We start from the raw sequence: 141,545 nt of genomic DNA on the forward strand, positions 1-141,545 counted from the left end.
TGTTTAAGAGTTTTGTCACCCTGTTGGGCGGGCGAGGGTAGCACAACGCCTTTAATCCTGTCACTTGGGAGGCAGAGGCAGGTGGATCTCTGTGCATCGGAGGCCAGCCTGGTCTACATAGTGAGTTCCAGGCTAGCCAGGGCTACATAGTGATACATTGTAACCTTCTCCTTCTTCTCCTAAAAAGGCCAGCTCCTCAGCACATGTCTGAGGTCTCGCTGTGAGCTCTGGCCACCTCCTATCTTTCACCATTCTCGATGCTTCCCTGATTGTGCACTGTGTGTGTGTGTGTGTGTGTGTGTGTGTGTGTGTGTGTGTGTGACGTTTTAATGGCTACCACTCTTTCTTTTCTGGATAGTGTCTTCCTCCCTGCCCTCCTTCATGCTTCCTGACCACCGGTCTCATTTTCAGGGTCGCTGCTCTGGCCTCCAAGCGGATCCAGCCACCCCTGTCCCCACCATATCCTCCAAGAGTCCCACGTCTATGCCATGCACCAAGTCCACGGCTCCTGACCCCCAAGCCTGAGTCAAGCTTCAGTCTTCTTACGCGCATCCCCTCTCCGTGGAGGCACCTGGGGTTAGGCTCATGGCGCCTCTGTATCTTGCGTAGGAAACCCCGTGCCTCTCATTCCCACCATAGACTCCCCTGCGCTTTCCCATCCTCTCTTGTGTGGCCCTCTCTCCCTCACTCTCCCTTGCTTGAGATGTTAGCCGCAGCCTCCTCACTCTGCCAAGCTAAAGACTCCTTGGTGATCCCCGTTTCCCTGGAAGGAGTCAAAACTCCACCAGTGCTCCCCTGAGAATGGCACCATCTGGTCCAGCGTGTCTTTTCTCTACCTCACTTTTTTCCTCCAGCCCAGAGCATTTGCTGTTCTAGATCCCATTTCATAACCCTCCTTAACCCTTTCCCCACACCTCTTGCCCTCTTCTTCTTCCTACTCCCCGCCCCCTTTTTCTCCCCCCCCCCCCCCCCCCCCGCCCATGGGTTCTGCAGGCTGCTCTTAAACTCCAGGGGCCATCTGCCTACCCTAGCCCCAGTGCTCAGATTACAGGCGTGAACCCCACCACAGCTGGTCCTTCACAGAAACCTTCTCATCTCCCCAACACATCTGTCAGGTCAGAGCATGGACGAGGCTGCTTCAGGACGCCTTCCCTCTTTCTGCCAGTCCCACTTTGGCCCCTCCCACATGAACTTTCACAGCCCACTGTACTTCCCCATCTACCCCTTCTTGTATTATATTTCGCTGTTCTCTTCTCCTATTAGTTGCATCTGGGAGGTGGGAGGTGGGAGGTGGGAGGAGAGAGATGAAAGAGAAGCGGGAACCAAGTTGCTTGCTCATGGACTTTTCTCCAGGAAAAACGTCTAAGTCCTTGATGAGTGGTTAAGATCAATAGCAAATAGATGAATGTTTGCTTTCGCTGTTGCTGATGTTAACTCAAACTTTACTATTAGACAGGACATCTGCGCCTCCATCTCCTACAGGGCAGCAAGGTGCAGCAGAAGCCACCCTGACTTTCTCCTTCTACTCAGGAGCGTCCGACCCCCAGCGCGGCTGGCCTCCTTGGGCCGCTGGGAACAGCCTTTCTGCGGCTGCCGCTCTCTCTGACTTTCTGAGTGCGCACGGCAACTTCCCCATGGGTCATATGTTTTTCCAAGACTCACAGGAACTCACCCCCAAAGAGGCCAGGAAGTTCCCCATGTGTCTCTAAAGGCCTCCTTCAGAGTGTTGTCAGACTCCCTAAGTTAAAGGTCCGGGACTGAAACATTGGATGGCAAGTTCCGGTGGAGGGATAGAAATTTGCTGCTCAGGAGGCTTGTGAGCTAAGGAACCTGGGTCAGGCAGGAAGTAGTGTAGAGCAGAGATTCCAGGGTCCCCAAGAGCCAGAGGCAAGGCTAAGGCACCCAGCACTCCTGTGGCACCGGGTGGCAGCCATGTAAGCTTGAGAGTCCCTTTCCCTCTGGGCTGGGTGTACTTCCTGTCTCAGTGCCCGCGTGCTTGCTCATGTGACTCGCGTTGGCCAATGGGAACGTCAGCCGGCCAGATGAGCATAGAGGCTTGAAACGCACTGACTGCAATACATTTACTGGTTCCTACCATCTTTTAATTCCCAGTGAGAAGGGCATGCCCTGGTCACCAAGTCCGGGCCTTGGATACTCACATTGCATTAGTCTGCAGTGCTTCTTGGAGATGTAATCAAAGATGTACATGGCTTGGAATTCAAAAGCGGTCTATGCTGGAAACACCCATGGGTGGGTAACAGAAGTCAGAGGGCAGCCAAGCCCGTCCAGGGGATGAGAAGGAGCCCGCTGGTGGAATCGTGACTTGCAGAGAACTGAGAAAGAGTTAGAGAGGAACCAGAGCAGAGCCCCAGGACAGAAGGCAGAGCACCAGGCCAGGCTAGACCCTGAAGCCCAGCTGGAGAGACTGCTCAGGGTTGTGCACAGAGGCAGTGGCGGACGGCTGCTGGGCCAGCCAGGCGAGGGTGGAGACCTGGTCTGCTGGCTTAGTGACAGAAGAGCAGTTGGTGCTTGTGAGAAGCCATTCTGTGGAGTTCTTGGGGCAAGAGCTTCAACAGGAGAAATTCAGTAAAGAAAAAGAGGAGAGATAACAGCAAGCTCAACAGTTCTTATTTAAAAAAAAAAAAAAATCTCAGAATCAGCCTATAGCCAAAGGAGGAAGTGTATCAAGAGCTTTTTTTTTTTTTAAGATGTGAAAAAAAAACCCCACAATAATGCTAATATTGTTGGGAAAGATCCAAGAAAAAGAAAGAGGTAATGATGTTGAACTGAGCTGCGGTGTGGGGTGTGTGTGTGTGTGTGTGTGTGTGCTCATACAACAGGGAGCAGGGAGCTGGGTCATCTGCAGGAGCTGAGGCAAAGCACAGAGTTACCCAGGGGAACTGAAGTGAACAGGGGCCAGGGGCAGATGTGTGGCGTGTATGTGGTGATTATGGGGAGCCCTTGGAGCCTGCTGTTTGCAGAAACCTCACAGCAGCCCTGTGGAGTTGCCCTGTTAATCGCTGCATTTACAGGGAAGTGAAACAGAAAGCACTCAAGGGATGTATCCAAAGTCACACAACAAAAAAGTGGTAAAGCTGGGATTTGAACCTAGGCAGTCCGGTTTGAGGGCCTAGAAGCTTAACCGCTGGCTTAAATGGACCCAATTAAAGTCGTAAAAGCCCAACACAAACTGAGCTAGATAAGAGTGAAGGTCGAATTAGTGTTTGTGGGGTAACCACTGTCTGCCAAAGCCTGCACCATAGGCCCCTGCAGCAACTCTTTGCACCAAGGATGTTAAGGATCTTGTTTCTCTGAAAATATGAAGGCCCAGGAAGAGCCCATTAAAAGGGAAGGAAAACTGAGTGGGTTTTTTTTTTTTAAAACACATGTTGGTCTGGCTGTAAATACCACACCGGGTACACAAAATGGCAGAAGCACTGACCTTTGAGCGGTTCTGCCTAGCCAGAATCAACTTATCTGCTGAACGCATCCAAACCCGGCCTGCGTCAGGCTGGGGGTCACTTGGACCCTCTTACCCAGTCAAGCCTGGGCTCTGTGGTCCTTACACGGCAGGAAATTTAAAGAAGGTAACTTAGGCAGAAAGTTCGCTGCCTGTCTGACCACTTTTGGACACCAAAAAAGCTTGAGGCGAGGAGGAGGAGGAAAGCACAGAAGCCAAGGCACCCGGAGAACGCTGTGGGATTCTCTTTCTATTTAATTAAAACCATAGCCTTATATCACAGACCCGCGCTAGCTTCACGAAAAATTTCTTAACAAACGCCTTCTGAAGAAAGTGTGATCATAACGCCACAACGCTGAACAGCCACCCACTTCCTCAAAATGCAAGGAAGCAGACAGTTAAAAAAAAAAAAGCAGAGGCTGTTGTTGATCACAACTTCGCTTCAGTAAGGCCTGAGATTCTTCCGAGCTCTGCTTCCCATGAGGCAACGTGTCAACTGGGATATTTCTGGTAAAAGTGAACTCGAAGCAGGGTGCCAGCCCCTGTGGGACTGTGGGTGGGATTAGGGGAGCTCGGGTGCCAACCCCAAGTGACAGATGGATGGACCTTTAATCTGAGAGAAAGGAGGAGACACGTGGGCAGATCAGTCTGGAACGTAAGAGTGCCCGCGAAGCAATCACCAGGCAGAGAAGACAAACGAACCAAAGGGAAGATCAGAAAAGCAAAAAAGGGCACAGACTGTGACACACTGGCCACTTGACCAGCTACTCACCCAAATCGGAAGCAAAATGTCCCTGAAGCTGCCAAGGAACTGGGATTTCAACTTGAAAGCGGAGGCCGCGAAAATAGGTACCGTCAGGGTCCAGGTCTTTCCCTGGGGGCTCGTCCGTGTGAGCACCCGCTTTGCATGCTGGGCAGTGGGAGCTCTGTCAAAGCAAACCTTGAGGCTACACGGAGTTTGTCGTAAATTTGCATCCAGGTCAATGTGTTGTCTGAAGTTCTAACATGCTGAGAGGGGGTTCTCTTCTGTCGGGGGGTGGGGTGCGTGGGTCAAGGGGTCTTTGGATGGTCTCAGGCTGTGCATCGTACATAGAGCTGAGCTTTTTGTTCATGGCGCCGGAAAGCCGGTTCTGTGCGGCTTGGGAAGTCAGCTGTTTGAACGGCTTTCGGTAAGAGCACAGAGAACGAGGTATTTTGAAGGGGTTCACTTGTGGACGGAGTGAAGTGAGTGTTACGTTTCTGTGAGGCCAGCCCAGCAGCCAGTGAGGGGCTACCTACAGTAAAACAGCAGCCAAGGGCAAGGAGGTGTCAGCGTAGACACTTTTGAAGTATAGGACAGTGCTCGAGAGGAACAGAATGTGAGTGAACCAGGAAGAGTTGAAAAAAGTAGACCTTAGTTGTCCAGGATAATTCTGAGGTGTTCTGGCCCTCAGTTCATACCATTTCCCTCTAACGACCACGGTGATAGACTGCTTCAAAGCTATTGTTTGTTATTAGATAGATGCCTTTCTCTTTTTCTGTCTTGTTTTGTTTTGTTTTGTTTTGAGACAAGGTCTTGCTGTGTAGTTCTAGTTAGCCTGAAACTTGCTATGGAAGCTCAGATTCACAGAGACACCTCCCCTCCCCTCCCCCCTCCCCTCCCCTCCCCCCCACCTCAGCCCCGCTTTACTTTAGTGCTGGGATTATTGGCATGGCCGGAATACCTACTATTTCTTCGATTATAAATTGTATTTTTAAATTGATCACAGTCAGATGAAGCAGTTGGGCTGAAAGCAGTCAAGTATGTTACACATGCGCGTGTGCATATACACATGGACATACACATGCACACAGACATACACATGTACATGGACATACACATGTACAACAGGCACACACACACACACATGGACATACATATGCACACACAGATATACACAAACACACACTTGGACATACACACACACATGGACATACACATGCACAATGGACATCTCTCTCTCTCTCTCTCTCTCTCTCTCTCTCACACACACACACACACACACACACGTACACACACACGCACACGGACATACCTCCCTGCTTCCTCTGCCGACACCATCTCCACAGTGAGGTAACTTCTTGATTTTAGACATTGGCGTTGAAGTGCTTGCAACAGCTTGGAAGGATTTTGCTTGGAAGAGGGTTTAGGCCAGATGTGGTAGTTGGTGTATTAAAATAAGTAGCCCAGTGAAAACTCCCAGTGAGAAGGAAGCAGGGCAGAAAAGGGGGCTTTGAACGTAAACTGAAAGTAACCACCTTCCCAAACAAAGCTGGAGCTGTGTGTTTGTGTGCTGAGGTCAGTTCAGAGATGAGAAGCCGGCAAAAGCTTTCTCTCCTGCCCATATGAACACGTACACTCTGACGTCATCCAAGTTCAATTGTAAACTAAAGTGTCTGTGACTTGGTTTGTTGGTAAATTCCCTGCCTCTGTGGCATAAAGGCAACCTGCTCTCTCTCCATCTGTGTTTCAGCTAAAAATCAGGAACTTGAGAAAATAAACGTTAGACTTTTTATTTTTTTCTCCCAGAGATATAGAAAATTGCCACATTAGAGTCTGAAGCCTCGGTTAGACTGCGCAGGTTTTATGATTTCTACAAGCGGTTCTTACAGGTGGTCCCCTGGATTGCTTACTGTCGAGCAACCTCTACTGCGGGCTAAAAACACAGACTCTCAGGGTCCACACGGACTGTCTTAGGAGGGGACCCTCAGAGCATCCTTTGAGCTGTCAGTTTCCTGAGCTAAGGGCAGCAGCCTCAGAGTCACTGTGCACAGCGCTGAGCGCCTGAACCAGCGGGGCGAAAGACCAGTGTTGACCAAGTGAAGTCTGATTACCAGAAGGCAATGTTAGTATCACTAAATGACATATAATAACAAGTACATAATATTGAGAAGAGTCTTTGTCGTTATCCATGCCACCCATCCACATGTTTGTCACCATGTGGCAGAGTGTCACGTGGGCTGGGATCCTGAGGATCCCTCTGAGCAGGCACAGCCCTCTGAGGAGAAAGTGCTTGATTCAGTCACAAGATCTTCAGCCCCTTCTCCCACACCCCATGCCCAGACACAGCTGTAGGACCCCGCTAATCAGAGTGTCAGAGACACCACCTCCAGAGGAAGGGCCGTGTAGTCGGGACCCCCCACAGGGAAGCCATGGACTGGTTTTCTAGCCTGGGTGGTAGGCGTAGAAAGATCACAATTCTGTGCCTGGTCACCGCTGACATTTGTGGCCGAGTGACTCTTGATTGCAGGGGCTTTCCTGCACATCGTAAGGCACTTAGCATCCCTGGCCTCTACCCCCTATAGGATGGTGACACCCGGTCTACCACCACCCACCGTAGCAACCCAAAACATCTCCAGACATTGCCAAATGTCCCCTGGGGAGAGGTGACTAATATTTTTCATAGACCCACTGTACAAAAGTGTTTCAGTTATAAGGTCATGGGGGTATAGTTCACCTTTTAGGAGGCTTTTTTTTTTTTTATCAAGATGTGACTTGAAGGGGATGGGAGGGATGTTTAAGCTCTCCAAGAAAGGCTCCTGGGTGGGAAAATACAGAGACCTGACCACCGTAGAGCACAGCAGGGGGGACCTGCCTCTCTTTTCAGTTCCTCTCATCTTGAGTGCTAACCAGGGCTGGAGGGAAAGCCAACACCCCTGAGACTTGGGGGAAGCACTGCAGCTATGCTGTTTTGTAGAGCATGGCAGGTACCCTCAGAGTAGCAGAACTGTCAGGAGACGACCTGCATGGCCTGGGTGCTCCCGGGGCCAGGGTGAGAGAAGATGAAAGAGGCCACCTAGCTTCTGGCCTATCGGTCCTCATGGGGAACAGGAGCGAGAGATAGAAGATAAAGGCTCCAATCTGGCCTTGAGGTGGGACCAGGAACGTATCTTTCTTCCTTAGATGTAGCATCACCTACTAATTTAGTTCAGCAGTTTGAATCACGACAGCCTGTTACTGTGTTCATGGCCCTACTCCCCCAACCCCCTACCTAATATTTACACTACTTCCTTTCTCTCTCCCTGTGTATGTGTGCACACGGGTGTACACATGTGTGTATGTGCATGTAGAGGTAAGAGGACAGCCTCAGCCATCGTTCCTGACATAGGAGCCTGGGGTTAGATGGCTAGGCTAACCGGTTAATGAACCCCGGAGATGAGCCTGCCTCTGCCTCTCTAGTGCTGGGCTTACAAGCCCCAGGCACAGATGGAGACACAGACACACAAAAGTGGAAGCGAACTGTATAAAGACACCCACGGATGAGTGGAAAGTAGGTAGAAACCACAAATAGTAACACTTGACCGAGAACCATATGGAAATACATAGTTTTATTAGTTAACGAGTGCAAGTGAGAAGCATCGTGGTGCATTCGTTCTCATCCACTCAACCAAACGAACTGAGGAAATCTGATCACTGCCAGTGGGTCCACAATGTGGTCCAGGGAGGTCTCTCGAGCCGAGCATCCTGTGATTGTGGAGAGCAGCCTGATTTAGCTGTCCTGAGTGGATGGCCCACATCCCAGAGAGCGCTGTGCTTGCCAGCAGGCTAAGCGTGCAGGAGAGATCTGCACTAATCAGCCAGGGAATGTGATTTGGTGCTCGGTAGCATCTTTACTCGGTGGAACACTGCACAAGAGCACGGTTATAGTTAATTGCAGTAATGCCCAAGTGAAGCTGAACAGCAACACTTTCATATTGGAATTCTCAGAGGGAGAGAGTGAAATTCGTTCACTTTGTGTTTTAAAAGAGTACATATGCTTGTATATCACAAAACTCTAAAGGAAAACAGAGTTGAATCATATAAAATTCAGGGTTATAGCTCTTTTGGAAGAGAAAGGAGGCGAAATGTGTTTGTGTGGCGTTAAGGGTCCTAGCTCAGTAATCTCTGCGCATATCAAAGGAACAACAAGTGCAGATACACAGTAAGGCATCACACACATGCAAACTTTGTTAGCATGCTTAACTATGGGGAAAAGAATTTGTCCCTTTGTCACAGGAACGCGTTATTATTCTAATTGCTCTGTATTAGGAACAAGTGTTACTGTGTTGTTAATAATGCCCAACGCTAGCACCCACTCCCAAGTGCTTGATCAAGTGAATTGGCCAAGGTCTTCCCACAATGTGTGCTCCTTTAGTAACTCAGCAGCTGGCTCCAGCGGCCCGCGTTAGCTCAAGAGGCTCCTCCAAGGCAGGAGCTGCACTTGTCCCAGGTTGTGCAGATGGCTGGCCACACACCCCACAGATGCCCCAGGGCATGCAGATGGCTGGCCACACACCCCACACATGTCCCAGGTCCAGCAGATGCCTGGCCACACACCCCACACATGTCCCAGGTCCAGCAGATGCCTGGCCACGCACCTCACACATGTCCCAGGTCCTGCAGATGCCTGGCCACACACCCCACACATGTCTCAGGTCCTGCAGATGCCTGGCCACACACCCCACACATGTCTCAGGTCCTGCAGATGCCTGGCCACACACCCCACACATGTCCCAGGGTAGAGGAACTTCTTAAACAAGCTCTATCATTTCACAGCTGCCATAGCGAGAAGAGATAACGCCTTTCCCTCCTTTGCTCATCACTGCTTTTCTTTGAAAGAGAAGACCCTCATAGGCTTTGCAGCCTGATATTGAGGCAGCCGGTCTATGCCTCTAGAACCCATGCATAAGTAGAGACAGGTGGGGAAACAACTACAAGGCTGTACTGAGAATCGCTACACGGGTCTTGGGGACACCACTGAGCCAGAAGTCGGCGGCCACCTTCTTCCCATCCAACCGCGTCCCTCCATGTGGACGCTGACCACTGTTTCTTAAACTTTCTTTAATTAAGACCTTATTTAGCCCAGGGACATTTTACACAACTCCAAGTATTTAGGTATTTTAAGTTGGTATACAAACCAGTATTTATTGGTAATGATTCATAAGAAAAATTTAAAAATAATCCCATGGCATGTGTATAATTTTAACACTTGTTAAACATGAGAGCAGATTTACACACCAGTGAGGAAGATGCACTTGCTTGGTTTTTTTGCACAGAGGATTCATTCAATCTTGGCTGAATATTTGGTGCTGCAGAGCACAGGATCTTTAAGGGTTTTCAGAGCTGATTAATATTTTGATTTTATAACTGTCAGTGCTGAGAACACTACTTTGCATAAATATATAATATAAAATGGCATGGGACAGGGAAGGTGGTTACGTGGTTAACCAAACTGTCTGTTCTTGCAGAGGAGGCAGGTTCAGCTCCCAGCACCTCAGTGGCAATTCCCAGCCACCTGTAACTTTAGTTCCGGGGGACCAAACACCCTCTTCTGGCCTCTGTAGGCACCGCCCACGTAAGTGGTACACGCGCATTCATGCAGGCAAACACTCATCCACACAAAATAAAAACGAACGAATCCTTATAAAAATAAAAGTGGGATGGCAAAAGTATGTTGAGGGCCATTTTAGAAGTCGCTAGAAATTCTGCCCTGACTGTAAGCCAAAATTCATGAGATGGTTTCTTTTTAGATGAAACTCAAGCCAGCAACTCAAACAAAAATCTAAAACCAAAGATTCTAATGCAAGTCGGCCCCGAGAAATATACTACTTTGATGTTTACATGCCAAGGAGTGACAATAGGAAAAAAAATTTTTTTTCATCGAACCATTTTGCACTACAGAGGTGGATATTTTTGTATGTAAAACCCCTGCAGTTGGGACCTGAGATAGTCCCCTCTATGAGCTGGTGTATCCGAGGCGCATGTTGGTGCCACGTGATGGCAGGCACAGTGCCAAGTGCGCACGTTGTATATGTGGAACCAAAACTGCAGTAAAATCCCGTGACACAATGTGGGCAAGTGACGTCACACACGCCCCTCCCCCCCCATTTGCCACGCATTTGAGTTTGAGTTAACCTTTGGCCACTGCGGGTTCAGAAACCATTCACTCTTGCCGTATCTTGCACAGCACCCACCTCAGTCCGTGGGGCTGCAGGCCACAGTTTAAGAAGCTCCAGCTGAGGAGTATGGAGTCTTCAGCGAGTCTCAGACCTCCCCTCCGTCCTGTGTTATTTGTACTGTGTGGCGTCCCCTGCCTGTTTTATATTGTTCCTCTTCAAGGAAGGAACCAGGCTTGCGATGGGACCCCAGCAGCCGCCTCCCCTTCCTCTTGCATTTCCCAAGTCAGTCACACTCACTGCGGACTTCAGCTGACTTCTCTCGCTCTCTCCCCACCTGGGCTTCATCACCATCCTGCTGTGGTCCCAGCAGGCACCGTGTTCACCAGGAGTCAGCTAATCTCCGGAAAGACGGTGTAAGCGGTCCTTTATGACTCCTCCAAGGAGATGGCTGTGGATGCTTCTGAACTTGTGTCATGTGACTCAGCCCTGACAACTCTCGGGTCACTTTTATCAAAACAGTCCGTTCTTCCCTCTGGGGACCTATGAGTGAGGGTGACCCCCAGTCGTCTGGAAGGATTGGCACGGCATGGGATTTTGGCATAGGCCTGGGCCATCTGTTGGTGACTGACAGGCCTGGAGGAGGCCAGCCAGGCGTGAGGTGTGGGAAGAACATGGCCTGGGATGATGCTGACAGCTGAGGGCACACCTAGGGCACGTCGTAGCTGAAGTTCTGCAAATACTATTCGTAACACCTATGTGCCATGAGGGAGGAATACAGTCTTTGCTATGCATCACGGATGTGAGGTGCTCAGCAAACATCTGTGCCATTTGTTTATGGACAACCTCATCTTTAGCTCAGATCAGAGCAGCAGCCGTGCTTGGGTTCCCCACAGGAGAAAGCCCACCGAGCATGCCTGTTAGTGACTTTATTTTTACTACAAAACTTGATGAAAGTTTCCTGGGTTGGAAACAAGGACTGGCATGTGACAACACACACACACACACACACACACACAAACTTTCTGAGACTCCAAAGCTCAGATATTGCCCTACGCACTTGGTCCTGATATGGCAGCGGGGCCAACTGTGTTTCCCCCATCATCCTGGCTTCCGGGAAGCCAAGACTCACACCAACTTCTTCTACCATGGACCAGCAAACTCGCCTTGTTGCTGCTCAGGAAGAATTTATGTGCTCTTTGAAGATGACTGACTGTGTGAAGACACCATATAAAAACATGGAACGCATCAGTACCCCCTGCTCCTCTATTCTGTGGGCAGAGTTCATGTTTCTCAGAAGCCGCTGATCACTTAGGCTCTGCCTAAGAAGGGTTTTGAGGGCAGGATAGTGTTGAGGAGCGTTGCTTCCGGTTTTGAGTGAACAGGCAGGCGCACGCGCACGCCCTTTCTATCTCTGGACTTCCAAGGAGCCGCGCCATCCTTGGCACACTTCTTCATCCACCTGTTTCTTCATTTGCTCACACCCGTCTGCTCTTTCCTAGTTGACAGGTGCTTTTCAAAGAGTGTCCCTGGCTCTCTGCCATGTCTCTCGTGTGAAAAGCACTCCCCGCCTTTCTAAAGAACATCTTCCTTACCCAGCACAGTCTCCATAGGCAGAGCCGATTGTGTCCCCAGCACGGCCCGGCTTTGACGAGCCCTGCCCTCCTCAGTCGTCCCAAATGCGCCACGGCAGATCTTGTTTCTAGGTGCCTTTTAGTGTTGTATTTTCAGGCCTTAGTTTTACTACAAAACCAGGCTCCTCACGGCTGGATGCTGGCCTCTGGCAGCCAGTCACTTCCGCCCTTTCTTACACCGCTAACGCAAGTCACTGAGATAACAGACGTTCACCTGTCACCTCCAGTCTGTCTCAGCCTGAGTGCCCTGGGCCCCTCCTGAAACCCACATTTCATCTTTACTTTGGTGCTGAACCCATTCTGAGCATTTCAAATTCTCGGGGAGGTGGGGTGCTTCAAGGTGTTTTGTGTGTTTATTGAACTGAATTTTTCACAGCATTTGGGGGGTGAAACCTTCGTTAAGCCAGGAATCTTTACTTTTTCCAGGAGCTGAAGGCCCTTCCAAATCCTGTTCTTAACCCCACATCTGTCACTGTGTTGCAAGGCTCTTCCCAGAATCACACAAAACCCCACCCTTATGTATCTATCCAACATCCGGCTCCCAGCTCTGCCCTCTCCATTCACGCCATGGCCACCACCCTTTCCCTGGAGGGACGTCTGTCTAATCTGCCCAGGAAGTTGTTTTGTTTTGATCATTTTTCTTTATTCTGGCTGACATGTGTTATTGGGTGCTTATCATGTGCTGGGAACTCCACTCAGCTCAGGGCTCTTAAAGATAAAGAGATTAAGATTCTGACAGTTTCTGGAGGACAGATAATGCGAGCGGTTTCGGGTCACGACAGGGATACAGGACACATGAGCTTACAGCGGGCGTGACAAGGTCAGCTCAGGCACAGTGTCAGCCTGGATCTGGGAAGGACTCAACAAGACCCACCCTTCCCAAAGGAGCTGTCGCTGGCTGATGGCTGCTGAGGGAAAGAGAGCCAGTTCACTTCATACGCCCACGTGCCCTAGACGGTCGGACCCCTGTGCATGTTCTGGCAACACTAAGTAGACTCAGTGGGTTTAGAAAAGAAAACACGGATCTGGGACGTCAGAGTGGTTGCACGGTGTACGGGAGGGGGCAGGGGTGGACTTGATCAAAAGGTACGGAATTTCTCAAAGAATACATTTTGTTTAAAATATCACAATAGTGCCTTTTATTTGATGAAGAAGTCTTAACATTCCCCCCACTAAAAAAAAAATAAGAAATAGAAGTGTGAGTGTCATTACAAGGTTTAAAGAACCAGCAGAGGGTTTGTTCGTTAGGTTAAGGCCTAAGAAATTCTCCACTCTCGGGCTGCATTCTCACTGACAGCCAGCAGAGGGCGCCCAGAGACCATGCTCTGTGGTTCCACACTCCAGAGAAACTTTGTTTTCCATGTCCTTCCCCAGAAAGCCCTGGGTTTAACCAGTTCTCCCAACAGCATAACGCTCTCCCAAGGTTCATCCTTCTGTGGCCTAAAATGGGCAGCATTGTGTGATGACTGTAAAAGGTAACTGCCTGTTTGTCTTTTCAAGTAAAAAGTAAGCTTCCAGGTTAAAACGTTTTTTGAATGAAAAGAAAAGAGCTTGACTTGGGATGGGATTTGAGAATAGAGCCCTTGAAGACCTACACACATGGGTTGGATTACAAGCTCAGCCCTTTGCCACCCCTGATAAAATCTAAGCATCGGGCTGTCTGGTTCTACTTCAGGCTTATGCCCATCACCCTAGGGCATCACCCTAGGCTCCCTCACAGAGCCGCTGAGACCCTGACTGAATTTTCTATGCTACAGTTGCCAAGTGTCTGTGGCTAGTAAAGATAAAGAGTAGAGATTCACACCTCCAGGTGCTGGAGGCCAGGAAGTCCAATGTCAAGGTTTTAGCAATGTTGGGAGCGGTGAAAACCTATTGCATATACATAGCGCTACCGCGGCATGATGGGTAAAGCGAGGGCACACACTGTGACTTCAGAGGGTGGAGGCGTAGAAGAGGGCAAACCCACTTCCTCAAAACACTGTATAAGAGGCCTGGGTCAGTCAGCTGTTTACTGCAGAGACAAAATACCCAAGAAGGTGCTTGAAGGGAAAAAAAAACTTATTTCACACTTATTTTGAACATCTCAGTCCACTGCCATTTAGTTCTCTCTCTCCTCATCCCCCCCACTCCCCCCCCCCACTCATTTGTTTGGTTCTTTGTTTTAAAGGCAGGGTTCATAACAGACCCGGCTGGCCTAGAACTTGCCCTGTAGACCAGGTTGGCCTCGAACTCACAGAGATCCATTCTGCCTCCGGAGTGCTGGGATTAAAGGTGTGCACTACCATGCCTGGCTAATGTTATCTCTTTTGGCGTGAAGTGAGACCAAATATCACGGAAGACAGCTTGTAGCTGAGCAAAGATAGTCATGTCATGGTGGGCAGGAGGCAGCAGAGAGGGGAAGTGGAGCAGAGACCAGAGACAAAGTGTGTCCCCCCCCCCCACCAAAGGCACACCCTACATCCTCCACTGGGACCCAGCTCTCCAGAGTCCCCCTCACCCCCACCCCAACTGTGAGGTCAGGATCCTTAAGACCCAGAACCTCTCAATAGCGCCAGGCGCTGGAGACCAAACCTTCAACATGGTGACCTCAGGGCATACCCACGCCACTCAAGGCCTGACGTCTGTCCTTACTTGAAAGCTTGCTAAGGCGTGGCTACTTTTGGGATTGAGATCCACATGAATTTGGAAAAAAAATATTCATTATTCAAGTCATAGACTCTATCTACCAAACTTACTTTCTTTTGCTCCGCTCTTGCTGCCAAACGATTGTCATCCTGATTGGATTAAGGGCCTTTGAGATGAGGCACCCCCTTCAGGTGTGTCTATGAGGAAGTTTCCAGAGAGAATAGGCAAGCAGGACTATCTAGTTCGTCCTAGGAGCCCAGAAAGAATTAAAAATGCGGGTGTGGGGAGGCCTCTGAGGTACAGTCACTCTCACTCCCTGGCCGCCATGAGTGTGTTGCCTTGTTGCTCCATGTCCTTCCCACGGTGGATTAGAACCCTGAAACTGAGAGCCCCAGCAAGTCCTCCAAGTGTCTTCCTACAAATGTACCATGTTTTTCCTCCTCAAGGCCTTAACCATTGTTCATGCTGTTTCTCAGACTTTCATATTTCGTTCTTTCTTTTCTTTCTTTTTTTTCCCAAGGCAGGTTTCTCTGTGTAGACTGTCCTGGACTCACTTTGTAGACCAGGCTGGCCTTTAACTCACAGTGATCCACCTGCCTCTGCCTCCCGAGTGCTGGGATTAAAGGCACGCGCCACCATCACCCGGTGTCAGACTTTCATATTTCAAAATGAAAACTACGGCAGCGCAATGAGAATTGCTCATGGGGAGATTCCATCTGCTCCCCCCTTTGCCTCCGTTCCATCTTCAGGCATGAACAACGGGGGGGGGGGGTGTGCCCATCTGGAGACCTGCACAGTAGGGAGCCTTCCGTAGTCTCCTCAGGTTGAGGTATGAAGGCAAGAGAGCTCCGTGTCCCGCCCACCTCTGGGCCTGGGGGGGGGGGGCAGGGGGGGAGACTACATTCACCACATGTTGGCCAGGAACAAGGGAATGGTTTCCTGGCTCTTGCAGGGGCTGCTCTGTGTTTGGCGGGTGGTGGGGACGCACAGCCAGGAAAGTCCGCGCCAAAGAATCAATGCAGGAGTGTGATCTCACTGTGAGAAATGGAGCTGTGGTCAGAAGTGGGAGGCACAGGCTTTGACACAAGAACCCCCATTCGCATTCTTGTACCAATGGGCTCTTGAGTGTCAGTCACGGGAATGTTCACTTCTCAAGAATTCTAATTAAACGTCGGCCTGCCCCGCCCTGCCCTCAGAAGCTTCTCACACTGCCTCTCTCAATCCACACCTTGGGTAGCCATGTCCTCCATCCTCATCTTACCCCAGTGATGCCACCCGACATCTTCGCCTTGACACAGGCTTCTCAAGGCCCGCTTGACCCCACACCTTCTGGCTTTCCGTCATCTCAAAGGCCACTCGTTCTGAGACCCTTCTCTGTCACACTTCACAACACTCAGGCGTTTTAGGCAGCACCGGCCGTGCCATTCATGGGGGACACCGCAGGGCTCTTGTTCAGAAAGACGGCGGCAGCCGAGCATCAAACTAGGTGATGTGACTTCGTCAAGGCGGGACCACGTGTGACCGCACGGGCTGCGTGTCTATGAAGCTGGCCTTGACTGGGCTCAGCGTATCAATCTGCTATTGGCAAGGTGGCCTCAGGCCTTCCTGTGCCTTGAACCTGCAGCTGCCACCCTGCTGCTAGCTGCGGTCGCTCTTGTGGACTTGGCGCAGCTCAGACAGTCGTGCTTGGATCTCCTCAGCGGCCTCTCTCCCCTGCTGTGGATAACACGGGGTTCTGAATTCTCTTCCCAGCGCTTTACTTGGCTTATTCAGCGATTTCACTCTTCACAGGGGTGCTGCAGTAGACACCTAGAGTCCGCTGAATTCTCCCTTTTCTCTCTCATCTCACATGGAGCGCATCCGATGAAGCTCCCGGCTCACCAGCCTGTGCCTCTGGTTCGACTCTTTCTACCGTCCCTGGCACTGGAACCCTCAGCCCTCCTCAGCCCTTCAGCCTCAGCAGTTCCCCCATCTTCTCCCCGCCCTACCCTGTTCCACACAACACGTTCTCCACGTCAGGCCAGACTCAGCCGCTCTTCAAGAGAATCAAATCATGACATTTGTCCCTCCAGGCTATCGTGATGTACTTAGAATTAAATAAAAAATCAGGTTTTCCATCTGTAGGCTAGGCATGCCCCTTCCAACCAAGCAGGGAAGGCCCTGCCACTGGTGTCTGTGTCCAGGCACACTGACTTCTGGCTCTGGAAGCTCTCTGCTTGGAGTTTCTCAAGGCCAGGCCTCTGTTCTCCTTAAATGCCCTTTCTTTCTTTTTCTTTCTTTCTTTCTTTTAAAAAAACATTTTATTTAACTTTAATTCATGTGCATTGGTGCGAGAGTGTCAGATCTTGGAGTTACAAACAGTTGTGAGCTGCTATGTGGGGGCTTAGAATTGAACCCCGGTCCTTTGGAAGGGCAGGCAGTGCTCTTAACCACTGAGCCATCTCTCCAGCCCCTAAATGCCCTTTCTGAGCCCCTACCTGCCACCTGTTTGGCTTTAGCATAAATGTGATCTCTCCAAAGAGCTTTTGCTTGGGCACAGTGTCTGATGCGCTCCAGTGTCTTTGCATTCCACTACCTTAGTCTCTTCCTGACAGTGTGATTTAGAGTCTGACATTATCTTATTCATTTGCACCACTGCACTGTAGGTTCCCTAAAGTCAAGGCATTGCCTAGAGAAACCAGACGCTTTGCTCACACACTGGGTGGTCAGGGCTGTTGGCTTTTATCTAAATTCTTTTGGTTTTCTCACTCCCAACACAAACTTCATGGCTAAAGACTTTGGATGAAAACTAGGAGCGGGTGGGAGAGTCTCGCAAACTCCAGCGTGCAAAGCTGGAAACTGTTGCTAAGAGCCACACTGGCGTGGTACATCGTAGGCCATTAAGGCAAGTTCTGCCCCAACGGGCAACAGCTTTCCCCTTCCTTTTCATACACATGACCTACTAGCCCCCTTTCTGCTCCAAATGAAGTCTGGGTAGCTTAAATGGCCCCTAGATAGCACTGTTATCAGGCCTACATTGAGGATTTTCCCCTTGTGGTCATGGGCTGGTTTCAGTGAGTACACGCCCTCTAGAGGATGTATGAAGAAGTGCATGTGAACACTGATTCCCAGTGAGGTCTGTAACCTCCCAAAGTATGTTTCTTAGTGCTAGGAAAGCCCTTCCCTCTTAAGAAATCTAGGGACAGCTGGTCTGGACATTATGAGATGGATGAGTGGCCCCCACCTCTCTGATCTAGGGCGTTTCCTGGATATTATATGTAAAGGAATGCAGAAGAAAAAAAACTATGGTGGTGGAAAAGCATGGCATGGATTCTCTAGTCCGGTCTTGTTTGGCTGGACCAATGCAAGTGACAGATGATGGAGGTTCCTAGGAGTGCTTTTAGCTGCTAGAGTATGGGTTCCAGATGCTGCTGCTGCCAGCCTCAATGAACTGATGCAGACAGGAGCCACTAGGTGGCGGCAAGTCCAGCCAGAGTGTGCAGGTGGCTGTTCCTTAGTTAGAGGCCTCTGTGGTAGTGTAGGCTGAATTCCGAAATTCATTTGTTGTTGTTTTTCTCTTTCTTACTGTTGAGGGGAGGGCATGTACTGCCTTGCGGTCACATACTTGGTCCCTATGAAGAGCAGGCAGAAAACTCACCCTCCATAGTCTTCCTCACATCCAGAGGAGAGAAAGATGCTGGGGTTGTCTCTAACTGATAGAGATGCTCATGAACCATTGGCTATAAATATCAACCTAGAGATTTTTCTGTGACTATAATGCGTCATCCCTCACAGGTAAACACTGAGGAGTGGCACTACTGATGACTCTGAGTCTACCTCTAGAAGATACCTGTCAGCTGTTTGCCAAGTGGCAGTGCCACTGGCTGCTTCCTGTGAAAGCGCCTACTCCTTCTTGCCTGCCAGTTTTTGCTGTTAGTTTGCCTTTACATTTTACCGTATTCATTCTAATATGTTTGTGTGAGCATCTGCTGTGGTTTTACTTTACATTTCCTTAGTGACTAATGACATATAGCATCTTTTCATCTGACCAAATATTTTGGCCATTTCAAAAATTGCCCTGTTTTCTCAGTGGTAAGTCTGCGAACTCCTCCTCCTCCTCTTCCTCCTCTTCTTCTTCCTTCTCTCTCTCTCTCTCTCTCTCTCTCTCTCTCTCTCTCTCTCTCTCTTTCTCTCAGAACATTTTATTGAGTATGTTGTAAGAAGGCAGCAGGCTGGGAAGTAAGTGGATCGCCACCTCCAGTCAAGACTAAAGTATATTCTGAAATCAGGTCTTCAGCCGGCTGTGTGAGCGGAGGTGCTTTCTCTGACTCTCCCACTGTCTTTCAATCTCTTACGTAGATCAAAGAGTGAAAAGGGTTCAGCCTGGTGGAATCTAGTATCAAGTTGTTTTTTCTTTCTGTGTAGATTATGGTTTTAATGTCAGGAGTTCGTCTTGATTATCTCAGCCCAGGATACTCTTCCAATAACAAATACTCTCCATAAACGTTAGGGCCTCTGAGTCCTCCCCTCCCCTCCTTCCTTCAGTGGCTTATAAACATTTTCTTTCATTTTTCCCTCCCTAGTACCACCCACAGTTAGGTGTAGCAAACACGCATTTCCCACCTGAGCTCTCAGCCCTTCTTCCCCAGGCCGCCCAAAGACCACAAAAGCAGCATTTCCCAAAGTATCTTTTATCGCTCAGACAAAGTTCTGGAAGCCTGGGAAGCTGGCACAGATTTTATGGCAGAACCCTCTGGAACAGAATTCTGCACATTTGGAAAGCTGCTGCCCCAAACCCTTCTACACACCAAGTAACGAAACCCAGCCACATATCAGCCATGGAACATCTTCCCACACACCAAAGGAGCAGACGCTCTTGGAGGTTTGTCTTGTCTCTCAGTGCCGCTCCGCTCCCTTCTACTTCTCTGGGATCTGAGTTTAAGTCAGCCCCTCTCACAGCAGGTGTGAGAAGGAAATGCCTGGGAACAGAAGGATGCGCGCGCGCGTGTGTGTGTGTGTGTGTGTGTAGGGGAGACAATGTCCGAGCTAAGAATGTCAAAGGAGGGAAAGAATGACTCATCCAGAAGCACACAAAACAGTTGCTTTCCCTCTCATTTTAGTCATAGTAAGATACTTACTCTTGAGCCAGGCGTGGTGGCGCACGCCTTTAATCCCAGCACTTGGGAGGCAGAGGCAGGCAGATTACTGTGAGTTCGAGGCCAGCCTGGTCTACAAAGTGAGTCTAGGACAGCCAAGGCTACACAGGGAAACCCTGTCTCAAAAAACCAAAACCAAAACAAACAAACAAACAAACAAACAAAAAAGATACTTAACTCTTGCCGTCAAGTTGTCCTCTGACCTCCACGTATATACATACACACTGTGAAACGTGTGCAGATGCTCACACGTATGCATGGCATGAGTCCACACACATACGTCATACATACAAAATTACATTAAAAAGTAAATAAAAGAATTAAATGGTTGCTGTTTTTCTAAATGTAGTAGCCCAACTCAGTTTATTATGAACTATATACACTGTTTTAATTTTTGACAAATATCTATTTTTGGCAGGATTTAGTTGAATGGAATTATTCTCTAAAATGTAGCCATGGGGGGAACTGGGGCGATGACAGAAGCACCAGAAAGCTATAAACCTACTCAGGCATCAGCCTGGCAGGGGCCGCCTAGTGCAGCTATTTTGGAACTCTGGTGTCTCACGGAGGCTCCAGTTTTCCAGGAGAAGTCTTGGGTGGTAAACTGTGTTTAATTTTGGTAAGTTCAAGGTTTTGAAACAAGAGTGCTGTATTAGTCAGGGTTTTCTAGAGTCACAGACCATAAATATTAGGGACTCTGAGTCTTTCCTTCACTTCCTTCAGTAAAAGGGAAAATTTTTTGGAATGACCTACAGGCTGAAGATTGGCTGGCTGGGAACAGAAAGTCTAAGAATCTAGTAGTTGCTCAGTCCCACAGGGTTGGATGTCTCAGCTGGTCGCTCTGCGGATGCTGGAATCCTACAGAAGTAGTCTCCAATGCCAGTGAAGGGATGGGTGAGCCAGCAAGGCAAGGACAAGCAGGCAAGGAGAGAAAACTGCTTCTATGTCCTTATATCGACTCCGAGCGAGCAGAAGGTGTTGGCCCAGATTAAAGATGTGACTTCCCACCTCAAGCTCCGGATCAAAGGTCCTAACTAGAGATGGGTTCACCCACTTCCAGCCAATCAGAATAGCTCTCACAGGTGTGCCCTCCATTCTGGGTTGTAGTTCACTCCGGATACAGCCAGGGTAACAACTGAGAACAAGCCATGACAAGGACCTACTGTCTCTTGTCACCAGCGTGTGCCAGCAGCCATGAACACATTTCCTGAGCAGCTTGTGCTGCTTGCAGGAGCCAGGGTGGACAGGGAGCCTGGGCCACCAAATGACAGGTGTCTGTGCTCCAGGCAAACGAGGGGCAATCATTCCTGTTCACTCTATTTCACCCCAGCTTTGTGGGAGCCCTCCCTCTTTGATTATTGACTTTCAGAATATTTTAAAGGCCCATGTCTTTTATTCCACCTTTCAAATTTCACTTTTTTTTGCAAAAGAAATAACCTATGATATTCACAACACCTAAATTTAAAAAAACCAGAAACCCCTGGAGAAGGGGAAAAAAAAATCTAATTTCCAGAGTCATGTTATCAAGTTCAAAAGCTGAGTGTTCTCTCTCCCTCTCCCTCTCCCTCTCCCTCCCCCTCTCTCTCTCTCTCTCTCTCTCTCTCTCTCTCTCTCTTTCTCTCTCTCTTTCTCCAAACTAAATCACACAGTATATAAAGAAACAAAAAAGTATGTCCCACTCAAAGGGGGGAAAGTAGATCAGCACAAACTATTTGTGGAAACGAGATAGAAAACTCAAAAGGAAATCAAAAGAAATGCTGAATCTAAAAATTATTACAAATGAAAGTTTTACTAGAGGGTTTCAAAACCACATATGAAGAGGAAGCAAGAAGAATCTGACAACTCAAGGGTAGGATGGTGGAAATAGTCAAGTCTGAGGAACATAAACCCTATTAAAGAAAAGTGCTCAGAGCCTTATGGATATGAGTCAACAGAGAGATACGCTCATCACGAAAGTCTCAGGGGAAGAGAGGAAGGGGAAGAGAGGGTTCTGAAGAAGTAATAACTGAGCGCTTCCCACACTTGATGAAAGGCATGAATATAAAGATCCAAGATGCTGAGTTAATCACAAGTGTGATGAGCTCAGCGCCCACCGCAATGCATCAAAACCCGAAAAGTGTTGATAAAGAGAAACATAAAAGCAGGTGAAGAGCAGGGACTGATCACCCACAGAAGGTTCTCAGTAAGATTATGAGAACATTTCTCATCAGACGCTTTGCAATCCAGAAAGCAATGGCCTGATGAATTCAAGCTTCCATAAGAAGAGGAACCGTTGGCCAACTATCTTATACCCAGCAAAACTACCCTTCAATAGCACTAACTCAGCTCGGATAAAGGTGCCTGCCAACAGCCCAAATGACCTGAGATCAATCCTTGGGACCCACATGGTGGAAGGCCTGACCCATGAAAGCTGTCCTCTGACATTCACATGTGCTCTACACACACACACACACACACACACACACACACACACACACACACACAAAGTATTTTTAAAAGTGACAGAGAAGATAATACACTCCCAGAGAAACAAAAGCTACTGGCTGGAATCTGTTAGTCTTTCCAGGCCAGAAGTCCTAACTGAGGCTCTAAGGGTCAAAATGGGAGGTTACTAACTGTAACTCAAAGACAACCAAGACATAAAGACATTAGGAAATGTGTGTGTGATCTACATTATCAAAGCAAGTTATAACAGTGCTGTGAATCTCTACCCTTATTTCTGCATGACTTAGATGCTTAAATATTACTCTAGATGCTAACTAACATCGTTGTAATTTTGGTTTATAAACTATACACTTTTCTTAATAATTTAAGGCACTTAAAACTTTTATGATAAAAAATTGGTAATTTTCTTGCAATTATAAGATACTAAAAATGCAATTTGATAACATTAAGAACTGAAGGCATAGGAACACATACATTAAAAAATGGTATCGGCATATAATTAAAGTTAAATTGGGATAAATCTAAATTAGATCGTAATGCCTTTAGACTACTAAATGTAATTCCAATTGTAATCAACATAAATTAGCTATATAACATATGCAAGAGAAAAATAAGCAAATTAAACCCTTTGCTGTAAAAATTCATCGAATAAAATAGTCACGTGGAAAACGAAGGACCAAACGCAATCAGAAATGTGAGAAAGAATAGCAAATGCACAGAATTAAGCCCCTCGTCATCAATAATTATTTTTGAATGTAAATGACAAAACGTCGATCTTCCAAATGGAGAAGAAAACACGACGTGCTGTCTGCGGGAGGCTCACTGTATACACACAAACACAGCAGATTAAAAGGGAAGGCTTCGTGACGGCCTCCCTGCAAACACTAACTGAAGGAGAGTAAAGACACATGTGCTCACAGCTGTCCACAGCTGTAGAAGGAGAGTAAAGACACATGTGCTCACAGCTGTCCACAGCTGTAGAAGGGGCTGAAGACTCAAACCACCAAAATAAAAAGTGGAACCAGAGAAAGCGCAGCCTGTTTCACGGACACCCAAATAACCCAAGTTAGTACACTGGACAGTTACATACCAGCGACTTGATAGTGAGAGCAGAAGGAAGAACATGGCAGGTACAGCCACAGTACAGGGCTCAACCAGGAGGAACTAAGAAATTGGAATAAACCTACAGCTACGGTCGAGACTGAATCAAGGACCACACACCTGACATAGGAAAGACCTGATACTTCACCAGTGAACGCCATCAGAGTTTTATGGTTTTAAAGGTATTTTTATTTTATTTTATGGGAGTTGAGGGTTTTGGCTGCGTGCATGACCGTGCGTGTGGTACCCATGGAAACCGGAAGAGGGCCTCAGATCCCTTAGAACTGGAGTTACACATGGCCGTTAGCCCCCAGGTGGGTGCTGGCAATCCAACCCGGTCCTCTGGAAGAGCAGCCGGTGCTCTTAACTGCGGTGCCATTTTTCAGCCCCATCATCAAAAGTTTTAAAAATGACTGACATGAATCCTTCTTTTTTCCAAAAAAGAATTAAGAGAAGGGAAAAACTTCTCAGCTTGGTTCACAAGCTAGCATTACTCTGAAATCAAAGCTAGCCAAAAATACTACAAAAACAAAACAAAACAAAACAAACAAATAAACAAAAAACCCCAAAAATCCAAAGCCAAAACCAAAACCAAACAAACAAAAAACCCAAACCATTACCTTTCAGAACCTTGTTGAAAACATTCCCAACAGGATGTTGGGACTCCACAATATCAAATGCCATGCGTTGTCATCATGGGACTCAATACTGGAACTCAGGATGACTCGGCCTTAAAATGTCAATCAATACAACAAGCCACATAACAGGAGGAAGGGAAAAAAACATGATTAAAAATGCCGCGATTGTAGCAGGGATGCACCACACCAGAACCCCCAAGAATGTCGTCTTCCACTCTTGATTACTGACTCTCAGTAAGACTGACGTTGAATGTATTGAGTTCACAATCTCCTGAGAACACTGAGCTTTTAAAAATTTGTCTCAACTATGGATTATATAGACCAGTTATTTAACTATACTTGTGTTCATAGAATATTCCAGACATTTGGCACAGATAAGTGACAGAACAGGCAAAACTGTCTAACTTTGTCTATAAAGTATTTGACTTTATAAACCACTGGAAATCATTCTCTTTACCATGTGGAGATTACTTTTATTCTTCACTGTTTACATTGTATCTTGTGTGGAGTAAGATCTGCTCCTGTCCCCCTCCCCCCCCCCCGCCCCCCATCCCCCCATCCCTCCATGCCCGCCCCCAACTACATCTTCAGATTTCATTTCACTCTTTTCAGATTTCCTTCTTATTGTTGCTGAGATAACCTTGGCCATTTCTAAAGGAGAGCTGTCACTGGAGGTCAGAGACTGCACAATACCAGGCATGGGGTGGGGGTAGGGTGGGGAGGGGGCAGGAGGGGCGGGGGCGGGGAAGTATAGTCCAGTTTCTCTCTTGAGTTCCCCCTGGGGCCTCTGTCTGTCCTTGAGCAGAGTGACTGTGCAGGAAGCACTCCTCACAGCAGGAGCTCAGTGCTCCCCATTAGTTATCTGATTAAACGATGGAGGTGGGGGAGGGAGCAGGTCCATCTGAGGGAAGGGTGACCTGTTTTGTGTGACATCTGGGTGAGTAGTGTAACCAGCAGGCCTGGAAAGGCTGACTTAAGGAAATGAGCCAAGGTAAAACCTAGGGCAATGGCTGATTGCTATGGGACAGTGTGTGTGTGTGTGTGTGTGTGTGTGTGTGTGTGTGTGTGTGTGTGTGTCCCCTTTGAATCCCTTTATGTCTTCTTTGCTGAGATATGTTAAAGCTAGTTCCACATTCAATGTAAGCCTTTGCTTCATGCTTAAGGAAGCATCTTTAAAAATACAGATACTGTATTTCCCAACCACATTGCTTTGATCATGCTTGACAACACTAATCAATATTTTATGTCATCAGCCTTCTGATCATGTGTAAATTATTTCCATTTTTAGCGGGATATGGGATCCTTTTGTCAGGCTGTATCATTGGCCATCAGACCCCAAGTATTAGTCACACATTGGGTAGAATTCAAGGCAGAAATTATTCTTCCCAGAGACCGGCGGGGGCCCCAGGAGCTGACTAGAGCAGTGTCTGAGGAAGGACAGAGGTCTGTGGTCCCCAGGACTCAGGGCTCGATGGGCCAGGAATGTTGCTTCCCTGGAGGGACTCTGCCTGTGGAAGGTAGGGTCCTCACACATAAAAGCATCCTGGATGGACTAGTTCATTATGAATGTTAGTGGATAATAAAGTGAAAACCCTTACCTACAGCGCCCTATATTAATGTAACTCTTGTCCTTGGGCAGCTCATGACTCTTAATATCCCACAGTCCCACGGATGGCCCCTGTTCCTCCTCACATTCACGCTGGGAAGGCAGGCAGCTTCTAGGTAGCCAGAGCCATGGCTGCCTTGTCTCCTGGGGGCTCATTTGCCACCCCTCACCTCCGCCAAGTCTCTACTTCTCTGCAGCTAGGAAGAGGTAGTGCTCAGTAGGAAGTGCTCGCGACTGTGCAGAGCTTCTTGGTTTCCTGTTATGCAGAGATGGGCAGAGGGCGAGAGAGAGAGAGAGAGAGAGAGAGAGAGAGAGAGAGAGAGAGAGAGAGAGAGAGAGAGAGAGAGAGCGCTGTAGCAACTGATGGAGACCCATGCAGACACAGGAGAGGCAACAACACTCTACAGTTCTAAGAAAGCCACAAAACATGAAGCGCACACGAGTGTCTCGAGGGGTACCCTAGACTCGGAGCGTTTTCCTGAATGCAGGAAAACTTTCGAGACCAAGGCTTGTTCCTAGTCTGGGTTTCTAGGGCTGAATGGATACAAGAAGCAGAAAGCCAGGCTCTGCCAAGCCCCACTCCCCTCCCCCACGCCCAGCCCCACCCCTGGTCCTCTATCCATCACTACCCCCGCCATGTTACTACTGAGACAACATCCCTGCCTGCCTTTTCTGTTGGAAGTCATCACTGTCTAGACCAGATTCCTTTCCAAGGTGGGCTCTGCTCTTCTCAGTCGGCACGGTCACCTGACTGGCATGGAAGATATTTCCGTCAGGTGAAGTGAAGCGCACCCCAGTCCTGGGCAGCAAAGACAGGCGTGTAGAGAACAGTTCTAGGTGTTATACAAATCTATTCTCGGGGTCGGGGGAGCTGTGAGTGTGCGGGGAAGGTTCCTGTGTGAGCTCAGAGCACACAGCAGAAGCCGCTGTGCGGCCTCCAGTCAGTCTCACAGCTCCTCTAGGCAGCGATGCTCTTTATACCGCAGTGAAAATGGAATTGGGGTTCCTTCCTTGCAGCAAGAGTTAGCAATGGCTTTGCTGCCCAAAGGGTACCCCAGAAGTTTCCCCTCAGCCTGGAGATGGACCTGGGTCATCTCAGCATTCCCACTTTCCACTCCATGCCCACACGAGGCTTCAGTCGGGCTGGTTAGATGCAGCAGGATTACCTAATATGTCCGTCTTCCTGTTAGTGTCAACAGAGCCTGGGTGGTAGGTTTGAGGTTTCAACACTGTTTCTCTGCCAGTGTTTTTTTTTTTTTTTTCAAGGCCTGAGGAGTGTCACATATGACACACTGGGCGGAAGTAGAAACATGAGGTTGTTTATACATAACGCTCGAGGCAAACTTGGGTGGGGACCATGTGGGTGTCCTATGGTTTCAGTCTGTCCCCCCAAAAGCTCACATACTGGGAATTATTCTGCCGTGTCTGGAGGCAGGGCCTCTCAAAAGGCAATCATGTTACAAGCACTCTCCTCACGGGTGGAGTGATGTCTTTATCCGAGGAACAGGTTGTTGCAAAAATGATTCCAACTCTCTCTTATTTGCCTGCTCCTTCCGGATCAGAGGCTGGTACCACGTGCAGCCTTCAGAACTGTAAACCAAGCGTCCTGTGTTCTGGGTACATGACTCAGCTCCCAGGGTTCTGTTAAGCAGCAGTGGCTCCGGAAGACCAGGAGCTTCCTGTGGTCGGTCCTCACGGCTTTGCTCCTACCCAGATGAAAAATGGGCTGCCTCTGTCTCCTGCACGCGCTCTTACCCCAGAAGCACTCTGATTTGTACTGTGGGCAGCCGTCCTCAGGACAGGATACCATGCCTTCCTGGGTCTTGTGGCCTGAGTATGGATCGCTGGCTTTCAAATCAGATTTTCAGTAGCTTGAGGTAATCACTTTAGCTTGCTGCTCTTCAGACCCACGTCTTTAAGATGGAGGTCGAAGAATTCAGGTAACTACCTAACGGAGAGCCGGTGTGGGGAGGGCAGTAATGGAGGCCTGTGAGGCACTGACCATAGCAGGTGCTTGTAAGTACTCGCTAGGCGTTAAGTAACTGGCTGCTGCTGCTGCTGGAGCAGGCGCTGTTCCTTCTACCGGGCGCTGTTGCACTGAACTAGTGAACACACTGAGAAATAGGAAAATTTGCCTTTTTTTTTTTTTTTACAAAATAAAGCCCCTTGAGGGTAATTGTCAAGGAATCCTAAAATGGTTACTTCGTTTCTCTGCTGGCCAGACCCCTTCTAGGCTATGTGACACTCTCAGTGTGTGACACTCTCAGTGTGTGGCACTCTCAGTATGTGGCACTCTCACTGCGTGGCCTCTTTACTGTGTGGCACTCTCACGGTGTGGCACTCTCATGGTGTGGCCCTCTCACTGTGTGACACTCTCAGTGTATGGCACTCACACTGGCTTCCCTCTGTGCCAGCTGCTGCTGTGTGCAGCCCCACTGACTTCTGAAAATCTGTCACTTACTTTTTACTTACTGAATGGATGGACGGATGAACGGATGGATGGATGGGAGATTTTCATGCCAGGTAAAATTTTCCTCCTCGCCTTTCTTGCTCTAGATTCTTTCCTGTGAAAACCAGAACTGTAGGGCGGCTGAAAGCTAAGCATTCTTGCTCTTCAACTCTACCCTGCCCCCTTCCTGCAAATAGTGGGCCTTGTGGGTCTGTGAGTTTCTCAAGACTGGGAGGTATGTGGCCTTGGATCTGACACTGTCCTGCTGCTTGTCAAGGGCTCAGCAGTGTGGGCGGTGTGAGCAGTGGAGAGGCTCGCTTATCTGAGGTCCGCAGACTCCAAGCGTCACGGAGACCCCTGGCTCCTCCTTGCTCCTCCTGTCCTTAGCCTGTGCATCTGCCCTCAGATGCATCTCACAGTGTGTCCTTTCCCGCCAGCACCTTCCTAATCCAGGCCTGTGTCACACCTGGGCTACAGAGGAAATCAGTACAAGGAACTCACTGTCCTGCAGCTTGGAGACGGAAGTGGGGGGTGGGGGGGTGGGGGGTGGGGAGACAGAAAATGTGAGGAAACCACAAAGACTCCAGGTCTATTGGCAGAGTGTTTACATTTGATCTTCCAGGAGAGGGGCGTCGAGGCTCATGGGAGATTTGTAGTTAGGAGACAAACCTAAGTCTGTTCTGCTGGTCTTTTGTTTCCACCTCTCTTCTTCCTTTTATCTTTTATTCTTTTCAGCCTCTAATCTCATTTTAAAAAAAACATTGAATCAACTATATATGTGCAATACTAATGTTTACAGCACTAGCTTCTTTTCAGTTCTGTGTCTGAAAGGTTGGCACGAGGTGAGACCCATCCATTGTCATTGTTAACTCTTCCGGCTCAACACCCACAATGTGCTCCTGCTGCTCACAGTCTCACAGAGGAAGAAACAAGCCATAGAGCAGACTGACACTCAACCACGGCCACTGTTTCAGAAGCCTGTGTAGCCTTCTACCTCATCCTGCTAGCTCTTCGCTGGGGGCTGCACTGAGGGCCAGGACACAGGATGAGCGAGGACACACACAACGGCAACATCCTTGTCCTCTTACACTGTAAGCTGGAAGTGAGACAGGGCAAGAAAGCTGCCAGGTGTGGTAACAAGTGCTGCCCTACGTATGTGTCCCTGCTGAAGAGGGCTAGTGAACTGCCAAGTTCAGCTGCTGGGTCTTTTTATGGAGGCGCGACCTGATATGAGTCTCAAAGGGTGGACAAGACCTGTTTCAGAGGAAATTGCTTCAAGGAGGACGCCCTACACAGGCTGGAGGCGGGGGTGGGGTGGTGGGGTGGGGGGAAAACAGAAAATGTGAGAAAGCCACAAAGACTCCAAGTCAATGGGCAGAGTGTTTACACTTGACCTTCCAGGAGAGGGGCGTTGAGGCTCATGGGAGATTTGTAGTTAGGAGACAAACATAAGTCTGTACCTAAGAAGGGTCACAGCATCAGCTAGCTCCCCTTTGCTGACTGTAGGAGCCACAGCCTGTTGGAGGCAGTCATGGAGACAGTCACAGGATGCCAGTTCTAGAGACCAGAGAAAGGCAGGCAGGCAGGCGGGGGGTAGGTCTGTGAGTACAAGGCGGGGATGGCAGATGCTAAGGAGGAGGAGGGTGGTGAATTTGACAAGCAGTGTGATAAACTTGAAAATTCCCCTTTGGTGCCTGTAAGCGGTCAGGCGAGTGGTTCTGCAGCGTATTAGAAAGGTCTGGCGAGGGGGGCGGGGGAGCCATAGGAATTCCCCTCCCCTTCCTAATTCATTCGGACAGGTTTCCACAGTGATGCTCAGCTCAGAGCGAGAAGAAGGCACCAGCAGACTCCCGCTCACCCCCCCAGCTTTAAATCCCAACGAACCTCCTCCCCACATCCATATCCACTGACCAGGGCCTTGACGAGGCAGCAGAAGGTTGAGATATTTCAGAGGTGGGCCCTAGGAAAGTTTGTGGTTGTTTTTCAGGTCAGTGGGTCAGCAGATGGGACGAGGAAGAGGAAGTGACAGTGTTTCCGAGGCGACTTCTCTGCTCGTACTTCCTTCTTTAATTTTCTCTTGTTCCAACTTGGGGCAGAAAAATAAGCTAACTTCTGCTACAGAAAGAAAAACCCTGAGTGTGTGGTGCATCTTCTCTTTGTCTCCTCTCACTGCAGACTAACATTCAGCAGGGACACTCTACTTGCACAGGATGTTTTCATGGTCCTCCCTTGCTCAGCAACACGAAATGTGCCCCCCCCCACCCCCGCCCCCCGCCCCATTCTATCTCAAAAGAAGATTGGAGCCTCACTCTACACCTAAGTCCACTTCTCTGAGCCTGTTAGTCCATTGGCTACTGAGTGCTTGAAATACAGCTGATGTAAATGTAGTTTTTAACTTAATTCCATTTACCTTGGTCCATTTAACTGTCCACAGCCGCTTACGTGACTGCTGCACAGTGCTAGCCAGGGGCTTGGTATTTTTCTCTTTGCTAGTGTAAAGGTGGGTTTCTGGCTCTACTGAAAGCCCCACCCTGCTCTTGTCCCAAGGAATTCTGCAAACACTGAGCAGCTGTGGTCTCACTCCCCTCCCTAGTCCCCCTGTAGCCTGCTCTTTATCCCACGCCTAGTGCACACCTCCTCCCTGAGGGAACACGTGCCATGGGTGTGAAGACCCGCTTGTCGCCATGATTATTTTCATTATGAGGAATTAACCATCGGCAGAGGCAGATCACCCACAAAGAGGGGCTGTTCAAAGAAGCAACAGAAGACATTAATCAAAGCCAAGACCCACGAGGCTGCTTCTCTCACACTTGGATTATCCACAAGAGGCCTACCTGATGGCCAGGACTTGGGGGCTAAGACGGAGCAGGAAGCTTCTCTGTTCAGTAGCTGGCTCACTGTGCCCCAGCACTGGGGTCAACTTCCAGCCATGTAGAATGTGTACAGATCCCTCCACATGCTCTAACTTAGAATGGTTGACCCTGGACATATCAAAGATGGCAGGATGGCAGCAGGTACCCAAGGAACACTGGCTATATGGGAAATACATGGTGAGCGGTTATCACTTTAGGCCACTTGGTGCTGAGATGCCTTCCCATCTCATGGCTGTCACATCTTCTTTGGGCCGTATTTAAAAATATCAGGCACTCACACATCCTCCTGACTTTCCCAGGCCATTCTTCATGGCATAGGTTTTCTTAAGGGTGATCATTGCTGGCTTGGCTATTGTCTTTCATCATAAAGAATCATTTCCCCTAGGCACTGGGTTCCATGTTAATCAGATTCCGTCCAATCTACAGTGTCTTTCTAATCACTGTCCCATTTCTGGATGCTTCTAGAGATGATCCTAGTAAGGTCTGTGGGATTCTGGGAGTGGCTCAAGAGATCTACGTCCTTCTAGACACCGTGTAGCTTTTGGCTAATTTCATCCCTTTTCATGTTGCTTCCATTTGGTTGTACAGAGGTTCCGCATTACTCAGGTGCAAGAAAGGAGTCTTCTTCCCATATATGATGTTGCTGCGGATGAGCAGCCAGCCATAAGGGCTGCACTGGGATGGGCTTACATGGAGGCCCTGGCAGCAGAAAGCCCACTGCCTCAGTCTTCCATACTCTTCAAAAGTTTTGTGTGTGAACAACATGGTTGCTCTTCCTGGTACAGATCAGTCTCTTCAGGAAGATACTACACTGCACAGTCTTTAGTCCTTCGCTCAGGTCCACCCCTCCCCCTTGCTTCCTGGCCAATCCCTACTCACCCTCTCACCTGGATGGTTCCTTTAAATGATCAGCCCCAGTGGGAGACTCTGCGAATACTATGTAGCTGAGAAGAAAGATGGGAAATCAAGAGCTTTTTTTTTTTGTTTGTTTGTTAAGGTGTCAAGACACACTGATACAAAGTGATCTCTTTACAAACCAAATGGCAAATTATCACCCACAACCACTCACTACATGCGTTCCCGTGTTGATGGCCGTCCAGCGGAAGGCTCAGTCAAAGCATGTGTGGCAACTCCTACAGCTCCCTAGCAGGAGTTAAGGAATGAAAGCACACCTGTCTCCTAGGTTCTCAGAGTAATTGCAGGGTTGGAGGGTCCAGCTGGGCAGAGTCCTGTACACGCAGCACTGTAGCTCTCTGCATTATACAGACGACAGCTTTGACACAGCTGGAGTCAGGGGAGAAAAGATACCGTTCTGGGTAAAGTTTTGGTACTTGGAAGGATGCCCTGGGCATGAATAAAGGCTGAGAACCATAGGCCTAGAAGGAGACAGGTAAGCAGGAATCCAAAGCAACAGGGAGAAGTTGCCAATCAAATGCACTAAAGATGGGAATAAGTGGAGGCAGGAGGTTTGAAGCCAGAAGAGAGGGAGGAATCAAGGACACTTTCAAAAATGATCTCCATCCTTATGTCGGAAGTAGTCATCTTTTGACAAAAAAAAAAAAGTGACCATATGCTTAACAGAAAGTGTGATTAGTGGCTTCTATGCGTTGTTTGTTTAGTCTTCACAACTCTGCCTTGAAAGGACTATCATCAACCCACTTTAACTAGTAGGGAAACTGAGGCTTAGAGAAGTCTCAGTCAGAAACAAGGAGAGAAGGCACAGGTCTCTAGTCAGGAAAGACAAAAGGGATGAGACTAGGCTTGATAGCTTAGCCATGCTATTAGTGTCTCAGTGTCAACCAAAGCCAACTAAAGGAGGCAGAGGCTTCCATCAACAGCAGAGTTGAGCACGGACACTGGGCATCAGCAAGTACAGAGCATCAGCACACGGTCAAGGCTCCAAGGAGAGATAACTGACTGTAAGGTCACTGTTGAGCTGGCCAGAGAAGAATGAAGGCAGGTGTTAGGAGAAAAGGCTGGCTGGAAACCAGGGTGGTGAATGGGTCACTTTGGAAGTACAGGAAGGAAGCAGACAGCTGTTCTGGGTAGGAGTTGCCATGGAGGTACAGGTCGGGACCCAGTCAAATGACAGGCAGAACTCTGTAGGAAAGCTACAAGCCAGTTATAGCACGCAGTGGGTGGAGGGGGTCTGCCTTCAAGCTCTGCTTCTGCTAGTGGTGACAGTCTGACGAGAAACATTAGACAACTGCACCATCCAAAGCCCTTGGCCCAGCAAAGTGATGTAAACGCAGTGGGCAGAGGACTGGAAGGCACATGATGACCCTTGGCCAGAAACCTCAGGAGATGCCAAGTCCTTGTGAGCTGGCATGTGGGTATGGTCTGCTGGAGAGACTGTGTCGGGCAGTGAGGTCCGAGTTACAGGCTGGCTCCCCAGAAAGGCCACGGAGGAAAACGAGGCACCTTGCGGTGGTCTCTGCAGCTGTGTGGGCCTTGTTCTGAACAGAGAGAGGAGAATTATTTTGTCCCCTGTCAGATACTCCCACGCAGGAAAAGGAAGTACCTTCCGTCAGATGCTGTGGCCACTTCCTCTTCAGAGGCTCCAGCCAATCTCCGCTTTGCAGCACACAGGGCCGGAGGCAGCTGGACTGCAGGCGCCGGTTGGTTTGGGCTCCTTTTAGAAGCAGGACCCTGGCTCCTCTCTGAGGTGTGGGGGACAACAGGGCTTCCTCGCCACCCCCTCCCTTGGTCTTGACTCTGTGCCTCATGTCTCTCGGTCAGCCTGCCTGTCTGTTCCTCTCTATAGCTCGGTCAAGGAGTGTGATGACTGGGGAGCAGATGGCGGCCTTTTACCCACCAGCCACCCCCAACCCCCTGGAAAGGCCAATTAAGATGGGCTGGCTGAAGAAACAGAGGTCCATCGTGAAAAACTGGCAGCAGCGGTACTTTGTGCTGAGAGCCCAGCAGCTCTACTACTACAAGGACGAAGAGGAGTCAAAGCCACAGGTACCTGCTGGGTGTGTGTCCCTGCTTCGGGCCCAGGGGACCTGGGCTTGCTTCAGGCAGGGTTGCTTTCACTCTTTCACTCCTAGAGGCCCTTGGGGTCAGACACCTCCACCTGGGACAGTGCTGTTGCCTTGTCATGATTCTCTTTATGTTCCCCAAGTGTGAAGATGGCAGAGAGGTTCCCACTAACACAGTACGGTTCCTGGGGCACCCCAAGCCCAGTCTCCCTAAGGATGACACTGAGATGGTAGCTCAGGAGAAGTGGTTTGGACAGTCTTCTTTTTGCTGTTGTTGTTCAGTAGATATGTATTGAACAATTATTATATTTAATTCCTAGTGTGTTCATTCACACGCGTTCTCCTACTAGTGACCATTGTGGACACTTAAAGTAAATCAGCGAATAAGCAGGGAAAACATCTGCTCAACGGAGCAGGAAAATAATCACAATAAGTAAGGGAAGTGTGTCGCTGTTAGGAAAAGGTGAATTATGCGAGGAAAGAGGAAAATGGGGTGAGAGAGGAGTTTGACAGACGTAAAATGGGGATTGTAGACTGACTTCATGCAGGTGGTGGCAATGTGACAGGGGGGGGGGGTGTTGCTAGGCAGATCTCTGGGATAAGAGCCTCCTGGGCAGAGGGAACAACGGCCACACACAGACTAGGGGGTGAGGGGGGTTGAGGGTGAGGGGCATACGTGACCCGTGTGGGAAGCACCAGGGGGTCTGGGTGGCAGGAACAGAACCAGTGCTGAGAAGCAGCGGGGCAGAGGGGTCTAGGTTCAGGAGGCAGGTCGCCAATGTCGCTGAAAACACCTGGGGATTTACGCTGAGTGTCACGGCAAGTGCCACTGCGGGATTCTGGAGAGGAGAGAGACAGTCTTTAGCTGGCTGCAAACAGATGGTTCTGTGCATCCTAAAACAAACTGATATTTGAGCATAGAGCGTACTTAATACAGATAAGTGGTTATGGTGCTAGGGATGTCAGAGGGAGCTGTGGGCTGAAGGCCAGTGCTCAAAATGAGGATATACTTTGAGAGTGGAGGAGTGGAGTCACACAGGAGGGCAAGGAGAAGTGTGCAAGACAGCTTTGATCCTAATCTCAGGCCTGGGGCTCTTCTCCCTCTATGCTGATGTTCACAGTGAGGAGGGGGGGGAGGGGAGAGAAAGAGAGAGGCTACCATTAGCCATGCCTATGGGATCCTGAGTATAAACTGAGGTCTCTAACACCCAAGATGGATGCACACATCCACCGAGAGTTCCTGTCTATGATGATGGAAGTGGGAAGGAAAGAGCTTTCGAGAACATATTAGAGAAAACAGACCCCAGCAATTAGGAAAGCAAAGCTAAGATATATATATATATATATATATATATGGATATTGGGGCAGCTAAGCAGGTGAATGGGCAAGCAGATGGGTGGAACCAAAATGAAACGGTCACGGAGACTCCACCGTGCCAGGCTTTTCGCAGACATCTGTGTGTAGCGACTGGACTTCCTGTTCTTCATGAGCAACTCAGACCCTATCAAGTCTAGCCAACACAGGACAAGATCACGGTGGCTTGGTGCCTCAGCGTGGTCGATGTCAGGATCCCGTGGGAGGCAGTGCTGCTTCAGCCACCCCGAGCCCACAGAAAGGGCCACTGGGTAGTGGTTGTCTCCGTGAACTGTGGAACGCGAATGGTGCTTCCCACGGAGCACTGCATGCTTTTTGTGGCGGTAGCAGTTACCAATCCTGGATCCTCCTTTTCTGTTTAAAATGAGTCACTACTGCCTAACCTGTTGTTGCATGATCTAATAATGTGAATCACACGTGAAAACCTGCTGTGTAAGAATGAACTAGTGCCTGGGAGTAGGTTGGTTTCTTCCCTTTGTAAGAAACTCACTGCTTCTCACGGCTAACTTGACAGGGAACAAGTAGGCAGTGCTGTTCTAAGTCCTCAAGGACGGCTTGTTTTTATGAGCTCTAGTAATATAATAATCAGATCAGGAGGCCAAGTGAGGAACCTGCACAACCCCCTACCGGGTGGCTGAAATAAGCGGCTGGTTAAACAACATGCTTATTTCAGATCTAAGAATTAAAAACTGTCAGGATAGAACGGTTATTCTGTACAAAGGATGTGTTTTTACTGTGTGCTGCCATTCATATTTGATTGTAAAAGCTGCAGGTGTGCACTGTAGGGAATGCAGACGTCAGAAAAACACAAATAAAAAGGTTATTCCTAATCCCATCAAGAAATCGCTGCCTAGGACGAGCATCCCCTGTGCACAGACACTTAGGGCCAGCATCCCCCATGCACAGACACCTAGGGCCAGCATCCCCCATGCACAGACACCTAGGGCCAGCATCCCCTGTGCACGGACACTTAGGGCCAGCATCCCCCGTGCACAGACACCTAGGGCCAGCATCCCCTGTGCACGGACATCTAGGGCCAGCATCCCCCGTGCACAGACACCTAGGGCCAGCATCCCCTGTGCACGGACACCTAGGGTCAGCGTCCTCTGTGCACGGACACCTAGGGCCAGCATCCCCTGTGCACAGACACCTAGGGCCAGCATCTTCTGTGCACGGACACCTAGGGCCAGCATCCCCTGTGCACAGACACCTAGGGCCAGCATCTTCTGTGCACGGACACCTAGGGCCAGCATCCCCTGTGCACAGACACCTAGGGCCAGCGTCCCCTGTGCACGGACACCTAGGGCCAGCATCCCCCGTGCACAGACACCTAGGGCCAGCATCCCCCGTGCACAGACACCTAGGGCCAGCATCTTCTGTGCACGGACACCTAGGGCCAGCATCCCCTGTGCACAGACACCTAGGGCCAGCATCTTCTGTGCACGGACACCTAGGGCCAGCATCCCCTGTGCACAGACACCTAGGGCCAGCGTCCCCTGTGCACGGACACCTAGGGCCAGCATCCCCTGTGCACGGACACCTAGGGCCGGCATCCCCTGTGCACGGACACCTAGGGCCAGCATCTCCTGTGCACAGACACCTAGGGCCAGCATCCCCTGTGCACAGACACCTAGGGCCAGCATCCCCTGTGCACAGACACCTAGGGCCAGCATCCCCTGTGCACAGACACCTAGGGCCAGCATCCTCTGTGCACGGACACCTAGGGCCAGCGTCCCCTGTGCACAGACACCTAGGGCCAGCATCCCCTGTGCACAGACACCTAGGGCCAGCATCCTCTGTGCACGGACACCTAGGGCCAGCATCTCCTGTGCACAGACACCTAGGGCCATCATCCTCTGTGCACGGACACCTAGGGCCAGCATCCCCCGTGCACAGACACCTAGGGCCAGCATCCCCTGTGCACAGACACCTAGGGCCAGCATCCCCTGTGCACAGACACCTAGGGCCAGCATCCTCTGTGCACAGACACCTAGGGCCAGCATCCCCTGTGCACAGACACCTAGGGCCAGCATCTTCTGTGCACGGACACCTAGGGCCAGCATCCCCCATGCACAGACACCTAGGGCCAGCATCCCCTGTGCACGGACACCTAGGGCCAGCATCCCCCGTGCACAGACACCTAGGGCCAGCATCTTCTGTGCACGAACACCTAGGGCCAGCATCCCCCATGCACAGACACCTAGGGCCAGCATCCCCTGTGCACGGACACCTACGGCCAGCATCCCCCGTGCACAGACACCTAGGGCCAGCATCTTCTGTGCATGTACACCTAGGGCCAGCATCCCCCGTGCACAGACACCTAGGGCCAGCATCCCCTGTGCACAGACACCTAGGGCCAGCATCCCCTGTGCACAGACACCTAGGGCCAGCATCCCCTGTGCACAGACACCTAGGGCCAGCATCCCCTGTGCACAGACACCTAGGGCCAGCATCTTCTGTGCATGTACACCTAGGGCCAGCATCCCCTGTGCACGGACACCTAGGGCCAGCATCCCCTGTGCACAGACACCTAGGGCCAGCATCCTCCGTGCACAGACACCTAGGGCCAGCATCTTCTGTGCACGGACACCTAGGGCCAGCATCCCCCATGCACAGACACCTAGGGCCAGCATCCCCTGTGCACAGACACCTAGGGCCAGCATCCCCTGTGCACGGACACCTAGGGGCAGCATCCCCTGTGCACGGACACTTAGGAAACTGTCCTGTGAGATTGAAATGAGGACATCGTTTAATAAAAATGGCAACATGTCACAAACACTGTTCCCTAGTGTTGAATGCTACTTTATAATATAACCAATAATCTCAGCAAATAATATGTTGTGCAAATATTCTGAAATTAAAAAACAAACAAACAAACCTAAATTCCTACTGTTGGAAATTAGGGTTGATGGTCACATTTTATCATCACAAACTACAATTGGTGGCCATGTTTCAATCTTCATATAATCTCCATTATCTCTTTAAAATAACCTATTTAATATTCTATTAACTACAGTATTATTTGTTACCACTTGGGGATTCCTGAAAGTATCTAGAAATTAACTGGAAGTTATAGTTACAGGCTTGATTCTTGAAAACAAATAATACTCCATTTTCACGTTCCCAGATGTGGGTAAAGGCTTAAATGGGATACACACATTTGCAAAAACGCTGAAAGAAATGTCAGCTGTCTGCATGAGTTTAGGGGAGCTGGTACTTTAAAGCAACAAGGATGTCCCAAAGAGAAGACTGGCTTATTTTATAATTAAAAATCAATGTAAGAAACTTCAAATAGTAAATGGGAAACTGTGTATATTTGGTAAGCACATATTCTTAATACTTAAAGTATTCTTCTAAAACTGTAAGAAAAATTCAAGCAAATCAGTAGAAAAATGGCCAAATTTACCAAATAAACACTATGGCCAATAAACATGTATTAAAACTCTGATCTCAGTAATAATCAGTGATATACAATGTACATCAAGAGCCATCATGTCCTCTTGCCGAAGGCATTTTAAATGTTATGGATGAAGCTCGGGAACAGGAATGTTGTATATAGCCAGGAGTGTACGCTGTCTGCACATTACAAAAAACCTTCACCCCCTATTTCAGTGTGCAGGAATTTAACTTAACTGGCCTGTCAATGGTAAGCTAGCAAGTGTTTAACAACAGGCTCTTTGATGGCAAGTGTTTTTATGTAGGGTTTTCCAATTGCTGTGATGTAAATATTCATTTCCTGATTGAGTCAAAATACCACATGAGGAATGGAGAGGTGACTGAGCTGAGGAGAGGCTACTGTTCCAGAGGACCCAAGTTCGAGTCTCAGAACCCACAATATCTGTGACTCCAAACCCTCTTATGCTTCCACAGGCACCAGGCATGCATGTGGTACACAGCTATACATACATGCAGGCAAAACACTCATACACATAAACCAAAACCAACTAACTAAAATCAAAGTACCACAGGATGTCACTGCTCTCGGAGTTGGGAGGATATACAATAGAGGACTTATAGCATTTCTCCGCACAGATAAATCACACCACAGGCATAATAGAAAGATGTGATAAGGAGCAGGAAATGACAAGTTTGGGTTAATGTTATCGTTTTATTTTCTTACTTTTTAAAATATAGGGGGTGTGTGGGGGGGATTTGTGCACTTGAGTGCAGGTGTCCAGGGAAGTCAGAGATGTCAGATTCCCTGGAGCTGAAGTTATGGGTCACTGTGCTGGGAAGCAAAATTGGGTCCTCAGAGAGAAGGAAGCAGTCTTAACTGCTGAGCCCTCTCTCCAGCCCCACACCATCCTTTCCAATATGAGGTCATTTACCGTGCGCTCACACAGTGTACGTTATAGCAATGGCTCTGCTTAGCAGCTGGCCCAATGGAGCTTTCAATGTGCCCCAGTCTACCCTCAGGAGCCAGCGAGCTCTGCCTGTGCCCCGCCTCCACTCCAAGCCCACCCAGGCCAGCAGATGTTGGGACCACTTGGGAGCCTTCTCCCTCTTCCCTGTCCACCCCCACCCCCACAATGCCTTCCTCTAGTCATCCTCCTGTTTGTTTATGATGTCCGAGGGCCTCCTGCACAGCAGGCTGGTGGGGGATCTGCACGTGTCGATGCTCAGCGGGAGTGACTTGAAATCCTGTTGCTTCTTTGTGCTAAGCCTAGTTGGGAAGTTCTGGTCAGGAGATCTGGATTCTCACTGTCCGGTGTCCAAACCGTTCTTTTTCCATTTAGTTACTCGTGCTTAACTAACTTGAGAGCTGGTTAACCCTTCTAAGCCTTGTTTCCTCACCCTCCAGTCAGAGCAAACAGTCTCTCCTGGATTTCTCATGAGCACCGGCTCCGCTCACCTGTTTGGAGGGTGAGCGGAGCCTGATACTCCTGGCAGCTGCTCAATACATTATACATACGTGTAATAATAGCACTACTTCAGTTTTTACAATTTTGTGATAAAGCGATTTGGAGTATCAAATGACAGTTTAGAGAGGTACCTCAGACACTGACTTTCCTTCCTGGTGGCACTCCTTCCTGGATAAAAAGGACATGACTTTTTCCTCTGGAGCCACACTAACTCTGACTGGTACAGCAGCCATGTGACGTAAAGATCATGTTGTGAGACATGTGGTCTCTAGACAGTGAGGGATTGCCACACTCTGCGTTCCAGACCTTTCTTCCTTTTTCTTTTCTGTGCTTCCCTGTCACTTTCCTCTTCTCTTTTCCCTCCCTCCCTCCTTATCTCCCTCCCTCCCTCCCTCCCTCCCTCCCTCCCTCCCTCCCTCCTTCTCCTCCTTATTCTTTCTTTTTCTCTCTCAGACATTTTTACTCCTAGACCTCAGGAAGCTTTCTTCTTAGAGGCTTCTGGTGTTATTCTGGAAAATTCTTAAGCTTCCATCTCTTTGCAGCTTCCTCTGTTGCCAATTTTTGCTTCGATTGTTTGGAATAACAACAAGTTAGGATCAGATTAGGAGTAGCCAAGTCTAGAAAAATGGGCTACGGTCACTTTGTACAGTCCTTTGGCTTCCAATCTAAGTCTCGTCTGAACGGTGGAAGTGGCAGCCCTTGCAGCTTGGGTGCTGTGGGGAGCGAGTGAACTGCCTTGTGGGAAAGCCCAGCGCAGGTGCCGAAAGCATTGTGTGCACCAGGGAGGTCGAAGTGACCTGGCTCTCTGACAAGGCGGCTCCAGTCAGGACCTCGCCCTGCCTTTCCTAGGCACTGGCAGCTGCCACTCGCTCTGCCCAAGGCCCGAGTCAGAGGGCTGCCTTCAAAGGAAGCAGCTTTCACGGTCCTCTGCTCACCCTCCTCCTCGCCCCACCCGTTAGCATCTCATTTGCTCCCCCAAATTAATTGCTTCCCAGGTTAGAAAAAAGAAATTACTGATTACACAAAAAGAGTAACCTTTGATCTTTCAGGGCTGCATGTATCTGCCAGGCAGCACAGTCAAAGAAATCGCCACAAACCCTGAAGAAGCTGGGAAATTTGTCTTTGAAGTGATTCCAGGTAGGTAGCCAGCATTTTCATTTCACGGCCAGAAGTCAAGGTGATGCTCCACCTTCCAATTAGGTTACGAGTTCACGGTGGCTCTTCATAGAGTTAGTGAACTTATCCCAGGTGATTGTCCAGCATCAAGGGCCTAAGGGACCTCCAGGACAGTGGGTGCCCATTTGGCGCAATCCCACCAGCGTGCCTAGAGCCAGGAGTGTAGCGTGGGGCTCTGGGATCGCTGTGAATAGTCATCATCCATGCTCAGCCATGATGCAGAATCCTGCCAGCTGAAACATGCCCCGAGCCGCGTGACCCTGGCACTTGAGTGGGTTGCAGTGGTAGGACGTCAGTGGTCCTATATGTCCCAACAGGACCTGATGAGGGATGGAAGCTTCAGCTTTTGAGAACTTAAAACGTGCCACGTGCTGCATGTCACCCGTGTACACACGGGGCTGTATGCCGGACGGTGCCTGTTCCCCATGAAGAACGTGTTAGGGGCAAAGGGAACCTGGCACATACCCCTGCACCTGCCACCTTGGGGCTGATTTGCCCTCCTCCCTGCCTCTCTCTCCGAGGCAGCTCGACCCTTCAGGAATGCACAGTATTCCTATGCAGCCTGCTTGCTGCAGCCCTGGTCCCAGCAGGGAAGGTCACGAGTTCCTTTCTCTGAGACCTCTCCTTCCTGCTCACACAGGCAGCCATGTACAAAGGGACATGGTGGAGAAAGTAGCATGGCGGAGGAGAAAAGTGCCCCGTCTGGAGCTAAGGCACCCACACCCAAACCCTGGCCGTGCCTCTCGCTGTACAGCAGCCCCTCTGGTTCCTCCCCGACTCTTCCGGTATATCTGAAACGAGGACAATGATGACACTGAGGCTTAAATAGAGATGTCGGAATAAAATACTTGGTTTGGTGCCAGTATATAGTTTATGCCATGCAAATGTATGGACATCTAGAGGGAATTATGGTGCATAAAACTCCTAATGTTGGCTGACAATTTATACCAAAAAAAAAAAAAAAAATGAAGTCCAGTCGGTTTTTATGGAGGCGGGTGGCAAGAACCCAGGAACTCTTTTCTTTCTCTCTGGTCCCTCTCTTGTCTATTTTTTTCAGTCTCTCTGTCTTTTCTTCTGTCTCTTTCTCTGTGTCACATTGTTTGTCTCTTCCTGTTATAGTATCTTATTTTAGCTGCACCTCTCATATGGACCACTGAGCATGTAGCATCCTAAACTCGGAACCTACGTTCCTGTAGCACTGCTGTTTCCAAGGCTCTACCCGGCCTGGGCTGAGATGTGTAACATTCTCACTTCATCTCTTTGTTCCTCTTGGAGATGGTCATGCTGCCGTAAGAAACAAGGTTCCTGGTCAAGGCTCTCTCTGTTGTCCCCAGTGTCAGGGGCACACAGTAGTGTGTACTTGTAGTTAGTATGCCTTGGATTTTGACTTATAGCAGGCAACTGTTGAGGGTGTGTCCCTCTCCCCCAGTAGTTGCTTTGTCATTGAGAGTGGAACAGGCAGAGGACCGTGCCACTGAGAATGTGGGATGGGCTAAACTTATGAAGATGCTAACAGAGAAAGCTAAGTATTCAGCATGAAGGAAGCCTTTCCCAGGACAGGGATGGCTGGTGCAATGTCCCCGTGCCTCCACGTGTCAGAGAATTCCAAGAGGACAATGTGGTCTGGGTGACGTGACTGCAGGAGTGAGGAGATTTGATTGGCACTTCCTGGAAATGATAAGGAACTGAACTTCTGTGCTGGAAGGATGGAAAGACACCGGGAAGTTTCTAACTATGGCAGCATGATATGGCACGTGTTTAAAATCTGCTTGAATTGAGAATAAAATGTCATAGAGGTCTGGGCAGGACAGAGGTAAAAGCGAGGAGGCGCATGCCATGAGACGTAAACCGTAGTGACCGAAGGAAGTGGGGTGTCTGATGGCAGAACCAGACGACCTCCTGCAACCAGGAAACCAAGAAGATGTACTCCAGCAGTGCCGCAGACTGAAGTGTGTGTGTGGCGGAGAAGGACAGCAGATGGAGCCTGCCCAGCAGGACCCCCACAGGGAGGAGGACACCAACAGTCTTGCATGACTTGTCTGGGCTCAGTGTGCAGAGACCTGGTGTCTCTGGGCCTCAAACCCTAATAACTCTCAGTTGGGATCAGTGCAACTCCCCACTCCATTTCCTAGGGACCCTGTGCTTCCTCAGGTGGTTTTCAGCTCTCTCCTGAGCACTTTTTGCTTCCAACTTTACTCATGGAGATGCTCACAGGAGAAGCGTTTATGGAGAAGAGACAATGACGGGAACCAGCTCATCCCAAACGGTGAAAGAAGGACCTGGCGTGGTGACACCGAGCTAAGTGCAGAAGGCCAGAACCAAAGGGATAGGGAAGCTGATTGCTGCAGGAAAATCCGGGCCTGGGCCCCTAGGATGTTTGGAATCTCAGATCTGAGATGGCTTGACGATGCAGGAAGAGTGGGTGTCACCCGCATGCTGTAATTAAAGGGGTCACTATTGGTTTTTGTCCCTTCTAACACCTTTACCAACGAAAGAAAATTCTAAGTCTGCAGATTTTTTTTCCCTGCAGGTGTAGGAAGATGTTTGGTTCTTTTCTTTCCCTCATTTCTTCTTTTGTTACTTACTTTTCCTTTTTTCTTTTTTTCGTTCCTTTCTGTGCCACTTCTGTCCACTTTGTCTTTTGTCTTTTCCATCATCTCTTTTGCTTATTTGATACATTTAAGCTTTATTCAAGTTTAAAGTGAAAATAGTAAATGAGGTCCTGACAATCTCCATGTGCCCCTTAACTAAGTATTGGAGACCCACCTTCTGTGAGGCTCTGTGCAGCCTAAACATCCGGTGATGGGAGACACCAGTTCTACAAGAAAGGCCCTCCAGTGCCCTTTGTCCCTCTCGCCTGGGGTCTTTATTCTTTTCCAGATCTCCACAGCATGGGTGAGTCAGGCTGTCTTGGGAAGCATCCACTGTAGGCATGGAGACCAGACGTCTCCTTGAATGCTGAGCCGAGTGCTGCAGTTGCTCTTCCAGTCAGTAGCAAATGGCTTCTGACCTCTGTGGAAGCATGCACTCTGCCAAAGCCAGGGCGACCGTGAGCCCTGTGTTCAGTGACTTGTCAATAGAGATACGCCACTGGCTAAAGCCATGTGGACCAGGGGTCCAGGGTCACTGAGCAAGGTCAGACAGCACTGTTGCTTGACTGTCGTCCCTGGCTCTGGCTCCTCCTATCTTACAACCTCCCCATGTGCTACTCTTTCTTCCAGCTGCCTGTGACCAGAACCGCATGGGACAAGACTCTTATGTCCTCATGGCCAGCTCCCAGGTAGAGATGGAGGAGTGGGTTAAGTTCCTCAGGAGAGTTGCTGGCAAGCCCTCTGGAGGTAAGGACTCGCACAACTCTTTCTGAGCAGGCTTTAGAGGAGGAGGAGGAGGAAGGCTGCAGTTACCACCTCTGCCCAGTGTGCAGGGGAGAGATCAGAGACCCCTGAGGCCATTGGCTGGGCCCTCTGCTGAATATGCAGTGGGGGGGCAGGGGGGAGGTGGGATGGGCGGAGAGTCTTCTACGCATCTAGCTACCCTTCTAGCTTGCGTCAAAGAGCCAACTCCAGATCAAACCGAATAATAGTGAGTCCTTTGTGTTGGCCAGCAAAGGAGCATAAGAGCCCCAAGTGGGGCTTTCTCCACTTTGCCTATGGTGCTCTCTCTGAGATGAAGAGTTTGGACTAGTGATCTGAGTTCCTGGTCGCTTTAGCTCTTGCTGTACCATGGGTGTGTCCTTTATGGACCTGAGAGGGCTAATGACAAGATGTGCAAGCAAGACTGATCAGTACAGAAAGACAGCCGCCCTCCAGAGCTCGGGAGTCCCTGCTGGTCTTACAGATGTGTGGTAGGTTCTACATTTAGCCCTTCCTAGGGTATACAAGATGGGCAGTGGCTGGTATATATATATATAGATAAACAAAAAACAAAAAGCAAGCAAGACAAACAGCAAAAACCCGATGAAGAATACATATGATATCAACTAATGTGAGTTTAGTGTGTTTTCTTCATTTTATAAAGACATAAAATAACTCAAATGGGTAAGTTTTTAAGAATATATCATTTTTCTAACATTTTAGGAAAACAAACTACTTGTGTTGGCTCCAGGGAAACTCTAAATACATAATTAATTATTGATGCCATCTCTTATTTTAGAACTCATTTGTGGGGGGCATTCATGGTTAAGTATTGATTTTATTTCCCAAAGTTTCTTTCAGAAATTATAAGAACACCAAAGTAATTTTATGTAAGATTAAAAAAAAAAAGTCATTGAGTTATTTTAATACTTCTTTGTTCCACCCAGGGTTGTATGCACATATATTTTTTTCTAGAAAGATAAATGTCAAATGTATGACATTTTATATGCCTTACAACTTAGTTATCCCATGCTACTGTAAAAGCTTTTAAAGGTTTGTTTTTATTATATGTGTGTGTGTGTGTGTGTGTGTGTGTGTGTGTGTGTGTGTGTGTGAGTATGTGTACATGTGCACATGTGCATACATGTGGTGCTTGTGGAGGCTAGAAAAGAGTGCCAGATCTCCTGGAGTCATAGCTACAGGCAGTGGGCTCCCTAAGGATGCTGGAGCCATCTGCCCATCCTCTGCGAGAGAGCAATTGTCCTCTTAGCTGCTGGACCACCCCTCTGCTCCCGAGGATAGCATCTTATCAGGTCATTCCAAGGATTGTTTTGATGCAGAGTAGAAGTCACATCCAATGATGTTAAGCAGCAGAAAGGGCTACTGGGTAGATGCACAGAGGACAGGCACTGCCATGGGCCTTACAGAAACAGGAGCCAAGAAATGGGATTCTGTCCATTTCTCCTGGGCCCGTTGACTTTTCTTTGCACATCTGCCTGTTTGCAGCCAGCCAGCAGCCCCTCATGCCCACACTTGTTCTACATAGACTGCTAGGCCGGTCCACTTCTCTGTGCCTCTCCTAGCAGCCCTAGCTCAGCCTCTGCAGCCCCATTGTTACTTCCTGAGAGGGAAACTCCACCTGGCTCAGGTAAGGTCAGGATTCCATCGGGAGACCTGTGGCCTGTAGCCAAATCAGGAGAAGCTTGGAGAAAGAAGCCATCCAAATAGGAGTGCATCTGCCGACGCCACCATCCGCACTGGTGCACAGACAGCTCCACGGTTTTGTTGGCCACTTCCCAAGTCCTAAACACAAGCCCTTGTTATGGTAACTGTGCCAAGAAGGGTTTTTTTTTTCTTTTTTTCCCCTTCTTTTTTTTAACATGTGAAAACTTGATCTTGCTGCTATTTTACTCTGGTATGGCTTCACCGTGGCCTTCTTTCAGCCCTGGAGCCCTGGACTAAAAGATCAAGAGCCTGCTGACGTGTCTTTCTCCCACTGAAGGGCTTTGGTCATTGGCAGGGGTCATGGGCATTGTTTAAGTTTGTATCTGCTCTGTCTCAAAATTATCTCTGTGCTCTCCCTGGGACCTGTGCCTTCTTCCAGCCTGGATGAGACTTGCCACGCTGGCCTGCTGCTGCACTCTGTCCCCATACTCAAAGGGCTCCTCTTATCAAACCTTCAGCTGCCACCCTCAGAAACCGAGTTGGAAGTCCTTGGTGTGTGTGTAGGTGGGGGCAGCCAATAGACTGCCCTATGGGTTTGTTCAGGGAGCAGTGTTAGCTGTGATGCAACCTTACTCATTGGTCCCATGTGGCAGTGTCATGGAGTAAAATAAGGGAAACTGACCCTTGGTGTCATTTACTGGAGACTGAAGGGTTCTGATCTGTCCTCCCAAACAAAGGCTGCCCTCTCTGTTTATGGAACACCATAGTGAACATGGCATCGTAGAGAAATGAAGCACTTCTGGTTTGATCAACCTTTTACAGGGGTTTCAAAGGGAGGGCATTGTTTTTAGGGCCCTACTGACTCTGAACAGCACACAAAGCCACAACCAGATACTGTCAGTCTGTACCTGCATGTCCCTTTATGGTCTTTGTTGGGGGCATTGCCTTCAAGGTCCTGCTGCCTTCGGCAAATGGTCTTCAGTCTAGTCACCATATCTGACATGCACATCTGTTGTTCTGAGTCATGGCGCTACTGAGCCTTGAAGGAGAGATAGGTAGCATGGTACCCCAGGAGTCCAAAGCGTAGTAAGGTGGACTAGGCTGTTTTTCTTAAGTCAGTACATTCTGAGCGGGCTGGGCACGCAGTGTGTAAGCAGAAAGGATACTTATTTCTAAGCTACCTCAAAGTGCGTTGTTAACTTGGTGACAGGTGAGGTGGAAGTTTGATTTGTAAGCGCAAGCATCGCTCACCACTCCTCAGAAGTAGTCATTCCTTCACGTTGACCACAGAGCTTCGTGGCAGTCCATGGGCGTTGCCCATTGGTTCTTGTCATGCTAAGAGGGACCTTCAGTTCTGAAGGAGTAGATGGCCTCCCCCAGGAGACTCTCTGGAGAGAGACAGGGCTGGGGCTCTTTGTATAGTGCCATCTGTAAACCGCAACCGGGTGACAAGATGTTCTCCTAGGAACTGTGACATCACCAAGACACGTTGCTACCTTGTTCCTACCCTAGGGCAACTCTGAATTTTCCACGCGTACCTCTGCCACTTCTCACTACCTTCACTCCTCCACCTGGCCAAGAGAGACTCTTTCATGCTCAAACCCAGCGCCATGCTTCCTTGTCTGCCCTCTGACACGTTGACATCAGTTTGTCAGCCTGACAACTCAATGTCATAGCAAGGCCTTAATGCTCAGCCCTTTCCTGCCCTTCCTTTCTCAGAGTGAAACTAAACGCTTTGGACTGATTTACAACACACGCACGGCATCCACTTATTTCCTCATTGCCCTTGTTTTCTAGAACTTTCTTCCACATCCATTTCACTCCAGCATCACCAGCCTCCTCAGACACCACACGCATGCCCCTGCCTTAGGGCCCTTGTACTGTTCAGTCCTCTCTGTTTAGAATCCTTAGCATGACTTGGCTGTTTTTGTTTTTCTTCAGGTTTTTTTTTTTTTTTTTTTGCTTAAGGATCACCTCAGTACTCCCCCTCCTGGTCACTCTGTATAACATTTAATAGCTTCTCTTCACCTTCTTCTGCCCTCCCTAGTCCTCTGTTCTTCATTGGTCTTTCCAGCACACAAACACTTTCATATATATATATATATATATATATATATATATATATATATATATATATATATGTGTGTGTGTGTATATATGCATATATATATATATACACACACACACACATATGTTTTTCATAGTTTCCTGTCACTGGCGTAAAATCTTCAATCTATACAGCAGGAACTGTTTTTATCTGGAATGGTGTCTGGCCTGTGTTAAATGACCTGCCTAAGGAAAAGACCCTCCACAGCGGTCACTCGGGTCACTCTCCCAGGCTCTTCTTGCCACTGGCTGATGCCCAGCCAAAAAAAGGACTCCGTAATGTGAATCTTTCCTTCTAGAATTATTTCCCACCGAGCATATCCACCGTCAGCCTTGCTGAAGTTCTTCTTGGTCTAAAGACACCCTTAGAAAAATCCAACGAAAGGGTGGAAACCAGCCAGAACGCTAGCTGGACATGAAAAGCTTGGTCCTCTGCAGCAGGGTGTGCTCAGACACCTGTAGGCTGCCCGAGTGCCGGTGTTAAGCGAGAGAAGCCTCTCCGGGCAGAACTGACAAGCTTTTCTGCTCCTGTCGCTGAAAAGGTCTCCTGGCTTCTTTGATGTCCCTTCTTTCCAGCAGGCTCTACCTGGTCCTCGCATCTCCCCAGGGAGCTGTTACTTGGACCAGTTCCAAGTAGCTGGCTAGCTGTTTACTGGCTTGCTGTTTACTGAGGACCAATTAGATGGACAGCCCAGAGCAGCCATGCTCTGGAAGTTGGGGTCGTAATCCCAAAGTCCAGCCAAGTTAAGCAGGAAAAGAGAACAGAGGCATTCAGCTTCTGACAGCTCATCTCAGGCCTCAGTTCTGTTGCGTGCCTACGTGTGTGCGTGCTTGCATGCGTGTGTTTACGTGTGTGTGCGCGTGCATGCACACGTGCACGTCCCTGCCCCCTCCACCCCCTCCCCTCTCAGCACGGAGATCCCATCCTCAGGTCCTCATGGTGGAAATGTGGTGTCTGTCCCCTGGCAACAGGCAGTCCAGGCTGCAGGTGGGGGTCTCTGTTGACAGCTTTTCCGCCTTCTGGGCACAGGAGCTGAGTGTTCAGTCTCACCCTGCTCTCTCTTGGCTGCAGTTTGGAAGCGGGATTCAGTTCCTTTGTTTAAGTCTTTGTGGATTTGGCAAACCTAGGGCTGATGCCATGTAAATATCTACTTATTATAAGCCTCAAGGGATTCTTCTTCCTTTAGTCTTTCATTTCTTCACACCCTTCAGGACACGATTTCACAATCTACACCCCAGTGCAGCCTGTGGGACGTGCGGCCCCTGGAAAAACTCGTACGCTGTGTGGCCTAGTTTGTCTCTCTAGCTAAGCCTGGTCATTTTTATTTCTAGCGACTCTCTTGTCTTCCCTCCCCCCAGCTTCTAAATACTAGAAAGACACATATTTATTCGTATGCTCTAAAACCCTTTACTGATCACATAGCCACACTAGGAGAAAGACCCAGGGGTCTTCCCTAGGCGGAGGAGTCTGAAACCCCTCTCTCAAGAAACAAAACCCCACTAAATTTCATTTTTCAAACCCAAGGGATAATATAAGATTATAACTTCGAAAAAAAACACTACTTAGGCTGGGTGTGATTGCTCACACCTGTAACTCCCGCGCTTGGGACCTGAGGTAGTGCGACCTCTGTGAGTTCGAAGTCAACCTGGGCTACAGACTGAGTTCCAGGTCAGGCTGGGCTACATAGAATGCGAAGCCGCCTCATAAAGTAGAAGCAAAAATATATCACTGGAGGAAAAATGCATGAAACAACATCAGTGTTTGTGCAGAAGGCTGAAGGAAGCTTCTCTGAACTCGAAATGACCCACAGAGCTCCAAATAGCCAGGAGAGGTGAATCAGACAGAGAGCTAGGAAGAGGGGTGTGTCTATAGCAGAGGGAACAGCAGTGGCAAACGTCTTGAGACAGGAAGGTGAGGGTGGGAGGGGGCGGGGTGAGGTGAGAGTAGGCGGAAGCAAAAGAGACAGCTGGTGATGGTGCTGGTTGGCAGGAGCAGTGGGCAGCCATTTGGGAGAAAGGTTCCAACAAGAAGGTGGTAGACTCAGAATATATCTGAAAGACTGTTGTGGTTGCCGTGTGGTGTGCATCATATCCTGGGCTGGAGGCAGCCAGTCACAGAGAGGGCAATAGACCAGAAATGAAACTGGAGCTGCCATCCAGGCAAGAGTGGATGGGTGGCAGCTTGTATGGGAAGGTGGCAGTGGGGTTGGGAGAAGCAAACAGGTTTGCACAGCGTTTTAGAGGTGGCACTGCCAGGACGTGGGTGTGAATTCCATGTAGAGGGAAAAGGAGGTGTCAAAGATGAGTCCCAATTCCTAGCTGGGGAGTGACAGAGGGATGAATGCTTGGTGGCCAGTGTGAGGTGGCCCCAGGCGCTTCCTGGTAATTCTTTCCCTCCCTGTACCCTCTGTGCATCGGGTCAGGTGGAACAGGTCTGTTCTGTCTTCCCAACAGGAGGGGGGAAGCTGGGTCACTTCACCAGCAGCCTACCTCTGAGATCACTGTCTCAGAAGACCCTGACTGAGCCATGCGTATCTCTGAAAGCCTTTCCAGGAGAGGGTGGGCTGGCTTCATAAAGGCTAAGTGGCATTCTGTGTTCCTGCCAGACAGCTTGATATATGGTGCAATGCTGGTAAACGCTTGCGTGTGGGATTTTCTTTCTTTTTTTCTTTTAACCCACCTCAGAGCTGTCCCCTGAATGGCGGCTGACAATTAGCGGCTAAGTAAAAGGAGGCACTTACCTTGATTGTGTTCTGACAGCTTTATGTTTACTCTCTGAAAGCCAGGGGAGCCTCTTGTGTGCAAAGGTGAGTAGGGAGAAGTGTTGGGAAAGGGCCGGGCAGGTGCCGACACATCCAGGATTCCGCCCAGGAACCAGAACCCCAGCAGCCTTTGCAAGCTATGTGCTGATCTGGAAGCCAGGGAGGACAGTTAGCCCTGGCAGTGCAGGAGGAGAGGCCAGACTGGCTCCACACTCGGCAGGCAGGCAGCCATGCCTCACGTCCCCAGGATGCCGCACTGGGAGCTGGGTTGTGGCTTTCCCACTGTGGCGCTGCTCTTTTGCTGGGACTTCAGGAAGAGAGCCCCCAAGCTCCGAAAGAAAGGTATCTCTCTCCTGTTTTATCACTCTCCCACGGTGGGACAATTCTCTCCTCAGCTGCTCTTTGCTCTCGGGTCAGGATAGGGTGTGCACCTGAGACTGCAGCCTGGGAAATTGGGAAGCTGGCTCAGGGGGGCTGGGCTGGGGTCTGGCTAGGGGGAGAGATTCAGAGAAGTTGAGTGATAACGCGGGAGGAACAAGATAAAGGAGGAAGTCACGGCCGATTTAGCCATTTTCACTTCCCTAAACCACTCAGTGCCCTGAGGGGATTGCAGCCACTCTGGGGAGGGACCCTGGGGGGCGCTGAGAGTGGAAGACAGGCAGGGAACAGATGGAACCATTGCGTTATCTGTGGAAATGTGAGATGCTACTGTCCTGGGCTATTCAGGACAAGGCATCTTCTGTTCAAAGCCTTAGGTCTGGGGACTGGAGAAAATGCAGGGGGGAGGGCAGGGGGAGCTGGTATGAGAAAGGTGGGGGGGGGGGCATAGTTGGTGCTGGAGTGACTGTGAGAGAAACTCCAGGAGTCTCTGTCCCTCCCTAGACATGGATGATGCTTCAGATATTATTACAGTGATGTGGGGACAGGGTGGGGGGTACTGTGGTATAAACCCCAGGACTTTATGCATGGTAGGCCAATGCTTTGAGCTATATGCCCATCCCTTCTTAAAAACTCGTGTGTGTGTGTGTGTGTGTGTGTGTGTGTGTGTGTGTGTGTGTGTGTAAGAGGGTGTGCATGTGCATACATTCATGCATGTGTGTGTGTGTGTGTGTGTGTGTGTGTGTTCTCGACTTCACAATCTTTGAGTGTGTGCACATGGAGGCCAGAGGTCAACCTTGGGTTGATCTCTCTGGAGCCGTCCTCCACCTAGTGTTTTGGGACGTGGTCTCTCACACACCTGGGACTTAAGTAGGTTGGGCTGACTGCCCAGTGAGCTCCTGGGCCTGGCAGTCTTCGCCTCACTGGGACTAAGGTTCTGGCGCCTGCATAGCAAATGCTTTTGCCCACTGACCTGTCTCCTCAGCCCAGTTTTGTTTCTTAAAAAAGACAGTGGCCTGACTTCCCATTGACTTTAATAAAAGCAGATTAAAACTGCTGCACAGAGGGTCCCAGAAAAAAAAAATACAGTGTTAAGCAAATTCCAAACCTGAGTTCAGCTTCGCAATTTTCAGCTTCAGATTAGTCCAATTAAAGCAGTCAATTGTTACTCTCAAGAATTAGCTAGAGCCAGGTGCGGTGGCACACACTGTAATCCCAGCACTTGGGAGGCAGAGGCAGGTGGTCTACAAAGTGAGTCCAGGACAGCCAAGGCTATGCAGAGAAAAACCAAAAACAAAACAAACAAAAAACAAAAACAAAAACAAAAAAACCCCACCAAAACAAAACAAAACAAAAACAAAAAAATAAATAAATAAATAAAAAATTAACCAGACCCAAAGCCTCTGCAGCTTAGTGAACTGATATTCAGTTAGAATTGGCATTCATCAATTGACGGAATATGGTTGAGACAGGGTTTCTCTGTGTTTTCCTGGCTGTCCTGGGACTCGCACTGTAGACCAGGTTGGCCTCAAACTCAGAGATTCACTTGCCTCTGCCTCCAATTGCTAGGATTGAAGGTGTGCACCACCACCACCCAGCTGGAACGTGATATTTTTATTTGCAAGTTTTTAATAATACAGTTAAAAAAGAAGCCAGTCAACTGCTGTGACGAGCATATTACATTTAGCAATCATAAAATTTACATTGCCTCTGATGATTGTAATCAATAGGTTGAATTTTATAGCTGTTAAGATGGAAGTGATTCTTCTAACTCGTTGGTCCAGAGTGACAATGAGCTCTGCCAAATGAGTTGACTGACCCTCACACTGCCGCCAAGAACAGAACTGTGGGGTCCAGATGCCCTGAAGACGGGGGCACAACCTAGGCAGGCCAGGGGTGCTGTCTTTTAGCAACACCTGTCCACCTGTCCTCTTCCTTCACTGGCCTCTCTAGATTTTGGCCTTTAGGATGTCTCTGTTTCTGCCCTCATATCTGGGCTTTCCCATGTATACCTGGAAGCAAAAGTAAGGACAAGGACCCAGAGAATGAGACCAGTACAGTTGGTGCAGTTCAGTGTGTGGTGGGGGTGGGGGTGGGGCAGGTGTTAGGCACTAGGCACTGCTTTGGATGCCACACTCTTATGTGGTCTGTGACAAGAAATGACACAACCTGACCAACTCAAGCATAGTGTGCTATCTTTCGTGGAAGAAGGGATGTGGCTGCCCTCGTGTCTCTAGGGCATGTGCTGAGCTCTCCCTAGACAGCATGGCTTTGGCTGAGCTCTGAGCTAGAGATATGAAGTTTGGAGACTTTGTCCTTTTTTTTTTTTTTAAAGACCTGAGTTTATAAGGAATTGAGTGAAGACAGGGAATTAAGTGCCTGCAACAAACCAATGCTTGGAGGTCAAGGAGAAAGGAAGCTGCCTTGAAGGAGGGTGAGAACAGACAGTGACTTGAATGGGGAACCAGAGAGGGTAGTTCCAGGAGTCACTGGAAAGTATTGCAAGAGAGGAGTGTGACCTACTGCACCCCAAGCTGCTGACTGAGCAGCTGAGAGGAGCTCAGTTAAAAAACTGTAAAGGTCCTTGCTTAGAGGGTTTGGAGAAACGCAGTGTGGAGAGTGGGGAGGGCTGATCTGAGGGCAGTGTGGAGAGTGGGGAGGGCTGATCTGGGGGCAGTGTGGAGAGAGGGGAGCACTGATCTGAGGGCAGTGTGGAGAGAGGGAAGCACTGATCTGAGGGCAGTGTGGAGAGTGGGGAGCACTGATCTGATGGCAGTGTGGAGAGAGGGGAGCACTGATCTGAGGGCAGTGTGGAGAGAGGGGAGCACTGATCTGAGGGCAGTGTGGAGAGTGGGGAGCACTGATCTGAGGGCAGTGTGGAGAGTGGGGAGCACTGATCTGAGGGCAGTGTGGAGAGTGGGGAGCACTGATCTGAGGGCAGTGTGGAGAGAGGGGAGCACTGATCTGAGGGCAGTGTGGAGAGTGGGGAGCACTGATCTGAGGGCAGTGTGGAGAGTGGGGAGCACTGATCTGAGGGCAGTGTGGAGAGAGGGGAGCACTGATCTGAGGGCAGTGTGGAGAGAGGGGAGCATAGAGACAGCAGGTAGAAGGTGTCTGAAGACTGAGGCTGCCTCGGTGCCAGAAGATAAAAATAGAAGGTGCACCAGACGGGCTGTCTGTCTCTGAGGCGCTCACAGGCCGGTGGAAGAGTGCTGTTTAAATAAGTCATCTCGGAGCTGCATAAGAGGTGGTAAAAGGGGCATGCATGGAGAGATCTGTGAGTTCAGAGCGGGTTCCTTTCATGCTCTCTGAAGACATCCAAACTCAGGACGACAAGGGGACCAGAAGCATTAACAGGAAGGCCACCAGCCCATTTTTTAAAAATTCTAATATGGCCGCAAGCTTCCAAGCTCCCACAGATTTGCCGAATGATTTTTGTGAATTCTGTGGAAGAAATTTGCAAAGAAACTCAGTTGTCCCTCCCTCTAGGCTGACATAGACAGACAGCAAGGATAGAGCAGATTACAGTGTTTCAGGCAGGCGGGTTGGTGGGGAGGGAGAGCCTGTTTAGGGATAACTGCCCTGGGATGCTAATTGGTCCAGCTGAGTTAGGTACCTGCCTTGTCATCAGAGGTACTTGTCATTCATGGACTCTAAACGCTGTGTGGGTTGTGAGGAACGCTGTGGGGGAGGCAGGGACCACAGAGAAAGCAGGAGGAGAGCATCACTGTTCCCTGTGGACTTAGGGGAATGGAGGAGGAAGGGAGAGTAGGGCCAGGTGCAAAGGTTACTAGTTTTGAGATGGTACCCAAATGCATGGAGACATGTAAGGGGGGAGGCTGCGGGGAGCCACCAGGATGAGGATGAGAGTTTTGTAGGCATTAAAAGAAGGGCAGCACAACACTATTAGTATTTGGAGAAGACCAGCAGACACGGAACCATCCAAGGCATGATTTTGTCACGGGGAGGGCGTCAGAAACCACTGAGAAGTTCTAAAGCAAAGAGAAGAGCCACGCAAACTAAACTGTGATGGGTTGAGAGGCTGGTAACTGAGTAAACTCGATGGTCTATGAGGGAGGGAGTGCCCTTCGGAAGTAGACATATACTTTGTGAGTACAGTGGCAAACAAACAAACAAACAAACAAATAAAATTAAAAACAAGAATGGCTGGTTTGCAGAACTGAGGTAAAGGATTATTCTTTAATAAATTGGCAAAGGTGTAGTAGATCCTCTGGACTCTTCATAGCCAAAGAGAATATTTTATCACACAAACAGTAAGTCTTGGAAGAGATGGTAAGGATGGAGCTGCCGGGTTTGGGATGCAGCAAGTAGAGAAAGAACAGAGAAGAGCCTGTAGAGGAGGAGGGTGGAGAGGAGGAGGGTGGAGAGGAGGAGGATGGAGAGGAGGAGGATGGAGAGGAGGAGGGTGGAGAGGAGGAGGATGGAGAGGCAGGGTCTGGGGGGCAGGGTGGGATGGGGGTGCAGGAGGAGGTGTGGGAAAGTGAGCACAAAGGGGGTCAAGCTCAGGAGTGAGGGTTCAGAACCAAGGTCTCACGAAGGCGGGAATGGCACAATTCTAGGACATGGCACCGTCCCCGCAGGGTATGATGCCCTCACAGTTCCCAGTAGACGGACCAAGTTGGGCATTTGGGTAGCAGGACCAGACAGGGTGGATATGTTGGGAGGAAAAGCACTATTGAGAAATGAACATCCTGGTGAGAGCACCATGAGGCTGGTGAGGCAGCTGCAAACTAAAGGGAAGGCTGATGGCCTCGGAGAAGGAGGGAGGCATAGTTCTCTCTTCTTTCACTGTATCTGGGCTACCTGTCCCCATTCAGAGCTAGTGACCACCTGTGTCCACAATCCGTGCTGCAGAAGGCATCTGCCTTTCCCTCTGACAGCGCCTCTCTGTACCTCTCTAAGGGAATTCCCCAGGGTGGCATGACGGTTTATGTTTTAAGTCAGATCATCTCAACCATGACCTTCTGGTGTGGTGGAGATATCTACCCAGCTCCTTTCAAAGCAGACAGAAGCTCAGTTCTGTGTGGCCTTGGATATTCTGATTGTCTTGGAGGTTTTATGCACGTGTGTGTGTGTGTATGCGTGTGTGCATGCATGCGTGCATGTGTGTGTATGTGTGTGTACATGGGTGCATGTGTGTGTGTGTGTGTATGCTTGCGTGCATGCATGTGTGCATGTGTGTGTATGTGTGTGTACATGGGTGCATGTGTGTGTGTGTTCCTTTCATTTTCATAATGGGAAGTTGGCTAATTGGAGGCAGTGACAAGGTCTTTGTGCTCCTTGTCATCCCACAAGGATGTGCCTTTGCAGAGCACTTGGTGACAGTTGAGGGGACCTGGATGACGTTACATGAGAGAGATGACTCTTAGTGCTTCAACCAAAGACATGCTGAAATAACCATGAGCTGTGGAAAACATTCATTTAAAGCTATTAGTCCACCAAGTAATTCAGCAAAAATCTGTTGGCCATCCTCCCCATGCCAGGCTCACTGGGGGAAGAAAAGAGACCTTTCCCATGTTTGCAACCATAGGAACTTATGGTCACATGGCCAGACACAGACACACAAGTCATGATAGCCCGATGTAAGGGGATGGAATGGGCAGAGAGGAGGATGGGCACATGGGGTGGGGACATAGTCTCTCTACCTGAGAACAAGATGACCTGGCAGGGATGGTGGCATTGGGAAAGGCCAGGAAAGACAAATAGAACCCAGGAGGCAGGGAGTGGGCAGACACGGAGGGGAAGGGTCTTTGAGGACACAGGAACTGGAGAGCCCCGTGTCTTGGGAACATCAAGGCAAGGTGCCATGCTAGTGGGTCATACAATATGGCAGGTGGGTGTCAGACCAGCACTGAGGTGCATGAAAGCCAAGCAGGCAACATCTGGGCAGATTTGGGATTGGAGACAACACACTCAATCAAATACCACGAGGGAGGAGCCGTCAGGCACTCGGGCCCAACTGAGGGACACTGCTGTGGCAACTGGGGAAGAGGTGTATTACCTTGAAACCAGGGCTCTGGTGCTCAGACAGACCAGTGGGCTAGAAAAGTAAGCAGCAGAGGGTTTTGGAAATGCCCAATGGTAGAGCAGAGACCAGGAGGACACGAGGACACGAGGATTCAGAAACCAATACAGTTCTTCGCAGATGGAATCCATATTAGCTAGTGTCTGGATAGAGGGGAGCAGCCAGAGTCAGGGGCGACTTTACAAAAGGCCAGCTTCTAGGACGGAGCTCGGATTCTGAAAGAGCTGGCGCCATCGCCCTCTGAACCTGAGGGGCAGAGAGGAGCCTGGGAGTCTGCGGCAGGAGCAGGTGGGCAGTGGCTGCCTTTATTTAGATTTAATCTTGTCAGGCAGGGGGTGGGGAATTTACAGAGCCCCGGTGCTGACAGGGCTGAGGTGGAGGAGCTGGCCCACACTTGCTTCGCTGGAGGCTGTGTAATTTGGAAAAATATTTTTTTGCAAAGCAATTTGCATACCACTGGGTCAAACCACTTGACCCTATTATAGTTCGACATGCAGAAAGTTGCCCCAAGGAAAATAGTTCGACAGCATGAAATATCTGTGCGCATCTATCAAAACACTAATTAATTAATTCAACAATAACCGGATACTATGTAAGCCTCTGTGTGTGGACATCCAGCAACCATGTACATTGTAGTTGTGCTTTTCATAGTGGAGTGAACAATTTGAGTTCTACAAAATGCCGTAATGGCTTAATTTGATGTGAGGTAACCGAGCGATGGGCTCTTGTGCTTTGATGCCATGATGCCAGCAGAATTCAGTTCTTGATTTTTTTTCCTGTGTCACCTTTAAAGGGTTTAGAACAGTGACATTAAACAAGACCCAGAAGACAACACCTTTGTGTTTCCTGAGGCTGTACATTTGAGACTGTATCGGTACATCTCCCTTTTACATATTTAAGATACGACCCAGCTCCTACTGAGCATCGTGTGTGGCTTGTCAGGTTCTCTGCTCACTTTTGCTCATCATCTTGACATTCATCTCATCTTGACAGCGTCTCTGAGGTGACAACACTGTCACAGTCACTTCACTGTAGACCACACTGAGCCTCAGAGACATTGGTACACTCGCCAGATCAGCAGCTAGGGCAGGACATATTCAGAAGCTCAGTCCAGCCAGTGAGGCCTTGAGATGCAGCAGGCTGCCTGTCATAACGTAATGGAGGTACTATGCTATCTCAGGGAGAAATCATCCCACACACTTAGAGATGAAGGAATCATCTCTTTAATAGTGCTTGGCTGGCTGGAGCTAGTGGCCAACTATGAGTCGGCCTCCCTCAAGATTTTACTAGCTTATATACACTTAGGCTTATGCATTTTACATAGGCTGCCATCCTTAAATCTCTTTCAGGTCCTGGCTCCATGTTATGCTTCAAATCGTTTAAAGAGAGACAGGAGACTGGGAGTCTGGCTGCTTAGGGAGATAGGAGATTGGCATAGCAAAGATATTATTCCATATTGCCAGGATTGTTCCAAGCACACCACTGTTGTTCTTCTTCAAATAGTTGTTACCCAGGGCCATCTTACACACCTGGCAGAATTATATTTTTCCTGACAAAAGCACGGAGCCACTTAGCGGTAGGCCAGGATTAATGGTGTATCACAACACCCCCCAGCAGCCTTTGGAGGTACATCTTTATTATAGGAAGGGAGTCTGTCTGAGTTACTGTTGTATTGCTGTGAAGAAGACGCCATGACCACTGCAATTTTTATAAAAGAAAGCACTTAATGAGGGTTTGTTTACAGTTTCAGAAATTCAGTCCATTATCATGAAGGTGGGGAGCATGGCAGCATGCAGGCAGACGTGGTGCTGGAGAAGCCGCTGAGAGCTCTACATTGGCATTGGCAGGCAGCAGGAAGAACAAGCCACTGGGCCTGGCATGGGCATTTGAAACCCCAAAGCCCACCCCCAGTGACACACTTCCTCCAATGAGGCCACACTCCCTAATCCTTTCAAATGGTGCCACTCCCTGGTGACCAAATATTTAAATCTATGAGCCTACAGGGTGGGGGACTGGGGGGGGGGACAGGCATTCTCTTTCAAACCACCATCGAGCCTAATGGCTGGTCAACCCCAGTGAATAAGCATTTACCTCCCAGAAACCTGCATTTCACTTATCTCTAACAGGCCTGGGTAGCATAGTACGTATTTTTGTGGTCTTTTGGAGACAGTGTTCCCGTCTCTAATTTTGCTTGTGTGACTTCATATCTCCTAAGCAAGCCTATTAGTAAGTCCTTTATAATACCAGTTCTAGCACTCTCAGTTTCTTCTGCATCAATAAACCTCCCTCCAAGAGCCGTAGACTATCTAACAAAATCCCCGGTGCCAGGCAGAGAAACCCGCCTTTGAGCTGGTTGGTCAGTATGATGGAAGAGACTCCCCAAAACATGGGCTACCGCAGCTGTCCTTGCTTTCCTCCCAGGAGTCAAAGGTAGAACCCTACCTACTGCTGAAGACACCACACACGCTAAATACAGGACGTAGAAGAACCGAGCTGGAGCTGACTTGGAAGCTCCTTCCTGAGGACCAGCTTCCTGAGTCTCAAAAGGTGTTATGTAACCTGCCAAAGGAGGAGAGCGATCAATCGTCCTGCCCAACTGTAAAGCCACTACAACGAGCAGGATGGCGAGATGTCCCCAAGGGTGCAGTAATGGCGCTTACAGTTCGGGGACAACCAACAGCTGTCAACAATCGGGTTGAAGAGCTGCCCAATAGGGAGGAGGGATTCATGCCTGATACTGCAAAGCCAGCCAACTACTGATGGCCAGCGAGGTACCAGACACTAGAGGAACACCTGCTATAGCCACTTTCCTAAACCAGCATAATTTCTAACTGGGTTCTAAATGCTTACCCCCACACGCCCCCAGATGAGTGCAGTTGCTCTCACCCCCCGTCAGAGAAGCTTCTTTTTGTAACAGCTGGAGATCATGAAAGAAGTCCACATCTGGTCCAAAAGTGAAAGAACAACAGACTGTGTGGTGCCCAACCCCCAAATCAATACAGCTAGACCACAACTCTAACGCTCAGGGAATGCCGTGAAAGAGGGGGCCAAAAAGATGGCAAGGGCCGGGAGACCAGGACCTCTGCTGTAAGATATAGTGTCTGCTGTGTATAACGGAGTATGTGCCATGAAAGCTCAAATAAGACGGTCAAACGCACATGGCCTGAACACTGACAATACCAGCTGGCCCGCCAACGTTGATGGAGGAGACTTCACAAGACCCCACCCCTAGATGAAGAGCTACAGGCAATCAAGGGCAGCTGACAGCGGGAGAAGCAGTCTTCCCGGGGACGAGCCCCCTGACAGGTTATGCAATCCCAAGCGGTCAGCCCAGAACACATACATTACATAGAGCAACACGAAATGGAATTTAGACAGATGTATTTGTGTGTGTGTGTGTGTGTGTGTGTGTGTGTGTGTGTGTGTGTGTGTGTGTGTGTGCGCACATGATGCAGTGATTAGAGAGGAAACAGTCATGAGTTAGAAGGAGTGGCCGGGCACGTGAAAAGAAGTGGAGGTGGAAGAGTGAAAGTAGAAAATGAAGTAAATACAGTTTTCATGTATGAAAATCTCAAAGATCCAAATTAAAAATAAATTATATTTTTGAAGAAAAAAAAAAGGAGTCTGGAGGGATGCCTTAGTGGTGAGGAACTCTGAGCACTCTTCTGGAGGAATTCACTGTGATTTGATTCCCAGCGCCCACATGTCAGCTCACAAGCCTCTGTAGCTCGGGTCCCAGGGAAATTCCTTGCTTTCATCTGACCTCTATGGATACTCATATGAGTGGTGCACAGACATGCATGCAGGAAAACACCATTGCCAGTAAAATAATGACAATGATGATTAAAAAAATTTTTTTTGTTTTGTTTTTTAGACAGGGTTTCTCTGTGTAGCCTTGGTTGTCTTGGACTTGCTTTGAGACCAGCCTGGCCTGGAACTCACAGAGATGCCCCTGCACCTGCCTCCCGAGTGCTGGGATAAAACACCAGGCTGAGTGTTGATGATGATTTTTTTTAAAAGAGAAGAAATGTGCAACCCACGTCCCCCTCCCCCCCACCCCCGACCAATTCAAAGAATAACTCAGAGGTCTCCTATTTCTCCTTCCCAGCGGTGTTCGGCCAGCGCCTGGATGAGACCGTGGCCTACGAGCAGAAGTTTGGCTGTCACCTGGTGCCCATCTTGGTGGAGAAGTGTGCGGAGTTCATCCTGGAGCATGGCGTGAGTGAAGAGGGCATCTTCCGCCTGCCTGGGCAAGACAACCTAGTAAAGCAGCTGAGAGATGCTTTCGATGCAGGGGAGCGACCTTCTTTCGACAGGTATGCTGTCTGTACAGTCACTGTCCCATCTGCCTCTGCCCATCTGACTGGGGAGAGAGGACCTAGTGGAGCCAGGGAGCATCCACAGAGGCGTCAAAGCCCGAGGTCACAATAGAAGGAGGCGTTTGCTCTGGCCACCACTCTGGATTTCAGGGCCTGGGCACAGTTAGGAGAGTGTGTGGATGGTTTATATGAGAGTATGTTCTGGGCAGACTCAAGCGGTTGTGAGGGAAGGGGATGTGCAGAGCTTGCGGGGAAAGCTGAGGCTTAGCCTAAGAGCCCCCTCAGCCTGTAGGCAAGAAGCGTGAAAAGCAGTGCTCGCCTCACAAGCATGTGGTGAGGGAGGGTCGCCACACCTGGGTCCACGGGCAGCAGCAGCCTTCTCCAGCGTTCCGGAAGTGGCGAGAACTAGTAACTCTCACAAGTGTCCAAGACCCACAGCACTGTGTGATTCTGAACTCAGTTCTGCTGCATGGCAGCTTGCTATCCGCTCTCATCCCCACTGAAGGTTTCCAGCCCTGTTGGGGACGTGTCCAGTGTGGTGACACTGGCCACACTTCTTCTCACTCTCCATGCACCCAGCAAGGACGTCCTTCTGCCATGCTCAGCTGATACAGCCCTACTGCACACTGCATGCTCTGTTGACTGTGCAGGACCTAGTTGCCTGCACCCACTTGTCCTGCTGGCTTAAGACCAACCACTGTTTCCAAATCAGCAGGTCACCAAACAAGATTTGGAACAATGGGCCTGAACGCTAGCCAGCTTACAGATGTTGAAATCCCCTAGAGTTCTTTGGTACAGAGGGGAAAGTTATGAAGGCTGAGCCATTCTTGTGCAGGAGTCTCATCGCTCGTCTGTGTGCCTCGCTCTGTTCACCAACGCAGCCTGGTTTCTTTACTGATGCATCTCTGCGGCCATCTGTTTCTCTCTATGCCCACTCTGTCACGGTCTTAGTTTGGTCCACCATGTGACTATCTTCCCTGCCTTTAGTATACACCACAGGTTAATTTACCCAGGTAGTTAATGCAAGCAGCCATATATTTACCATTGGAACCAAAGCAAGTTATGGGCCCTTTAAACAGTGCAGGTAGTTACTTTTCATAAGCAGGTGCCTATTCCAGTATGTTCGCTGTCACTGTATTCAGTTTTCTTCTTAATTTTTAAGTTATGTTTGAGTTGGTCAAAGATATATGTAGATTATTGCTTGGAGAGTAAAGTCAGTCTGCCAAAAGGAAAGAGGCTCCGTTGCGATTTTCCAAACAACTGCTTTGATGCCAGCTTGAACTCTGCCAGCGGGGTGTGTGTAGTGGCCCTGTAGCCTTTAATTTCCTTAAAATTCAGGAGCTTAGAAAGAGGAGGAAAGCTGACACATATACACATACACACACACAATGCATGCACACACACACACACACACACACACACATACACACACACAGTGCATGCACACACACACACTACACGCACACACACATGCACAGAAGGGGAAGAGAGAGACAGAGACAGAGACAGACAGACAGACAGACAGACAGACAGATAGACAGACAGATAGACAGAGAAGGAGGGAGACTCCGAGGGCCAACTTCTGAGTCCATATGACCCTTCAGTGGACAAACTTTATCTAAAGAAGAATGTAGGATTCTTTTGGTTCTTGTCATTTAACTGACTTCTGATGTATGCAGAGCCAAGCCTTTCTCTCAGAGTATGTCCCGGCACCTATAGATGGCCATGGTTCAGCACCTTACAGGTGTCGGCCACAGGCATATCTGTAGAATAAACTAAACCTTTCTTATACTTATAGCTCCTCTGAACCCTAAATATATTTTTTAAAGCAACAAATGTGTTACAGAGGTAGTTCTAAAGGCAGGAATGTCCCGCATGGCATCCCTAACATGGGACCAGTGGGTGCCCGCTAGATCTTCCACAAGGCCCTACACTTGGTTCCATCCAATAATCTGCTGTTTTATTTATTTATTTATTTTTTACCTGAACAGAAGAAACATGGAAGCTGTGTGCAGGGCCACACATCTGTAATCCCAGCACCCAGGGAGGCAGAGGCAGGTGCATCGCTATGAGCTTGTAGTCAGCCTGGTCTACAAAACAAGTCCAGGACAGTCAAGGTTTCCCATGGGGTTCTTGCCTGGTGAGAGTCTAGCACAGGTGTACATGGTTCTCACCAAAATCGAGGGATACACATGTAAAAGCCTCCTTACAGGCCTAGGGGTATGGCTCAGTTGCTCAAGAGCTTCCCACACAAGAAAAGATGAGGGTGAGAGTTTAGACCCCTAGGAATAAACAGCAGGTGGGCATGGTGATCTGTCTGTAACCCCAATCCTTCAGAGGCCGGGACAGGAGACCCCAGAGGAAGCTGGATAGCTAGACAAGATAAATCTCTGAGATTCTGGGGTTCAAGTAAAGGACCCTGCCTCCATACATAAGGTGAGAAGAAATCAAGGGGGGCACCCACGTTAGCTTCTGGCCTCCACAGGAACATTCACACAAATGCGCATCTACCCACATGTATGTGAACATGCATAAATACATCACACACAAACACATGCAAAAACAGCTTGGCTGCCTCCTGGTCACAGCACCCATGTGCTTTCCACCCCTGTGCCTCAGTGAGAACAGACAGGCATGCACATGGCACAAACGAGGGGTCAAGCGAACCTGGCAGGGCCACCTAATATGGATCAGGACTCGGAACTGACAAAGAAAGTCATTTAAGGTTGATGGTTTGATTTGAGGGACAGTCAACTCAAAGAAATGATCCTGGAGACTCAGACCCTAAGGGTGACCTCGGAGTCAGCACTAGCCCCGTGGGGTGACTTTGTGGCCCTAGTACACAGAAATCAGCACAATGTCCGGGGAGTTAGTGCTAAAAGTGACAACTAGAGATAACTGTGGAATTTAGAGGAGGGGAGCTTGGCGTGCTCTGGTGGAACCAGAGAAGTTCCCAAGAAAAATGACACTGATGATGAGACCCAGTAAACCAGAATGAGAAGTTAGCCAGGCTAAACTCACGCACTGCCAGACTGCCAGCATCATCTTTGTTAAAATTAATTGGGCTTTCTAAGAATACAATATAATATGGTATATAATCTTTGAACTACCCCGATTGTATCTGTGACCACAATCGTTTCTTTTCTTATCTTTTCTTCCCCCACCCCCCATCCCCCCTCTCTCTTGGTTTTTTTTTTTTTTTTTTTTTTTTGAGACAGAGTTTTTCTGTGTAGCCCTGGCTGTCCTGGAATTAGCTCTATAGATCAGGCTGGCCTTGAACTCAGAGTTCTGCCACATCTGCCTCCCGAGTGCTGTGGTTAAAGGCGTATGCCACCACTGCCCCCTTTTCTGTTTCTAATGTTGGATATTTTTGGCATCTTTAGTTTCTTGTGATAAAGCCATCTTTCAAAGCTGAGGTTTCTCTTTAAGGGGTCTGTTTCCCTCTTATCACTAATACTATTTTTCTCACGGAGCATTTTTTTTCCGTCTTCATTCATCCTACGGGTGTGTTCTATGTGTTGGAACAGTGCTGGTAGTGGATAGGCTGGGAAGGACGGGGCTGGGGGTGGGCAGGAGAGGAGGGAGGGGCCTGTGAGGGATTCGTCTGAGGTGATGGATCAGGATGCAGGGAACTTTATCGCATATGGGGTGGATGAGAGGCCGCAAACAAGCTGGCTGTGATAAAGACACTGGGTAGACTGTGACACGGGGACATTTCAGAGGATTCTTGTCCTGCACATTTGCCAGATCACGGGTCTTCTGCCACCTTCTCGGGCTCCTCTCATCATTTTTTCACTGAAAGTTTTCCCCCCTAGCTGGGTTTTTCTCAGGGGTGTTTTAGATAGTGACTCAACAGGGCAGGGTGTTTTTGAATATTCATGTTAAGAGAACATGACCAGCCCAAATGGCCTGCCTTGGAGCGTAGACGGTGTTCTGTGCAGCTCTGTGTTCTCCCTCAGAGGCAGAAAGTTCAAGGGCTGCAGAGGCATTGGGGGGGGCGGTGGCAGGAGAGGATTGGAGGAGGTGGAAAAGGGATGTGGTGGGGTTGGGGTGGTGCAGAAGTCAAAGCCAGAAATCGGCAACCAAAATACACACACATGCACGCATGCACACATGCATGCAGGCACGCATGCCCAAGAACAGAAACAAACACACACACACACACTCACACACACATGTACACATGCATGCATGCACACATGCACACACGCACAAGTCCTGGTGCTCTTGTTTGCATTGCCTTAAATGCCTCAACGACAGATCGTGACAGCCCATCTAGGTTTGTAGACGTCACGCCATGATCTTCATACAGGGACTAAGTTCCCTAATGGCACACTTCTCAGAACACACCCCCTTGATAATGCTTATGCACGGTGGATTCAGGGTTAGTTTCTCTTTTAGTGGAATAAATGCAGACACTCTGCAGTGTAGGAGTCTGCTGAATCTCCAGGGGTGGCCATGGATTACACGTGCAGGCTGCCCAGGTTGGGTGGCATTTGTCACGGTTACTGTTCTCTCACAGTAATGGCAGCGTGTAAGGGAACAAGCGAGGCCGAGGCCGTCCGCACTTATCTTATTGATGCTGTGACTGAAAATGCATATACGTTTCACGTAGCATGACATAGATAGCTTTTGACTGTTTTTTTCCCCCTTCAAGCACTTAAAAAAGTAATAATTTTCAGCTACCAGTCTACAAAAATGCAGGCTCCAGGCCAGGTCCGCTTCCTGAATTGAGGCAGTATTTGCTAGCAGAACCGCAGGGCCTTGCCTTGTCAATCAGCAGGCACTCAGATGAATACCCTCTCGGACCCTCCGTGAGGGCCGCCGTTCCTCACCCCAGGCGAACACGCCTGCAAGTTTTCAGAATTCCTCCAACAGACAACGTTATCTGAAGAGCCACCCGTGTCTCCCAAGCTGTCCCTTTCTCCACTATGTCCTGCTGAGTCTGAGGTTTCTCACATCCCAGCACCCACTGCAGTGTTTGGTAACTTGTGTGTGTTCCAAGTGCTGTGGCCCTGATGGAACTAGGTATATCTCTCAGGTTTACTGTGAGACGAATGAAAACGCAAGATAAAAGTAAACTTCCTCATTGGTTGTGATTGAATAAACTACTGAGGAAATATGTAACTGGGCTGCAGAACTGCTTTGAGTACGCTGGGTAGTAAAAGAGGACGATGGGCCAAGGATATCACACACACACACACACACACACACACACACACAAACACCAGACGTCGTTAATTGTAAGGTACTAAGTGGCCTAAAGAAATAAGAAAGAAGAAAAGATTAAAATAGTTAAACAGAACTGAATGAAGAAAGGGACCCTTAATGTGACCTTTGAGGCAGCTGTGTGAAAGCAGAGGGAAATGCCCGGGGAGTTGTTCTGGAAGCCGGTGTCTGGGTCTGACATAGCCTGACCAGTCTCTGGCCATTGTAACATGCCCCCCTGTAGTCGATGCTCTGAGCCGGCAGTCCCTTGGGGAGGTAGGAGGCCCCCCCAGGTCCTGCTCTCTAAGTGAAGCTTATCTTCTTCCAGGGACACAGATGTGCACACGGTGGCCTCCCTGCTAAAGCTCTACCTCCGAGACCTCCCGGAGCCTGTGGTCCCTTGGAGCCAGTACGAAGGGTTCCTGCTCTGTGGGCAGCTCATGAACGCGGACGAGGCCAAGGTTGGTGTCTCTCTAGCTGACTGTCCCCCTTAGAAGAACGCAATTAACTTTTGGAATGGAGTTCTAGTGGGTGAGCGCGAGTCACGGGGGCCGGACCCCTTGGTAGGATACTTTGTTGGACTGGGGCTTCCGCAGCAGTGCCAGGCCAATGGTGCTGTTCTCACTGGCAAAACGGTGCACGAGACCTGGGTTTGACTGTCATTCTTCCACGGTATTAGCTACTGCCTCATTGCAGTGGCAAAATGCCAGACGGAGCAACACAAGGAAGGATAGAAGGAAGGAAGGGAGGAAGGGAGGAAGGGAGGGAGGGAGGAAGGGCTTATTTGGCTTCATTTCAGGATAGAGTTCGTGGTGAAGGCATGGCAGCGGGGGCATAGGTCACACCGTATTTGCATTCAGGAAGCGGAGAGAGGTGAACGCCAGTGCTCCACTTGCTTTCTTCTGTTTATCAAAACCCCAGACTAGGGATGCTTCTGTTCAGGGTGGATCTTCCCACCTCAGTTAAACCTCCTGGAAACACTCTTGTGGATGTACCCATTGGTCCTTCTAAATCCAGTCCAGCTGATAGCTAAGAATTGCCATCTCGTGTACACGCTCTGAGACTCAGTATATTTATTTACTTAAACCTATAGGATTGCTATAGTCATGTAATCTTATCACGGTTCCATTGCTAACCTGTAGCCACAAGCGATGTCGTGCCCACAAAATATGGCTAGTATAACCAGAGGAGCCAAATTCTCGATTTTATTTACACTTAAATAGCTACATGTGGCAATTAGCTACTGTGTGGAGCAGCACAAATTTTGACAGTGTTCTTGTCTGCATTGCCTAGGACTGTTAGGAGGACCACGGCACATGCATCTAATTAATAACTTAAATTTTTTTTGGGGGGGAGGGGGGTGGTGAGCAGCTTTTTCTCTGTTCTTTGGGAGGTGTGTGTGTGTGTGTGTGTGTGTGTGTGTGTGTGTGATATAGCCTGAGTCACAGACACCTGGGTCAGGGAGAAAGCTGCCATCCCGGTATCCAGGGCTGAGGGCTGGTGGACAGACAGGATAATGAAGATCCTGGCACAAAAGACTGTTTCAAAGCTAGGATAGGAAAAGAGCAGTGATGACGCAGCCAACATGGAGGCTGCACAGTCTGCTGTGGGGTATTTGCACCTGAGGTGGGGGTGTTGTGGGGCAGAGAGGAGATATGAAAACCCTTGACTTACAGGGGCATTGAAGATCTTCATGCTAGATGTCACCCTACATGTCATCAGACAGGGGTCATGCCATCCCACATGTCATCACAGGCTCTGTAGGCAGCTGTGGTTGGTGAAAGCAAAGAGCCCTGTCCTTCCTCTTCCTGGCACATGTGATGTTTGGCCACATCTGAAATCTACAACCACCATGGCAATTAAGCTGCCCACTCCAGTGTGGCCAGTCTGACCTATGCCCCAGAAGTTCCCAGCCAGACCACAGGGCTTTAAAGCCCTCAGAAAAAATAATTTTCTCACTACTTTTAAGGGGATTTGATGGTTTATTGGATCATCATAACTCATTCATCGAAAAAAAAATATCACGGGTGTGAGTTAGCGAGTAGTGCACACTTACAGGAGCTTGAGGTCAGGAGTGAGTGGGAGACACTAATCCGACTTTTAAAATGCACAATACAAAAAAAAAAAAAAAAAAAAACAACATTGCAGCTGGTAATGTATCGCCATCGGTAGAGGGCTTGCCTAGACTGTACAGAGCCCTGGGATTGATTCTCAGCCTGGTACGGACTGGCTGTGGTGGCACACACCTCTAATCTCAGCACTCCAGGGGTGGAGACAGGGGGATCGGAAGTCGACGGTCATCCTTTGTTACTTAGGAAGTTCGAGATGAGGTCAGCTTTCAGCTTTCTGAGAATTCATAGTTACTTTAATAAAGTAACTTATTTTAAGTCACAAAACTGTAGCAACAGGAGAGACAAGCAAAGTGCTCTTCCTACACAGACGAGGCCCCTCACTTAAATGTCAACAATCTCTCTCTGGCAAGGCTCAGCAGGAGTTGGTGAAGCAGCTTTCCATCCTTCCCCGGGACAACTACAGCCTCCTGAGCTACATCTGCAGGTGAGTCTCCTGGTGGGGGGCTCCGGCTTCCAGCCACACGGGAAAGCAGTCCTGGTTAGAGGCGGAAGCTTTTCTCTAAGGTCACGGACTCTGGTCTAGAACGGTAGAGAACTCTAATCTGTCCACGTAGCACGCAGCTTGTTCTGTTTGTACGAGGGCATCAGGGACCCCTTAGACCCTGCACACAGAACCAACATGCTCCCTCCTTCAGACCTGTCCCAGGGCACGTAGGAGAACCTGGGATGCCTGTCACCCCTAAAGCCAACACCCTGGAGACATCAATTCTAGGCCAGCATTTATAGCTCCCTGCAACCCTTTCTGAGGACCTACTGTGTGAGGAGGTCCTTGTGGCAACACCTTGCAGGTGGAGCAGTCCAGATCTGTTGCGGTGGGAACCTTCACCCCAACCGCATCTCAATGTTGTCTTTGTTTAAAAAAAAAAAAAAACACAGTGATTTAATTTCCAAGTAATAAAGATGATTCTGGCTTACTCTGGAAACCACAAAGATACAAGAACTGTAAATAAGAACCAAAAGTAGACGCAACCCCATGTCCAGCGATGTCTCCTCTTGGTGTTTTGTCTTCTGATAGATACATACACACATCAGTGTAACTGCAGAAGAATGTTTTTATACACATGAGAAGCGTGTCTTTTGTCACAAGAGAAATTATCCCATAATATCTCATGATTTTTTATCATTTGAACATATATATATATATATATTTTAAATTCTCCAGATGTAGAGTTTTATGGTATTTCCGTCAAGATATTTAGAATTCCTTTACTCATCTGTTTAGTCTTTTTCATTTTTCTGACCAATCTTAGGGTCTCGGGCTTCCTGTGGGTAGGAGTATAGTGGGCCCGAGCTGCTGCTGAGGGGGGAGATGCCCCATTCTCCAGCCGGATGCTGGAATGAGGAGGCGCCACAGGGTCGCCTGCCATGTCTAAGACCCTCTCGCTGACATGCTGCTCCTCTCTGGAGACAACAGTAGAATGGGGAAGCCAGAAGTGAGAGGCAGAGGCAAGACACCAAAGCTGCTGGACACCCTCCTCGGCCCTTCTAGTCACCGCTTCCTCCTGAGCCGGTCTCACCTCCAACCTCCTGCCCCCCCCCCCGCAACTGAACATCCTGGCTCCTCATCTGTCCTTCGCTCCTGAACTTCCACACTCAAGCTAAACCTTTGCAGGCTGAGCATGTTCACTCCATTCCTGAAACAGGGGAAAGAGCTAGAATTCAGCAAGTGTACGTGCTGGGTCCGGGGAATACGCTCTCCTGGCCACTTCCCGCTGTTCATACCGGAGTTTCCTGTTGTTGCCCACAGATTTCTGCATGAGATCCAGATGAACTGTGCTGTCAACAAGATGAGCGTGGACAACCTGGCCACGGTCATCGGAGTGAACCTCATCAGGTCGAAGGTTGAAGACCCAGCTGTGATCATGCGAGGTACGCAGGCTCAGCCTGCAAAGGAGAGGTACATTGGAAGTGACAGAGAACGCTGCCCCTAGTGGCCGTGTCCTGCTCTGCAGGTCACCGAGCCAGCCCACTCACCACGTCTTCTGATTGGTGTTAACAGCAGGAAAAATGTCCTTTGCTCACTGGTCACAGAGCACAGCAGTCTAACCTCAAACCAACTAACTAGTGTTTCCCAGGCCCTTTTTTTTTTTATGACTTTAAAAACACCCTTAGGCAAGAAGAGCAGGCAGGGTTTGGTTTTTATAAGCCGGTTTCACAGAAAGGTGGCTGTAAGGCTAGGCTGAAAGGCTTTCTAAGGTTTTGTCTTGGCTCAATACGCAAAGGATTCGCGTCTGCCATGCATGTGGGAGGAAGTGTTCCTGCAACCTGTTTGCTTGGGGAATAATAAGAAGACAATACCACATTGGGGACCACAGCAAGAGATAAAGATTCCTTTTTTGTTGTTGTTGTTGTTACTGTTATTATTCTCTATTGCCTGATTCCAACCTGACCCAGAGAAATATAGGTAGAAAATGTCCTCAGTGGCTCATTTGCATTGTCCCCCTTATATATCTTTGTCTTAGTACATCCTGTCACAAAAAAAAAAAAAAAAAAAAGATTCTACTCCAAACAATTAAAAGGGGTTCCACTAGAGCAAATGAAGCCTGTAGTTTCCAGGGCAATGGGGAAGTATCCTATCGGTGGTTGGCGACCCCTGAGTACTCCCAGGCTCCAGTTCCACGGACCGGCACTGCAGAGGTGTTCTCTCTTCCAGGAACTCCTCAGATCCAAAGAGTGATGACCATGATGATCAGAGACCATGAAGTCCTCTTTCCCAAGTCTAAGGATGCGCCACTGTCACCCCCTGCCCAGAAAAACGATGCCAAGAAGGCCCCAGTGCCCCGAAGCTCTGTAGGATGGGATGCCACGGAAGACCCGCCACTTTCCAGAGCCGACAGCTTCAGCAGCACGGTAAGATGCCTGCCGCTGTCACCCGTTGGTCTGGGCATTCTGAGGCTGGGGCTTGAGGAGTGATGCTGCCATGGGTGGACCTGTCAGAATACATTGGGCAAGGCTGGGGCTAGCGACATGTGTGAGAGTCCCCCACAGGTTGGGCTTTTGGGGACGTTCAAGAGAAAGAAAAAAAATCAGTACAGCATTGCACGTGTCTTGGTAAGAGATGCTGAGCAGACTAAGGAAATGTCCAGAAGGGACGGGTGTTCTGCTTACAGTGAACGTGATTCCTTCCTCAGAGCAGGGGATGTGTTCGTGTGCTCACCCTCGCTCCCTGATAAGCTGCCTCGGCAGTGTCAGGCCCTCGCTTGGACAGAGGCCTTAGCGCTCATGTCCTCAGTGTTGCCAGACTTTGCGCTCTCCAGCATGTAGCTATTAAAGGGTGACAACTCACAAAGGTCAAATATTTTCATGTATTTCTAGGAACAAATGTTTTTTTAAAAAAAATAAGGAATGCATAGACTTTTCATGACAGCTTGATTTTAAAAAAATATGTGGCTAAGTAATAAAATTTAAATTTCTAATTGACCAAGACAGCTATGATGCTTCTAAAGATGGGGGGGGGGCGTGCGCAGGATGAGTTGTGGTGGGTATAGTTTTATTTTGGAGGGGTTTTGTATGGCTACAGGCATCTTACGAACACTCTAGACTAAGTTACGATTTAAAGTCTCTTAGGCTTTGTTAGCCAGTCTCCCACAGTCCTTCCCAGTGATGGTTCCGCTCTTTGACAGGGGCCTGTAATGACAGGGCAACCGCCGTGCTAAGGAAGTAAATGGATCAGCTTTGGAGTTCACACCACAACATTGGGGGCAGGGAGCAATTTGTCACACACAGTTATTTTTGTTGAGGATCTGAGTCAGGAGAGAGTGACCACGGCGACATCATGTCAGAGGTCCTAGTCCCACTTCAAGGCCACATGCTCCTACCAAAGCAGGGGACTGGCTAGAAGGAACCCCAGCCCATGACTTTCCCATCTTAAATGGGACTCATTTTTTTTCCCCTCTTTTTCAATTTGATTTTATACGTAGCCACATGGCTCTAAAACCCAATCATAGAAAGGCATCAGCTGAGAAGTGCGGTGCCACGCCCAAGTTAGTTCTTACACTATCGCTGCAGCAAAATACCTGAAAAGAGCCGGACAGTGGTGGCACACGCCTTTAATCCCAGCGCTCGGGAGCAGAGGCAGGTGGATTGCTGTGAGTTCAAGGCCAGCCTGATCTACAAAGTGAGCCCAGGACAGCCAAGGCTACACAGAGAAACCCTGTCTCGAAAAAACAAAACAAAAAGAAACCAAAAACAAAAAACCTGACAAGAGCTGCTTAGGAAGGGAATGGTTCACGTCAGCTTGTAGTTGGAGGAGCGATCGGTGATGCTGTACCCAAAGGGTCCACAGTGGCAGAGACGCCATGGCAGCAAAGGCATGAAGCAGATGGTCACAGTGGACCCACAGCCAGGGAGCAGAGAGAGGAAGGCTGGTGGCCAGCTCCTGTTCTTCCTTTTCTTCAGTGCAGGAAGCAAGCCCCTGTGGTGGTCTGCCCACACTTGAGGTGGTTCTTCCTCACGGCATGCCCGGAGGACCATTCTATAGTGATTCTAGACCGTGACAAGTTAGCAGTGTTGGCCGCCCTGCCTCCCTTCTCACACACCCTGCCTTTCCTGCTGTGCTAGCTTTTTCCTTACCCTTCAGTTCTTCCTTTATGCAAATGTAAGATGTAAAGAGAAACTGTTTTCTTACCTCTCCCTATTATACAAAAATTATATTTTTCCCTGTTCTGTGTCTCACATTTGAAAACTTATCAGTATTATGTTAGAGATCATAGTACATATCAGTGTATACATACCTGCCCACGTGGCCTTGGCAGTCATACAGTGTTCCATGCACTGCCGCACTGTGATCCCCTTCACAGCCCTGGGACCAACAGGTCAGCTTTGCACCCCAAACAGGGCTGCCGTGACTCACCTTGCCCATACTACAGTTCGTGTTCAGGAAGAGACGATTCTGGGATAGTCTCAGAAATGGGCTGAGAGGCCAAGAAGCTCCATGGACTTAACTATGTCATGTTCATAAATAGTGTTAGCATCTGTGCCATTTTATACTTTCACAGCAATGCATAAAAAGACTTATCTTTCATGGTGTGTGCTGTCAGGTTTCAGGGTGTCCCCATCTCACAAAGGAACAGATAATTTAATAATTTTAACTTGAGTCTCTCCTATTTATTATGAAAATAGGCTTAAATTTTTTTTTTACGTGCAAGGGTCAGTTCAGTTTTTCCTCTGTGAATATTTGGGAGTTTGTTTTTAAAAAACATTTATTATTTATTACTTATTTGATGTGTATGTATGTGAGCCTGCTTGAGTATATTGCACCATATGCAGACAGAAGCCTGCAGAGGCCACAACAGGACATCAGATCCCTGGGAGATGGAGTTACAGGCGGTTGGGACCTGGGTCCCCTGCAGCCCTAAGTGCTCTCCCCACTGAGCCATCTCTTCAGCACAAACGATCTCTTCTTGAAGTTCTTTGTCCATTTCTTCTTGGTTGTTGATTTATTCTCCTTTTCAACGTATATAAGCTCACTACAACAGGGGAGTCACCAGCAGGAGACCTTCATTGTCAGTGGGATGCATCATAAAGCTTTTGCCAGCTTGCTGTTTGGCTTTTTACTTATTGCAGAGGCTTGTTTGCCTTGTCTTGTTCTTAATTTTGGAGGCCAAGGAAATACATTCAGTGGTGTTGTTTGAACTTTTCTTATGGGTTTTGGGCTTTGAGTTCCAAATGATAACATTGCGTCATAGGATCCTAGCTTAGGATTTTTCATACTAGTGGAGCAAATGTTTTAAGTCCGTGCCTCCTCTCTAGAGCTTGAATGAGACCCTTAGGTCTAATATCCTCATGGCAAATTATCATGTGGAAAATTAACTGAGGTGATCTACTGAGGGTGGGTGTCACAGGTGTGTGACTAAGAAACACTTCCTTTCCGGTCTCTAATACTTATCTTGGGGGCATGGCACACAGAAGGGAAAAAAAACCCAACTTATATTAACATCCATGGTTATTTTTTCCAGGCAAGTAGTCCTGATGCCACTAGCCCCACTGGACCACAGCCGGGTGACCAACATCAGGAGGACAGTGGAAAAGCCGCCACGGAAAACCCAGGAGACTGGAAGGTGCAATCCCGTAAAAGGACTCAAACTCTCCCTAACCGGAAGTGTTTCCTGACATCTGCTTTCCAAGGCACCACGAGCAGCAAACTGGAAATCTTTAAAAATGAGTTCTGGTCTCCATCTTCAGAGGCGAAGGCAAGGGAAGGGCACAGGAGAACTATGTCTCAAGACTTGCGCCACCTTTCCGACGACCAGCGGACTTCTACCTATGATAATGTCCCTGGCCCGCCGCCGGGGTCCCAAGGGACCCCAGCAGGTGCACTCTCCCCTCCTGCCTGTGACTCCAAGAGAGACGCTGTTGTCAGGACAGACTCTGACAGGGAGTCCGGAAGCAAGAACTCTGCAGAGGATGACCTTGATTCTTTGCAGAGGGTGGTCCAGCACCTACAAAAGGAAATAGAAACCCAGAGGCAGATGTATGAGGAACAGATTAAAAAGTAAGTCGGGTGCAGAGGGCCACTGAGTGCACTAGGGTATCGTCCCTACCTTCCAAAATGTCCCGGTATATAAATATTTCAGGCGACTGAGTAATCTGCAGCAGCCAGCTCTAGTAAAGGAAAGGACAAAGGGAGCGACGTGGGATGGATAAGTTAGTGAAAATCCTGTGCTTCCGATGGGATCCATGGAAACTTAAATGTGAAGCCCACGTAGCCTTTTGAGGGTGAACATGCCTAACTGAGCTGAGGAAACTTTCATAGTGCTCCCTATTAATGTATGTTTTTGGCGCTGACCATCTGGTATTGGGTAACAGTTGTCATCAAGTTGAGGCCTTGTGGTCTTCCTCCCCCCCCCCCCATCCATTCCCTTTGGCATGCCAGTGCTTAGGGAGCCATGTTGGTGAAGACTTGTGGATTTAGCCCTTGAATAGCAGGAGGCACCATCTCTCAGCAAAGTCCCTGACCAATCGTCTGGCTCTTAACAATCTTTCCGCCCCTTCTTCCACAATGTTCCCACAGCCTTCATTTGTGGGAGCGTTTCGTAGATGTGTCCACTGGGAGTGGGATCCATTAATCTGCATTTTGATTGCCTGTGGTTTTCTGCAATAGTCTTGGTCTGTCTCAAAAAGAGAAGTTTTGTTGATGAGGGGTGAAGACTACACTTATGTTTACAAATTAGAGTGTTGTTAAGGAGCATGCTGGTTTGACACAAGGTTGGTTGTAGGTTTTCTTCTAAGACCTATGGATTTGCCGCCCCTGAGTAGTTAACCAGGTGTCTGTACCACGCATGGTTTCCTGCTTGTTGAGTGTGTCTTAAGGCTAATTAGCCGATGGTTACTGCCAAGCTATGTGTGCCACTACAGCACTCTTAGGGTTGTCACATCATGTTCGATCATTGCTGTGGCTCCTTCCCCAGGCAAATTCTTTCTCAGAGAGGTAATCCTAGTCCAACCTGACCCACAGGAAAACTTGTCATAATGAGCATAATGGGTTTTTGTATTTATGGATACTTCTACTAAGATTTAAGTACCAGAAAGAAACACTATTGTGAATCTCCATTCATTGGTCCATATTCAAGCAAAACGCACAGCCTGAAACCGACCATTTGTGAAACTACAAGATTCTGTGACATCAGGTAGCAAATCAGTCCCAGAAAAGGCTCTCATTGTGCCCTAGGCTGAATGCCAGTGACAAGCAGAAGAAGGGATGGCCGCCATAGAGAAGTCTGCTCCTCCCGAACACAGCAGAGTCTGAGATACCCATTAGCCCACCTGTGGCCGCGGGAGGAGAATTATCAGCTTGGCAGTGCCTTCTGATTGAACCCATATAGGAAGCACCCCATTTATCAGAAGAATCAGGGGCTCCAGGAACATCAAAACACTCTTGAAGGCCACACAGATGATTGGCGTGGGCCTGGGATTTGAACCTTGAACCCAGGCCACTGTAGCTCTCAAGTTCCTGTAGACTGCTGCAGTCAGTAGTCAGGGTCCAGAGTGGCATCTCGAATTCTCCAAGGCAGAAGGGGGATGAGAAGCTGGAGGGAAAAGACAGACTCTATAGAGCAAGGCAGACAGGGGGCAGGTGTGACTCTGAGGGAGTGTGCCACACAGTGCCAGGCGCAAACACAGAACCCAAGGCATGGGCTCAGATGGGAACTTATGTGTGCAGATGAGCATTGGCAGGCTGCTTGGGAGGGGCACAGCACTGACAGAATGAGGGTGGGGAAGGGGGGGCAGCACCCAGAGGATGAAATGCTGAAGCAGATTTCCAATCACACAATTTGAATTTCACCCACTGACCAGAAACTTCCTTCCTAGGCTTAAATAACATATTATGTCCGTTCATTCCTGGGCCTTAGTTCTGCATGCCTAGGGATGGGCACCTGGGGCTGTATTAGAATTTGAGCTATGAATGTCACAGCAGTTCAGGAAACCTATAGTTCACCAACCTGAGGCAGGATTTGGAGTTGTAGTGGGACCCAGGTCCCATGGTCCTCAAAGTATGTGTCCCTTTGCTTTTTCAAGTCTTCATCCCAGGAGGCTCTTAGCTAGGAAGGTCTCTGGCTCTGGCTGTCCACTGGGGCACGGTAAAGATGCGCCATGTGCTCAGAGATGGTAAAGGTCTAGAACGTGGAGCATCCACAGCTTTAGCTGAACTAGACAAAACGCAAGGTGCTACAAGGTAGAAACACAGACCTATTAAAGATGGCTCTTTCTTACAAATATTTTGTCTAGGCAAAGATACATATGCAATACATAAAGTGACTTGAAACACAGTGACACCAGAGGTGTCGGCAGGTGTTAGCTGGGGCTCTGGGTGCTTAGGGACCTGAGGTTTTCTGTAAAGTCTTCTCCTGGAGGGAGATTGGCTTCTTGTGTCTCAGGCAAACCGACAAGAGGTTGTGAACATAGCGAAGGGCCACGGAGGATGGCTTTAGATTGAATGCTCTGGTGTTACTTTGGTCTCTTTCCTTGCAGCCTGGAGAAGGAAAATTACGATGTCTGGGCTAAGGTGGTGAGGCTCAACGAAGAGCTGGAGAGGGAGAAGAAGAAGTTTGCGGCTCTGGAAATCAGCCTTCGAAATGTCGAGCGCTCGCGGGAGGACGTGGAGAGGAGGAACAAGGTCTTAGAGGAGGAAGTCAAGGAGTTTGTGAAGTCAATGAAGGAGCCCAAGGCGAAGACGGACGCTTGAGGGTCTGAGGTGTGTGACAGGGACGGTCAACTCCACCCCATCTCTCCGTGCTCTTGATGAGTAGGAAGCAGGGTCACCTTCTAGGGTGCGGACAGGAGGGAAGTGCTATGCTCCTCAGCAAATAGCAGAAGATGAGGGTGAGCAGGAACACACCAGGACACTTGCACCCATGTGCCGTGCTCAAAGGGTTGCATTAGTCTACTGTGGGAACAGTGAACTGGAATCTTCCAGTGCATGACAAGGTCCAAAGGAGACATTTAAGGTGTGGGACGACGTCTCAGGACCCCAGGCCAGAGCTAGGCCAAGCCCTCAGTTCTTTGTTTTCTATGAGGTTGACTTGCTTCGTCAGATGGCTGCGGTCAGCTCTGAGACATGCGCAGGACGTCACACTCAGCTCTCAAGTGCTAACCAAAAAGGATTGCTTGGAGAGGCCGGGCTGTTGGAACCAGAGTCAAAACAATAAAGTGTATTTATGACAGCCAAATTGGTGAGAAATTTATATTCAAATAAACAAAAAGGCGAGCAAAAATGAGCAAGGATATTGACAATCTATGAGACACATTTATAAGAATTAGTAAAATGGGAACTGGAGAGATGGTTCAGTGGCTAAGAGCACTGGCTGCTCTTCCAGTGGCTTAACTATAACTCCAGTTCCAGGAGATCTGACACCCTCCAAGGGCACCAGATATACCTATGGTGTACATACATACATGCAAGCAAAACATCCATACATATGAAATAAATAACAACAAAGAAAAAAGAATCAGTGAAAGACATCTCTTGTGTGAAGCCGGTGACTCTTTCTCATGGTACATGGCTATGTGACCAGGGCTTGTGTTGGGTTCCATCTTGAGTTACTCTCCAGGGGCCCAAACTGTGTCTGGAAAGCCTAAGAGAAAGGTTTCCACTATGGAATGACTTTAGAAGTGTGAATTTGTATAGCAAATATCAAGATTATTTGCTATTGTTGTTGTTATTTTATGTCACCAAAATGACCATGAGTTTCCTTTAGAGGGCACCAGGCACTGTTACCTGCTAGTTTTCTGAACTATGGTTAATGTTGCTTTGACCACGGCTTACTGGTCAAAGTGTAAAAGATAGGAGGGTTCCGCTCTACCACCCTCAGTGCCCTGAAGATGGTACTGATGGGGGAGGGAAGGTGTACAGAACATCATCACAGCATAGAGCATCGTCTTCCGCCATCTTCGAGACTCGCTTGAACAAGACAGGGAAGAGGGCCTTAGGGCATTACTAAGAAGAGCAGCGTGGGCTGGGGAGGTGCCTCAGTGATCAAAAGCCCCTGCTCACCACCCCCTATCCAACTTGTGAGTGATCCCTGGCGTCTGTCCAATTCCCTTAAGTTGTCCTCTGACACAGAGAGAGAGAGAGAGAGAGAGAGAGAGAGAGAGAGAGAGAGAGAGAGAGAGAGAAGAAGAAGAAGAAGAAGAAGAAGAAGAAGAAGAAGAAGAAGAAGAAGAAGAAGAGAGAAGAGGAATAAGATAAGATTTTGGTTTCCTTTACTACACATTTGTGAATTGTAGAGTCACATCAACTGATGCTGCGTACAGGACATCTAATTTGAATGGGTGAGTGCCTGAAGTTGCTTCTTCCAGCACACGACTTCTCACGTTGCCTCACACTGCTCCCTTGGGTCGGCTAGAGTGGAGTGTGAAAGTGAGCAGTGTCACAGCTCCACAGGGGATATTCTTTTTCTGAAACTACGAGGGGTCCCCAGAGTCTGTTTTAAGGTCTGAAATGTAGGACCTTGGGTTTGGCAGCCTGCAGCCACGCTCTGTGTTTGAACCCCGTCTCTCTTCTGGTCTCTCGGTGCCTCTCCCCATCTTTTCCCTTCGGTGCTGAGACGGTGGAGCAGCAATTCCAGGTTCAGAAGAACCGGGCAACTGTGAGAAGGAACAAGGCATTTTGTCAGGCCTAACTACAGCACAGGATTATAAAAACTCTGACTCCTCTCCAGCCATAACCCCCCCCACTTGCCCTCGCTCCCTCTTTGTGTCACATGCTAAAAGCGCCCTTGCCCTGCCCTCTATTCACCAGGCTTCCTGCCCCTCACAGTATTGGGCTTGGCATGCATCACTGCATACTTGTTTTAAGCATAAGGCAGATGTGAGTTTGTGTTTTTGTTTTTGTGTTTTAAGTTTACAGACTGGATGGGACAACTTGTGCTAGGCTTTGGGCAGGCCGAGGGCCTGAAGAGACCAAGTGTGGCATTCCTAGATCAGAGCCTGCAACACGGGACGTAAAGAATGAACTCATTTTATTGTCTGACGAACTTCCTTAAGCTCCCGTTCAGGGAAACAAGATGCAGGAGACAGCTGATAAGGGAGGAGGACAAAGGGCACAGTGCCTCCTGCCACTGCTGGCTCGCCTCCACAGGCTCATGGGAAGATGTCTGAGTCCTCACATTGGGTAAACGTCCGCATTCCATTGCTTCCTGTGAGCATCCCAGGGAGGACCAGGCCACGTGCTCACCAGGGAGCTAGGGAACACTTGGAGGCAGATACTGCAGCTCAAGTGGGTGGCCTTTAAACACACCATATGGGGAGAAGAGGCTGCCCAGGATGAAGCCCCAGCTATGTTCATCCCAGGCTGGCATCTATCTGCAGCAGAGAGGCAGATTATGGCTTAGATTCCCAGGGCAATGTCCACAAAGTAGCGTGGGAAAACTCAGGATCACAGGTTAACTCAGGGTACCAAATCCAGTCTGTTTATTATTCAGTTGACAGGGAAACTGAGGGAAGGAGACATGAGTGTACAGCCCAGTGTTTCCAAAGTAATGATCAAGAAATTTAGAAGACAGGAAACCTACAACCCACAGTTCAGAAATTCTGGGCATTTTTCCAAGAGTTCTTTTTCTCTAAACCTTAGTTGTGGACTGAAAGCCACTGATAACAGCTTCTGAGGACTTCCGGAATATAAAGCTGTCCTCAGCTCATGGTCACAGCTAAGACCCATGGCATATAGAGCCATTTTTCTCTCTTTCTCTGCGTCACCAATGCTGTTCTATGACGGTGGCTTTTAGCGTCCGCCACACGCTAGAATCATTTATGGTCTTTGACAACCATTCTGATTCTGCGAGCAGTGGGTAAAGGCCAGTACTTCCAGTGAGAGAAGCGAAAGGTAAAGACCTGCCAGGACTACCGTTGAGTTCAAGTCCAGCATGGACAATTTACTCTAAGCCTGTATTAAATGCAAAAGCATGAAAGGAGGGATAGAGACAGGCCTGGGTAGCTATTACTTTACCATATTAGCCAGGGTTCTGTAGAGTAACAGAACTTACAGAATGAATCTCTCTCTATATAGACAGGGGATGTGGCAGAATGATTTGCAGGCTGTGGTCCAAGCTAATCCAACAATGGGCGGCTATTAGGGTAAAGTCCAAGAATCCAGTAGTTGCCCAGTCCACAAGGCCAGATGTCTCAGCTGGTCTGCAGTATACACTAGAATCCCGAAGAAGTAGGCTCCAATGCCAGTGAAGGAGTGGACTTACAAGGAGAGAGCAAGCAGGCGCAGAGGGAAAGCTTTCTTCTTCCATGTCCTTATCCAGGCTTCCAGCAGAAGGCATGGCCCAGGTTAAAGGTGGGGTTTCCCATCTCAAAAGGTCTGGATTAAAGATGTGTCTTTCCGCCCCAAGATTTGAGTTAAAGGTGTATCTTCCCAGCTCAAGATCTGGATTAAGCGTGTGCCTTCCTGCCTCATAGAGTAGAAGTGGACCTTCCTACTTTATATAAGGCAAGCTCTCTCACAGGTGTGCCCTCCGCTTTTGGGTTTTAGTTAACTCTAGACGTAGTCAAGTTGACAACCAAGACTAGCCAGTACTGGCTTTCCTGTCATTTGGATTGCCCTGGCTTCAATCCTTTACACTGCAAAACAAAACAGAACAAAGCAAAACTACAATTCTCAGCCTTTGCTCCATCTCCAAAGGGTCAGAATCTTTGGAAGGTAGGCCTAAAGAACTGGTTCCTTTAAATTCCCCATTGATTCTAATTTGTATTGGTAACCAGGATTGTTAACCACACTTCTGAACTCCTAAGTGTGGTTTGAACCATGACTAATAATAATATTAAACCAACACTCTCCTCTCTTCTGTCTCCAGTCCACACAGATCTGTTCTGTCATCTTCCCTTTGTGCTTGGTTTTGAATGTTCTTTGTAAGAATAAGAGATACCAAGTGGAGACTTATTATATGTGCATTTTGCAGATGGAAAAATCTGACCCCAAAGACACTACAAAAAAATTCAACAGTTATTTAGTCAGGGCATTCTGAGACTGCCTTGACAACGGGGTTGTTCAACTTGCTTTGATGTTTGAATCAATGCATTAGCAAAGCGGGTCAGCCCTTGAGGCTGGACTGAAGAGTCCTGAGGGTGGCTTGATTGTGACCATCTCTCTTTAAGAACCATGTTAGAGCAAGAATGCCTAGGAGTAGTCTTGGGATACCCACCATCAGTTCCATGGTACTGGAAGGCAGCCCGTAGTCGTCAACCACGTTTATATTAGCATCTCATTCTAAGCAGAGAGTTGTGTAAGGCAGGAGTGGTCCTGGCTGGACAAGGCAAGAGAGGTGAGGGGACAGATCAGCAATACAGATATGACCAGGGAATGGTTGTGGCCCTGGCCAATTAAGATGGACTAAGAGCAGAGAGAACCTTAAAATGGGAATGAGAATGTGATGATTGATATTGTTGGCTTGGAAAGATGTAGATTTATCCGGGAAGGCAATTATCTGGGAGAATTTTCTAGATTAGAGTGAGGCGAGGAGAACTGCCCTAAATGTGAGTGGCACTGTGCCATGGGCTGGAGGCCTGGACTGAATTCTAAGGAGAGAGTGTGCTGAGGACCAGGGCTGATCTCTTGCTGCTTCCTAACTGTAATTGCAATGTGACCAGCTGCCTCACATCCCTGCCACCACAACTTCCCCATCGCGGTGAGGGACACCCTCAAACTGTCACCCAAAATAGTCAAAACAAAGAGAAAAAAAACCACTCAATATCGAAAGATCAAACTGTAGGATAGAAGGGCTCCGTTTGGCTCAAGCACATCTAAGAATTGGTTGAAGCTGTGACCCTGGTGTCCCTTTCTGCCTTCTGTTGTCCCACTGTTGCCATCCTCTCTGTCCTGCGGAGGATCACCATGTTAGACCTCTCCACCGTCTTAACAACGGCTCCCGTTAACAAGCGGCAGATACCGTGCTCCCCACCAGGCTCTGTGCAGAACATTTTATACAGTTGTTATATTCACTTCCCTCCACTCTCAAATCAATATAGGAAGAAAGCCTGCCTAATTTATCCAGAGACATATTGGCCACGCCCTTTTACGGGCGTCTCTGTCTCCTGGAAGTTAGAGCGATGGCTCGGTGGGCAAAGTGCTTGGTGTGCCAGCATAAGGACCAAGTCTGACTCCTTCAAATCCAGGTTTAAAAAATCTGGGCGTGATGGCACATGCTGGGGGGAAGCAGAGGCAAGGAGGACCCCTGGAACTTCCCAGACACCTCGTCTAGCTAAATTGGCGTATTTCAAGTTGAGTGAAAAGACTACGAATAAGTAAGGTGGCGCACCATGGAGGAACATGCCTGACATTGACACGTGGCACGTGAAGGATTTTGCAGATGTTGTGTTGGGAGGAAACAGGGCCGTGCACTCTTCATCACCTCCTTCTCTTTAGATGTCTCTGAGTTAAGATACAGGATCTGTGAGGGTCACAGCCAACAGCTCACCCTGACTTGGGACACTCTAGGGTGTCCTTAGCATGTTCCATGTGGCCTGACTGCTTGCTAAAACACACTCCTGAGCAGAAGCAGCCGTGTCATGTGACCTCTTTGAACAAGGCTGTGCTGCACTGATATAGGCTCGACCTCTGTTTCTTGTGTTTAATCACTCCTGATTTGGGGGGGGGGCAAAGACACAGAGCACTTGCTTCCCCTAAAAGCTGTTTCTTCCCCAGGCTGTGAAGGAGGGTCGTTGTTTGTGCTTTTACAGAGAAAAAGCCGGGGGACAGGATTGTCCTTAAAAGCCATGCTCCTTTGGCAGGATGGCCACAGTTGGGAAGTCGGGCCTTTATTATTCTGCCTCACAAGGAAGAGGGCTGTGTGAGTTGAGCTATGAGCGTGACAGCCGCGGTGTGTTGCATTCCAAGCCCCTGGAACGAGGAATTGTCCTTACAGTAGGCTGTAGGCCACCGTCCCCGTTTGCCCAGGGCTGTTATAATAGTCTCCCAGCAGGGCAGTAGAAATCCTCCCCAGTTCCTTGGGACTCGCAGTGTGGGTCCTTGCTGCAGTGACAATGTCTGGGTTCCTTTCACAGCCTCTTTAAAAGCCGTTGGCTCAAAACACCAATGGAACCAACCGGTGGGCAGGTGCTTCAGGTGAGGGTCCCCTCTGAACTCTGTGCGGCCATCATTAAGACTGCCAGAAAGACTCAAACCACCGAGTGGCTGTTTCCCAGGAGCCGTAACAAACACCCAGGGCTCGGCAGCTTGAGCAGCAGGGATTTCTTTAGTTATGGTGGCGCGGGCGAGAGTACTGGTGAGTAAAAGGTACAGCTGGGGATCGTTCCTTCTGAGCCTCCTTCCACGACTGAGGGGCAGTCTCTCCTTGTGTGTCACCCCTCTGAGTGTCCATCTGTGTCCTGATCCCACCATGTAAGGCCACCAGTCATAAACCCGTGACTTCGTTCCATCCCAACCATCTAAAGTCTCCAGTTCCAAATATGGCCACGTTCTGAATTGTCGGAAGCTGGGGGCTCCTCATATGGGACTGGGCAGTGGTTCTCAACCTGTGGGTCACGACCCCCCTGCAGAGGCGAGTGACCTTTTTTTTACAGGAGTCAATATCTCAAGAGACACCCTGCATATCGGACATTTGCGTTACGATCTACAACAGCGGCCAAGTCACGGTTATGAAGTAGCAATGAAATAATTTTTATGGTTGGGGGGGGTCACCTCAACACGAGGGGCTGTGTTAATGGGTTGCAGCATTGGGAAGGATGAAAACCATTGCCTTAGAGGGTTTAGCAGCCTTGTTTGTGTGGCCACTTAGCTCACCCAGTGCTCACGGTCTCCACACACATCAGCAAATGCCTAAATTCCTGAATGGCCGAACACAATAGGATTTTGTTTTGTTTTGTTTTCTTGTTTTTCACTTTTTACCACAGGAGGTAAACAAGGCCAGAACTTTCAGGCCTTGCCAACCCATGGATGCAATAAGAAGGACCCTGGATTATGGTCAGAAAATTTGGCTTTTTACTGTGAAATTCATAGTATTTTACCATGCAAATTATTTTAAGCCACATTTAATAACATTTTATTAGTTTTGTGTGATAACATAATTCAGGAACCCTGAAGGGCCGACATTGGCCCGTGGTTACCATGACAGGTCTATGGGGAGGTTTTGCTCCAGTCTATACCTTTGTCCCCAAAGAGTCTGTCCTGGGCCTCAGCAAGCACAGGGGTGCCTTGCACTTGTCTCCAGCCTGGATCCACTCCAAGGAAGGCCTAGCAGCTTTCTCTGTCCCTTCATGTGCCAAAGAGAAAAGCAGAGCAAAGAAACCATCATCCTGAAAGGAGGCCAGAACGTGTTCTATGTGGTCCATTCACATCACACCTTCCAGCCATTCTCACATCTCCTGGCTGGCAGAAGAGTGGGAGAAACATAAACAGGGTTAGCGGTGGGTTTGGGCCCAAGAGGGGTAGGTAGGTCGGTGGGTACCCGTGCGTGTGTGTATGTGTAAAGGTAGTATAATAGGAATCAACTTACCTTAAATCTCTGTCCTAGAATCTTTGGCAATCAACGATGAAGAGATTTTCATAAAGACCTACCTAAGGGTAGCCAGTGTTCCATGAAAATCTACAGAAACGACCAATATGTATAGCTATCTCATATAGCCGATTAAGGTAGGAACCAGGGCTGCCACTAGAGGGAGCCCTTGGCCCAAGCTGTACACTCAGGCCACGGACTGGAATCTAGAGCCAGGGTACCCTGTCAGCCTGGAACAGAGGACAAGAGACCAGTGGCAACTCCCCTATAGTGTGAGCTCTGGGAATCCTGTGACCTAACAGCCAGTTAGGCAGGAGGTGCCTGGTGCCACAGCTCAACTTTCCTTCCATAAACATCACAGGTTTGAAGAACAGGGACACAGATGTATTTATTAGTAAGACCATATTATTAATGTTGGTCTGAGCTACTCACCTATAAGGCACAGAAAGTGTTTGTCCATGCCGTTGTATTAGACCCAATACTTTGGAGAGATCTAGACACATGAAAATTAATAGTGCTGGGGATTCCCAAACTGTGTACCCGGGGAAACTTATAGGGCACAGTGCTATTTTACATTGCATTTTTAAAGTTTTACTTTATCGTTATTATTATGTGTTTGTGTGCCTGCATGCGAATGTGTCCATAAGTGTCCCAAAGCATGTGTAGAGACCAAAAGACAACTTTTGGTGGTCAGTTTTCTCACAGGGGTAAATGCAGGTCAGCACGCATGCATGGCAAGACTTTTAACCCACCGAGCCATCTCGCCAGCTCAAGATTTCATGCTTCTGAGGGAAATACAGTGGCCCTTGGCACCCACAGAAGCCCAGGATAGCCCACCAGCTGGAGGCCCTTGTGACTTTGGTATTATGTTGTCTGCCTTCTTTCTGTCACAGCCAGAGCCATACACAAAGCAAGATGGACCAAAAACACGAGTGACCATGAACCGGGCGGTGGTGGTGGTGCACGCCTTTAATCCCAGCACTTGGGAGGCAGAGGCAGGCAGATCTCTGTGAGTTTGAGACCAGCCTGGTCTACAAAGGGAGTCCAGGACAGCCAAGACTACACAGAGAAACCCTGCCCTGAGGCGGGGGCAATGATTAGTCTAATTTTCAGGTCTGAGAAATCACACAAGAGTTCACAGTTTCTTAGTAACTGTCGGATTCTAAGAGCACTGTTTTTCTTTCAAGTTACATGTATCCTTTCCAGCAGCTACAAAGTTACTGAGGCCTAAGTCATTACAGCACAGATAATTCCAGATCAGGCTTTGTGATAGAGACCTGTACAGTGGCTGGTGCTAAAGACATGAAAAAAGAGCCTGTGGTGCTGATGTGGGGGCTGCTGGGAAGTGACAATGCTGGAGAGCTAGTACTGTGGGTAGAAAGTGATGGAACCTCTCAGAGGAAACAGGTTCAGAGTAGAGAAAGATGGGCTGCCCCATGTGGACCCATCAGTCAGTTCTGTAGACACCATTGGTCCAGGGAGTTGGAACCAGGTTAGAGGAGGCTAACAGAAAACTGACTTGAAATCCAGGTGGGGGAGGCAGATGCTAACTGTCTTGAGTTCAATAGCCTTGAACAGGTGTATGCCCTTATGCCAAATGGTTACCATTTTCCCCCTTTGGGTGGATTGGTGCATCTTTGTATTTTAAGAAAAAAAAATTAAGAAATCTTGTACATCTCACCTGGTGCCATCCATTTCTCACCTGCTTCTTTCTTTGACTCCGCTGTTCCATGGCTTGATTCCACTCCACACTGAGGCGGGTAGAAGAGTTACAGAGTCGGGCTGAGGATTCCAGAGAATAAACGATTACTCCGGAAGGTATCTGTCAACCAGAGGCTCCTGGTCTTCATTACGTAACTTACCCTGCCCTGGGCCAGGCTGCTCACCACCTGTAGTCTGTGTAGTAGTGGAGACACTGTGAAAAGACAGAGCCATTTCTGTAAAACAGAAATCCCTGTCTTGCTTCCATATTTAGGGACTGTCCCCCAGAAATAGCTTGTTTAAGGGACACTATCCACGGCTGACCTGGAACTCACTAGGTAACTGAAGATGACCTTGAACTCCTGACCCACCTGCCTCCGTCCTCAGAGTGCTGGCATTACAGGTGTGCACCGCCACACCTGGTTTTAGGTGATGCTGGGGACTGAACTCAGGGATTCCTGTGTGCTGTGTGAGTACCCGACCCCCCCCCCCCCGCCAGCCTTTCTTATCTTTAGTCTTCCACAGTCTCCCTCATTGGTCTCAAAAATCCCTTTCTGAGCATCCTTCTCAGAGGCAGGAGGTTTGCGTGTTTCATCTTGGCTCCTTTGCTTTGCCATGGGGATGAACTAAATTGAGATCTCTTAGCAAAGAAGCGCCAATAAACAGGGACTCTGTTTTACCCACTTCATAGCGCTGTCGTGATGACTGACCAAGGTGTCACCCTTGGAACTCTGCCTGGCTCTTACTAAGAGCTTGAGTAAGTGTTAGATACTATTTTTTATTTTTATCTTAATCATTTTTCAGTCCGTCTCATCGCCCCTTGCTGTGGCCAGCGGGGCGTACTGCGTAATGCTTTGTGTTCTCCCAGGGTATGCTTCTCACACTCAACGCAACCAAAAGGCAGGGTCGGGTGAGGAGCCTTATTTTTTTTTCCAGAGAAACCGCAGGGCCAGACAAGTACCACAAAGGGACAAGGGCACAAAAACATAAAAACATAAAGGATTTAACAATGGTCTTTGACACAATGGGCCACATAGACGGCTGGCAAGGCACTGGAGGGACTGTGGCCGCTCTGAGGGTCTGTAGACTTTGAACTACAGAGCGTCTGCTCCACTTACTCCACAGTAGCTGTGGAAGAGTAAAGAAGGCAGGAAGAGGTGGAAATTCTGCCAAGAGAGCACCACCAACTGTGGGGCAAGTGTTTCAAACATGAGCCTGTAGGGGACAATTCAGAGGTCACACCCTGACAGTGTGTCATGATGGTTCATCAGTCTTGGTCAATTGAATTGCCATTCAGAATCCCCCACACCTGCCCTCCCTTCCCGCAAAATCTGCTTCTGGGTGAGGCAGTCAGTTTTGTTTCGAGATACGCTTCTTGAATCCACTCTTTCCCAATCACGGGCACCTCTGCTTCGGACATGGATCTTTATTTCACTTCCTGCCTTCTTTCTTCCTCCTACCTTCCTTCTCTCTCACCAAGGAAATGTGGAAATTCTGGGAAACAGATGGACGAAGAACGCGAGGCCACGGCAGGCAGCTCCTGGGTCTGAAGACTCCCTGGGCTCTAGGAAGTCAGGCAGGCAATGGAAAATGCTGCCAAGTGTTTGCTCTGAAGAGACCGGGCTGCTCCTCCGGTAGGCTGAGGGCTTGTGTAATGAGGCCAGGCAGGTGGGCATCTCCAGCAACCCTGACTAACGTGGGGGATTTAGGTGTGCTTCAGGCAAATGACATTTTAAAGAACCCAGCAGGGCAGTAAGAACACTAGACAGTAAACGAAACTCACTGAATACTTGGGAAGACGCGCATCCATCTGGTGTGTGGAGTGTTACACTGTGCAAGCGCAGAAGGTGGATATAGGAAGATTTGACCCGGTCTGGGGGTTCGGAGACTCTGTTCCTGTGGAAATAGAAAAGACTGTCCAGGTCTGGAATTCCTACAATAGGGAGGGGGAAAGAAACACACCTCAGAGAGAGGACGAGGTGATTCAAATTCCTCACTCGCCCAATTTCAAAATACATGGGGACTGGAAATACACAGAAGGATTTCCCAATGAGGCACTGACATATTCTCTGAGGCCACTCAGTACTTTTAGCGTCAGCATAATTATCCTAGATAGTTTCACTGCTGTAATTCTAATAGCAGCAGTCCTTTGCAGGATAACTTTTGAAGAAACATTGTATTGTATTCTTTAATATTCTTTAATTTATCCATTGAACAAATATTTATTGGCTCCTACTCCACCAGGCACTATGCTGGGCACGCAGTGGTGTCAAGATGAAAACTGTCTTTAGTATTGGCCTTAGGGCAAAGCTGAAGCTTCAAGGGAATGCTCCAAGTTGAAACCTGTAACTTATTTCCCAGAAACCATGTGGCCTCAGATTTCAAAAGTCATCAATAGTCAGCTTATCAATAGCCATCAGTAGTCAGCTCATCAATAGTCATCAGTAGTCAGCTCATCAATAGTCATCAATAGTCAGCTCATTAATAGTCATCAGTAGTCAGGTCATCAATAGCCATTAATAATCAGCTCACCAATAGCCATCAATAGTCAAGTCATCAATAGCCATCAGTAGTCAGCTTGTCAATAGCCATCAGTAGTCAGCTCATCAATAGTCATCAGTAGTCAGCTTGAGGACGTCACTAGGTCACTTGGGTAGAACAGAATACTGCATCACATGCATGAAGCCCTGGGCTCCATCCTCAACACTGCGTGAAATGTATGTGTGCCACACCTGTGTCGTCTCAGCACTTGGAAGATGGAGGCAAGAGTTCAAAGGTTCAAGGTCATCTTCAGCTATGGCGAGTTTGAGGTCAGCCTGCTCTACATGAGACCTCATCAAAGGCAAATAAATGAATGGATGTTAAAGCCGGCTTCCAACTAAGCCCTTTCCTGTGGGCAGATACTAAACACATGTCCCAGGGAAGCGTGGCCATAAATGAGAGTTAGTCAGAGTCCTCAGAGGAGGGAATGGGCGTCCACTAGCGACACTGTGAGGCATGACTGGCGCACGCTTCCATTGAGGATTAGCACCACTAATCCTCACAATTGCCCCGTGGCTGACACTTGTGCCCTTTTGACAAGGTGATGCCACTGTGAAGAGGCAAGCTGGGGTTCAAGTGTAACAGAAAGGCTCCTCCGCTCAGCCTTTTTCCTCAGAGCAGGAGGCAGGGCAGAATGAGCCACGGCAGCCATCTGGATTCCTCTAGAAGGTGGGAGACTGGTGGGGAAATCTCACTTTTCCTCTCCACCCTCTGGCAAGATGAACTTTGCAAGGCTTTGGGCAAAATTACTGAAAATTTCAAGAATCCTTAGTTTGTAAAACTGTGGCATAAAAGATCTCAGGTTTTCTCTTGTCACTTCCCCTCCTTAATCTCACCTCTAGCTCTCCTAATTTTGTTACTTTCCACGAGGTCACAAACTTTCGTCCACATCTCATGCATTTAGGAATACCAACAACACCTAAACAGATATACACGCAGAGAGAACAGCAGAAACTCAAAATAGATTCAACAGTGTGAGAAATTGTCATTTTCCACCTTTTAATGCATTAGCTTCAGAAGTATAAAGAAATATAAACTTGTATCTGTTAAGCCACAATGAAAGACGACACGAACTCCCGAGGTTTCCCTCAAGGGTGCTGGGTTTGTCCGATGCAGGCGTCGGGTGAGTGTTACTTGCTGAAGAAGACTTAAAAAAAATAAAAAACCAGATAACCCGAGGGACAGTTCCTCGTGGCACCTTTTTCTGTCTCAAATGCCAACCTTGTTCCTGTAAGTAAACACGGACTCGAATTTAAAACTTCCGCTTAAGTGTTGGAAAGCAAACTACAAGAAAACGAAGACTCTTTGCAGGGCCGCTTACCTATCAGTGTGCAGCCTGCCACATTTTGCACAGGGACGGAGCCCTTAAGAAGCAAGGGCTCTTCTGTTGTAAGGGAGGTCCCTAGATTCACAGTTAACTTCGTTTTGGCGCTTCACTTCCTCACAGACTTGGCAGTACAAGGGTCCAGATGTCATGCGACCGACATGTGGCGATAACATAATGAGGTGTGTCAACATTTAGACTGCCGGTAACCAGACCAATTAGCAAGTGTCAAACATTTGACGTTGTGGGATCATGACTGAGTCAAATAAGGCAGGAGGATGGCAGCGTCTCGTTATAACCGAATGCCGAGGGGTCACTCACGCGGGTTAAGAGTCCACCTGGCGCTGGGTATTTGAGGAGCTGTCCTTCGCTAAGTTCCAGTTTACCCCTGAAGAGGAATAAACGCACTTAACGAAGCAGGCCACGAAAATAGCTCCCTTTGTCAACTGCAACTCTGTATGAAGCCCGGTTTTCTTCATATACTGAATTCAAGACAATTGCCACGTGTTGGGTGCTTCAACAAGCAAAGCCTAGCTGCCTCCCAGCCATTTACGAGACATGCATAATTGTGAAGCAATGCCAATTTTGTCTTTCTATCAACTATTTATTTATTTATTATTTTGTTGTTGTTGTTGTTGTTGTTGTTGTTGTTGTTGTTGTTGTTGTTGAACAGGGTTTCTCTGAGCTCTGGCTGTCCTGGAACTCGCTCTGGCCTCAAACTCACGGAGATCCACCTGCCTCTGCCTCCCAAGTGCTGGGATTAAAGGCGTGCGCCGCCACTGCCCGGCCTTGTCTTTCATATTTAATGTCACCAACCTGAATTGTTTATATGTATGTGCAATGAATTTGTTAATATGGATTAACAGCTACATTAGAATTTTTTTCAGCTCTTAGTATAATAAATATCAAATGAAATAGTCCTCATAAATGCAAACTCTTTAAAGGTGAGTAATTGAATTTTTACAGGGACAAGAGAACCCTGAGTGAAAGCACTTAAGAACTTCCTGCCCTATATCATGTGTGCATGAGCAAGAGTGATTTTTTCCTTGTGCGAGCAGGAAGCTAATTTGAAAATTCTCCCTCAGGGTGAAGTGAGGGAGAATAGAAAGTGAGAGGAAGGAGGAAGGGGGAAACGATGTGATCATGGTTTAATTTAGGAAAAAAAATTAAAAAGATAAGAAAATTCTGCCTCAGATGTTTCCAACTCACAAACTAGCTTAAAGTAAAAAAAAAAAAAAAAAAAAAAAAAAACAAACCACTGACGTGGTGTGCCTTGTTAAAGGAAGCCCCACTCGTGGTAGTGCAAGGGTCAAGGCTCTCAGCAGGCTTACTGGGGGCTTCAGGCGTGCTGTTGGTAGGACATCCATGCGAAGCACAGACGATCTGCCTAGAATGGGGTTGGAGAGTCAGGAGACATCCATCCAATGCCTGATTGTCTGCTAAGAATCAGAGGACCAAACACAACAGTGGGAGACGTATGTGTCCCCCACAGCCGTAACAAATCACCCATCAGTAAATCAGCCGATGAGTGTGTTTCCTCAGTGTTCTGGCACAAGCTGGAGTTATCTGAAAGGAAGGAACCTCAGTTGAGAGAGATGCAACTGTACGGCAGTTCCTTAATTAATGGCGGGTTGGGGGAGGGGAGGTCATCCCTGGGCTGGGGGTCCTGGGTTCTATAGGAAAGCAGGCCGAGCAAGCCATGGGGAGCAAGCCCATAAGCAGCACCCCTCCATGGCCCCTGCATCAGCTCCTGCCTCCAGGTTCTTGTCCTGCTTGAGTTCCTGCCTTGACTTCCCTCGGCAATGGACTGCCACCTGGAAGTGTAAACTGAAATAAACCCTTTCCTTCCCAGGCTGTCTTGGTCATGGTCATGGTGTGTTCTATCACAACAATAGTAACAGTAGTAAGGACAGCCGCAGAGGAGAAGGAAATTACACTGCTTGCAAGAAAGTGAAGGAAACTCGAAGAAACACATAGCGAAGCAGTAAGATTTTACCCCTAAGGATCCCAGGACTTTTATGGGCTGTCAGAATAGGCAGCCCCAGGAGGCAGGCAAATTAGTGGAAGTGAGGTAGGTAACCCACGGCTGCAGGCCTCTGGGGAGCGTGGCTGGATGGACTACAGGAAGTCAGCTGGGCAGCCTCAGAGAGCAGCAGAGGAGAGCTCCTCCGCCGGGCACAAGGACCTCAGGTAGGACTGAACCTCAGGGGACAGGAGTTAGCTAGTGGCATCTAGTTCCACCCACCAATTTTAAGATTTTGTGTAATAACCAAAGCGAGATCTTCAATGTATTTGAGTCGGCTGTAGGTCGCTGATTAGCTACAGCTGTAGGTGACTGATTAACCCCATCTAATTGGTAATCCTGGTGCCCTATTTCAGTATCACTTGCACGAGCATGGGAACACCGCTCACAATGCACCCGCGGTATCTGCCCCACAGAAACCTGTTTCTCCGTTGCTGGCTTTTCACACCCAGTCGCCATTCGTCAAGCTAGTTAAGTAGAGCCACTTCCTCAAGTGTCAGCTCTGGATCCAAAAACATCTCTCAGAGATAAGAAGTTGTCATGGCGAACCCACAACAAACCAAAGGTGACAGATCATGGGACTTGGTTACTGTACGTCCTGGAGGATACAAAGCCCTCAGCCTTCGCTTTCTCCACACACGGCTTTTCAACACCACGTCCTGGGCTGTCTCAAAAGCACTTCAGGTCTTGCTTTGCAAGCCCTCAAGCAGGTGGCATTTACCCACACCGTGCAGCTCCTCCTTAAAACAGAACTTTATTTGCCTGGATTTATTTGATAATACCTGACGTTTGTTCAGGAGCATTCACGAAAGTTTGGGGAAAATGAGAAATGTAGTACATAGAATATGGAGTTCGTCCTTTGTTTTACGTCATGCCCCCCCCAAAAAAATTTTTTTTAAATAAATAAAGTATCAGGCAGATAGATGCCAGGGCAAAACTTCACTGAAACTGCCTGTTGACTCAAAGCTGAGTCCTTGTGTTAGATGGTGAGAAATCGAGTGTCAGGATTGACTCTTCTCCTACTGATCGGTAAGGGGATGTCAGTTCCTTGCTCCTTCTTCATTACTCTTTTGTAGTTCCAAAAGGGAAGAACGATAGCTATGGACTTAAAATATACCAAAAAAAAAAAAAAAAGTGAAGACAGGTCTATACCCTGGCTTGAATGTATTTTTAAGATATTTTCTGTCACTAAGTACTTAAAAACTAAAAATGACTTGACTTAAGGAGAAGTGTTATGCTATTAGAAAATATTTTCCATGCCTACAAATCTACAGATATTCTATACAAGTTGACTTTTGTGACCGTTAACTGAGGTCGGAGCTATCTCGCTTCCCTTAGCTGACTGTTAAAATGAAGGGGCGAAAGAGCAGCTGCCCAGCAGTTCAAGTGGCGGGAGGGTCGCTTTCAGAGGAGAGGACCAGGGGTGGGTCCTTGTGCTTGGAAACAGCAGAGACATAAAGGATTTAAGTCTAAGCCCCAGCCAGGAAATCTGGGGTCAGAAGAGGCTGGTGACCTGGACTGGTGGGAAAATGGAGGGACCTTAGGACCCTCTTTAAGCTCAATCATAGCAAGGAGCCCCCACACATGACCAATGTGTCTGAAACCTTCTTTTAGAGCTCCCTTAATTCCTGGCTGCCAGATATTTAGAGTCAGCTGAGAATTTATCAACTCGTCGCCAGCAGGAGGCAGAGCTACACTCTCTCCCTTTGAGTCTGAATTGGCTTAGTGACTCACACTTGCCCAAAGGTACGTTGAAAGGGAGGTGCCTCGGGAAAGGCACGGGAGCTTTTTGGCTGCCCCAAGGTGGCCTTGGGATGAGACGTGGTGAGAAAAAGAAAATGGAGACCCACAAGGCTCTATCGCAGGTGAGTGTCTTAATGGTGTCCCTGCCACCAGCTGACCACATCTCAGAGAGGTTCCCCCACAACTGGATCAACCCAAAGCTTATGAGCATAAAAAAAATGGCTGTCGTCATCCGTAGAGCCGCCTGGGTGTGGTTTGTCACGCTGTGATGGGTAGCAATAATAAGATAGAGCTACAGGCAAGATTGGGACATCAGTACACCAAAAATCTCGGCTGGACATTGCAGGGGTCAACAACCAGCCTTCAGGTCACGAGCCTGCGAGTTTCCAAAGAATTCACTAAGGAGACAGAGTCTTGCGATGATAATTTGAGATGACCCAAAAAGGTGTTAGGAATTCCTGTGGTTTTGTGGAGTTGTGGTCAAGTAGGACTCAGCCTCAAATCTCAAAGGTGCTCTTCAACCAGGAGCCCTGCCTAGGGGTCCTCTGAACAGCCTGCTCTGGAACACCCAGGCAAACCTCTTCCCACCCCTATAACCTTCTGAGCCATCACGCACAGGCCGCCAGATTCCTCAAATAAAAACGTGTAATTAAATCTGGACTTGAGGTAAACACAGAAGACGTTTAGAATAAGTACGCTCTGTACAACACTTGAGAAGTGTTTATAGTTAAAAAAAAAATGTATTGTTTATCTTAGGTTGACGTTTCACTAACCAGCCTGTGGGACTGATGTCTAACCTCACCCTGCGTCAAGAAAGGGGCCCTGGGAGCTAGAACGTTATTCTTTGCGCCCACCACACGGGCTTTTGCTGTTGTATTTCTTGCAGAAACTTCAAAAAAGAAAGAAGGAAAGAATAAGAGATGTGACTGTTGCAGGGGGGAAAAAACCATAACAGATGCCAGTCTCATGTAAATATTATGTTAATTAAAACAGATGGCCCATAAACAAAATAACTTTGGGGGGCTGGTTTCTGTTCTGCCTGGGTTTCTTAATATAGCAACTCAGTTCCCATCCTGTTAGCGCCCTGTCCTTATCAAACGTTGAACCGGGTGTGAGGAAGTTTAAATTCCCAGCGATTGGAGAGTGTTCTCTAAACACTCAGGACAGATGGTCTCTTGCCTGAAAAGCATGCTTCCTTTCGGGGAACATGAGGCTTGAACTTGGCTATTTCAGGAAAATATGTGATTCATTTTTAGACGTCAAGGTTTTTCGGCTCTGAAGAGCACTCCCCATTCCCATCTTCCCTGGGGGTTTGCCCGCGGGGCAGAGATCCCATCTGTGCGCACCTTAGGCATCACAGGGGAGGAAGGAAGCCTCCTGTACAGCTCCTATCCCTTCAAAGATGGATTTGTAAAGATAAGTGTCACTTGAGAGGGTGTGGCTGATCAAGTCAGACTACCACCAAGTAGCAGAGAACAAGACAACAGCTGCAGCAGCAGCAGCAGCAGCAGCAGCAGCAACAGCAGTATGTCCTTTCTGACCCCTTCAAAGGTTCTCAGTTTCCACTCCAGCAGAATGCAGGGTGCTGGCGTGTCAGAGCTGTGTAATCTCTTTTAACCTCTAACAGTCCCTCAGCCCTGTGTTGCCTTTTTCCTTCTCCTTTTATCTTTAAGCAGAACTGCTTTGCAGAAAGTTCTTCAAGTGGGTCCTCTGATGTTTCCTCGTAATTAATCAGGCTCTTATGCATGTAAGCAGCAACTCTAATTAGAAGCTGGGCTTGCTAAAACAAAACAAAACAAAACAAACAAAACCCCTCCAAAACAAAAAAACACTCTGGGGCCCTTCAAGAAAATCAGCCAGTATACAGCATGTGAAACTACCCTGATGTGACAGGCTTGTTCAGTGCTTCTTAGCAGAAAAACTTAACTTGGGCTAAGTGGTCAAAACTGTTGTCAGACTCTTAGCATCTTATTTTTAAAGTACAAATGGACTGCGTGTGTGTCCGTGTATTTCCCCCACTTTCTTGGGTGGATGAGACACTTGGAATCCGCGAGGATAGACCCAGGAAGGTTCAGGGAGGGCAGGAACCATTTCTGCAAGCTGACGGTTGAGGAGAGTGAGTCGGAGGTAATCACACAATCCATTTATAACCGCCAAGTTAACAAGCTCTCACCTCCAAATATACCCCTTATTTACAAAGAGCCACTTCTGTGCAAAAGTGGGCTCTTGTCCACGTGACTAGAGTCACATGCCCGGGTCCCACATCTTGTTTCTTACAACACCAGAAAGATCAGTTCATACAAGGCTCATTCTCAGAATTTTAACATTGTGTGTGTGAACTTGGAACATGATTTTCTCACTTTGTTATAAGCTCCCTCCTAAATTAACTTGCCCCTCCATTTCTGCCCAGTGCATCCCAATTGTCTCAGTTTATGGGGGGAAATAAAAGACATTCAGAATGAAGTGGCCAATCAAAGTGGCCTTGCCCAGGTCAGACCACATGTGGAGAAAAGCCCCAGGCGCCCCATCATGAGAGGCATCTATAAGTGGAATTATTTACAGAAGAATGCATAGGCTGCCAAAGAATGCAAAGCCAAGTCATAAGAATGGCTTCCCTACCCCTTTTTGTCCAGGCCTGGTCCACGGCCTTGAGGAAGTACTCTGCTCCCTCCCCTCCAGGACTGACCTCTGCCTCACCTTGTCAGTGCTCATCCAAGGACAGGGGCCGGTGCTCCCTGTCAAATGTGCCAGATGGACCCTGCTGGCCAGGATGTTGGAGTCCATTCAAGAGAGGCACAAAAAGGTCTTATGGGAGGAACTGTATTCTTTCGTAGGCTGTCTCACTGCCCTTCAAGCCCCACGTTGCCATGGGAATGAACTTCCTTCAGGGACCACCACCATCTTCCATGTGCTCCCGGCATAAGAGGAAGCCACGTGTCTGAGATGCTCAGATACTGTGCTTCCTGAGGCTCTACAGAAGATCCTTTGTGCTTCCCCAGTGACTTTATCACGCACTGTGACTCAAACTATTTGTTAAACTGGGCACAGAAGAGCACTGGAGCCCCCTAACAAGCCAGGTCCCTCCCGTCTTATATTTGCAGAGAAGTCAGGTGTATCTTGATGCCTATCAAGATAGGAGAACAGAGCAGCGAGCTTTAAGGATCCCCTCCTTTAAACTGGAGAGCATATGAACCTCGGCAATGAGAGATCAATCAAATTTAACCTGAATATTTTCCAGATTAATCGCTCTTTAATATAATATAGCCAGGATTCCAAGAAGTACTTTTCCAGTTATTAACAAAAAAGGTGTCAATTCGGTTTCCTTCTCTATTGCTAGTATTCCTGGAGGGTGCACAGGGTCATATAGAACGAGAAGATTATACAAAAGTAGAAGCAGCTCAGGGCAGCTGGCTGTCTCTTCAAAGCGTTTTCTCCTAAGTAAGCAGGAAGTTGTATCCCATCTAGATAGACTGTGCCGTGAAACTATAAAAAGGAGGTAGAATACAGGGAAGGGGCTGCCTCTAAAAAATAAACTGCTGAAGATTATTGTCAAAATAATTTTTTCCATTTTATTTAACAGGCTGACTCTACTGTACACATTTGCTTAATGAACAGAGTGTAGCATATTTATGTCCATCTTCATTTTAGTCTAACTGCTAGTAGGTCTGGACATGGATGGTCAACTTGCTTTCCCGAAGAACGTGACTGCTTAGCTGATCAGCGTGTTCGGATATCAACTAATTTCCTTGACGCCTCCAAGCCCCGCTGGTGAGAGCTGGCGTTAATCTCCCCACCGCAGTCAGGCCAGGAGCTCACAAACACATGTGTGATAGGAGCAAACTGATGGCCCGTGAATGGTCATCCTCCAAGGGGTGTTCGCGTGTAGATATGTTTCCACATGTGTTGGTATCACGCAGTGTTAGCTCCCCTCCTTTTCACTAAATGTGTACAATCAAATATCTTTGGCTGGGAACAAGAAAACACACACAGAAAAACCAGTGTTTCTTTTCTACCACCACGTGAGCTTTCAGAGGTTGAGTGGGACGGAGCGGAGCTCAGTGACAGAAGGGGATCTGCATTGCACACTGCAAATAAATGTCAAGAGAGTTTGCCTAGACACAGCAGCATTTTATGAATTCGGTTAAAAACTGAGATATAAGTTCCCTCATATGAACGTTCTTTCACTGGAAGAATATTAATTATTTTTAAAATGATAAAAACTCTATTAACCATTTTTAAAAAGTATTTCATCATTAAATTCCCAGACTAAAATTACCCTGGAAAGGGGGAGGGTGCTGGGAGGACAACTTTGAGGAGTCACTACATTAATACCCGTGGCTTCTTTTGGTACAGTTGTTTGTCTGAATTGGCACATGGGGGAGGTAATGGGTATTTTCAAAGAAGAGGCCTCTACTTTGGGGGTGTCCAGTTAAATGCCACTTTCGCTAACAGAGCAGCAATTGTATTCACTTATGGCTGACAATGGTTTGCTCTCATGACAAAGTGACCATGCTGACTTAGGGGATGGCATGCCATTTATTGGCAAGATACATTGGAAACATGAGTACTTGAGTTAAACTTGGCTATTTACAAGTCAGCAGATAGAGGGAGGGGCTCACAGTTTGCCCACAAGACACAAAGACACAAAACTATGGCCGGATCCCTTAAAATAAGAGGACAGTTTGATGCAAAAAGCAGAGGGGGACACACAGGTGTAAAGTCTAACTGAACTACACTCCTGGAAAGGGTATTCTATGAACTGCAGCGAAGGCTAGTCTAGCCACACACATAAAAATAAAATATTTAATATTCTACACTATATTACAAAAATAAATATATTAGTCAATAAATAGTAAGAAGCCTAGAAACTTATACACGAACCATGCTGGTGGTGGGCTGCCCCGAGTGCCCTGTGAGAGTTTCCCTCAAGAGTCATTAGGTTTATCAGCTTTTGTTGTCAGAGCACAAGAAATAAAAAGAGCACAAGACTGGTATCGGCAAGCCATAGTGGAAGACCTGTCGTTGAAGAAATGTATCGCTAAGTTTCCATTTTCCGAGAACCTGCACATTCCGCGGCTCAGGCTAAGGCAGTGAAGTGGGAGGGCTGCGGGCAGATGCTCGGAGAAGGAAGAAGCATGCTTCTATTTATGGCTTCTGTCAGCCCTCTTTCTGATAAGGAAGCAAAAGTCATAACAATGATGAAAACGGCAACACTTGAATATCCAATGCGTGGCTATCTGCACACCTTTCTCCAGGAGGACCGTCGTGAAAACACAACGTATATTTGCCCTGTAGTAAGTGGAGCAGACAGCTTCAGCTGTCACCTCTCTTCAATAGCTCAACAAAGTCTCTCCAGGAGCTGGCTGTGCGAGCAGCGATGGGCATGGCAGGATACAAGAGCCGACACCTCTAGTATCAGAGTGTTAACGTCAGTGGTGCTCTGCATCCAGAAAGCATGCGGCTCTCTAAGGACCTGGCTGTCATGTTTTCCCGGGGGTTGCAAGCCATTTGGCATCACGTGACATATCTAAACTATTGAAGTTACAAAGCTGAGCTGCTTTTTTCCCTGGCCTGGTGGTAGAGCCATGACTAAAGCTTACGACAAACTATTGCTGCTAAGTTGAAAATGTTATGATTGTGTCTATGACAGTGTCCTTGAGGAAGGATCAGCAGTACCGTGGAGCATGAGTATGTGTTGTGTACCATAAAGTATGAAGGCTGCACCGTTTCCTCGGGGTTGCTGGCATGCACTCAAACACACGGTGTTAGGAAGAGGCTAAGACCGATGCTCCTTAGTCAAATAGCCACTTCAGCCCACACAATGTCCCTCACCGTGTTCCCATGGATGATCAAAATATTCTTCTTTCGGGGCAACAGCTTCTCCGAGATTTGCATCTTGACTGCTAGATATATATATATAATTGAGGTACAGATTCAGAAAATACCATTCCTACACAGAACAATCTGAACACATAGCCCTAAGAAGTTTATGGAAAGGAAGCTGATAGCCAGCCCAGAATTATATATAGTATCTTAATTTTTAATATGTCCAATAGGGCAGGGTTGGGCAATGTACTGGAGGCCGTACGCCTGCTTCTCACGTGAGCCACTGTGTCACCTGTCTGCTGATGCCTGCTCTAGTTTCTCCTACACAGAGTCTAGGATCCTAACAGAGCCAGGGTCTCAGTGTCCTTACAACCCACCTGACGATGGGCAATACTTTCAAACTGGAAAGAGGGCAGCGTGGCAAGAACGGAAACACCACAGAGTTTCTCCCAGGACCAAGGCTGATCTCAAAGTTTAAGCTCAGCGTTTTGAGTCATCGGCTTACGTATATACTAAATCACCGGATATATTCGCTTGGACTTTAGCCTTCTTCTATTTTGTATTTGTCATGGAAAATGTGACATAAAGGATCAAACCAAGTCAAGGTAAATGTCCAGAACAAGCGTAGAAGTCTGATCGCTAACTGATGTCACACGGGGTGAAAATGCTTTCAGGTGCCCCGGGCTGGCCCATGTCATGGGTAATGCAAGGAGAGAAAGACAGAAAAACAAGAGGCATGATGGGCAAGAAGTTAAAGAAAGGGAGAAAGAAAGGAGGTTATGAAGTGAAGAACATTTCAACGGAAGTCATCAAACAGCTTCCTTCTCATCGTCCTCTTAGTCTTCCATCATTGTCCAAAAAGACTTAATTATCCCATTGGAATTGTGATGATTTTATCATCACACCCGAGGACATCTGTGCCCCTTCCCCCCTCTCCCTCCACCACCTCCATGGCCCTCTGCAGCAGGAAGGAAGCAGCACACGTGGCCTTGCCTCCTGTTGACTGAGGGAGTGCGAGCCCTGAAAGCCGCCACTGCCCCCCCCCGCCCCCGCCTTTCTTGACCAAGCACTGTCCTCTGGAGCCCAGGGGCCCATTCTTTGCAAGGGCATCTCTGGGACCGTTGCCTGTCAAGGCCGTTTGTTCTGTGTACCTGACAACCCCGCCCACCTCTTGAGCCTGCAGCTGGCTCACCAAGGCTGCTGCTCTGAGCCATGGCGGACACAACCAACGGAAAAGAACTACATTTACATTCCCAGAACACGTGGAAGATACATTTAAATTCCCAAAATGAATTCTCTTAGCCCAAGTCCCATAGCCTATAATACATAAATTCTGGAGGAAGCCACTCCCGTGTATGAGTATGGTCTGCCTCTGTTGAGCAAAAAGGCTTTCGTAAGCCCGTGTGCACCTGCATGAATATACACAGATACCTGTGTGTGGGCACTGTTTCCTGTAGGGCTTTGCTCCTCCCAAACTGACATAGAGGGTAAGTGGTACGGGCCTGTGTTTTGTTGTTAGAGATGGCATCACTGGGAAATAACGGTCCAAAGCAGATGAACGGAAGGGACTGGATTGTATAGCAAAATACACATTTTCTGCAGCACACTGACCTGTCTGCTTCCCTAACGTGGCAACCTCTGTTATCTGTACACCTTCATTAAATAGAATCCTTAAATAGAACGCAAAATATACACATCTGCAGTTATTAAATAAGCCTCGGGCCTCCTCTCCTATCTGCAGCCACATTCGGACACGGCCATTCCCTCGTATTTAAATTTGTAGGTGACCACGCCTTTATCTAAATAGAGGATAGAGATTGGATCCAGCTTCGTGGGGACACAGCAGGCTTTGGAGGCTTTCTGGGAGTTCTTGAGGTGCACCAAGGCCTGGATGATCGCATGTTTTGTGGGTGTGAGGTGCTCTGCCAGCGGGTAGTTACAGACGCCCCGGCATTCGTAGGCTTCGTAGCCAGGCGGGGCGATGATCCAGGAGTCCCAGCCGATCTCCTTGAAGTCGATGTAGAGCGGGGTCTTCTTGCAGTAGTTTCCCTTGGCGTTCCTCCGGATTCGAGCCGTGGAGTCATCGATCATGTTAGACCTCATCTGCAGCAGGGCCTCCTCGCCAGGCCCGCTGGGAAAATCATCCGAGCCCGGACCCGGGTCCCGCTCGTGGGTGATCATTTCACTCAGTTCCTCCTGCTGCTGTTTGTCGTTGCTTTGGTCGTCAGAAAAGACGACAAGCAAGGGGTCGTGCTTGTTCTGGGCGCCGAGCTCGATTTCCAGCTGTCCCCTCCTGCTGTCCTCGGCTTGGTTTTGTCTGCTTTCGATGTGGATCTCCAGCTGATGGGTCGATGGGCCTGACTTTTGCCAACGTCTGGCGGCGTCCGTGACGTCGAACGTCTCCCACTCACTGTCGATGCCGTAGATCTCTGTCGAGACCAGGACGAGCATGCTCCTCTCGTCCTCGTGACCCTCGACGCTCTCAAGCACCTCAAAAATGGTAACTTTACGGTCCACGCCATCATACATCAGACGATCTCTCTGCACCAGCGTGTACAGCCGGAGTTCAGCCATGATGACCTCTTCATGGTGAGGGATAGACACGTTGAAGAGGAGAGGGTATTTCCGGAGCCCGTTAAAACTCACTGGTTGAGAAAACAGATCTAAAAAGAGAAAGATGTTTATGAGAAATCAGACTTTGCGGCATGCTTCATGATAAAGCAGTTTAAAGCAGGTGCTTATTTATGTAGTAAAAGGAACGAAACTTTCCAAGCCTGAGCTGCCTCACAGGGGAAGAGCTGGAAAGAGTCCTGGAGCTATTGACAAGCCCTTCAGCTTTCCAATAGTAATGAGCCGTGAAACAGATAGTTGAGGTTGCTCTCTCAAACTGTTTGTAACAGATGTTGATCCCCGTGAAGTCAGCTGGGCCCAGGGGCTTCACAGAAGACCTCTGTAGACCAGGGGTTGTTAAACTATGACCCCCACCCCACCCCATCCCCAGGCTGAGCTGGGACTGTCACACGCTTTGGCAAGAGAAGCTTCGTCAGTGCACAGCCCTGCTCGCGTATTGATGTACTGTCTCTGGCTCACTTTGCCCTGCAGAGACAGTTAGATATTGGCCATCTGGCCTCGACAGAGGAAGTGTCCTGACCCTGAGCCTACATAACAAAGCTTAGCGAGGTCAACAGAACAGCTTTAAAAGAAAGAGTTAGAGCAGCTGCTTCTGGAGGACTGTGGTTTTCTTTGAGTAAGAAGGTGACTCCTGAAGTACTCAGGTTGCTTTTGTGACAGTCGCTAACAACCGGCGTGCAGTCAGACACACACAGACCACCCGAGATCTATACAAAATAGCTTGTTAAAGAGCCTTTGTATCAAAAGCAGGTCTCCAAACGCTTTCAGATTGATTTTTTTTAAAACAAGGTCTCACTGTGTGGCCCTGGCTGGTCTGCAATTCATTATGTTGAGCAGGCTGGCCTTGAACTTGCAGAAGTCTTCTTTCTGTGTGTGTGTGTGTGTGTGTGTGTGTGTGTGTGTGTGTGTGTGTGTGTGTCCTGAGACACAAAACAGGCATGGGTCACCATGCCTGACCTGAGGGTAACCTTTGACATGAGAATCTTACAGTGACCTCAGAGCTCCTGGGTGCTTACCTCAAGTAGTGTGTCTCTAAGAAGACGGAGATATGTGACATCAGAGTATCCAAGGATTGTGACACCCATGACGTCAGGGTCCTCAACTGTCCTTGGCAACTTTTCCCTAACTGTATACCTGACTCGTGACCTCAGTGGACTCTCTGATCCACACCGTGCTCAATGTCTTTCTTTAGCTGATTGCTTTCATCATTTACTCTCAAGAGAGCTGAAAGGTTCATCCTTAAGCTCCTGGGTGTATGGGCTTTTAAAATGTACACAAATAAAACATGCAGTTACTTTGCATGTTTCACAGCTTCCTCTGGGTGCTACTTAGTCCTTTTCACAGTGGCAGTGGGGGATACTGAATTAGGGGATGGCTCTGACATCACTGATGTGGCCAGAGCAACTGTAGCCAGGGTTTAACATCCTGATCCAGCCTTGGCTCCGGTCTATTCTTCTTCACAGTACACAGCCTGCCACAGCTGCTCAGTAGATATAGTTGTTGACCAACTGGATGAATATTTTACCCCATTTTATTAATAGCTTTCCTACTTGGAAAAGCCGCACCCTCCTTCTCTGGACTGTGTACCTCTGAGGGTGTCCTTCTGATTTGAGGAAGGAAAGTTCTCTTGCCTCACCTTCCCTGTCTCTATCTTGGCCCCCCCCCTTGCGATCTTGATGCCCTCAAGTCTTCCTATGAAAGTTCATCCCGCTAGGAGTCACTTATGCCCTTGCTGTCATGGAAGAGCAACAGTGGGAGAGCAGGCTTGTTGGTCCTCCATGAGAGAGGCACAGAGTAAGTGCTTTCTGGAATGGACAATATTTGGGGGCACATGAGTATGCTGGCTGTCTTGACTGAAGCAGGGGCTTCAGTGGATATTTACATGTGTTAGCTCTCCTATTATGCATGTTAAATATATATATATATATATGTTTACACTTTTAGTTGATATACTTCTATGTATCAATTATGCTTCATGAAGATGTGCTTTAAAAAGTAAGCTCATGTCAAGGAGGCTGAGACAGGAGGATTATGAATTTGAGCCCAGCCTGAGCTATACAATAAAATATTGTCTCAAATAAAATTAATAGTTCATATTTTCTAAAGATTTATTTATTATTTATACAGTAATCCACCTGCATGTGTGTCTACCTGCACAAGAAGGCACCAGATCTCATTACAGATGGGCTGTGAGTCACCATGTGGTTGCTGGGACTTGAACTCAGGACCTTTGGAAGCTTAACCTCTGAGCCATCTCTCCAGCCCTAACAGTTCATAATTTTTAAAAAATTAAATACAAGTATTTCAAGGCCAACCAGGGCTAAATGGTGAGTTCAAGGCCAGGTTAAAACACCACACCACACCCCCGCTCCCCCACGCCCACGCCCTCCACAGAGACACAAGCCAGCCTTAACTAACTAAACTACCCACAACTCTTTGCGTATGTGACAAGAGACCAATGAAGAGGCACAGTACAAGAGAAACAGTGTCCTTCAAGCTGCACATGCTAGCTGCTCTGCAAACGGTGTGCCTGAGGTGTTCCAACGGCCCCCACAACGCACACATGGATGCTATGCTAGTTTTGCACCAGAAGAAATCAAACCACCAAGTGCATATCCGACTTCGTAAAAAAAAAAAAAAAATATGGAGGACGGAGCCAAGGTAAGAATGGAAACCACATTGTGTGTGACACTGGTTCAAAGATGAATTAGGTTCTGGAGTCTTCTTGGGCTTTACCTACCAGGGCGTGTCACTGAGCAAAGACAAAAGGTGTGTGGATAAATGACAGCAGCGAGCAGGGAGAGCCTGGTGAGGGGACGCCCCGTCCTCTGCTGTGCGAGTCCTCCTCCGCTAAGCTGGCAGAAGTGCAAGGGGTGAGTGGCTTGGTGTCTCCAAGGCTGACTCTTCCAAGATGGGTCTCCAGTGATGGCAAGCTTGATTACACCCTTGCCTTTTTGTCACTTGCTCTTCCATGGGAGAAGCAAGAAACAGAAACGGAATAAAGCATTCCACCATGCCTGAGCTGAGCTGCATTGCCACGGTGACTGAGCCAGGCTGTACTCCCCCACGCCTGAGCTAGGCTGTGGCTCAGAGCGGGAAGCTGAGGCAGCCTCCTTCGGGAGGCTGTGTTTTCCCTCCCAGGCTTGCCTCCAAAGGAATCTGAAATCTGTTTTTCCATCCCCACCCAGAAACATGCTAATAACTAGAAGTGGTAGTTTTAGCAGCAACCGCTATCTTGCTGTCTGAGGATTACCCACTTGATGTTCATGCCAGCGCCTAGAATATTAAGTAATTAATTAGAAGTCATCACGCTTCGTCCAGTGTTTGCTACCATGAGCCTCCTCTTTTGCCTGTGGCTGCGTGTGATTCCCTCATTTGTGTCCTGCAGCTTCTATCTCCCAGGAGGAAGTTATTAGTCTAGTTAGTCACAGTCGCCCAAGGCAGATAGCTCTCAGCGGTCCTGAGCTGTTTCGTGCCACTGACTTCTGCTTTCAAAGCCATCTGGCAAAATTTAGTCAAATCTGATTTTTCCCCCCTCTCTCAGTGACTACAATAGCACAATTAGTAAACAGTAAAGAGCCATTGTCTCTGTATCTGCAGCCTCTACCATCTATGTTATATGTTTTTTTCCACTTATGCCACCTAAGCATAGGGTTAGCTTTCTGACTCATCTTCAGAGCCAAGGGGAAGAAATAAGAGTCCAAAATGCATATATCACTTTTCCTGAAGATACAGTCACAGTAGGCTGGGCTGTCGGCTGAGTGCTGCACACTTCCTGGAGGCATCTTACAAGTAATGCTCTGCATGGACACATGTCCCATCAAACGCAGCACAGCATTAGAAAAATCTCCCAAATACAGTTCTGTTCTATCAGGACATTGCCCAGCAAAGTCACAAATGGAAACTCACCCAGGGCTTAAACAAACTACAAAGCCCAAATGTCAAAAACAAACAAACAAACAAACAAACCTTTTATATTGTTTTCATCACTTTCGATCTAAGGAAAAGTTGACAAATTTTTAACAACCTCAGATGGAAACTGAGTCCTGTCTAGAAAGTAGCAGATAAGATAGAACAATGGTCAACATTTATGGTTTTTAAAAAATATATATACTTGGTATCCAGATTAAAATGTTATCAAGAAACCTGCTGTGATGTCAGGATGATTGGCGTTTTGTGGGGTCTCGTTAATAGATATTCTACAGCATTTTTTGGAGTTCTAGGAGGAGCGTGTGGTACAGTGGGTACACTGTGTCTGAGCCATGTGTTCCCATGAATGCAACCTCCCCCACATCATCCTCACATGGACATTTACTTCTTTCTTCCTGAGAAAAAGCACAGCCAAAGCCTCAGAGGTGAAGAGGCAAGGCAGCCTACCTTCATTCTTGAAGCTCCGGATGATGTTAGCGGATGGCATGGAGGTCCGGTCGGTGGCGAATTTGTTGTAAAGCTCCAGCATGTACTCCGGCGGGTCCACTTTGCCGGCGTCCTGTGGCGGGATGTCCGACAGGTTCAGTGTCTTGAGAAACTCGTCTTTCATGCTCTGCAGCAGCGTGTTGAAGTCAATACTATCTTGCTCTGCGAAGAGATCATCAAAGAAGGGCATGTCTTCTTCCAGAGGTGACTGCTCAAGGCCCATGATGGGGCTTCCAGAAGCCCAGGGAGCCGCCAGGCAGAAGACAGCACTCAGCTGCAGGACCAGAGAACCCATGACTGCTTAGCTTCCCAGGCCAACCTAGGAAGGCTTAACTCCCGCGGGGCTCTAAGTGGCAGTTTTATCTTGCGGAGTGTAAATGTCTTGTGTCACTAGACACGACACAAGCATGGAAAACTCTTCCTCTGTCTTCCCCTCCCCCACTATTCCCCACCCCACCCCCCACCCCCGCCAAAAGTCAGGTTGCAGTAATTGGATAGAAAAAATCCCCTATGGGGCCTAGCCCTCCTTATCTTTCCAGTGTAAACTTGTACACCAGATTGCACTTTTTTTTTTTTAATCTTACAATCCCTTTTTCTTTTTAATGAGCATTTTGTAAACATTTCCAAATTCTGACACTGGTGAGAGACAGGACAATTTTCTCTTTGCAAAGGCTCTGCCGCTCTTCCTCTCTTTGGCTTCCTTTTGTAGGGATGACCGGCTGGATTCTGTGCTTACGCGACTCGGTTTTGCACGTGTGTACTAAAACCCACAGAGTGCACGTTATTAGTGGTGCAGACTGACTCAGGTGCTGGGGCTTACTTGTCTAAAGAGGGACTAGATGTCCGACAACTTCAAGTCAAGTAGACATAAATGGCTCATAAATGAATTTTGCAGCATTCGTTTTTTTAGAAATAGGAAAGAATGAATGTCCTGGTCGTTTTCTCACAGATCCAGTCAGGCGGAAGTAAAGCCAGTGTCTGGGTGTAGTGGGGTTTTGCGGGGGCAGTGCTGTGAAGAGCTTTTCAGAAACCATCTAATGTGTTTCGCCCAACGACCGTTTTTTTCATCCTTGTCGTGTGTGGAGACACCTAAGGCCCTGTAGCAATGGCGTGGCGCTGTGTAATCATGAAGCCTCAGGCAGTCTAAGCAGAAACTTCGTAACCAGCATTCCATTAGACCTGGAACGCCTGAGGACAGCAGCTAGACTCCAGTCCACCTGTACCAGGAAGTCGGTGAGGAGGCAGGTAGTGTAGAGTCAGAGCCCAGTAATTTACCAGGCCAAACTCTCTGCCAAGTTCACCTGCAAGTCCAAGTCCAAAGCTCCACCAACCTAGCGAACAGCATTACTAAACAGATAAAAAATGCCAAGCATGCCGGGAAGGGGTGGGGCGGGGCCGGGTAGAATTGGTTTGTGTGTCCAGTTTTGGAATAACAAACCAGGCTGACCATTCGGACCATGCTAATTGGTGGCAGCGGGAGGCATGGTGCTGTCGTAGTGGCTCTGGAGACAGCTCCGAGGGGCGATTTCCTGCAGGGACAATTATAAAGGAATCTCTTCTGCTTGCTCAGAGTGTTCCCTGGGCAAGTCTTTGGTGTATTCTGAGGACAGTACTTAAATTTTTGGTATACCAGAATACTGTCTTAGTTTCTTGGTCAAGGCTTTCTACTCTCTTACTAATAGGCTGGCTAGTGTCCTGATTTACCGTCCTTACCACTTCTCACGTTTCTAGCAACCTTTTCATCCATTCTCCTCTTTCCTAGATTTTTTTACAGTAATTTTTTTCTTGAGACAGGGTTTCTCTGTGTAGCCCTGGCTGTCCTGGAACTCATTCTATAGATCAGGGAGATCTGCCTGTCTCTACCTCCTAAATGCCGGGATTAAAGGTATACACCACCGCCACTTGACTTTTACAGTAATTTTTTTCTGAGCTGCCTTAGGAGAAAATCATATCCTTGGCAGGCACTCATTGTCCACTTGCCTGGCAGTTGATTCAAATCCATTGTTTTGATGGCCGTTTCTGCTCACGTAGCAAAATGGCGATTGCAGATTGGAAAGAGACGGCACCTGAGGAGGCGCCCAAGCAAGTGAGTCGCAAAGCTGCAGCCCCTACCACAGACGCATTTTAACATGAGATTCCTGAAAAGCAAGGTAGCAAGGCTCCTGTAGCATGTGCTGGCCAGGACAAGCACCTGCCTGTCTCTGCACACACGCACCCAGGTCAATGCACACTCCCGCAATTCTGAATGACAGGCATGTACAGGCAACTGCCACAGGACATCCGAACCAAGGGGCCACTCTCCAGTTCCCGGGGTGCACTGGTTCTGAACCTCAGAGGACGGACACATACCCCCACGATACTGAGCTTATCGTACCTCAGGCAGAAAATCGTGTGGTAGAGATTTCACTGGCGTCCCTGTCCTTGGTGACGGAGAAGCTAAGGAGCTGAAGATTTAGACTTTTCCTCCACCGACGTGCTCACGGCGTTAGCTGGTTAATAAATATACTAGGGGAAAGAGCACAGCTCCATCCCACTACCTACACCATCTTGAAACGCAAGCTAAGTAAAGGTGCTTACACACCATACCCTAGCTTCCTGGAGGAGGAGGAAGAGGAGGAAGAGGAGGCGGGGCTTCATGCCAATGGGAAGGAAACACTAATTCCTCCTTCTCCTGCACATGCGGTGCATTGGCCCTTCATCACCGCGGCTCTTTTCTCTTCCCAGCGACTCTCATCTCACTCCAAAGGAGCCAAATATCCCCACCTGCCCTTTCCTATCTTGACTGTGTTTTTCTTGACACCGTCTATTGTTTTTGCACTGATCTTATTTCGGGTCCCGCTCATTTGAACCGCATTGTACAGCATTCATCATCACAATCCTGCGGAGCCAAGTATAGAAAAACTATAGTATTTTAGGGAAGCGAAGTACCAATTATACGTCATACAAAGAGTCCTGCGTTGGGCTCCGTAACCTTATGCGCCTGAAGGATCTCATGTTGAACTTCTTTGTCATCTCAGTCCACAGTCAGACACAATGGACACCAGCCTTCTGACTTCTGCCGTTCCTGTGAACTGTCAGACTGCAAGCAGCTCAGTCTGCGGATTCCCGCTGACTGACATGAGGCCAGCGGGAGTGAGGAGCCCCTAGAAGGTGGTTCCAGTTCCTTGGAGCCCATTCCTCCTCGATCACACCTTAAGATGGTGACGTTGCTCTTGCTATCTACTGGGATATGGTCAAGACTTTGGGATACATCTCAAACCTCGTGTGATAATAAAAACATTCAACAAGCTGCCTCAGCACACAGCAGTTGAAACGTCTCAGTGTTTATGTCTTTCGCTTTTGCCTCCAGCAGATGTTTCTCTCTCACACATATGTTGGATGTCCACATATGGCTGTTATTCACTGATTTTTCACTATTAAATTGTTGTTAGTTTTATATATATATGAGGTTTTGCTTGTTCACTGTTAATAGGACTCTCTTTCTCATGTTCCACTCAGCTCTACTTTTCTTCCCAAGAGACTCTCCAGGAATGCTATTTGCTAGAACTTTCTATCCATCACCACAGTCCCTGAGATGCACGGATACTGGATTCTGGACCAATCTAGAGGGCCAGATTTTTTTTTAATCTAATTTTATTTCATTTTAAGTGTTGGCATTTCAATGTCTACTCTTAGCTAGTAACTGTCATGTTGGGCAGTGTGGGCCTGGATTACATTCCATAAAATGAAATGTAGGAATAGAGTTATTGGCCAGTAGGTAAGACTCCCAATGCTATATAATGCCAAGTTGTTTTCCTGAACAGATTTCCTATGCTTGTTCCTCCTAGCCAAGGTTTCATTGATCAATGTCCTTGCCAGCAAGTGTTAGTTGACTTGGGCGACTGTGGGTGAGCCTCTCTGCTCCCAGCCCCACCCTCACCCCAGCCCCAGACTCCTTAGAGAGGAGAACTTGAAGACCAGGATTAAGAGCAGCTGTGTAGATGTGGGATGATTAGGTAGGAGACACCTGACAAACACTAAGATCTATCAACACTCAGTGACGTTCATAACAGCACCGGCTTGCAGGTATAATAGATCAGGAGACAGAAAGAGCCTGGGGAAAGATTCACACGCAAGAAAAAAAAAAAAGAGGTTAAGAAATAGCTGCTATCACAACTCAATGAGGAAACAACAAACATTTAATGAACAATAAGGGATCATTTATTGGGAATATCTTGACACAAAATATCAAACTCAGGGGGATGGAGGGTTTTGTGTTTTGTTTTGTTTTGTTTTGTTTGTTTGGTTGGTTTTTGGTTTTTCGAGACAGAGTCTCTCTGTGTAGCCTTGGCTGTCCTGGACTCACTTTGTAGACCAGGCTGGCCTCGAACTCACAGCGATCTGCCTACCTCTGCCTCCCGAGTGCTGGGATTAAAGGCGTGCGCCACCACGCCCGGCTGGGATGGAGGGTTTTTATGAAGGAGAAATTTTGAGTACTAGGGAGAAGTCTCGTGAGAAGGCCCCCTTTGCCCTCACATCTGATGTTGCTCCAATCCTAGAGGGTAGCAAAGACAGGATTGATTTTCCTAGCTGGTGTTCTCAAACGAAAAAGGAGAAAAGAAAGATCATGTTTGGGGGTGAGGGGAAGGCATGTATGAATTCCAAACATCTGACAATGCAGATGTCCCTTGGAAGAGTGAGTGGGACACACTTTAAATCAAGTTAATCACCCTTGCCACCCTTTCAGAAGCACATGCGCAGCCAGGAGTGGGCCAACGTTCACAGGTGGCAAGAGGTTCCGCTACCTGTAGTTAAAGAAACATCGTTGTTCTTGGAGTAGATGCTCTTTTTCTAGACACGCTTCTTAAGTTAAAAAAAAAAAAAAAAGCTAAAACTGAAAACGTCCACTCACCTAGGATATCCTGGGAGTGGAGTAGACAGTCTGTCAGTGTGCTCTTAGCACACTAGAGGTGTTTGACAGCTGCGCTAAGCAACGGCACAGAGAGCAGTGACAAGGATGCGAACGCAGCCAGGGCACTCTGCCACCACACTGAGATAAGTCAAGCCCTTTAACACCAGGGCCTGCTAAGGGCTTATTCCACACTCTGAGCGAGATAAGCTGCCATTCATGCCTTGCAGCACACCCAGATCCGGAAAGCAGCTGAGAGGGAGAGGGGGGGGGGTTGCGGTGTCTAAGAGATGCAACTAGGCACAGGCAATCGTTTTAGGCAGGAAAATGAGCAAACTTCTACTTGTTTTGATATTAGTTACTCTCGATCTGTCAGGAGCCTGCACATTAGAGTGACGTGCCTTTCCAAGCATGCCGTCACCACAGGGCCTACCCAGAGCCTGCCTGCCAGGCACTTTGCATTCACAATCCGAGCCCCGATGTCTAAGGTGCCATTTGCTTTCTCATTTTTGTAGAAGCCCCTGAGGTCCAAATGGTTAGATGAAGTGGCCTGGGTTACACGCGGCTGGAGACAGCTGGGGTCCCGTCCTCGTCACTAAATCTCTAAACCACTCTTGTTAGGCGGGGCTCTGAGGGAGTCAAACTGCTATGCTGAGTCAGATATATTAGAGGGCTCTCCGTACTGTCTGCTAAGGTAATTTCCCCAAGGCAGAATGAACCCTCTAGTGTTTTGTTTTGTTTTGTTTTTTAAGATTTATTTATTTATTATTATGTATACAGTGCTCTGCCTACATATACATCTGCAGGCCAGAAGAGGGCATCAGATCACATTATAGATGGCTGTGAGCCACCATGTAGTTGCTGGGAATTGAACTCAGGACCTCTGGAAGAGCAGTCAGTGCTCTTAACCTCTGAGCCATCTCTCCAGCCCCCCCCCCCCCCGCCTCTAATGTTTTTATAGTCCCTTATTCAGATTCAATTTCACATGAGTCTTCTTTCCGTCCTCCCCTTCCCTCCCTTTTCTTTCTTTCTTACAAAATTACAGCCTCACTTTTCTGCAGGATTCAGTGTATATAGGTTTTAGGAGACTAACGTACACAGGGCCCTGTCCACAGAGCTACAAGGTTGAGTCGGCAAGCTATATTTACTGTTACAGAAGGGTGGTGGCCCCCCCTTAAGCAGAGACTAGCTGCTTGGTAAAAAGATTCCCCTTCAAGTAGACCAGCGCCACAGCCCTAGGCTGTGTATCATCATAGCCAACTGCACAAATTAACTTCTGGTTCCTGTTTCCCACAACCCACTGGGGCGACCACATAATTAAAAAGCTTGAGGCTCTGAAAGCTGAAAGGAAGACTTGAGGTCAGGTTGGCCGGCCTCTAACACTGCACAGGAAGAGAGGGGCGAGAGGAGAAATAACTGGGACCTGTCTTATCAGTGGGCAGCCGAGCTTTTGATGGCGTTCACTGGACAAGTTAAAAAAGAAAGGATTCTCAGGAAAGGTTTTCGTCAAGCAATGGGCCAAAGTGTGCTGTGCGTCATCAAATCTGAGTTAGGTGTGACTCATCGTCACTAAATGCTTTGCGTAAAGGTGAACACTATAGGCTATTTAGTTGGTTTTTTTTTTTAACTCTCATTTAAAGTAACATTATGATGGCAAATCCTTGGTGGAAACAGCCTCAGGGGTCCACAAAAAAAGAGGTCATCAATGCCTTCCAGTCAATATATGCCCCCTCCCCAAAAGCCTTCCAAATATTTTATCCTCCTTTCTCGGCAAAGGTGGGTTTGCAAGAGTCAAATTCCACTCTGTGCTTTACAAGGCAATAGCTCTGATTACGCAACAGTGCGAATGCAGACCTGGAAGCCGCAAGGCAGATTTCAGACAAGGGTCTTCTGGTTTTCATCCAATTTTTATTGTATGTGTCCAGAGGATCAAAATCATGTATTTGATCCCTATAATTGCCTCCAAATTATTAGCAAATGGACTCTCATGGCCATGTTTAAGACGCATCATTAATTATTCCTGAGTGCTTGGAAGGGTTGGCATTGATAACAGCACCTAAGAGGAATTCTTGTGCGTGATAACAGCAGAATTCCTTAAATAGGCAGCCAGACAGCTAAACCATGCACGCATCACTTAATCATGCGTGTGTGGGAGGGGCCTGCTTTATTCGTGAAGATTTCAGCAGTCGCTTTGATTCTTCTATCGGTCATTGGCTTAGTGAGATCAAACCTCCCTGCACAGTGTGCGATAGAGTCAAGGCCCAATCTCTGATAAAAATGCTTCCAAAATTTGCTCCCCATCTATTATGCTGGACGCAAGAGTGACCTTCTCTGCTGCATGGTTGACATAGCTCTGAGTTGCATCAGCTTCCACTCGATAAGGTTAGAATGTCCGTCTTCTCAAATAACACAGACAACTTGAGGGCAGGAGCGTGTTCCATTCCTGTATCCTTGGTACCCAGAAAGGAGGCTGGCACACAGAGGATGCGTCATGGTCAATAAACGCAGGGGCTGTGACGCGGCGCTCTCACTTGCTGCTCTGCTATTTGTTCGGGAAAGTACTTTTTGGAGCCATCAGTGTTTCATTCCCAACTGTGCCTCTTTAGACGGTGTTTTAGGAATACCAGCCAAGGTTGTCTTAGGGGGAACCCTGCCCACTCAAGTTATGGATGTGACAAGAAGGGTAGACCTTCCTCCAGTTAGAAGGGAACACCCCTCCCTTATCCAAAGACAGTTGCGTTGAACTTTTTAGTTTTCTTTCTGTGCTTACTTTAAACTCTCTCTTTAGATCTTGAGCTTCAGCCAGAGACAACCTTATCGCTTATTGTAGTCAATGGTTTGCCATTCACTGCCACCGCGAGAACAAATGTTCATGAAGCGTCTGCACTATGTAGTGCACAGTGGCACAGGGCTGCCAGGAAAGATGCACCAGTGCCGGCCAGTGTAACAATCGAAGGCATCCATCCATTCAAGTCCTGTCCGGTGCCAGGCACCAGTGCCCTGGCTTTGCGTTTGCTGTCTCATCCAGTTCTCTTCCACGCCTAGGACCTTGGGAGTGTCATTATCTCCACTAAACAGAAGGAGCTGCTGTGGAAAAGTCAGGGAGAGGAAGATAAAAGATTGACTCTAGCTCAACAACCTCCCAAAGCCCAGACACTTGGCTACACATGCTCTGTACCCCCCCCCTCCAAGAAGGCTGGGGTGGGAGAGTGAATATAGGAGGGGGCTCTCTGTTGCACCTCTGAAGCAATAAAAGAAGATGGTAGACTTCATTTCCGGTGCCCCGAGCTCTCTGTGGGAAGTACAGCTATTGAGAACAATAGTGCAAAAGTGTGAAGGAGGGACCAAGAAGACACTACAAAGACGACAGAAAGGATCGCTCGCCTACGCTTGGATGTGCCTCTTAATCCTCATGGTTTCTTGAGGTCAGTACTATTCTGCACCCAGGGAAACTGAGGCTCAGTGAAGAGCCAGAAGACACACACTGAGGAGTACACGATATTACTAGGATTCCGACTCAGAGATACAGAGTTTGCCAGAGGCAGAGAAGGTTGTGGAAGCATGGCTCCCAACCGACTTTTAACTTACCAGATCAAGACTGGAAAAATCTGTGCTCTAAAGAGTGGTTGTTGGGGAAATTTTTGAGTGGAAATGGGACAGCGAGACCAACAAGTCAAGAGAAAGCCAGCCCAAGAAACTGGGTGCAGAGCTTTAGCAGTAAGAGTAATTACCAACATAATGAGGAACAACTCAAGGTACGCAGAAATCCCAACACTTATGGATAGTCCTAAAACATTACTTCCCCTGAGTAAATTTAGTGAAAATTTAAATTTAGTAAAATTTAGTAAATGTAGGGGGAAAAAAAAGAGATAGGGGGAGGGCTTTCAAAACCTTTGCCATTCTATCTGCAGATAATGTAGACCCATTCCTACAGTCACTGAAGTCAATTCTAATGTTGAGTTTCAGCAACTGGAAGCATAGTCACCAGTGTCAGGAGCAGAGGTTGGTGCCCTACGGAACCACAGGAATGGCGGCACGTGCGCTGCAATCTGAGCACTCCAGAAAATGAGCACACACAGACTCTGAGCCCGCTGGGAAGCAGTGACTGGCCACGGTGAGATCCTCCCTGGGACGTGGAGAAGGACAGGAGAGGAGGCGTTGGCGAAGCATCATGTCTTTTCAGATAGCGGGTGTCTGCTCGCCTCAGAGCTACCGACCTCCCTTTCCTTGTCTTCGTCTTACTGCTGAATCGTTGCTAATGACAACAGGAACCACACGAATGGTTCACATTTGGTGACTACCGCAGGGTCCCTGGTCAAAGTTTTAGCACCGTCTTCTCTGTCCTTTAGGTAGCGTTCCACAGACTCCTACCTGTTCCTCTCCAGGGTCTCAGTCAGGTCCTCTTCTCTCCCCAGAGGCAGGCTGGGGCTGTACACGCTCATGACACCCAATCACGTTCCATAGGAGGATGTGTCTACAAGGACTGGACTCCAGGGCTCTCAATGAGAGATCCACCCCGGGGCGAGGGACTCCTCTAAACTATCTGCAGTGCTCACTGCTCAGGGGGCAAAGTGGTGACCCCTACTTCAGCTGGGAATGGAATCTTGAGATACATTTCTATTCATTTGCCCCCAGGAAATGAACATAAAAGAAATAAATAGGGAAACCAGCTTGGCAGTATCATATAAAAAAACCTATTGCCATATCTGACACCCTAATTTAGGACTCCCCACTTGTCGGGTTGTGAACCTATGGTGAGAATACTGAATCTGTGCTCCAATTAAATGATTACTCATAGCTTTCAAATCCTTCATTTTTGTCACTTATAAAGAGAGATAGCATTGCTTATCATAATAAGGCTTAATTCTGAACACTTTCAGTAGAAGCAGAGAGCTACTCAACGTTGGGGGTTGAAACCATTTTCCCTTCAAGAGAAGGATTGTTTTAAATTTAATGTCTTCTATACCTTTGTCATGTACCTAACCTATGATTCAAGTGCACTTGAAAACTGCTTAGAACTTTGGGAGGAAAAAAAACTATAATTGGATGACTACACAGTAAAATCTCACTTACTGAGAGGGCCTCGCTCCTTGGCCCGGTCCATTCACTTACACTGGCTGAGTGGTTGTGAGAGAAAGGTCAAGCCATAATCCACCCAGTCCTCATTGACTGTGTCCTCGAGGGGGAAGCCATGAAAAGCAAAGTCTCAACACTTGGAGAAGCGTAACACCCACCTGTCTGTCTTTCCAAGGACGTGACGAAGTGAGTCAAACAGCCAATGTAGAGAGAGGAAAGCAGGAAAGGGCCCAGGAAATTCACACCACCAGTCACAGGGAGCTACAAATGGCCGAATCCCCAAATCCCATAAGGTGATGTAATTGTGCCTAGAGAAGGTTTGCCAGGGGCTCCTCACAGTGGTTAGAGAAACTGGCTGAAGCCTAACAGTTAAGCCAGGGAGTGAGGAGTCCATGCAAGTGGGAAATGTCTAGACAGCACCATAATGATGACTCCAGTAGCTGAGTAATGGTTTTAAATAATTTTTGATACCTGGAGCTGGAAAGATGGCTCAGCAATTTAAGACCCTCCTCTGCTCTTGTAGAGGACCCAGGCTCAGCTCCCAGCACCCACAGTCTCAGAGAACCTGCTGCCTTCTTCTGGCCTCTGAAGGCCCTGCACATATGTGGTGCACTTAAGCCAAACTCATAGACGTAAGATAAAAATAATAAACAGAATCTTAAGGAAAACAACTTCAGCTGCTCAATATTGACTTGAACACAGAGCGTTTGCTGATAGTTTGAGAAGTTGAAATCAACAGCTCCAGTGAGGTGAGGTATATTGTCTCGTGCCTGTAATCCCAGGGTCTAAGAGACAGAAGCTGCAGGAGAGTTGCCACGAGTTCAAAGCTAACCCGGGCAACACTGAACCGTTGGGAAAGGGAGGTAACACTGTCAGAAATTGTTGTAAAATATGGTCTTGCTTTGTATCTGCTTTTTCCTTCTTATAAAAATAGTTGACCATCAATAAACATTCATTGAGGTTATTGACACTAAAAGAGGAAGGCTGTCAGAACAGTGGCAGGGCAGGACCTTGTCAAGCCTCAGGCACAGAGTTCTTACAAAGTACGGGGACCCTGCCTTCAAGTAGGCCTCCGAGCAGTGGCTGAGGGAGAGTTTTAAAATTTGCTTTTACCCCTAAACTCCAACCTCCGAGGAAATGGGGCTGCTGACCTGTGATGCTAGGAAGGGTGGAAGACTCCAAGTTGGCATGGGAGCCAGCTTGCAGGGCATGCCTGTGTGTTTGCGACATTGCTTTACAAGGCCAGACGGCAGGCCGTTCTTCAGTATAAGGCCGTGGTTCTTCCTGGCTTTCTTCCTGGTAGTGGTGACAAGATTCCACAGTGTCTGTTTGGAGGGTTACACAATCATTCACCATCAGAACTTCAGGGCAGCTGACACTTAGACCCCTGGTTGAAGATTCTTTCAGAATGGACCATGTATGGGAAAAACTGTGTATGGTTCCAGAGAAGGCAGAAATGAGGTCTCAGATTGGAAACTAATTTTAGTCGCGCTATGCACATGCCGGTCCCTGTCACACTCCCTCTATCTCTTCCTCACGGGGCACACAGTGTCTGATAGCAGGGATGGGGCGGCTTCGTGATGCTCTTCCAGAATGCGTTGGAAGGACTTAGCATCACCCTTCAGTACCCATGACTTACAAGAATGACTCGTATCTTTCCGTTGCCCAAAGGGCAATGACAGATTCGGGATTCCAAGATAGCTTCAGAAGCAGTTGCCAGCACACGTTTCCCATTCAAAACTTATAGCCCGATGAGTTATAATGTCAGGACTGCTGGGAAAGGGTACTCATCACGCTGGCATTTTATCATGTGCTGACTGCTGTTGGTAAGTCAAAGCATCCTACCAGAGGCAACTCCATACAAAGGCTGGCTGGACGGATGCACCATGAGAACTTTAAGAGGATTGTATTAGGGCGGGGCCCATGTAGATTTCACATCTCCTCTACCGATGCTTCTCACCGATTCTTCCCCCCCCCCACGTTCCCACTTTCCGGGGCTGATGGTTGGATAAGGCACTATGAGGGCCTGTCAGAGAGAAGGGAATACCACGGGGGAACTGAACGATTTGTTCAACAAGATAAAGGTTCCGGGTAGAAATGCGGCTGAAGGGGAGCTAAGTGGGGGGGCGACATCTTCCTGGAACTTCTAAAAATAGACAGAGCGCTGTGTCCCAGCGAGAGACCTTACAACATAAGGGCTATGGGTGGGCCCTGCCTCGGCTGCATATAAAAGGCAGATACAAAAATGGCATGTGCCACCAACATACCTGTGATTAAATGCCTCAAAAAAATTAAATTAAATTAAAAAAAGAAAGAAAGAAAGAAAAAGGAAAAAAAAGAAAGAAAAAGGAAGATACAAAAAAGATTTCATGCTGGTGTGCTTTCATTGTCAGTCACCACATTTTCTACAGAGGGGATCAGTGGTAAAAATCACAGTAATAAGATCATAAGTATACAAAATAAGCACCATTTTAAACTTGGTTTCTTGGTTACAAAATTCCATTTATGATCAACTTGGTAAAAAAATAATTTAAAAAGCAATCCATGCTGTCAACTCGGTCTGTCTTGCTCTTCGTCAGTCAGTGCCAGTCCCTCTATCAGCTACGCGTATCCATTCAAAACTCATTTACAGAGGCGATCAACTTTGCTGCGGAACACAAAGATGTCTTGGTGTCTCGTTTCCTGCGGGTTTTTTTTTCTGGGACCGTACAGAGACTCCTTTAGTAAACTGTGCTGTGTTTGGATTCAGTTCCCTTCTAATGATATGACACATGTATTTCTTGCTGTCACTGTGCCTCATGGTGTTAAGAAAGGAAACGGAGATTAAAGAGAAACAGTGAGCAGAAGGAAGCGCAGAGGTGTGCAAGGAAGAAGGCGTTTGTAGGAAAGGCCTCTCTGTGGAGGGACTTTGCCCTAGGATGGCTGTCCTGAACGAGCAATGGAAGGGAGCCCTCCTAAGGTCAAAAGTCAACTCGCCATCCATGTGAATTGAGTCATCGTAAGTTATTGATCAACACTTGGTGGCACTTGCAAGAACAGAATCGTAGTCCTCACCAGGATTTATTCAAAAGTGATTTCCTTCTGTCCAAGTTTTATCTAGGTATTACCCAGGCCTTCAAATTACCAGGCTGGTGCAGCTGACGTCATGGGTATTTAATCACCATGCTTAGAGGTCTGTACTGATGTGGAGAGAGGGGTTAAATGTTTTGCCCTTTGCCCTCCAAGGTTAACAAATTCCCCAGGGTCTGTGGGGCTTAGGTATGGTGAGTCACTTGTCCTCTGTTCAAAGAGGCCACGAAGACCCCACTGGTGGACGTTAATCAGTGTCCATTCCGCAAACATGAGTGTCCACATTAAGGAAAACTTTCTTCCATTCTTTCAAGAGAAGCCACAGTCAAACAATTTTTTTGGCTTGTCCTTATAAAATGAAACTACTGCAAAACAAAACAAAAAACCAAAACCAACCAAACAAAAATGGCTAAAGGGTCCAGGGGGCCTTTCCTGAATACCAGAACTCTATTTGGCCTTAACTGTGTGTGTGTTTTTTTTAAGTGATTAATTTAGCTAAGCATGGTTGCACACACATGTAATCCCAGCACTTGGGGAGGTAGAGGCAGGCAGATCATTGTGAGTTCAAGCCAGCCTGGTCTGCAAAACAAGTCCAAGACAGCCAAGGATTAAAAACCCTGTCTCAAAAACCTAAAAAAAAAAAAAAAGAGAGAGATCAGTTTTGGCCACCTGCCTGGTCTTAAATACCCAGCAAGAATGTATAAGCAAAGTTAAAATAATTTATAATAATATAAAACAAACAGACAACTGATCAGGCTTTACAGGCCTCTGACATGGCTACTGACATGCTCAATGCAGTAAACACAACCATCCCAGCTTTAACCTACTCAAGATATTTCCATGTTTCTCAAAACTATACTGTTATTTGTATATTCTGATAATTCTGCTGGTGTCTCATTTGCTTGCAACGTCTACAAAATCAGACTAAACATCACTATGGCATCATTGGTGGGCAGCATTAAACCTGGACCTCTGGGCTTTTATAGCGAACTGTGTCAAATCTGGTATAATCTTAGTAGTGATGTTATTTACTCTGGACCTTGTATTTTCAACTGCGGCCTTAATTTTGTCTCTTCCTCTGGCTTACAGCCCATCACACTAGGATGGTTCTGTAGCAATCTAACTCGGTCTCTCTGGGTCAATTTGGTTGCACCCCACTGCCTGGATGGCACGAGAGTAAATGCCCGTGTCCCTAACACCAGCCAGAAGCAGTTGGACTGATTCAATGTCCATCTCCTAAATGACTTTCGGGTCCCAGATCTTGATTGGAGAATGCTAGACAATAATATTAGGTAGATAATAGCAGGCTTAGGGGCGGGAAAGACCCCTTCAAAGTGTCCCCACACACCGGAGATTGTTCCAAGGCCAACCCACCCCTCCCCAACAAGGGAGGGCACTGTTGGCAGGGAAGAACAGTCCAGTTTGCGTCTCTATGGCTGGTTTAATGGTACTGGGCTTACTTCCCCTGATCCATTGTTGGGCAAAGTCGGGACAGAGGCTCAAGCTGAGGACTGAAGCAGGAAAAACTGCGGAGGACCACTGCTTACAGGCTTGCTCCCCTACATCAACTCAGCAGCCAAGAAAGGGCCTCACAGACAACAAATCTAACCCGGGGAATTCTTCAGCCGAGGGGCCCTCGTCCTGGTGATAACTCTGGCTTGTGTCCAGTTGACGTTAAGGACTGACCGGCTCAAAAGTTGGCATACCTATCTCCTACCCCCCTTGTATAAAAGTCAGGGATGTTAGTCATGGCCGCCTTTTTTGAAAAGTTCCAGCTGTTTCCCCTGACAGCACAGGAATCATCATTCTGTGACTATTCCTAGGGATCAGCCCAGATTCCTGCCACACGCCTGCTGCAGACCCCTGGTAATAGTGGGGGAGGGGAGGCAGAATCTTCCCACCCCCGGCCCCTGCATGTTCCTAGAGACAGCTGGCCCTAAGATATGTTTTTGGATCACCTGACATTCTTTTTTTTTTTCATTTTGTTAATTTTTTCATATTACATTTCAATGGTTATCCCATCCCTTGTATCCTCCCATTCCTCCCTCCCTCCCATTTTCCCCTTACTCCTCTCCCCTATGACTGTGACTGAGGGGGACTTCCTCCCCCTGTATATGCTCATAGGGTATCAAGTCTCTTCTTGGTAGCCTGCTATTCTTCCTCAGAGTGCCACCAGGTCTCCCCATCCAGGGGACGGATCACCTGACATTCTTTTTCTCACTACTCACCATTCTTAGTTCATCCCCCGGGCATGGGCAATCTATGGCCAAAAATGAAACTTCTCAAATGTCTTCCCCCTGCCCTGCCACTTGTGTCCTGTACCTGCCTCAGCCCGTATGCAGATGGCAGGCTTACACATACCCGCCACTGCAGATGCTACCACACCTAAACTGTTCCACTGACTTGCATGGCTTAATCTTTTCTCTCTTCCTTTTCACTGACCTTTCATTTACGGGGAGACCCCTGCTGAGGACACTGACCTTGCCCAGCAGGTCACAAAATCAGAAATATTCGCTATTTGTGGCCATGCCATCTTGAAAAGTTCTGGTAGTTTCCCCCAAAGCAGAGTAAAGTAGTATTCCAGAACTCAAGCATCTATGCCTGCCACACCACCCATGCAGGTCCCCTGTAATGGCTGGCCACAGACATGCTTATGAATCACCTAGCATTTTTTTCCCCCTGAGCCAGGGTTTCTCTTTGTAGCCTGGACTCACTTTGTAGACCAGGCTGGCCTTGAACTCACAGAGATCTGGCTGCCTCTGCCTCCTGGGATTACCGGCATCACTACATCACTACCGTGCTCAGCTTCACCTAGCATTCTTACTCACTGTAATGATTTTTAAAAAAATAAGAAAATAAAGATGATAAGATAATAAGGTACCAGGCAGCAGATATTATATAGAGAGAAATTTATTAAATGAGTGTGGGGGAGAAGGAAAAGGGGGAGGGGTACCCCAGAAGGGAGGGGACAGAGAAAGAGGCAGAGGAAGAGAGAAAGGGGGTAAAAGAGAGAGAGAGCCATGAGGAGGATCTGTCCTTTTATATACTGGGCAAGGCCACGCCCCCATGGCAGGTAGGCAATGACATCACAGGTAAGCAGACTAAAGCAGATCCCAACACTCACTACTTGCCACTTTCTGTACATCTCCAGTGAAGGAAAATCTCAGTTAAAAAAAAACAACAACAAAAAACCAAAGGTCTATCTTCTGCCCTGGAACTACCCCAGCATGTAATTTTTACAGGCATGCACCTCCCTCTACAGGCTTGCCCCAATTAAAATCCAACACTACCTAAGACAAACAAATAATAAAATAAAGTATGAATGCAAAACGCAAGTTAGGAGGGGTTTTGAAAACTCCAAGAGACAGAAAGCAGCTAGGTGGGTAGGAGGTCACCAGGGCGTGGTCAGTGAGGAAGGTGTGGACAGGTGTGGACAAAAACCTGCTAACGAGCCCTGAGATGACTTCCCCTGGTGTTGGGAAAGTCTGCAAGTGACTGTGGGGGTAGTTGTACAACCCTGTCAATGACGCGCTTTTAATGGTGAGGAATTTTTTTGTTTTGTTTTGTTTTTGTCAACGGACACATCGGTCCATCTCCTAAGAACAAAAGAATAAGGAATTGTACATCATAACCTTTAACTCTGAGTGACAGACAACATTCTGTCAGGTGTTCATGACCCCTGACTTCCCTACCTCTTGGAAGCTCTTAATAAACCAGGTCATCGGGTGACCTGAACGTACTTTACATCAGTGTACGTTAGCATACTTTTGTTAGGTGGCTGAAGAATCCTCCATGTGGGCACAGATATATGTATGGAGACTTGATAGATAGATGATAGATAGATAAATAGGTAGATAGATAGATAGATAGATAGATAGATAGATAGATAGGAAGATAGATATCAATTCTCTTAGCCAGATTCTTCTTTTGAGTTTTTTTGTTTGTTTATTTGTTTAAGACAGGTTTCTGTGGGTAGCTCTGGCTACCTTGAAACTCGCTATGTAGACCAGGCTATCCGTCTGCTTGTCTTTGCCTCCCAAGTGCTGGGATCAAAGGCATAAGTACACCTGGCCACTTAGCCAGACTCCTATTATTAAATAGCCAAGTTGTGCCTTAAAACAGCTAAAGAAAAATATCGCCAGAGACAAATCGCTGGTGGACAGAAAGACTAACCTAACCTGTTGGTGGTTCCAGCAAGAGTCAACATCGTACCTGGGAGAAGGTGACACATGCCTTTAAAACCAGCCCCCGGGGAGGTGGGGGTGGAAGGGACAGAGGCTGGCATATCTCTGTGAGTTCAAGGCCAGCCTGGTCTACAGATGGAGTGCCAGGACAGTCAGGGCTACATAGAGAAACCCTATCTCGAAAATAAAGGAAGAGCTCGCATTGTCTCCCCTCTGCAGATGACCGTCTCCCACAGAGCTCAGAGCTGAACCTGGCTCTGTGAGGCTGGCTCATCCATCGCCACCCTGGCACTCACAGCCGCCGTTTCTCTGCCGCCTGCCTGACAGCTGCCCTCAACTTGTGTTTGACGTTGTCTTAAAACTAAGTTCTGCTTTCTCCACTATTTGTTAGGAATTTGAGAAAACTAGTGCAATTAACCCTAAGGAGTGAGCAGGAATGGATTACGCCCTAGGCTTTAATTATTTTATCGTTATTTATGCGTGTGAGTGTTTTGCTTGCACGTGTGTCTGAGCATCGTGTGCACGCCTGGTGCCCAAGTGACCACAAGACGGTGTAGGGTCCCTGGAACTGGAGCAACAGATGGCTATGAGCCATCCAAGGGAATAGCATTCTGTTGAAGCCTTATTTACATGTGTTTTATTTTATGGGGGTTTGTGAATGTGTAGGGGCGATGAGACAGGAAAGCTTAAGAAGAGAAAAACAGGCTTTCTAACTCCTTGGAGAACCAAGGACCAGCGAAATGTCCCCGGTCCTCTCCACATTCTTGCCCTCGGCCTACCCTTGTAGTCCACGGAGGGGCAGACCCCTTTCATCACCGAGATTCAGCTGCCCTGACACTTCCTGCCTTCTGCTTCTCTTTCTGGCCTTTCAGCACCCAACGCTGGACACGCATTCCTCGGAGCCTGCAGCAGCCTCAGCCTCGCACCACAAGCGGCTGCACATTGCGAGCACACACAGGCGCCCCTCCCTCCAGGGCAGCTGCAGCTGAGGTTCCAGTGACAAGCCTCTTCCTCTACTTATCACTGGGGCTTTTGATGAGGGATGAGGGTCGGAATGGGAGTCCTTCCAAGCGCACCAGCTGTACGAATGCACACAGCTCTGGGACGTGCCACTAGCTGGGGGTTCTCCAGAAAGGGAGGCCCTCTGAGCGTAGCGCCATTAGGACTGCATTGATTCACCTACAAAGACCCACTGGGCTGCCCACACTTGTCATAACTGCATGTCCAGACTGAATATACATTAAAGGGACACTTGTCCTCCTGTATCTGGATGTAAAACTGTTTGAGAGAGGGAGCCCCTTATAGAAGAACCAACAAATCTGAGCCCAGGGGGACCTGCAGAAACTGATGCACCAACAGAGGACCATGTCTGGACAGGACCTAGCCCCCCTGCTCGGATGTAGTCCATAGGCAGCACAGTCGCCACATGAGTTCCATAACATGGGGATCAGGGCAGTCTCTGACATGGACTCCCGTGCCCACTCGTTGATCGCTTCCCCCTGGTGGGGCGGCCTTGCCAGGCCATAGAAGAAGAGGATGCAGTCAGCCCAGATGAGACTTGATAGGCTGGGGTCAGATGGTAGGGCAGGAAGGCTCCCCATTTCTGAGAACTAGGGAAAGGGTACCGGAAGGAGATGAGGCAGGGGGCTGCAATTGGAATGTAAAGTGAATAAATTAAAAATAAATACGTTTAATAGTCATTTAAAAAAGGATTCCCCCCCCCCCAAGAAATAGTTTCCTCTAGGGTCTCCTGCTGGGAGAGGAAATGGATGGAGCTCTGAGGTACGCAGAGGTGGACTTGTCTCCTGGGGAAAGATTTATAAACTCGGACTGGGGTGGAGTGCTTGGTCATTTTGTTCCTCTTCCCAGTGTGGATGCATTAAATATCCTCTTCCTGTTTCCTTGCTGTTAATTTGGCTCCTTTAATTGGCTTATTGGGGATGGGTGATCAAACCTGGCTTGATGCGGCACAGCTGTGAACCCAGACTCCTGCACCAGACCTGAAGAGTGGTGCAAACACAAGTGAGGCCAGCCTTTGTGTTCAAGAGGGGTCAGGTGGACAATTAAAACATGTGCATAATGTTATGGGGGATCCAGGGCTGCTGGACCGTAAGGGGACCGGTGGCAATCGGTCGTACTGTGGATTAAGCATTTGTCTGAAGGCAAGCATGAGGACCCGAGTCCCCATCCTTAGCACCTACACAAGGGCCAGGCTTATAACCACAGCGCTGGTGGGCAGAGGCCAGAAGTGAGGATCCCTGCAACTCACTAGCCAGCTGGTCTGGTCAAATTGGTGGGTTCCAGGTTCAGTGACACACCCTGTGTTGAAAAATAATGTGGAAAGTGATGGAAGAAGATGCCGGGCATCCATGGATGTCCTGTACATGCGTGCATACTTGGGAGTGTATGCACACACATACACTATATATCCCAACACACACACACACACACACACACACACACACACACACACACACACCCTACCATACAACAAACAAGCAATTCTTTCCTCCTTAACATTTTCTCTTTCCTCCCTAGGAATGAATTATGCAGCCAAGATTAGAACTGAGAGCTAGCAGGAGCCCTGCTGCCCCCAGGGTCCCCTACGTGACCTCAAAGGAAAGGTGACTGATTCTCACAGAGTCTACTCTGGGTCAGAGCACTGCAGTTAACTGAAGTCATTCTTGAATGAAGAGTGTTTTCTTGGGAGCGGGGGACATAATTTTTAGACCTAGTTTCTTCAACTCCAAGCCAGTTGAAAGGGTTGTCATAGAGAGCATTCCTGCAGCGCAGCGCTGTGCTGTGAGTGCTCCCCCCCCATGCAGGGGCTGCCTGGCTTGCAAGTCTCTTTCCTGAGAAACTTGGTAACAACGTCCCTAGTCCTTTTTATATGTGGCACAGTACATTCTTGTGCTGGGGGCAAGGGGGACTGAGAAAGAGGCGCAGCCATGGCGAATCAGAGCAGGGGTGTCTGAAGACAGTGAAGAGGAGAGAATGGTCTGGAATGTCTTGTTAGGACAAACAGTAAGGTGCTGTACGAAGAAAGATGGAGGTATGTAAAACACTAGAGTTCATTTTCCAGCACCTACATTAAGCAACTCACAATCACCTGCGCTCCAGGGAATTTAAAAACCCTCTGGTCTCCATGGAGATGTGCACACACATACAGATACACACAGACACAGACACAGACACAGACACACACACACACACACTTGCACAGAGAGAGACAGAGAGAGAGAGAGAGAGAGAGAGAGAGAGAGAGAGAGAGAGAGGGAGGGAGGGAGGGAGAGGGAGGGAGGGAGGGAGGGAGGGAGGGAGAGAGAGAGAGAGAGAGAGAGGTGTGACCTCCCAGGCATGCATCATTAGGCCTGGGCCTCGGATCCCCTGTGAGCTGTGTCAGCTGTGTGGGTACTGTTTCCTGGAGGATGGATGTGAACACCTTCCCAGCTCCCCCACCTCTTTCATACTAATCCAGAGAACCCACACTCTGCGGCCTATTTGGCAGTGCTGGGGATTGAACCCAGGGCCTCAAGTATAACAGACAAGAGCTCTGTTGCTGTGGCACTCCCTATCCCCTGTGCTGTGGTTAAAAGACAAAAAGGCAACTGAAGGTCTGTGTGAGAGGTGGCTGAGGAAAACCCTGAGGCTTGCCTCCACTGGCTTTATCAGGCAACAGCCTCTAATTCCTCTTCTTGAGGTTACAGGAAGTGGAAACACTAGGTGCTAAGAGGCATGCCCCAGGGTCCGATTTCCCTGGCGGCCTTAGCAGGAGTCACCAAGGCTCATTCTTTCAGAGCCTTCCTGTGACTAGAGGAAGTGGCTGCCCTGAGCTGCTGCAGACCCTTGCAGCTGCCTGCAGATGCTCGGAGCTTATTCTAACACTTGCCTCTCACGTGTTTTGTCCCCTGGAATCAATAGGTGCTAACGCTCTGGTCCTTGGAGGCTCTTCTGAGCTCCTCATGAATGACCCGGAAGGAACCATGAGAGCACTGTGGGCGTGTCCTTGATGTCCACCAACACCCCACCTAGCTTTTCATGTCCCCGTTTCTCACTTAGGCCCAGTTGCCCCATCTTGAAACACTAACTTACTTTGCTCTCATTCCGCCCCCGAAATACTTGCCTTAGTTAAGGGATGAACTGGGGGGAGGGGGGGCGGAGGCTCATGGTTAGCAACCAAAAGGCAGATAAGGATGACAGCATGAGGAGGAAAGGCACAGGTGTGAGGTACACCCTAAGGGACACACGCCCAAGCCTGGTGACCCAGTGACGCCTACATGGAGACTGAAGATATGAGTGGGGACACAAAGGGGACACTAAGATTCTGAGCAATGATTTTCCTGTTTGGTTTGAATTTTGGTTTCTGTTCGTTTTTTACTCCTTTCAGATACTAAAGCTGGCGAGTCTCTGTGTCTTCTCCAGATCCCAAGAAAACGTCTTGCCTGCCTGGGTTCACCTATTTATCTATAAAATGAAGGAAAATCACTTTCTCCTTCTACCCCATAAGAGACCTATGAAGGGTGCAGTGTACACCTGGGGCCCTCTTTTGTGTCCCTTACTGGGTTTCTCAGAAGCACCTAAGAAGCTCCTTGCTCCTACGCCACCTGGTGGCCACTTGGAGAATGGCACCCTACTAACAGGATGGTGAGCAGAAACAGGAAACAGCATCAAATTTACAAGTAGAAAATGATTTGTTAATTCTTTCTCCAAGTTAGTTAAGAAGCTCAATGCACTGTCAATCAAAGGCCCTGGATAAGATGACCTAAACTTCATATGGGAAAGTGAGCAAGATAAAATGAGACAATTTTAAAAATAAGAAAGACAAGGAGAAAAAAATATTTGAAAGTTATGGTTACAAAAACACTACTGTTAAGAGAATAGACAAAATGTCGAAACAACACAATAAAAAGTGTGCAATCAATGTGTATGTAAAAATTAAGCATTCAGTGCAGGTAACATTTAAATGAGCTGGAAAATTAATTATATTAACAAATAGCATTGAAATAAGGCTTCCCATACAAAAATAGATCCTAAATAAAGTATATTTAAACTCTAAAATATAGTTGTATAGTTTTAAGGAAAAGCTTTTCATAAATAGGATGAGGTGATGGCTCACTGGTTAAGATTGCTTGTTGCTCTTTCAGAAGATGTGAGTTCAGCTCCCAGCATCCTCAATGGGTAGCTGACAACTGCCTGTTACTCCGACTCCAGGGCATCAGATGCTCTATTCTGTTCTCCACAGGCACCTGCACATCTGCACATACACACACACACACACACACACACACACACACACACACACACACACCAAGACAGACAGACAGACACAGAGAGACAGAGACACACAGAGAGAAATAAAATACATCTTTAAAAAAAAACTAAGAAAGTTTTTCAATGAAAATTTTAGTAACTTTAAATAAAGTCATTGATTACATCAAAATAATAAAAATGCTGTCTAATAACAGGCTATGAACAAAAAATCAAGCAAGTGGTGGCATTCCAAAAAGAAATTCTTTCAGCAAAGAAAAAGTGCATAAAGAAATTCCTGTAGCCAGTCATGGAGATGCCTTTAAATCCAGCACTTGAGAGGCAGAGGCAGAGGCTCTCTGTGAATTTGAGGCTCACTGGGTCTATATAGTGAGTTGCAGGACAGCCAGGTTGTGTAGAGAAACTGTCCCAAAAATCTGAGGGGCGAGGAGGGAGGGAAGGAGGGACAGGGAGGAGGGGAGAGAGAGAGAGTCCTATAAATTAAGTTTTAAATCACAGGTTTAAGAAGGCACAAAATATAAACACAAACAACTCTCGTTTTTTTTTTTTTTTTTTAAGGAAAAGGGTCCTGTAAATATACAAAGATGTATAGTTTAACCTTTTCTTTTAATTTCAGGAAAATGCAAAGTAATTGCGCCATTTTTATCAATTTGATTGACAGAAGCAGTTTTCTTAAGGACCAGTGAACATCTGGGCAAAGGACACTGCCTTCTTGCAGGTGATGAGGGGAGTTCACAAGCCGTCCTGGGTCTTCACTGAGCACACATGTAGGAGGATGAAAAAGCTCTCAGGAGGATGAAAAGGGTCTCAGGAGTGGCAGCACCATCCCCACATCATGAAGGGAAAGTGGGCTGAAATAAACACGATCCTCTTTACATGAGACACAGAAGCATTATAAGCCACCCAGACATATGTGAGAATGTGTGAGCTATGAGTACATGTGTGTAAAAGGTTCTGTTAGATACATGTCAGCCCACCACAGTGGTGACCTTTTGAGGGGGGGATCCACAACTGAGGTGCTAGCCAAAAGGGAATCGCCTTGTTGCTAATGCTTTAAGCGGGAACATTCTCTGTGCAATTAAAAATGTGTCTAAAGACAAAACCAGTTGCTGTCATAGGTGGCATTTTTCAAAGACACACACAATAGGTTCTAATGTCTTTTGCTCTTGATGATGTGACCCCATCACCTTTCATCAACTTTCAAGTGCCAGAGCCAGTGTGGTGGTGCCCAAGGCAGCCAGCCTGTCATGGTGACCCCAGACTGCTCTTTCTAACCAGTTCTTAAACTATTCCACTTGGGTAGAACTGCAGAATCCCATTGTACACAGCTGCGAATTGCACATGATAAGTAAAAAGAGGGAAGGAATGGCAAGATGGACAAAGGAAGGAAGAAAAAGGAAGAGGAAAAGGGGGAGGAAGGGAGGGAGGGAGAGAGGGAGGGAGAGAGGCAGGGAGGGACAGAGGGAGATAAGAATGTTCTATAGAAAATATTTGCTCTCATTAGAAATTTCATTAGTTTCTCTGAAGACGAAGACCTGAAGAGAAACAGTGTAAGTGGAGGTCATCCACGCACACGGCTTCAGCTCACTCGGACACTTCTGGACCTTGGTGAGAGAAAACATGGTTGCCAAAGAGTGGGTTGACTTCACATCTTCTGGAAGCTGATGAGAGAGAGGAGAGGAGGGGAAGAAGAGAGGGAGGAAGAGGAGAAGAGAGGGGAGAGGAAGAAAGAGAAAGAGGGGCGGAAGGAGAGACGCTAGAGAGAGAAGGAATCTGACACAGGATGGGACACAGCTCCAAAGCAATGCCAGGCTGGCCCGGGCCCACTTCCTCCAGCTGGGCCTCCAGCTCCTAAGGTTGTCAGGTGCGTCCACCAGCTGCAGAAGAAGCCTCCAACTCGTGAAGGAACATTTCATATGAAAATCATGACAATAATCAAAGAAGTAAAACTGAAACAAAGAGATGATATCCTGCCTTCTAAGTAAAAAAGAATGAAAACTAAAATAAATGGTTTTTAGAGAAAGTTCTTATGTGGATATGCCATGAGTGAAAGTGACAATCAATACTTTAGAAGTCAGTTGTCAGTGTGTGCTGCACACATGCCACAATATATCTGCTTTGACTTTGAGCTACTTCTGGAAGTCCATCTTAGCAAGGACTGTGCCCCAGAGTTCTGATTTCACACAAAGATGTTCACTGTGATGTCACATCCATAACTACACTCACAAATAAGGGAAGTCATTTGGAAACACCAAGGAAGATTATGTGAGAATCACCATAGTATTGTGGTGGCCTCAAGATACTTAGCAATGTTGTATAACATTTTATGCACGTTTATTTATCTGTGTGTGCTGAGTGTCCCACACAGCACTGGTGGGGATCAGGAGACAACCCACGGGAGTCAGCTTCCTCTCCACCGTGTTGGTTTGATGACAAGCGCCCTTCACCTACAGAGCCATCTCTCCAGCCCCAGGCTTTTATTTTATTTACTTTTATGTTTTGAGATAGGGCCTTTCTAGGCATCTCTAGTTGACCTGGAACTCACTCTGTAGACCAGGCTGGCCTTGAACTCATGGGGAAAAAAATACACTGATGATGCTTATCTGCCAGCACTTGTCTTTCCTCAGATCACGGGATCGTTTTTGTTTTGTTTTGTTGTTTGTTCATTTGATTTGACCTTAAACAGTCAGAGTCAGAAACCCCACCCTACGATCAGAAACAACACTGATTTCTTGCTACTGTCTTGGGGTGTGATGGCAGCAGGGGTGATGGGATCAAGTACTCAGAGTCCTCATGGTCCCTCCTATGCCATTCGTGGGGAGGAAGGAGTTAGTCCTGGACTGCCTGGTTCCTCCTGCAGCCTTCTGACATCCCTCAGCAGCAAGGCCTGCCTGACAGTGGATCCACTGCAGCAGGCGTTCAACGCTGAGGACTGTTATAGAGACAGAGGATTGACACCTCTATTGGTTTGATGGAGAAAATAAGCTCAGAAACTCCCTCCGGCAAGCTCTTGCTTTTCCAAAACCCACTTCAGTCTCAGCCACATTGCCATCCAGAGCATTGCCTGTATCCACAGACTACAGCCTGTGTCTAGTCCCAAAGACCAGGCAGCGGTAACCCAACTTCCATGCCCAAAGCCCAATTTCCAATTTCCAAAGCCCGGCCTGGGATGTTCACAAACCTCAGATATGGATCATTACATGCATCCCCTGAAGACAATGGGGCTTCCCTTTCATACCATATTAGCCACTTTTCTCAGTGTGGTAGAATGCTTCTAGAAGCAGCTTTAGCACAGTTCTTTGGGGCTCTGGGTTTGGGGCTATCCGTTTCATTACAAGAGGAAAGACACAAGTGAGGCAGCTGCTCTGTGGTGCGGGGGGCACTGTGGCTCACAGGACTCTGCTTGGGTCTATGGTGGTGGGAACAGAAGGGTGCTAAGAGCAATGCCAGCTATGGCTGCTCTCAACATCTTCTTCTCTTTGATTCAGTCCTGGATCCCAGCTCACAGGCTGGGATGATGTCATCACAGTCAAATCCGGCCTTTCCTTATTGGTTAATACTCTCTGGGGAAAGCACCCTCCTTCCCTCCAGAAATGGCTGTCCCTAAAGTTTTGGCATTCCTTGGGTGTAGGTGTGATGTCAGGAGAGGAGTCTATGTTTGTTTTGTTTCTGACTGTCATTTTTGTTTCTTGGAGCATACGGAATGTAACCATGTGCGGTTTGGTTCACAGGAATAATTGTGAAAATAGATGACACATTGGAGCTATGTGTGATAGAAAGTGAGGAATGGGAGTGAAAACCAAACGGGTCCCTAGCTCAGCCTCAGAACTGGGAGTGAAGGCAGACTCTGCACACCCAGGGGCTGGGTGCGTGTAAATGTGGGGGAGGCTTGGAAGTTTTTGTCAGATAGTTTCCACGTTCTGAGTGGGATGGGCACAAGATCTGCCAATGTGCTGTTTGGGAAACAGGCGACACTTCCAAGCAGAGCAGAGATTGACAGAAGGAATCGCTTGCAAAGAAGCTGATGGGAAGCGGGCATTACCTGCAAGAGGATGACAGGGTTGCTGATGGTGCCCCAGTGAACACTTCTCAGGAGCCGCCACTCTGTGCGCACCAGAGATGCTGCTGGGGCCGGATCTGTGACTAACCAAAGGCAGCCATTACCAGCGCCACAGTCAAAATGACCTCTCCCTCCCTCCTACTTCCGGCTCTGTGCCTGACCTAGAAGCATCCTAGGGGATGTAGTTGTTGTTTGACTAGCCAAGTGTCTTCTGAAGCATCATTTGCTGAGCGTTCTGTCCCCAGTACCAGTCGCAGGCCTGGGTGGAGGAAGCGGGCCATGGTGCAGCGTGCCTTTGAAGGGTATCTCATGCCTCTCTCTGCTTCCTGGCTACATGAATTGAACACTTCTACTCCACCACATCTTTTTGACACAGTGTTCTGTCTACCCAGGCCCAGAAACAATGGAGCCAACCGACCATCAATGAAAGAACCAAAGTAAACCCTTTCTTCCCTTTAGGTTGCTGATGTCAGCTATTTCACTGTATCAGTGAATGCCTGGCAGCAATCACTGTTTTGAAATGCCATGACCGTTGAGCTACTAGCAAGGTCTCAGAAGGCCAGGAATTGTCAGACATCACAAGCCACATGAGAAAGGCTCACACTTGCACACTTGCTTCCCGGAGGGCAGTGCTACTTTGGGAGAACGGTGGAAACTTTTAGGAAGTAGGGTTTAGCTGTCATCTGAACCAGGCCTCAGAAGGATAACCCCATGCCTGGTTCTGGTTAATCCCTGCTTCCTCGCCCAACAGGACACAAACAACTTGGACCACGTTCCACGGCCTTGGACTGAGCTGTTCCACCTGCCTTCCCTTTCCATCATGAACTGGACTCTGAAACCTTGAGTCCTAGTAAATCTACCTTTTCTTAGGCTGCTTCTGCCAGGTCTGTGGTAACAGCCATGCAAGGGTAACTGGTTCAGGAAATTAGTTCCAGAAGTGGGGTTACTGTGGCAACCGAGTCTGATCATGTGGTCTTGGGCCTTTAGAACTGGCTTGAGAAAGAAGTTTGAACTTGTTTATAAATATTGAGTATAGAAGCTCTAGAGTGTGGTTAAGCAGAGCCTGATGTGTGGTTCTGGTGGGGGTCTAGAAGATGTTGACCAATAAATAGGTATATGGTCAGTGAGGACCAGGCTCATGAAGTTTCAGATGGGAGCAAGAACTCTATTAGTAACTGAGCTAGAAGCCATGAGAGGTATTTTATGACAAAGACCTTGTCTATATTTTGCCCATGTCCTGAAACGTGAATGAAGTTGAATTCAAACATGAGTCGATGAATCTGGATGGGGAGATTTTGAGGCAGCATAGAACTCACACATAGCTACTGTTGATTGCATTAACTAGGACTACAGTGAGAAGTGAGGAAAAAACAAACAAACAAACACAACAAAAACCAGAGCAGAACAGAAAGTTGTGGAAATGTATCATTTTTTTTTCCAGAAAAAGAATGTAAGCATGTTTAAAGTGTCAGCCCGATAAATGTTTGTTGTATACATGACCAACTGGTTGGATGGATGAATGTTTTCTATGCAAGGCTGCCCACCCCATCAGGTCAAGGACCATGTCCAAGTCACTCATCTTTGTCTCTGCAGTACTAACATCTTGCCAAAACACATTGCAGATTCTCAAATATCTATTAATGTGACATGCGTCTGGTTGACTTAAAGAACAAGAAAAGCAAACCCAGCAAACAAAAAAAAGCAGGTTATGTATTAAGGATTCAGGGCCAGAAAAGAGACGGAACACATTCGGGTCTGCTGATAATTAATTTACAAGTTCAATCAGAGCATCTGTTATAAATCCCACATAGAAAGAGTAGACAAAATTGTCCGACATAGACAGGCAGGGAGCCTTGGTGCAGATAAGGATTGCACTGACGCCAATGAGAGGGGCCTGACCCAAGGACCAGCTCCGTTAACACCTAAGTGTCGATAGGGGAAGCTCCCCCAACTCCAAACCTACACCAGGATACCAAGTGGGTGTGCTGTCATCCAGACTGCCTCCAAGATCCTGAAAACAGGTGGACCCTCAGGGGAGCACGTGCTGAGAAGGGAGGATGAGCTGACAGCCTGTCCTGGACAAAACTGTCAAGCTGACAATGTCATTTCATGAGCTCTCAGAACCTTGGCTCCTGGGTCCCGCCCAAGTCTCATGTTTTCCTTCTGTAATGTGAGGTTAAGTCTTCTAATACTTGCGCATTCCTCCTCATCCCCCAGCAGAACTGGGGGTGACAGAACAGGTCACAAATTCACGCCGAGTGAAACATCTCATTGCCTCAAGCTGGCAGGAAGCTTTCAGTGGATGGCTTCATCTTATGTCCTGTCTGATACCCAGGGCCCATTCTGGGGAAGATGCCCAAAGAATGTTTGCTTAATGAATGAATAAACCCCTGCCTGTTGATACCAGTGTGTCGATGTGATGCTCACATACAACAGTTTCACACCCCAGCAGACGGTGTGTTAAATATATTCCTTCATTACAAAAATACAAATCAAAGATGCTATCTGGTCACGTATATTAGAAAGTCTATACCCTACACATAACAAGTGTTGGTGAGGATTTGGGAGAAACTGAAACCCTTATGTATTACTGGTGGTAACAGAAAGGCGTTCAACAGCTTGAGAACAGTTTGCTGGTGTCTCAGGCAGTTAAACATAAAATTACTACACGACCCAACAACCCAAACTTAATTAAAATCAAGTACCCTAACAAGCACACATCTACACTTCATAGCAGCACCATTCACAAAGGCAAAGGCAGAAGCAATCAAATGCCTATCATCAGATGCATCACCTTTGATGTGTGCGTGCAGAGGAATATGACCTGCACAGTGAAATGAGGTACTGGTGGGCGTTAGCATGGATGGACTGAAAATGCACTAAATAGGAAAGACTCTAGACACAAAACTAACCAACTGCAGGGTCCCACGTGTGTGGGACACCCTGAATAAGTCCAGCCCTTACAGACGGAAAGCATGCTTGCAGTTACCGGACATTTCTGGATGGAAGGAGGCAGAGCAATTGCTTAATGGAAACTATTCCTTTTTGAGGGCATGGGAACAGTAATATAAACCAAGTGGCAAGTGCGAGAAGGCCAGACATGCTGTGCATCCCACTGTGTGGGCAAAAGGGGTTGATTCAGACTATCAGGGGTGCGTTGGTAGCCACGAGATAGGGCAGGGTTAGGAATGTACACCCTGCCCTTCATGAGGAACTGGGCAGCACTGCACACAAACAGCACGGGGAAGCCTCGCTGCTGATGACCACCTGGCTTTGCAGAGGTGAAAAAACCAGCACAGAAGGCCAGCATGGACTTCAGCACCCACCCTGATGCTGGACCTGGGAAGCTTCTGGTTTGCAGCAGGCAGTGTGAGCATCAGGGAGAAGATCAAAGCGCTCTGAGCAAACACCGACAAGACCAGGGATCCGGCAAAGGAACCTGGCTCCCGCCAAGGCTCCAGGATGTAAGATAAAAGGCAAACAGTGTTGCAGATGGCTGCCCTCCCTTGACTTCCCCTTCACCTCCTACCTACAAGTCCACACACAAAAATTATTAATGATGTCTCTCAGCTAGCCTAAGTGGAACCATAGCTGGGGGTTACAAAGAGAGCTGTTCTGTTCACATTTGAATTGTCTTCCTTGTTCACACTGTCATTAAAGAGTTGACTTCATTATTTGCCACTGACTTAAAAAATATTTGCTCTGTACTATTTACCAGACACGGCTAAGAATTTGAGGAGACATAACGAAGGTACCTTAGAGTTTCTATTGCTGTGCTGAGGCACTGTGACTGAAAGCAACTTGGGAAAGAAAGTGTTTATTTCACTTATTCCTCTACATCCCTATGTCCATCACTGAAGGAAGTCAGGGCAGGAACCCCCAAGGCAGGAGCTGTTGCAGAGGCCATGGAGAACTTGTGGAGGAGTACCACTCACTGCCTTGCCGTCCAGGCCTTGGTCAGCTTGCTTTCTTACTCCACACAACCTGCCCAGGGGTTCACCATGGGCCACAATGCCCAGGGGCTCACAATGGGTCAGGCCCTCCCACATGACTCTCTAATTAAGAAAAAAAACGCTCCATGGGTTTGCCTCCAGGCTGGTCTTTACAGGGCATCTTCTCAATTGATGTTCTTCTTCCCAGAGAGCTCTAGTTTGTACCACATTGAAAATAAAACTGAGCGGGACAGATGACTAATGCGCCTGACATAAAACCTATTTATTCAGCCATTTAGCATATGGATGGATCCCCAGATGCCTCTTCTGGGGTAGGTATTACTTTAAATATCTCATGCTGCAGTTACACCAGAAAAACAGAACGAAACTCCTAACTTATTGGACTTGGCAGTCTCGTGACACAGGTGTACAACTTAATAGTTGTGGTTGCACAACTACACAAATACAACCCAATGGAAGCACACACAACAAGGGTTACAGGCAGAGGACTATGTTGACGGAGAAGATGCTTGCCCGGGGAGGAGGGAAGCCTGGAGGAAAGGGTGGTGTTCATTTGGCATGAAGAAGGCATGTGGGGAAGAAATCGGGGTCTCCAGTCATGAGCAAGGGCTGGCCAGGAAAGCTAGGGCTGTACATGGGGAAGGTAGGGGGGCCACATGTGCTTAGTGTGTGCTAAATTCATCTGAAATTCAAATTCTAGAATTCAGACTTTGAAATTCAAAGGTGTAGAACAAGTCTAGAAAGAGACTGAAGATGGAGGCCTGGGGGGGGGCAAAGGTTAGCAGGAACCAAATCATTCTGGAGACTGGAAGAGCTTGAGGCACATTGAGAGATCATATGTAAGCTCAAAAAGAGGGAGTTTCTAAATTTATCTTGGTGAACATCGTTGCTCAGGAAGAGTTCACCTTGAGTGGATTGGTCAATCCGCCTGACACGTGGCTCCTGGCCTTCACAGGACCGAATGTGGGTAGATCCTCACTTGGTCACCAGCTGAAATGCCAGTTTTTAACCAGCAGCCAAACACTCCTGTATTAGCTCCACTTGCATGAGGCGTTTTATTGTGAAGGTAGCATAGCTTGTTCCACCCGTCAACAGAGATTCCATTCAGTTAGGGAGTGAGACACCAGTTTGGTGTCCCTGGATGTTCAAGAAGAAAGTTGAACGGCTGCTAGGTCTCTCATACCCAGAGCCCCTCTCATGATGGATGCTGAGGAAGGCAGGGCTTGCCAGCTCTGTGGGGTTTTCTCATTCCCTGAGGCTTTCTCCACATCTCTTTATAGACTAGAGTCTCCTTTCTGTCTGGAGTCCTCGCTAAGTGTCCTCTCATAGATCTTTCCAGAATGGAACCTTATTTGGGATGATCTGCTGGTTCTCCCTGTGGGACACAGCTGCCTGGAGTTTGGTTTCTTTGCTCCTTAGCCTAAAAGAAGGGATACCTAGGTGCCCGTCAAATGGCTTCTGGTCCCCATTTTCAGGAAGACTCTAACAAAATTAGTTGTTCACTTAGCAAGCCTAAAAACGGGAGAGCTTGGCTGGTGACAGAGAAGCAGAGCCTATGTTCTTTTAAATCTGCAGCTGGATATAAGTTAGCTCCAAAGGGCAGCACAGCTGGAAGGAAATACATACAGCTTGATTCTTAGAAGTCCAGGGATTTGAGCGCAAATCTTCGCTGTGCAGTCACAGGCCTGGCTAGCGCAGAGGTGGGAGTTGAGCTTGGTCTGCGCAGTTAATGTGTGTCTTCATTTGCAAAATAGTTGACAGCACTGTTCCTCCTAACCCACTTGGATGGCAATGAGAAGATGAAACCGTGACTGTGATGGTGATTTATAAGTTCTATTTATAAGGCTTATAAACACATGTAAGGATGCTGACACAGTGGTGGGTGAGCATGCGGGGCCGGGAGTTGTGTTTTGTGGAGCAGAGGTTATGGTTCTATCTCGGCCTTGGCTGACCTGGCAGTTCCCAAAGTCTGTCTATTTGCTGTCCAGACAGCCAAATTGCACTGAGCCCTGTCAGGTCTGAGCTGCCGGCCTCCCTTCCTCTGAGGACGCTGGTGCCCACAGTCATTGTGTAAGTCACATCTCAGAAGACGTGTCTGACTCCTTCTAGCCCCATGGAGTTTGAATTTCATCCAGACATCTGGGCCGCCACCAATCAGAGCCTGAAAGAATCCGATGCAGGGAAAGACTTGAATTGGTGGTCACTGTGTGGACGTCAGAGTTCCTCGTGTCCCCGTAGTTCTGTTGGCTTGTCTTGCAGGAAAGTACCCTGAAGTGAAGAGAAAACCCTGAACATCCACATAGTGCAGCCAAACATCAGAGAGCTTTTTTGGGGGGACCTGAGCTAAAGCAGCCAGAAGGGCGTTGAAGAGATGAGCAGAGGACAGCTTGGTGGAGACAGAGGGCAGCGCAGAGCAAGCGCTGTAATCTATGTTTGGATGAAAAGGGGGCCAGACTGCTTGTCAGTCAATCCAATCTTCATTTTTTTTTTCTCTTGGGGTTTGATGAGGTTTCTTCCACCCACCCTCAGTGTTAGGGGAAAATAAATACTTTTCAGAGATCAAGAAGTTAAAGTAGTAAATGGCCTTGGCTTTGTTTCCGGAACGTCGCGTAATCGCTAAGGTCGTGAGTACACCAGCCACAAAGACCTGTTTCTACCCAGTGT

At 48.1% G+C, this 141,545-nt stretch overlaps 2 protein-coding genes across 5 annotated transcripts; one reads left to right on the top strand and one right to left on the bottom strand.

The window, feature by feature from the left end:
• Positions 1-3,894: 3,894 nt before the first annotated feature.
• ARHGAP25 (Rho GTPase activating protein 25) lies at positions 3,895-78,891 on the top strand. 4 transcript variants are annotated; one of them, XM_084766620.1, is made up of 11 exons: positions 3,895-4,309; positions 33,625-33,824; positions 41,128-41,215; positions 44,476-44,592; positions 61,673-61,880; positions 67,420-67,552; positions 69,574-69,647; positions 70,971-71,092; positions 71,877-72,073; positions 75,181-75,716; positions 78,194-78,891. In XM_084766620.1, the coding sequence occupies exons 1-11, from the start codon at positions 4,249-4,251 to the stop codon at positions 78,405-78,407; spliced, it is 1,950 nt and encodes a 649-aa protein (XP_084622746.1). In that variant the 5' UTR covers positions 3,895-4,248; the 3' UTR covers positions 78,408-78,891. The 4 variants fall into 4 exon arrangements, with proteins under 4 accessions (XP_084622746.1, XP_084622747.1, XP_084622749.1 ...); XM_084766621.1 differs by lacking the exon at positions 3,895-4,309 and adding an exon at positions 33,391-33,525; XM_084766623.1 differs by lacking the exon at positions 3,895-4,309 and adding an exon at positions 33,433-33,478.
• Positions 78,892-102,430: 23,539 nt separating this feature from the next.
• Positions 102,431-108,703, bottom strand: BMP10 (bone morphogenetic protein 10). Its single transcript, XM_084765926.1, has 2 exons — positions 108,345-108,703; positions 102,431-103,999 (listed from the first exon to the last, which is right to left on the bottom strand). The coding sequence occupies exons 1-2, from the start codon at positions 108,676-108,678 to the stop codon at positions 103,068-103,070; spliced, it is 1,266 nt and encodes a 421-aa protein (XP_084622052.1). The 5' UTR covers positions 108,679-108,703; the 3' UTR covers positions 102,431-103,067.
• Positions 108,704-141,545: the final 32,842 nt, after the last annotated feature.

This window comes from Acomys minous, assembly GCF_964271855.1.
Source record: "Acomys minous genome assembly, chromosome: 17".
Classification (NCBI taxonomy): Eukaryota; Metazoa; Chordata; class Mammalia; order Rodentia; family Muridae; genus Acomys; species Acomys minous.

Coding starts and splice junctions, on each gene's coding strand:
- ARHGAP25 (XM_084766620.1), top strand. CDS start 4,249: ATGTCCCTGAAGCTGCCAAGGAACTGGGATTTCAACTTGAAAGCGGAG. Junction 4,310..33,624: donor AGCGGAGGCCGCGAAAATAG/GTACCGTCAGGG, acceptor TCCTCTCTATAG/CTCGGTCAAGGAGTGTGATG. Junction 44,593..61,672: donor TGCTGGCAAGCCCTCTGGAG/GTAAGGACTCGC, acceptor TCTCCTTCCCAG/CGGTGTTCGGCCAGCGCCTG.
- BMP10 (XM_084765926.1), bottom strand. CDS start 108,678: ATGGGTTCTCTGGTCCTGCAGCTGAGTGCTGTCTTCTGCCTGGCGGCT. Junction 104,000..108,344: donor CCGGAGCTTCAAGAATGAAG/GTAGGCTGCCTT, acceptor TTCTCTTTTTAG/ATCTGTTTTCTCAACCAGTG.